General features: G+C 38.5%; 1 protein-coding gene, 1 long non-coding RNA gene and 1 pseudogene across 13 annotated transcripts, besides 3 other annotated features; 2 read left to right on the top strand and 1 right to left on the bottom strand.

The window, feature by feature from the left end:
• Positions 65,767 to 65,936: an enhancer, noted in NCBI's record as "active region_29510". NCBI's record gives its function as "activates an Ori minimal core promoter by ATAC-STARR-seq in GM12878 lymphoblastoid cells {active_cell/tissue: GM12878}" and the evidence as "EXISTENCE:reporter gene assay evidence [ECO:0000049][PMID:35858748]".
• Positions 66,097 to 66,486: a silencer, noted in NCBI's record as "silent region_20727". NCBI's record gives its function as "represses an Ori minimal core promoter by ATAC-STARR-seq in GM12878 lymphoblastoid cells {active_cell/tissue: GM12878}" and the evidence as "EXISTENCE:reporter gene assay evidence [ECO:0000049][PMID:35858748]".
• On the top strand, positions 66,142 to 127,954 carry TAB3 (TGF-beta activated kinase 1 (MAP3K7) binding protein 3). Of its 12 annotated transcripts, none has more exons than NM_152787.5 (11): positions 66,142 to 66,282; positions 83,595 to 83,697; positions 87,847 to 87,931; positions 88,178 to 88,281; positions 95,718 to 95,909; positions 99,834 to 101,280; positions 102,458 to 102,618; positions 108,752 to 108,845; positions 112,347 to 112,430; positions 121,244 to 121,345; positions 123,821 to 127,954. In NM_152787.5, exons 5-11 carry the CDS (start codon positions 95,808 to 95,810, stop codon positions 123,967 to 123,969), a joined length of 2,139 nt encoding a protein of 712 aa, NP_690000.3. In that variant the 5' UTR covers positions 66,142 to 66,282; positions 83,595 to 83,697; positions 87,847 to 87,931; positions 88,178 to 88,281; positions 95,718 to 95,807; the 3' UTR covers positions 123,970 to 127,954. The 12 variants fall into 12 exon arrangements, 9 of the variants coding, with proteins under 9 accessions (NP_690000.3, NP_001386801.1, NP_001386802.1 ...); XM_047441986.1 differs by lacking the exon at positions 66,142 to 66,282 and adding an exon at positions 66,558 to 71,808; NM_001399872.1 differs by lacking the exon at positions 112,347 to 112,430.
• TAB3-AS1 (TAB3 antisense RNA 1) lies at positions 116,323 to 120,773 on the bottom strand. Its single transcript, NR_145449.1, has 3 exons — positions 120,633 to 120,773; positions 120,101 to 120,199; positions 116,323 to 116,376 (listed from the first exon to the last, which is right to left on the bottom strand). It is a non-coding gene; the product is annotated as a TAB3 antisense RNA 1 (long non-coding RNA).
• LOC100418759 (myoneurin pseudogene) lies at positions 131,964 to 132,715 on the top strand (annotated as a pseudogene).
• Positions 132,717 to 132,766: a silencer, noted in NCBI's record as "silent region_20726". NCBI's record gives its function as "represses an Ori minimal core promoter by ATAC-STARR-seq in GM12878 lymphoblastoid cells {active_cell/tissue: GM12878}" and the evidence as "EXISTENCE:reporter gene assay evidence [ECO:0000049][PMID:35858748]".

Genomic DNA, 144,179 nt, shown 5'->3' with positions numbered 1-144,179 from the left:
CATTACCACGTCTATAGAGGATTTTTTTCTTCATGGTTTTCTTTTCAAAATTTTTATCATGATGTGGGTTATGTATGTAATGAGAAAATATATCATTTTTAAGGTATAAGTGTTTTAAACTAGAAAACTTTTTTAAACTACACATGTAATATGTGTTGTTGTTGTTGTTTTGTTCATCTGCCAGTAGTTCAGTGTGTTTTAATAAAACCTATTGCTGTACTTTGACCCTCCAGTTGTATAGGTGTAAATGTCATCTGCAGTTATGGGCCTTTTAGTAAAAATAGCAGACATGGGTAATGGTGGATAGTAAGCAAGCTATTTCTTCTTGTGTGAGCTCAATTGCTTTAAGAATTGAAATCCTTCCAAGAAAAGCCACAGATTCATAATGCATTTAACTGCCTGCAAAACTTAGTTATGAATGACAAGGTTGTGAAAATAATCACATCTAGACTTACAACTTGGAACTGGATACTAATTTTTGTGCTTTGTTTCTCATGGAAGCTAAACTGTCTTTCAACAAGTTCCAAAGTCTTTTGGGTCCAATGCACCTCACAAATACCTTAACATTTGTGAGACACTGATGCATTAAAAAAAAGAACAAGAGAGAGAAAAAAATAAAAAGAACAAGAGGGTGAATTTTCACATTTTCCCCATGAGGCTCATTTCCAAGGTAAGTATAATGGAGCACACAATCTAGTAATAGAAATGTACCCGATATTGATCAGTGGTAAATATTTGCCAGACACTGTGCTAAGGGCTGGGTATGCACTGTATCCATCCACACAGCAATCCTATGTGGAAAGTAGTATTATCCCATTTTATAGAAGAGATCAAGGCTCAGAGAGAAGTGATACTTGTGCAGAGTCACACAGCTAATAAATGAGGAAGACAAGTTTCAAACAAAGTCAATCTGATTCCAAAGCACAAGCTTTTAAGCACTTGCTATATTTACCTAATTTTTCTGTTTATTGCATTTAGCCCAATTATCTCTTGAATTTAGAAGGTACCTGATTCTGTCCTAGGAAGATCCGTATTTTATTTTAAACTATAGTTCATTTTCTACCCTCCATATATAATATATTTATCCAAGAATTATGCTTCCTCTGTGTGTAAGGGTGCCTTCCTTCTCTAGGTGAGAATGAGTTTTGTTTCTTCCCTCCATTTTTAGAACAGCATCTATCCTGTTTAATCCTGGACTGTTTTCTTCTTCCCTCAATTTCATTGCCCTGTATTCTCCATTGCTCTAAAGCTTCCTGGACCTGAACTAGGATTGACTTTGTCCTATAATTCATTTGTCTTAGTCAGCTTCACCTGCTGTAACAAAGTGCCATTGGCCAGGTAGTTTATACACAACAGAAATCTATTTCGCATGATTCTAGAGGCTGAAAGTGCAAGATCAGGGTGCCAGCATGATCAGGTTTTGGTGATCAGGTTTTGGTGAAGGCCCTCTTCTGGGTTGCCAGTTTCTCACTGATCTTCCACATGGCAGAAAGAGAGTGAAAGAGTGCTCTGGGTCCCTCTTATAAGGGCACTAATTTATTTCATGAGGGCTCCAGCCTCATGACCTAATCACCTCCCGAAGGCCTCACCTCCTGATACCATTACCTTGGGGATTAAAATTTCAACATATGAATTTGGCAGAGGAGGCAGCGGTTGTGGGGTGGGGGGAGCACAAACATTCAGTCCATTATAAATAGAGAAATATTAAATTAAGTATTATTTACTTAAACATTTAATTATCAGGTGATTCTGAGCAGCATTTCACTGAGAGAGCATAATATAAGATGAATCTGATTTTCTCTCAGTTGTTCTGAGTGTAGCATCTAACAGAAGGTGATTCATTCATTCTTTCAACGAATGTTCACTGAGTAATTACTATGTGCCAGTACTACTCTAGGGTCCAGTGATACAATAAGTAAGAGAAGATCATTTGGATACTACTAGAGAGCTTTATACTCTCATGAAGCTTATGTTATACTGCAGAGAAGCCACAATGAACAAATAGTAATAATAACGTCTGACCGGGTGCTGTGGCTCACACCTGTAATCCCAGCACTTTGGGAGGCTGAGGTGGGCAGATCACGAGGTCAGGAGACTGAGGCCATCCTGGTCAACATGGTGAAACCCTGTCTCTACTAAAGAAACTTTAAAAATTTGCTGGGCATGGTGGTGGGCGCCTATAATCCCAGCTACTGGGTAGGCTGAGGAAGGAGAATCGCTTGAACCCTGGAGGCGGAGGTTGTAGCGAGCCGCGATGGCGCCACTGCACTCCAGCCTGGCTACAAAGCGAGACTCCATCTCAAAAAATAAAATAATGTCTCATAGAGGTGAGTGACATGAAGAAAATAAAGTAATGAGACCAAGAATAGCTGATGGGAATAGTAGAGATTTCTTCAGAAGCTTTGTAGGAAAGGCCTCTCAGGCTAAAATATGAATGATGAGAATATAGCCATGTGGAAAAAATATGTGCAATGAGCACTTCTAGTGAAAGGAACCAACAGACTAAAGGCCTTAAGGGAGGATATGTATGGTTGGAGTACAGAGACTAAAGGAGACAGTAGTTCAAAATGGGGGTGAAGTGTTCTGCTGAGTCCTGATCATGGAGGCTGTGGTATGAGTTTAGATTTTATTCTAAGCAGTATAGAAAATCACTGGAGATGTGTTTTATTTTTAACTTTTATTTTGAAATAAATTTTAGATTTACAAAAGTTGCAAAGATAGTACTGAGAGTTCCTGTGTACTTTTCACCCAGATTACCCTAATTTTAACATCCTACATAACCATGGTACAAGAATCAAAACTAAGAAATGAACATTGGTACAATACTGTTAACTATACATATTCAGATTTCACCCATTTTTGAGCTAATGTCATTTTTCTAGTCCAATATCCAATCCAAAATATAACACTACATTTAGTTATGTCTTCTTACTCTCCTCCAATCTGCGACTGATTCTCAATCTTTCTTTGTCTTATATGACCTTGACAATTTTGAAGAGTACTGGTCAGGTATTTTGTAGTGTGTCCCTCAAGTTGGGTTTGTCTGAAGTTTTCTCATGATTAGATTGAGGTTACAAATTTTTGAGAAGAATAACACAAAGGTGAAATACCTTCCCCACTGCATTATATCAAGGGACACATCATATCAATATGTCTTATCACTGGTGATGTTAACCACAATCACTTGGTTAGGGTGGTGTCTGATTTCTTCACTGTAAAGTTACTTTTTTTTCCCTTTCCACATTCCACTCATTAGAAGTGTGTCACTAAGACCAAGCCACATTCCAGGAGAGGAGAGGATAATTAACTTCCACTTCCTAGAATATCAAAGACACTGTGGACATCTGTCAGAAGCAACACAATAATCAATAAATATTTTTGGAAAGATACTTTGAGTCTATGCATATATACCTATGCATATATATACTTCAAGTGAAGTGGCATTATTTGAAGATGGAATTACATTATTTCAAAATGTATAGAGTATTATATATGTGTGTGTTATTCATTCTGTTTGTTCTCTGAGTTTCTTGGATCTGTGGTTTGGAGTCTGTCATTAATCTTAAGAATTTCTAGGCCATTGTTTCTTCAAATATTTCATGTTCCTTGTTATCTCTCTTTTGTCCTGAAATTCCAGTGAAAGATATGTTGAACCACTAGATATTGGCCCACTGCTCCTGGATGTGCTGTTTTGTGTTTTTCCTTCCTTTTTTCTTTGCATTTTGGTTTGGATGATTTCTATTGACCTATCTTCAAGTTCACTGATTTTTTACTTGGCTGTATCAAGTCTACTGATAACAAAGGCATTGTTCACCTCTGTTACTGTGGTTTTTATCTTTAGCATTTCCATTTGATTCTTTTTTATAATTTTTATCTCTCTCCTAAAATATTGCCTTTTTCCATTACAACCTTTAACATATTAGTCATAATTATTTTTAATTCTCCATCTGATTTTTTTAAACATGTGTGTCACATCTGAGTCTGGTTCTGATGATTGCTTTGTCTCTTGGGAAGGTGTTCTTGCCTTCTGGGGGCATGCTTCATATTTTTGCTCAAAGCCTATATTTCACACAGGACAGTAAATAGTGAGGTAAATATTTTTACACTTGGAGCTGAGCATGCCTTTTCTTCTACTAAGCCTTCAGCATGAAGGTTTGTGTTAACCTAGTCAGGGTGTGAGATTTATTGTTGCTATGGATACCCTTGGTAAAACAAAGGCTTCAAATTCCTCTGTGATATCTAGTGTTTAGGGTGTGGGCCAGGTTTGCTAGAGGTTACTTTCTCAATGTTTCCTTTTTTTCACCTTGAGTTTTCCATTTGTGCTGCACCACAGTGAGAGTATAATATGTCTCTTGCAGCTCTTCAGTTCTGTTCTACTCTTATTTTTACCTGATGCTTGTTGACCTGTGGTGAGGGCCAGGAGATGGGAAGATTCTATGACGGTCTGACTAACCCTCAGTTTTAGGCAGAGGCTGTGTCACTGAGTCTCAGGGGCATGGCCTTCACAAATGCTCCTGCCCTGCCTCCAGCTGCAGTTTTGGTCTAGCACATATTTCTGCCTTTCCTTCAGAAATAGAGCCTTTTTTATTCAACTGTCTTCCCCAGCTGCAGTGGGTTTTCACCAGTGCCCTAAGATGTCTGTTTTTGTTATTCTTACCCCTACAAATTTAAGCTTTTGTTCCACAGAGGAGGTAGGAGAGATGGGTTGAGCGCAGTTTTAGCAGTGGCTGCTGTTCCCTTCCCCAGCCAGCACCATGCTGGAAGCTTTATCAGGATTCTACCCAATCCTTCCTACGAATGCCTGGTGGGGTTTGCAGAGGAAAATCCTGCAAGAGGATAAAGTCTTCAAACTAGCCCACACTTGGCCTTTAGCAATTTATTAAAAGCATTTAGCTGAATCCTCTTAGCAGCTTATATGGAATCCAGAAGCAGCTGCTCCAGATTAGCAAATGTTCAGGTCCTGTATCTCCTTGAAGGAACCTGGCTTTTCTTAGATTTTGGGTTACACTGTAGTGGCCTTATAACCTCGGTTCTCTGGTTCAAGAAAAGTCATTAATTTGCAGTTTGTCCAAATTTCCCTTGTATGAATAGGTGGGAGAGACTCTCTTTCCAGCTCTCTGCCTCTCTAAGCTGAAACCGTAAGTCCTTATTGGAGGGTTTCAAGCAGTGTAGTAATGTGATTAGATTTATATTAAAAGCTCACTATGACTATTGTATGGAGAATGGACTGTAGAGGTCTAGGAAGAGGGCAAATGGGACAGTAGTAAAACTAGATAGGACGCTATTGCATTTATTCAAATAAAACATGTTGGCAGCTTGACTTGGCTGCTAACAATAGAAATGAGAATGGGTGGGTATTTCAGAACAAGTTCCCGAGGCACAGTGGAAAAGAATTGATGATTGGACTATATTTGTCAGGATTCAGTCAGAAGATTGAAAACACACCAGTAATTTGAACAGGGAAGATTTAATATAAATACCTATTAACTAGTAACAGGATTAACTACTAGGAGATGGAAACTAACTCTACAGGAATAGCAGATGAAGGAAGCAGCCACTATCTCTAGGGCTGAGGGAGAGCAGTCTAAGAAGGAACAAACTTGAAAGAGGGCACATTCTTACCACCAGGGCGGAGGTTTAGATCTTGTTGGAGATGGTGTGGCTGTAGCCCCGTGGAGGGCAGAGAAGCTCACGGAGGGGTGAAACCAGTGTCTGGGGGCCAGAGAAACTGACTAGAAAGCTGCCTGCTAAGGTACTGGTGAAACTCGCTGGGAAGCTGCCTCTGTGATGCTGGCAGAACTCACTAGTTCTTAGATTTGGTGGTTAAATCTGAGAAATATACTACCCTTTGGTCCAGTAATTCCATTCCAGGTATTTACTCAAGAGAAATGAAAACATATGTCTACAAAAAGGCATGAAAGAACTTTCTGGGATGCTGGAAATGTACTATATCTCCATCACAGTGGTGTTTACACATGTGTATACATCTGTCAAAACTCATTGAACTTTATACTTAAAATTAGTGTCACTACAGGAGGGGGTGTTGGAGAAAGAAGAAAGTGTGAAGTGATTGTCTCAGATATGGAAAGTGAATTTCCAAGAGAGACATAATAGGAATAGCCAGGAGTGCTGAAGGCCTATTAGAGATTTGTGGTAACACGTTTAAATTGAGAGTGCTCGGATGGGTTGTGGTCATTTTCTACAGCAAAGCTCAGCTTCTCCAGTACCGATGCAGAATAAGATAGTTGGCTGTGGCCAGGATTAGAAACTTGCTGGGGAGCATGATTAAGGGAGAGGTACAAGGGGTGCAGCTCTGTGTGTCTTCTGCTGGTCTTGCCTTCTGCAGTCTCAGTCACCTAGTACCTCAGCTGGGACTGAATGGTCTAAGACGGTCTCATTCATATGTCTGTCAGATGGTATGGGCTGGGCCACATGTCTCTAGCTGATCAGCCTAGATTTGTTCATATCAAAATTGGATTCAAAAAGCAGCATAAAAGAAGGCAAGCCCCAATGCACAGGCACTTGACTAGCGTCTGCTTGTGTCACATTTGCTAATGTCCCATTGGCCAAAGGAAGTCACATGTCCAAGCTGAGTGTCTGTGGGGTGGGGGTGGGGGAAATACACCAGGGCTTGGAGAGAGAGTTGCAATGTGTGGAGGGCCATTAATTTAACAACCACACGGAGATTAGGGGCAGTTCTCTCTTCCTACAGCCAGTAAACAACAGCTAAAACAAAACAGGAAAGTGAGCCAGTTACTCTCCTGGAAAAACATCATTTTCCTTAGAGTGTTATAACCTAGGCTAGGATGCCTGCAATTTTTCTCAATGTTATGAAATTCTAAAGACAATCAATTTGAAAAATACATGTGTCATTGAACATTTTGGGAAGAGAGTGGTCATACAATGAGATAATGATAGTGTTTAGAAGCTTCCAAAACTTGTTAACTTGGCCCTTCTGTTTTGAATGAGCATATTCGTAGACAGGAGATTGAACCATATGACCTTTAATGTTCTTTTCCACTACTGAGATTTTGTTATAAACCATTTAGTAATCAGTCTGTTACAGCTCATTCTGTCTTGGCTGAGAAAATGTCCTTTTTCCTTACAAGCACATACACATATGCCTCTCCATAAGGCAGAACTCTGAAACAAATGACAGTCCTGTTTCATAATATTTGTCTCCTGATAGAAGAGGACCAGCCCTTGAGTTATTTTCACCTCATTAGCAAAAGTAAAAATCATAGACAACTCCCAGAATTATGGGAATGGAAATACTGAAACTTTCTTTTACGAGGGCTATTTCTGATTTTTAATTTTTCTTTGAATCCCAGAAACTTGGAGTTCTTAACCCCTATTCCTAGGTTAGTGGGAGGAACCCCCATCCAACATTAGAAGGAAATGTTGAAGCTTGGACGTCAAAAAAAAAAAATAGGCATAAAGAAAAAAAAAGAAATAATCATTAATGTTTCTATGGTGATAAGAAAGAAAAATATAAATATATTTATTGTTCTCTAAAGAATTCTATCTTATAGGAAAAATCCTTATTTCATATAAAAACATGAAAAGAGAGATTTGCTGACCCAGAGTTAGATCCTCGAGTATTTTTATTTGCTCTGCTGGCACAGCAAAGCTTATGGGCAACTTAATAATTGCCTGAGTGCCCAAAGGTTATGGATCAATCACTCAGACTGCCAGTCATGCCAAGTCGCAAGCCAGGAAACAGTCAGAGAGGCTTGGGATCTTTTTTCACGAAGGGAAAATGGCTTATTGTTAGATTCAGAGGAAAAACAGAGTGAAAGGAAAATGCTATTGAGCGTACTTAGTGAGAAACATCATTTATATCCGACAGTAGCACATTTTTAATAATGAGACCAGCAGGGAAAAGACAGATCTGGAAAGACCTTATAGCAAGAGCTTTGCTCAGTGAGCCAGTTCAGCTGTTGTGAAGTGGACCCAAAAGTCCACAGGGGAGAAAAGAATATTATATTTTAAAAATGCAGTGTGCAGCATTTACTTTTAAGCAGAAAAATGCTTGAGTCAACTCCACGCACTGACTTGATCTCATATCTACAACTCATTTATTCTTGCTAGCTAAAATTTCTTGGTTATACACATCTGAATTATTCATTTATTTATTTATTTATTTATTTATTTATTTATTTATTTGTGACGGAGTCACGCTCTGTCGCCCAGGCTGGAGTGCAGTGGCACAATCTGGGCTCACTGCAAGCTCCGCCTCCCAGGTTCACGCCATTCTCCTGCCTCAGCCTCCCAAGTAGCTGGGACGACAGGCGCCCGCCACCACACCCGGCTAATTTTTTTGTATTTTTTTAGTAGAGACGGGGTTTCACCGTGTTAGCCAGGATGGTCTCAATCTCCTGACCTCGTGATCCACCCGCCTTGGCCTCCCAAAGTGCTGGGATTACAGGCTTGAGCCACCACGCCCGGCCACATCTGAATTCTTTTTAAACTGAGCTTATTTTTTCAATTATGAAAGTATTCTACATTATTCTTTAATAAAAGGGAATTTAACTCTTGCCACAAGTTAGTATTAGGATGAATCATATGGAATTGCCAATATTCTACTATTTTTGACCCTAAAACTGCAATCCCAAATTGTTCAACCTCAAACAGTACCTATAAATAATTAGTATATGATACATTTGGTGTTTTATATGTGTGGAGATTACTTAATAGATGGTCCTGTTCCTGGAACTATTAGACAAGTATTTGGGACAGATTAAAGAGCCTTGTATCAACCCATACACAAAAATAAATTCCAGATATTAATTTGTAATTAAATGTTAAAATATAGAAAATTAAGAAAATTTGGATGAATATTTACATAACTTAGGGGGTACAGTAAACATTTCTTACCAAAAAAGCGTAGGAGAAAAGTCATGATAAACTTACAAAAAAGTTTAAGTGCAAAAACATCAATACATTTCTTTTTAAAACTCTGTAAAGAAAATCAAAGCACAATTTTAAAACTGGGGAAAATACTTGCAAACTATATGACAGTTTAAAAAGTTGGGATCCTTAATATGTAAGAAACTCTTATCAATCAATTTATCAGAAAGAGATAAACACTCCAATTAAAAATGGGCAATTTCCAAAAGGAGACATAAAAACCTCACAATCAAGGCTAATGCAGTTGAAAACATTAGTGAGATACTAAGTGTTGTCTTTCAAGCTAACAAAAAGAATGACAAAACAGGCATTGGTGAGAGTATAGAGAAATAAACATTCTTATAGCTGGCTAGAGAGATGGGGCAATTGCTAATTTGTGTTAGAAAATCTTAAAACTACTCGTATCTTCTGAATCCACAATTCTACCTTTTCTTAGTTATCTTAAGGATAAAACCACAAATATGCCCAAAGGAACATTTATAAGTATTTCATCACAGTGAAAAGTTGGAAACTAAATGTTGTTAAATAATTGAATTGTTCAGAAATCATGACATCCATAAAGAAAAATACTACACCAGCTATAAGACCATGTTATAAAAATAGTTCTAGGCTTGGGGGAAGGTATGCTATTTACATGAAAAGAATAAAAGGCTATCAACCAACATGTATGCTGTATATCCCAAGGTGGTGGTGAATTCACACCATCATTTAAACTGTATACAGTGGCACTCGTGCCTTATTTCCTGGTCTTGGTCAATCACCAGATATCCAGTAGGTACTGAGATGCATGATAGTGATGTCACTACCTACACAGAACGTAATTAGATCCCAATGTAGCCTCCTTCTCCAGAATGAGGAGTGGATCATCTAGAATCATTTGACAGTTCTAGGTTGTCATGTTAGTGGTGGCGTAGGAAGGAGTAAGATAAATCCCACTTTGTGGGCCCAGTGAAATCTGGCTTCAATAACACTGATACTAATAATAGCTTATTATTATCCTAGTGGCACCTCCTTCCCTGTCCCCAACACTTCTCCCTTATCCTACTTTTTTCCTTCTGCATATACATCATCTTCTAATACTTTCTATAATTGAGATATTTATTATTTTTATTGTCCTCCTCCTCCCCCTGGTACTAAGGCAGAGATTTTTGTCTGTTTTATTCACCACTGTATCTCCAGCCCTAGAGCAGTACCTGGCACACAGCAGAACTTCAATCAGTATTAATCAAATGAAGGACTGAATAAAAGCTATATGTATCCCATGCATCAGGAACTTTAATTCAATTAGTTAAGGATGGATTTTAGGGAAAAGGGATCACAAATGGGCAACACAAGAGGCATAGCTAAAGGGGATAGTGGGAGCTCACTCTCTTTGCCTTGCTAGTGGCTGTGAGGGTGCTGGGTAAGAGTTGATTAGTGATAAGTGAGCCATATGTCCCTTTTAATGCAAACTTGAGGAGCTGCCTCTATCGCTCCCATGAATTGTCCCCAGAGACACTGCCCACTGGATCCACAATGAGGGACCCAAAATGAGAGACCTAGGAACACTCTTCTCCTTTACTCTCTTCTAGGTTTAAAGCTCATGGGCCCTTCTCCAACAATCCAGAACTCTGAATCAGGAATTGGAGGAGTATGTGACAAAACAGTAGCATTAAATTATGTCTCAACAAGGAGGATAATTGGGAAACTAAGGAAATATTCACAATGATATTCATTTCTAATGTTTTTTTTTCTTAATCCACAGTTTGGCCTCACTACTTAGAACCCTTCTTTTGCTTTCTATATTCAAATTCATCATTCCCAGAAGGACCATACTTTTACTCTTGAAAGACTAGTTCTTTGAATCATACCCCATAATTATGTTCATTCTATTTTCCTGATGAACAAGATCAGTTTTGAGCTCCACTGCATTCCAGCCTGGGCGACAGAGCAAGACTCTGTCTCGGGGAAAAAAAAAAAAAAATGTATGTCCTGCCCTTCTTTTCCTCTCCTCATGTTATCTGTCATAGCCACTGGCTTTTGCCTCTTTGCTGATCATTAGTTTGAATGTGCCTACTATGAATAAAGCCTTCATTTTTATGTTTTAACAAAAGAAAAAAAAGATATCTCCCTCTGCAAGTACAAAACAGCCAGGTTTCACAACATGAACAGGAACTTCAAAATTATTGCCAGTTCCTGGCATGCAGATAATTCTTCCAGAATTGCAGTTTTTTCCAGTCCAAATTATACTTGAAAAACTACCAGCTCCCTAGAATAAACTCTATGCAATGTCCAGCTCATACCACCCCCACAATAACAGGAAGAATACTGCTTCATATTTCTCCCTTGAAAGGCAATGCACTCTAGCTGATAAGAGATCAGAACAGATACCATAAAACCTGGCTGTATTTATGACTCTACTTCTTAGAGACTGTGTTTTTTTCTTCTCTCCTCCTCTCCTCTTCCCTTCCTCCCACTCCTTTTTTTCCTTTCTTCTCCCCAACTGCTCTCTTCTCTCCTACCCTCCCCTTTCCTGCCATTCCCTTCTATCCTCTCCTCTCCTCATTTTCTTGTCTTCGCTCCCCCTCTCTCTCCTTCTAAAATTAACTATTCGCGGCCAGGTGCGGTGGCTCATACCTGTAATCCCAGCACTTGGGGAGGCTGAGGCGGTTGGACCACAGGGTCAGGAGATTGAAACTATGCTGGCCTACGTGGTGAAACCTTGTCTCTACTAAAAATACTGAAAAATTAGCTGGGCGTCGTGGTGCATGCCTGTAGTCCCAGCTACTCAGGAGGCTGAGGCAGGAGAATCACTTGAACCCGGGAGGCAGAGGTTGCAGTGAGCCGAGATCACGCCACTGCACTCCAGCCTGGTGACAGAGCAAGACTCCATCTCAAAAAAATAAAAATAAATAAATAAATAAATAAATAAATAAATATTCGCTATAAATACACTCATACTAGGGTTGACAATACCAAGTGTTGGCAAGGATGTGGAAGAACTAGACATACATTGCTGGTGGAAGTGTAAAATGGAACAACCACTTTGGGTAAAGGTTTGACAGTTTCTAACAGAGTTAAAACATGTATCTACCCTATGACCCAGCAGTTCTGCTCTTAGGTATTTATTCAAAGCATATGTAAACATATGTCCACAAAAGACTTGTACAAGATGTCATAGCAGTTTTAGTCAGAATATCTCAAAACTAGAAACAACCCAGATGTTTGTTAATAAGTGAATTGATACACAAATGGTGGTATGTTCATACAATGGATTATTACTCAGCAATAAAAAGAAAGAAACTCCAGGTACGTGCACTAACCTGGATGAATCTCATCAAGTTGAATGAAAGAAGGTAGGCACAACACATACAGCACATACTGTATGTTTTTTATTTATATAAAGTTTTGGAACAAATAAAACAATTTTATGGTGATAGAAATAAAATCAGTGGTTCCCTGGGGCAACAGGAATGGTAATGGTGAAGGGATATAAAAGGAGAATGAGGGAACTTTCTGGGTACGGTAGAAATGATTTATATCGTGGTTCCAAGCCTGTCTGTAATTGTCAAAACTCATTAGACTATACATTTAATAACTATGCATTTTATTATGTGTAAATTATGCCTCAATAAAGTTGATGGAAAGATTCATACTGATGTCCAAGAAAGAGTTTAGAAAATATTTATTTCCCAGATTACAAGGATAAATCTTGCATCAGCCTCTCTGTAAATTCACATATTCGGTAGGCTGGAGGAGGTGGGTTGAATCAGTAAGGTCACGAGTCTGTTGGTAAAACTCCTGCTATCTGCCTCATTAAATTCAAGAGATAGTCACTGAGTGCTTCAATCTGTAGCATAATATGTTAGGCTTTATTGGAAATATAAAGATGAATAATTCAGAATTCCCACTCTCCAGTTGCTAATTATTTTTGGCCTAATGGCGATTTAAAAAACAATGGTCATGCACTCAACTAATAATTGTAAAATAAAGAATAAGCGGGGAGCATAGGGTCATGCTTAATGCATACTTAATACTCAGGAACATCACAACAAGCTGTTGGATATCTTATTTATACATGGTTTCTAGGCCTTCTGGAAAGAATTTCGAGGGGGACTTTGCAGCCCAAGAATGCATTAGTAAGCACTGGAATTAATACTCTTCCACCAGAAACTTAGGACAGGGTTGTCTTCCTTCCCCTGGAAAGGATGGCCAAGGAATATAGGGGACAAGCTTAAGATGACATTGAGTCAAGGGGTGAGCACCTACTTTGAGACACAGGGATGGGAATGACAGAAGATAGTTATTAGAATTGTCAAGACCAGGGCTATCTAGAACAGCTTCACATGGTCTTTGGCTAGGTCTACATTAAAGAAAGTTGCAAAACTGGAAGGGTAGGTATATTAGAGTAAGTCATCTCAACAGTTTTACACAATGAAAGTTTATTTCTTCCTCCCTCAAAGTGCTGTGTAGACAGTCTTGTTTGAGCAGCTCTCCTGGGCCTCCAAGTGGTGACTGGGATCCAGATTCCTCCATTTTGTGACTTCAGAGTAGCTTTGGTGCCATCTAGCACCAAACGGAGATGGAGAAACACACACATAGGAGATTAGGTGGAATTTTTTATGGGTTACACCTGGAAGTGACATACATCAGTTCAGTCCACATTCCAAAGACCAGAAGTCAGTTACACGATCCCACTTAGATACAAAGGTGGCTGAGAAATTTAGTTTAGCTGCGTGCCCAGCAAAGAGGAGAACCAGACTGGTGAATGCCAACATTCTTGACCACAGCAATTTGAGAACTATAAATATGCAGTGTTCAATTACTCAAAAGTAGCTGAAAGAGATTCCATAAAGCAGGGGATGGGGAGTAGCATTCTACTTTTTGAGCAGAAGCTGCTGTGCAGGCAGGGCATGGTGGTGATTCATGCCTGTAATCCTAGCACTTTGGGAGGCTGAGGTGGGAGGATCGCTTAAGGTCAGTGTTCTGGAGTTCCAGACCAGCCTGGGCAACATAGTGAGACTCTGTCTTTACAAAAAAAAATTTTTTTTAATGCTGTGTTCCTTATTGGGAGTAGGCAAGCAAATCTTCAACAGTTGAGACCAAAAGAACAACCCTGTGTGGCAAATGTTTGGTTATCCAAAAGCCAAAGAAGAAGGAAAAAAAAAAAAAAACAGCAGAGGTCTGAGATCAGAATAACTCTGTCACAAACCTGATAAAATGGCTGCTATACTTTGATGACCCGAAGCCTGGAGTTGGTGTATGAGCTAGATGTGGTGGCTCGTACCTGTAACCCCAGCATTTTGGGAGGCCAAGGGAGGAAGATTACATCAGCTCAGGAGGTTGAGACCAGCCTGAGCAGCATAATAAGGCCTCATCTCTACAAAAATTTAAAAATCAGCCAGGTGTGGTGGGGTGCACCTGTAATCCCAGCTACTTAGGAGGCTGAGACAGGAAGATCACCTGAGCCCAGGAAGTCTAGGCTACAGTGAGCCATGATTGCACCACTGCACTCCAGGCTGTGTGACAGAATGAGATCCTGTCTCAAAAAAAAAGAAAGCAGAGACTCAAATAGACACTTGCGCACCAACGTTCTTAGCATTATTCATGATAGCTGAAAATGGAAATAGCCCAAATGTCCATCAACAAATTAATGGATAAACAAAATGTAGCATATACATACAATGAAATAGTATTTGACCTTAAAATGTTATAAAATTATGATAATGCTTCAACATAGATGAACCTTAAAAACATCGCTAGGTGAAATAAGTCAGACACAAAAGGACAAATATTGTGTGATTTCAGTTATGTGAGGTATCCACGACAGACAAATTCATAGAGGCGGAAAGTAGAATAGAGATTACCAAGAGCTGTGTGGAAACAGTAATTAGGAATTATTGTTTAATGGGTACAGAGTTTCTGTTTGGGATGGTGAGAAAGTTCTAGAAGTAGTGGTGAGGATTAGATAACATTGTGAATGTACTTAATGACACTGTACACTTAAAAATGGTTAAAATTATAACTTTTTATGTTGTGTATATTTTGCCACAATAAAAAAATTTTCAGAAAAAATGAGGGACATGGACTCTCTAATAGAGAAACAAATAATCTGTTAAGAGCCAGACAAAGATTTCAGTTGGTGTATGGGGATGGGAGGAATCTAGTAAGGCTTCATAGAAGACAGAATTACTTCAGCTGGGCATTGGAGAATTTCAAGCTGGATTTGGAGAGGAAGAGGACAGAGGAAAGGTGTATTTCAGGATGCGGAAGTGTGAACAAAGGCAGAGTCATAAAAGTATGTGGCATATCTAAGAAATGGTGATTAGCCTAGTTTACTCAACACATCTCCTGCTTTCCGTCGCTAGGGTTACTGATGGTATTCCTTTGGAACTACGTTGGGTGATTGCTAGTTGCTCAACACTTCCCAGCACCTGGGGCACAGAATACTCCTGCCTGGCTTAACAGGAGCAACAGTGACCCTCAGTCACTGCACATGAGGGTTTCTACTTTGTTCACACAAGAGGAGTTTATGTAACTATGCAACATACATCTATTACCTTTTTCAAGGGAGCATCATTGTGTTCTGGAGAATTTCATCCACCAAATCTTTTTATATATTGTTAGATGCATGGACAGATAATACTTCTGAAGTGTTAATCAGTATTTTTTTCTCCCTATTGCTGGCTCCTTTGTTTCTCCTTGTTCTAACAGATAGGTGAGTTCGTACATGCTGCCTCAAAGGAGGAATGAGACAGGGTGGTGTTTTAGATTGCTACAAAAGCTAGACATGACTCCTTTTCCCTAGACTAGGCATCGTTTTTTTAAATAATTTTTTATTATACTTTAAGTTCTGGGGTACATGTGCAGAACGTGCAGGTTTGTTACATAGGTATCCACATGCCATGGTGGTTTGCTACACCCATCAACTCGCTATCTACGTTGGGTATTTCTCCTAATGCTATCCCTTCGCTAGTCCCCCACCCCCGACAAGCCCCAGTGTGTGATGTTCCCCTCCCTGTGTCCACGTATTCTCATTGTTCAGCTCCCACTTATGAGTGAGAACATGCGGTGTTTGATTTTCTGTTCATGTGTTAGTTTGCTGAGAATGATGGTTTCCAGCTTCATCCATGTCCCTGCAAAGGACAGGAACTCGTCCTTTTTTATGACTGCATAGTATTCCATGGTGTATATGTGCCACATTTTCTTTATTCTATCATTGATGAGCATTTGGGTTGGTTCCAAGTCTTTGCTATTGTGAACAGTGCTGCAGTAAACATAAACATATGTGTGCATGTGTCTTTATAGTAGATTGATTTATAACGCTTTGGGTATATACCCAGTAATGGGATTGCTGAGTCAAATGGTTTTTCTAGTTCTAGATCCTTGAAGAATTGCCACACTGTCTTCCACAATGGTTGAACTAATTTACACTCCTATCATTTTGATCCTTTAAAAATCAGCAAGACATGGCCGGGTACAGTGGCTCATGCCTGCAATCCCAGCACTTTGGGAGGCCAAGGTGGGAGGATCCATTGAGCCCAGGAGTTTGAGACCAGCCTGAACAACATAGTGAGACCCCGTCTCTACTAAAAATAAAAAATTTGCCAGCCATGGTGGTGCATGCCTGAGTCCCAGATACTCGGGAAGCTGAGATGGAGGATTGCTTGAGCCCAGGAGGTTGAGGCTGCAGTGAGCTATGACCATGCCACTGCACTCCAGCCTGGGCAGCAGAGCAAAACCCTGTCTCAAAAAAAAAAAAAAAAAAAAAATCAAAACAAGTTTCTGAACATCAGGAATCAGGTGTGTTTATCTGTGAGTGTGATTTTGATATTAACTTTTTCTTCGCTGTCCAAGATAATTGTAAGTGACATCGATAGCGTATTATCTCTTTAGCTGCAGTTTCCGCCCTTCTGCTGAAAATTAACTTAACCTTCTCACCTCTGAGCTGTTCTGGGTCAGGAGCTGCTTTAGCTCATCTGGTCTCAAGAATGGATTGACCACATTCCATGGCCAAGCCCTGTAGGTCCGCCTGGTACATTCTTTGAAGGAGAGAGATGTTCTGATCATTTTATGACTTGTCCTGGGGCAAAAATGAAGAGCTAGAGGGACAGCCAAACTGACCTTCATGGCTGATCAAGTGCTAGTCTCTCTGTAGTGACTGCATCAAACAGGAAGTGAACATAAGTTCTGAACACATCTTTTTATAGTAGAAAAAAATCCAACCATTGTCTAGCTAAGTGATCAAAACTAACACCGGCAATAAAGGGCAAGCAGATACGCTGTGCCTCCAGATGAGATACCTGGATAGGATGTAACCTCACTGCATTGCTCTAAAGTGACAAACTTAACCTTAAAAACATCCACTGATTGCTTTCGGAAAATGTGGGGCCTACTTGTAGTTAGTTCCCTTGGTAGAAAGATGTACCCTCCCAGGCCCGGCGCGGTGGCTCTCCCCTGCAATCCCAGCACGTGGGGAGGCCAAGGAGGGTGGACCACTTGAGGTCAGGAGTTCGAGAACAGCTTTGCCAATGTGGTGAAAACCTGTCTTTACTAAGAATACAAATATTAACTGGGCATGGTGGCGGGAGCCTGTAATACCAGCTACTTGGGAAGCTGAGGCAGGAGAATCACTTGAACCCAGGAGGCGGAGGTTGCAGTGAGCCAAGATTGCGCTACTGCACTCCAGCCTGGGTAATAGAGTGAGACTCAGTCTCAAAAAAAAAAACAAAGAAGAAAAAAGAAAGATGTACCCTCCCTATATCCATCCCAAAGCAGTGCTTCTCAAACTTTAGCATGCTTGCCAATCACCTGGAGATCTTGCTCAAATGCAGATTCTGGTTCATTAGATCTGGAGTGGTGCCCCACATTCTGCATCTCTAACAAGCTCCTAGGTGATGTGGCTGTTGCTGGTCTGCAGGCCAAACTTTTTAAGTAGCAAGGTCCTAAAGCAGTGGTTGCAATGATTCTCAAAGTGTGGTCCCCAGACCAGAAGCAACAGCATCACCTGGGAACTTGTTAGAGATATAAATTCTCAGACCCCACCGCAGACCTACTTACTTACTGAATCAAACCCTGGGTGTGTCCAGCCAGAGCCGGAACTAATGTTAGGAAAGGAAGTTGCCTAGGGCGCAAAATGTAAGGAGGTACCCACTCAGAGTAGTGCAAGTGCAGTGTGTGAGAGTGTGTCAGCCCTGAGACAGAAATCTGTTTGACAGTCCCTCCTGGGGATTCGGATGCCTGCTAGAATTTGAGAACTCTTGTCACCTTTCTTCTCAGTAAATCACCTCACTGCTATAGCAGCCTGGTTGTATCTATATCATCTGGGCTCCAATTGAGACCTATTGAATCAGAGCATTTGGAAGTAGAAAAATTTTCATCTGGTTAGGGGATGTGAATAAGAATGCCAGTCAAAGAGCTGTTTGTCACAACAAGGATATATAAAGGAAAACAAATATCAGCTATGATGCATTGGATAAGCAAAAGGTGTGGAGGCATATGGCAGTTAGAAGTACAAAGCTAGATGTATCATAGAGCTATGCAACAAGATCTTAAAGAGTTGGACAAAAATGGCAAGAAACGTGATTTAGAGCAATATACCATTTATCCAAATTGAAAATTCATATTTTCAAACACTATTATAATAAAGATACATAAATAGGGTACCAGAGGGGAAGTGGAATGGGAGTGGAACCAAGGATAAGGTCCCCTTTACACTTTGGAACCCAGTAATCCAGTAAATATTATGATGTTTCCCACCCCTAGATCTTTATTCATGCTGTGCCACTCTTTTGATCTTTCTTCACCTGACTAACTCCTCTTGATTCTTTTCAATTCAGCTCAGGTGCTATCACATCAGGACAGTGTCTCTGACCTCTCTGGCTGGGTTAAGTTTACCCGTTGGCTTTCATAGCACTGGGCTATTTAGTCATATGACATTTTATTAATACTAGAATCATTGGTCTGTGTGTTTTTAAGCCTCTCCAGCCCAAGAACCTGCTCTTACCACGTTTAATAGCTTAGTACCTGTCAATATTGCATCTGCAACTCAATAGGTTCTTGAATGTGGTAGGGCTTAACCTTAAAGCGGATGTAGTAGGGCTTAACCAGCACTAGGAATATTATTTAAATCACTTACACAAGACCTTGTACTGAAAGGACTTAAGGCAGCACTTGATAACTAAACTTCAGAGAAGGGGAAGGTGGAATTTCACTGTAACAAGCCAGCAGCAAAAGCAGTCCCCTGCAGCCACAGGGATCCATCATGGCTGCCTCTCTGGACAGATCATGATCCGGAGCCCAGAGCCTGCAATTCTGGCTGTGGCTGGTCAGCAAATGATCTTCATCTCTGCCTTCTACTGCCATCTCCAGGGGACTGGTTGATTTTCACCCAGCTGCTGGCCTCCAGCTGCTGGGAGAAAGTCACAGCTCTGAAATAAAACCACCTTCATGAATGATAACTCATTCTAACCCCTTCTCTTCCAGGTCTCTGAGAGAGGTATTGCAAACCCCACGTTTTCCTGTCAGGTAGAGACCAGAAGACCATTTTCTACTGTGTACTCATGTACAGCAAATAATTTCTGAAAGTATAGCCTCATAAGAAAACTCCTAAAATACAAATTGCCATTGCAGAACCAGGGAGTTTTTTTGAGAGATTAATGTAGAGAATTGGAAAGTCCATGTCTTAAAAGATTCACAAACCTTCCCTTAAGAAAACATTTGCAATTATAGTTATGTTTCCCTCCCACAGAAAGGAAAATAAATGTTTCATTTAGAGCAATCTTAGAATAAAAAGACACCTGAAACAATCTAAAATGAATTTGCCTATTTCCTGAATTTTCTTCAGTTTTATATCATTATGTTTCTAAAAGAATCATCATAAAGTTTTGGTTATTTTTTTAACACAGCAAGTTATTCTTGCTTAATAGAAAACCACAGTTTGGTAAAATCTAAATTCAATTGGCTAGAAAAACCTTTCCTATAACCTGTAAAGTACTCTTTCAAAATGAGTCAAATAATAATCAGGAGAAAAGAATGGGATAATCACTAGAACAGGATTTCCTAGCTTCAACACTATTGATATTTTGGGTAGGATTATTCTATCTTGTAGAGGTAGGGAGAGAGGGCTTTTCCATGCATTGTGGGATGTTTAGCAGGATCTCTGACCTCTACCCACTAGATGCCGGCAGCGCTCACCCACCTCCAGTCATCAACAATGTAAATATCCCCTGGATGAGGGAGTTGAGAACCACTGCACTAGAATGAGACACAAAGCCATTCACAGATAAGATGGAGTCTGTAAATTAGAACGTGAGACGGAATGCACAAACCTTTCCCCTAATGTAAACCCCAAGGATTTGACTTTCTAATTTGAAAGTGTCGAATTTGTTAAAAACTGTATTTGGGAGCAAATCCTTCTTATTATATAATAACAGTTCAAAATCTAGCCGAGAGACACCTAACAGAGGAAGTCTATCTTTCAATAATTAATATAGTCTTTCACCAAAAAAAAAAAAAAAAAAAAAAACCGACCCTTCGATTTTGGCTTCTAACAAATATGACCCAAGATGACAAAAGAGATATGTTGACCTCAGTGAACAAGCTTAGCCATTCTTGAAAAGAAATCATTAGAAATTTTGAATGCAGTAATTCATTATAAAATGTCTGTGGTAGGCAGAATACTGCCCCTCCCCACCGGCTAAGATGTTTGTATCCTAATCTCCAGAACCTGTAAGGCAAAAAGGACTTTACAGATGTAATTAAATTAAATAGATGGTGAGATTAGCCTGGATTATCTAGGTGGGCTCAATGTAAGCACAAGAGCCCTCATAAGGGAAAGAGGGAGGCAGGACAGTCAGAGAAGATGTGATGACAGACACAGAAGCTAGACTGATGCGATTGCTGGCTTTGAAGCTGGAGGAAGGGGCCATGAGCCAAGGAATGCAGGTGGCCTTGAGAAACTGGAAAAGACAAGGAACAGTCTCTCCTGGAGCCTCCAGGAATAGAATTCAGCCCTGATGAAACCTTAAGTTTAGCCCAATGAGACTCTGACCACCAGACCTGTAAGATACTAAATTTGTATATTTAAGCCATTAAATACATGGTACTTTGTTATAGCAGCAATAGAAAACTAGTACAATGGCTGTCTACGAGCACAGCACCATCATGGGGAAAATCCAACAGGATTATTGTGTTTTGTGAAGCCAGGAAAGGGAAGCCATTTCTTAATTTTTATAACCATAATTGGTATTTTAAACCATAGAGACCTCATACAATACAATGATGCACCATTTCGCCCTAATAATAGCTTAAATGTATATAGCTTTTAGGTGTCAGACACTAAACTAAGGGTTTTAAATGTGATAATTCATTTAATTATCACAACAATATGATTAAAATGCCTTCATTATCCTCCCGTTGCTGACGAGGGAATAATTTCAAGCTCACACATGGCTAAGAAACGGCAGCACTATGCTTCAAATCCAGGCAATCTGGCTCCACAATCCAAATACATGCTACCCAGAGGAGATCTATGAAGTTCACGTGTGGAATGTTTAAAAAGCAAAGCCCTGGACTTCTACACCCAAAGAAGATACTTGACCATAAGTACTGTGGCATCTGTGTTTCCAAGTGCAAGGATATCTGCTGTTTTTGCCACACAACATGCTTGCCACCTCACATTGACAGTAGCACCTTAAGTTTCCCTTGGTCAACCCTTTTCCACATTGCATACAGTCTCCATGGGACTGTCAATCAAGATGTCCCACCCTTCACCTGGCCAATGCAATACAAACCAGACCAAGGCAATTCCCACCCGCCACATCTAGAAATTGAATCTTGGATTCTCCTTAATTCCTGCTACCCGATCCCTGGAGGGTCCCCGGTTCCTGTATTTTCTAATGCCTACTTGTTCAGCTTTTTCTCTGACTTCATGGGCAATTTCATATCCTTCCAATAAAGCCCTTTTTCATATAAATGTATACAAGTATGTTACTTTCTTCACACACACACACAAAACATAAAGTTGGCATTCAAGAGTCTTATTTGCTGAGAACCCAAACTGGATGTTGCCTTTCCCACCACATGAAAAGAGGCTGGAGCATTCATTTTATAGGCCTAGAAGAGGCAGAACGCAGGAAACTGATTAGATAATAGACAGAGCTCATAGTGAAGGAGGCTGAAGACTGCAGGGCCATGCAAATAAAATGAAGCTGCAGTTCAATGATCAGTCAGGAGCAGTTTGGAAAGTAGACGATTTTTCCTTAGTAATTACTGTTGCATAGACTATGTATCTAGAGTAAACTACGAGCAATGATTCAACCATCCCAGCATCCACTAGTATGACAACAAACAGTAAGGGATGCATTGAACCTAGATAATGCAAGCAGTGAAGTGAGCATTTTGCTGGCATAATGAATGCTTTTATTGTCTTCATGCACTGCTGTAGGTAGCTATCTCAATCCATTGGATACTGTTATTGACCATCGTAGCCAAGATGCTGTTGACAGAATTGACAAATCAAAGATTACTTCCAACAGAATATGACCTTAATAGGGCTTATTTACCTTACACGTACATATAAAAGTAAGACATGAATAAAACTTATTTTGGATTTCCTAAGCTTCTGCAAGCCTATGCATTGTTGCAATTTAAAAATGTTACATTGAGATAAATTTTCCCTCTGCAGTTACCTATTACATGTACAGCTAAAAAGGCACAGCCTCCAATCTCACCGTGTTAAGATTAAAAACTTTGAGATGATAAGCAGCTTCGCTGACCTGATTTTAACAGGTGCTAAAGTCACTTTCACTTGTCAGAACTTTTTTAATTACAAAAAGCTACATTTTTCCAATAAATGAAATGTCAAACGCTTTGAGATTGCCTGAGGCAGACTTTTTAAAGTGTTGTGGGTATTTTTTTTAACTTTCCATTCGTGACTGATTCAGGCACATTAAAGTCCTTATGTATATTGTCATCACCTCCTCATCTTTTTCAACAATTTTGTCCTAGATTCAACCTATGGAAGACAGGTTTTACTGTCACTCTTTAAGAATGTCACTAAGAAGTCACTCTACTTTTCTGAGATAGCTAACTCCATGCTGGGTAGATCTTATGAAAAATTCTCCAGTTCAGTCTTTTGACTGAATATGATACATTTCTAAGGACATTAAGAGAACAAGAGCAAATTAAGAATGTATTCAGATTTCAGTGTATTTTGTTTTATTATGAAACTATATTACAGTTGACCTGGACTCATAAGTCACCAGGGCAGACTTCTAATCACAGCATACCCACTAATTAGCTATGCCTCTGGGATAGATTGCAAAAAATGTCCCCAGCCCTTCCCCTTTCTCTGTTGTAGCTTCCTTCATCAAAAGATGGAGTTTATTTCCTCATTCTTAGAATAGTAGCCATTCTTGTGATTTGCTTTGGCCACTATAATGCTGCTGTGATGTTGTGTGAGTTCTAAGTCTAGGCCTTGCAGCTTCCACACTCGTTGCTCTTGGGACCCAACACCACTATGTGAATAGACCTGAGCTTGCCTGCTGGAGTTTATGAAGCCATGTGCCAAGATGATCTAGCTGTCCCAATCATCCCAGCCAAGGCCCCAAACATAGAAGTGAACCCAGTCAGGATCAGCTGAACCTGGTTCAGACTATAAGGACGGCCATCAGAATTATGAGCTAAATCAATAGTTGCTATTTTAAGACACTAAGTTTTGGGGTGTTATGCAGCAAAAGGTAACTGACATGGTAGCACATAAGCTCTCTGGGTTCTGTAAAATGAGGGGATTGAAGTAGCACTACAATTCTCTCATTGTAAAAACATTCTCAATAATATATGTGTGATATGGTTTGGCTTTGTGTCTCCACCCAAATCTCATTTTGAATTGTAATCCCCACATGTTGAGGAAGGGGCCTGTAATCCCTACATGTCAAGGGAGGGAGGTGATTGGATAATGGAGATGGTCTTCCCCATTCTGTTCTCATGATAGTGAGTTCTTGTGAGATCTGATGGCTTTTATAAGTGTTTGGACATTCCTCCTCTGCTCTTCTCTCTCCTGCCACTTTGTGAAGAAGGTGCTTGCTTCCCCTTTGCCTTCTGCCATGACTGTAAGTTTCCTGAGGCCTCCCCAGGCATGTAAAACTGTGAGTCAATTAAACTTCTTTCCTTATAAATTACCTAGTCTCAGGCAGTTCTTTATAGCAGTGTGAAAATAGACTAATACAGTGTACCACCCTGTTTACTCCTGAGCACTCAAGTTGTAGGAAGCTAAAATGGGATCCACATGATTATATGCAAGGATTCAAGGTGTATAGTGTAATACATAAAAATGCTTGTAAACATTAAAGCATTATACAAAGTTAAGCTGTAATTGTAATTACACACAAATTGGGAATACAAAGTTAGTCTAAGGAAAATAAATGAAGACCAGGGCAAGACTGCGGAGGGATGCTCCATCTCCTAGGCAGGCTGAGAAATGGCGAAGAAAGAACTAATAGTTACTGAGCACAGGCAACGTTCCCAGTTATTTATGTACTATGCATTAGCTCATTTCACCCTCAAAACGATCCTGAAAAGTAGTTATTATCAATCCCTCTTACAAGGAAGGTAAATAAGGCTTGCAGATGGTAAATAATTTGCCTAAGTTCAAACAAAATAAGATATAATAACCAGGGTATGCACACAGGCCTTTGGACTTTAAAGCCTAAGATATTTCTTTCCTATCACTACCTTAGTTGTTGACATGCCACCCAGCAGAGTCAACTGAAATTAGTTATCATTAAACATTTTTCTTTTTATTTCTCATATTTTCGTCTTACGACAGAAAGATATGCCTATGGGAAACACTGGCATTAAAGTATTATCCATGCATGCAAGATCCTATTGTCTCAAAACTACTACTGTTAAATATTGGGACATATTTTCCCATTTACTTTCTCTATACTGGGTTTTCTTAAGTAAAAAAGCATTTTAATTATTATTTTTAAAATCATGTCAATAATATATGAACAAGTGTTTATTATAAAAAATTAAGCAATCTAGTTCAAGACCAGCCCAGTTAACATACAGAGATCCTGTCTCTACAAAAAGTAAAAATAAATTAGCAGGGTATGGTGGCAGGCACCTGTAGTCCCAGCAACTGGGAAGGCTGAGGCAGGAGGATAGTTTGAGCTGAAGAGTTCAAGGTTGCACTCCAGCCTGGGTGACAGAGCGAGATCCTATCTCAGACAAAAAAAAAAAAAAAAAAAAATTTAAGCAACCAAAAAAATTTGTAAGACTTTTTTTTAAAGTATCAGTTTGGTGTGTACCCTTGCAAACATATTACAAAAAAGATTGTACTGTATTGTATCTTACTTACATGCAGACTTTTTTGTTTTACGTAAATGGGGTAAGTCTAGCTATATTTGTTGCAAATTTCTTTCACTTAGCAATATGCCTTGGAGATCTTTCTACATTAGGACATGTAGATCTGCCACATTTTTTAAAATATGCAAAAGGTGCATGTACCATATTTTATTTAACCCTTCTCTTATCCATGTGCATTTAGGTTGTTTCCAATATGTTGCTACAACAACGTAATTTTGAACATCCTTTCTTTTAAAAATACTGCAACAAATGTAATTATACATATAGCATTGTAAACATGAAAGAATTTCTATTTATAGATGAAAACACAGATTTAATTTGCAAAAATACTGCCACATTTACCCTCTAGGAGACCAATTCCAAACAGGATATAAATGCCCATTTCTACCACACTAGTGAATACCAGATATTATATATTTAAAAAATTAGTCCTAACTTGATTAGAGAAAAACAGACCGTTATTCCATAATTTACATTTTCCTGATTTTCAAACAAGCATTAGTTTGTATGTTTATTGGACATTTGAGTTTCTTCTTCAATAAATTATTAATGTATTTCCTGTGTTCAATTTTAATTGTTTTTCTTTTGCTTTGGAAACCAGATATTTTATATATATATATAAAATGGACATATAATTATATATAATATAGATATTGATACTTTGATATACATATAAAATATTCTCCCAGTTTGTCACTTATCTTTATGGTATGTGCAAAAATGTTAAATTTGCATGTATTCAGATGTCTATTTTTTATGGCTTCTATGCTTTTAAAAACGACTTCCCCCACTCTGTGATTGTGTGTGTGTGTGTGTGTGTGTGTGTGTGTGTGTGTACTTCTAGTACTTCCTAAGGTTTTTTTAACATTTAGGTATTTAATTCAACTGGAATATATTTTTGTATTTGATGTACAGAATGGGGCTGACTTTTAACCCAATGGATCGCCAGTTTCCACAACACCATCTTCTATCACCCACCATGTTCTATGCCAATGTATTTTTTAATTGATACATAATATTTTACATATTTAGGGAGAGGGTACATGTAAGTACTTGTTACATGCATAGAATGTGTAATGACCAAGTCAGGATATCTGAGGTATTCATCCCCTTGAGTATTTATTATATCTATGTGTTGGGAACATTTTGAGTCCTCTTTTCTAGCCACCTTGAAATATACAACACATTGTTGCTGACTATAGGCACCCTACTCTACTACAGAACACTAGAACTTATATCTTCTATCTAACTGTATGTTTGAACCTATTGACCAACCTCTCTTCATCCTCCCCCTCAACCACACACCCTACCTGAATGCCAAAGTATTTTTATTATTTTAGCTTTAGTCCATTCTCACATTGCTATAAGGAAATACCAAGGCTGGGTAATTTATAAAGAAAAGAGATTTAATTGACTCACAGTTCCACATGGCTGGGGAGGCCTCAGGAAACTTACAATCATGGAGGAAGGCACCTGTTCACAGGGTGGCAGAAGAGATAATGAATGCCAGCAGGGGAAATGCCAGATGCTTATAAAACCATCAGATCTCTTGAGAACTCATTCACTATCACGACAACAGCATGGTGGAAACTACCCCCATGATTAAATTACCTCCTCCCGGGTCCCTCCCACCACATGTGAGGATTATGGGGGTTACAGTTCAAGATGAGATTTGGGTGGGGACACAGTCAAACCATATCAGCTTTATAGCATGTTTTTTGTCTGGTAGAGCAAGTCCCCATCACTATTTCTATTTTTCAAAAATGTCTTTATTATTCTTGTATATTATCTATATCTAAATTTTATTAAATTTGGAGTCACTTTATCAAGATTCTAATTGGCATTGCATTAAATTTAGAGATTAACTCTGGGGGGAAATGATAGCTTTATGTGACAGGCAGATTAATGTTCCCCTCCCTAAAGAATCCATGTCCTGAAACCTGTGAATATTTTATGTTGCATGGCAAAGGGAAATTAAAGTTGCATATGAAATTAAGGTTGCTAATCAGCTGACTTTAAAATAGATTATTCTAAATTGTCTGGGTGGGCCCAATGTAATCATAAGGGTCCTTAAAAATGGAAGAGGGAAGTGGAAGAATAGAGTCAGAGGGAGATAACGACTATGGGAAAAGGGTCGAGAGATGCAATGTTGCTGACCTTGAAGTTGGAGGAAGAAGACCGTGAACCAAGGAATGCAGTGGCTTATAAAAGCTGGAGAAAGCAAGGAAATCAATTCTCTCCTAGAGCCTCCAGGAGGGAATGCAGCCCTGCTGACACTTTGATTTCAGCCCAGAGAACTACTAGCTGGCAGAGATGTAAGATAATAAATTTGTGATTTTATTTTATTATTTTATTTTACTTAAGTGCTGGGGTACATGTGCAGGTTTGTTACATAGGTAAACATGTGCCATGGTGGTTTGCTGCACCTATCAACCCATCACCTAGGTATTCAGCCCAGCATGCATTAGCTATTCATCCTGATGCTCTCCCTCCCCCACACCCTGACAGGCCCCAATGTGTGTTGTTCCCCTCACTGTGTCCATGCGTTCTCATTGTTCAGCTTCCACTTCTAAGTGAGAACATGTGGTATTTAGTTTTCTGTTCCTGCATTAGTTTGCTGAAGGTAATGACTTCCAGCTCCATCCATGTTTCTGCAAAGGACATGATCTCACTCCTCTTTATGGCTGTATAGTATTCCCTGGTTTATACGTATCACATTTTCTTTATCCAGTCTATCATTGAGGGGCATTTGGGTTAATTTTATGTCTTTGCTATTGTGAATAGTGCTGCAATGAACATACATGGGCATGTATCTTTATAATATAATGATTTCTATTCCTTTGAGTATATACCCAGTAATGGGATTGCTGGGTCAAATGGCATTTCTGGTTCTAGGTCTTTGAGGAATCACCACGCTGTCTTCCACAGTGGTTGAAATAATTTACATTTTTTACAGCAGCAATAGAAAACTAATACACTCTACAATATTGAAATTTCTGTAACAGTTGGGATATTTAGTTGCAAGCAGCAGAAATAGACCACGGCTAGCTTAAATACAAGAGAAATTTATTGTGATAATATTAGAGATTGTATAAATATCAAAATCTTTGGAAATTAGGATCTGGAAGTGAAGCAAGAACCAAGGGAGGCCAGACGGCAAGATGCATAACCAGAGTTTTGACATCAGTCAGTGTTCAATTGAAAAATCAGAAACCACTTTAGATATTCAAGCAAAGGGAATTTAACATAAGGAATTGATTAAATGGATGTTGGAAGTGCTGAAAGAGCAAAATGCAAAGGCGGGGCCAAAGAAAAAGTGAGCAGAAGGAACAACTATGGATAGGAGTTACTCAGGGATGAGTATGATACTACCGCTCCTGAGCTGGAGACCATGAGACTGCACTCACCATTGAGCTTCTGAAGACACCACTATTGCTACCACTACTGTTGAAACTGAACCATTTCTGCTGAGCAGGAAACCAGGATCCCATATCTCACAAATGATGCTAGAGCCCAGAGCATTCTAGTTACCTTCAATTAATTTCTCTGATGGTGCTGTTGCCAGAGACTTCCTCCAAAAGTGGGGGGAAAGATTTATCCTTTGCCTTAAAGTCTTCCTTCATTACTTTCTATTGGCAGAATCTAGCAGAAAGCCAGCTACTAAGGGAGTTTGGGGGACGTAGTTTGCAGGGTTTTACCACCAGCAATTCATAAGTGAGACCAAGATTTGAGTACAGAGGTGAGAGACACCAGGCATCATTTGGCACAGAAAGAGTATGTTTGGCATGTTAGTTTTCCACTGCTATGTAACAAATTATCACAAATGTAGCAGCTTACAACAACCTACATTTATTATCTCATAGTTTCCGTGACTCAGGAGACTGGGCATGGCCTAACTCGGTCCTCTGCTCAGGGTAGAGGTAGAGCACAACTGGGTTTTCTGCTCAAAGTCTTGATCAGGACTCTGATCAAGATGCCAGCCAGGGCTGCTGTCTCATTGGGTCTCCAGATCCTTGACCAAACTCACATGCTTGCTGACAGAATTAAGTGCCTTGTGATTGTAGGACTGAGAGCCATACTTTCCTTCTGGCTGTTGGCCAGGGGCTATTATTACCTCCTAGAAGTTGCCCACAGTTTCTTGCCATGTGGCCCTCTCAAGATATAGCAGCTCACTTCTTCAAGGCAGCAGGAGGATCTCTTTCTCCAGTCCACTGAGACAGAGTTTTATATAATGTCACATAATCAAGGGAATGACTATCCCATCACATTCACCATATTCTATCGGCTAGGAGCAAGTCACAGCTTCCACCCACACTCAAAAGAAAGGGATTCCTTAAGGGTGTGTCTACCATAGTTAGCAGATAGATGCTGATATCAGCACCACACAACACTGGTTCTGGACTCTTATGACTGCCATAGGTATGAATAATTTCTAAATTTCCCTGTATCTTGACCCCTCACTCCTTCAAGATTCAAGGAGTGTAGCATTCATTGGCTGAACTCTTGTCATGTGCTCGCTCATTCCCTTCCTAGATAGCAAAGAAAGGGAGAATTTCCCTCTTTTATTTTCTTTTTTATAAATTTATTTTTTATTTATAATTGATATACAATTGTTGTACATATTTATAGAGCACAACATGATGCTTTGATACATGTATGCATTGTGTAATGATCAAATCAGGGTAATTAGCATATTTATCACCTTAAACATTTATTATTTCTTTGTGATGAGAACATTCAAAAACCTGTCTTCTAGCTATTTTTGACATATACAATACAATATTGTTTACTCTTGTTATCCTCCTATGCAAGAGACCATCGGAACTTATTGCAACAACTGTAGCTTTGTACCCATTGACAAACCTCTCACCATTTTCCTCTTCCCCCTACACTCCCCATCCTCTGATAACAACTGTTCAACTCTCTACTTCCAGGAGAACAACTTTTCAGAATCCACATAAGAGTGAGATCATGTGGTATTTGTCTTTCTGTGCCAGGCTTATTTCACTTAACATAATGTCTTCCAGGTTCATCCATGTTGCCACAAATGACAACGTTTCATTCCTTTTTAAGACTAAATAGTTGTGTATATGTACCGCATTTTCTTTATCCATTCATCTGTTAATGGACACTTAGGTTGATTCCATATCTTGGCTAGTGTGACTAGTGCTGCAACGGACATGGGTGTGCAGACATCTCTAGGACATACTGATTTCATTTCCTTTGGTTATATACCCAGGAGTGGGATTGCTGGATCATATGGTAGTTCTTTTCTTGTTGTTTTATTTTATTTTTAATACTGATTGTAGATTTTCATGGGGTTTAGCGTGATGTTTTGATGCATGTATACATTGTGTAAAGATCAAATCAGAGTATTTAGCATATCCATCACCTCAGACGCTTATAATTTTCTCTGTGGTGAGGACATTCAAAATCCTCTTTTCTAGCTATGTTGAAATATACAATGTAATATTGTTAGCTATAGTCACCCTCCTTTCTTTTTCATAGTGGTTGCACCAATGTTACTCAAAATAGATCCCTCCCAAATAGAATGTTTTATTGGATGTTCACTTGTTATATCTCTCCATTTATTCAGGTCTTCTTCCTGAACGTGATGTAAAGTGTTGTGGTTTTTTTCCATAGAAGACTTGGATGTTTTTGTTAGGTTTCTATTATTAGTCAAGAATCTCAATTGCAGGTGACACAAACCATAACAAATGAGCTAGAAGAAAAAAATAAGATATATTGGCTCAGATATTGAGAATACTAGAGATGCAGCTAATTTAGAAACCCCAAAAAAATCCTTTCTTCTCTCTCTCTCTCTTTCTCTTTCTCTCTCTCTCCCACCTCCCCACCCTGCCCTTACTTATGATCTCATAGTTTATTTTTATTTTATTTTATTTTATTTTATTTTATTTTATTTTATTTTATTTTATTTTATTTTATTTTTTGAGACAGAGTCTTACTCTGTCCTCCAGGCTGGAGTGCAGTGGCACTATCTCAGCTCACTGCAACCTCTGCCTCCCGGGTTCAAGCGATTCTCCTGCCTCAGCCACCCAAGTAGCTGGGATTACAGGCATGTGCCACCACACCTGGCTAATTTTTGTATTTTTAGTAGAGATGAGGTTTTGCCATGTTGGCCAGGCTGGTCTCAAACTCCTGGCCTCAAAGTGATGCACCTGCCTCAGCCTCCCAAAGTGCTGGGATTACAGGTGTGAGCCACCACGCCCGGCCTCATAGTTTATCTTTTACCTGCAATCCCTCCAATAGCAAAAGACCTTTGTTTGTGAGATAGGGAAATGTGTGACTTATCTGCGCAAAGATAGTAGGTATTAAATTCACAACCCAAAAACCTGAATGCATAAACATTTAACTTTCAAATCTGATGTTTAAATATTTCATTGGAAGTTAGAAAACTCATAAATTAATTATGAGACAACTTTTATCATTTAATCACCATAGAAATCCTTAAAATAACGTGCTTTATATATGTTACTTAAAATCATTAAACTTTCAAAGAACCTTAAAAAGTATAACTTTCCTCCTTTCTCTTTAACTGTACTTAATTTAGCTATTAAGCTCACAAGGTAGTCAGCAGTATAAAACTTAATTTTGCCAATTCAAGGTAACTCAGCCATTTCTAGCTTGAAACTTAGAGTCTTTTGAGTAACTTAATATTCCTAACCTCTTCTTCTCCCCAGGAATGAGCTAGTTTCCTTCTGGGTGGCTTACTACAGATCAGACTTCAGTATGGAAAAGCATACATGCAAGCCTCGTCTTTTACCAGAGTTTATTGAAATTTAACTCGCTTATCTGGTCTTTGTCATTGAGTTCTGGCATTTATTTCCTTTGGTTATATACTCAGTAGTGGGATTGCTGGATCATATGGTGGTTCTTTTGTTGTTGTTTTATTTTATTTTTAATACTAATTGTAGATTTTCATGGGGTAGAGTGTGATGTTTTGATAGAAACAAAGTCCACTTTGTTTCTGAAGTCCATAATCCCATTGTGGCCTGTGGCCACCAGGACACAACTCTGATTCTTCTTCATCCTGACACCAGGCACCGTCAGGTCCACTGGTGCTATCTTAGACTCTCAGAGGTTTAGGATCACTCGGCTACTTTCCCCACACCAGGCTAATGTGCATGAGGCCCTGTGAGGCTGACATCAGGTAGATCTGCTTGGCGACCTCTCGGTCTCAGTGTCCTCTGTTCTGGTGCCTTGCTAAATGAGAGGCTTCTCTTAGAGGCTTTCAGTCTCCTGGCTACAGTGGAGATGTATGGTGCAATTCCTTCCACTCTCAGATCCCCTAAAACCCATCTGAGTCTCGCATCACCGCCTCTCACTCCAGACCCATTCCAGAGAATGGGGGCTGAGTCCCCGTACTCTGAGGGACACTCACTGATCTCAGATGTTCTCATTTTCCTCTCCAAATCTGAACTCTTCCTCTCCTTAATGGAGTCATCACCTGGTATGGGGCAGGAATTACTTTTACATCACTGCGCATTCATACTCACTTTGTTGTTTATGGCTAAATCTCATGTTCTACTTCACTTAAGAATTTGTAAAGGGTGTGAAACGTAAAAAAAATGCTCTTTGAAAATTCTAAACTTCTTTAAAAATATAAGGTGGCATTTCAACTAATGTCCTCATAATGGATAATGCCTGCTTAGTTTGAACTTAATATTTCTTTAAACTTGGGAGAGGGGGTAGGGAAAAATAAAGCAGTCCACAGTTGATTATCTTAAAATCTGAATTTACAAAGTTGTTTGGACATGCTATTCTTTAACAAAATACGCTATCTCTCTAGAGCATGATTCCCTTTTGCAGAAATTTGCATTAGCCATGATAGCAGTTGATTTTTCTTCTAGGCATCAAAACTAGTTTTAGGCTTTATTTTTCTTGCTCATTGTGTCATATGCAATTAATTTTAAGATGACTCCCTCAAAATACATTGACCACACTATTCATATATTCAGGTTAGCCCAGTCAACGGTATAGAATTAAAATGGTGAAGAAAATGTGTGACATTTAACTTGAAATCAGAAATATGGTGTCCAAGAAGTATCAGAGAATTCTACACATCAAGGGACATTTTCATAATCTTTTCTCATTCTTGATCATGCGTCAGGCCATTCTTAGGGCAGTTGAACCACAATGCTTGATATTTTGTGCTTCCTTCTTGTACTTTAAACAATTTTAGCCTGATATAATCTGATTTTTAAAAATTAGATGCAGCCTTAAAGGAAAAAAATATGTTACCTTGAAGAGAGTATATGGAAGGGAGAGGGGCTTGTTGCATCTACCTATTTTACTTTGACGATGGTACCCTGTAATAATAGTAATATTATTGATCACTTATTGTAGGCTAGGCACTGTGCTAGACCTTGCACTTACACTATCTGATTTAATCATCACCAAAACTCCATGAGGTAGACACTCTCGTGAGCTCCATTTTATAAATGAGAAAACTAAGACCCAGAGGATTTAAGTGACTTGCTCATGATCATCACACAGATGGAATATTGGGATAATGAAAGCACATAACTCATAAGGTTGGTGGACCATGAAATAAAATATTAGAATATTGTAGAAGCTTAATAAATATTAGCCATCAGGATGAGAAAGAAAAAGAGAAGAGAGCTAATCTGCAATGAGAGAAAGTCCAGTCAATGCACAGAGAAACGTGAAGATAAAATTCAGGGAGAGAAGAAGAAATATTGGCAATCACACCTCTGGTTCCAAATATTCCTGAGACCCAGGTACATCCTGGAACTATGTGAGCCAATAAATGCTCCTTTCTGATTGAGCTATACTTTGAGTAGGTGTCTGAAGTTCGCAACCAAATCCAAACTGTGCCTTCCCCTTCCTGCTTTCCTACCTGAGTGTAAGCTCAATTCCAAAGACCATAGAAATGGCTCGCTCAGGCCCGACGCCATGGCTCATGCCTGTAATCCCAGCACTTTGGGAGGCCGAGGCGGGCAGATCACTTGAGGTCAGGAGTTTGAGACCAGCCTGGCCAACATGGTGAAACCCTGTCTCTACTAAAAATACAAAAACTAGCTGGGTGTGGTGACACACGCCTGTAATCCTAGCTACTCAGGAAGCTGAGGCAGGGGAATCACTTGAGCCCGGGAGGCGGAGGTTGCAGTAAGCCGAAATTGTGCCACTGTACTCCAGTCTGGGCAACAGAGTGAGACTCCATCTCAGAAAAAGGAAAAAAAATGGGTCACTCGTTTAGGATTGAAATAGAAGAAGCTCATTAAATGGGTAAGAAACAAATATATCTTTAAACCCCTAAGTTTACTTTTGGTATTAACTTGGTAATTATAGGCAAGAAACTTAGTCTTTGTAGAGGATACATCATTGTAAAAACCTATTTGCATAAACCAAAACTGGGCAAAATAGATGTCTGAGCTTGGGTTTTCCTAAAAGCAGACCCTATGACAAGGATTTTGATATTAGTTGTTTATGTGGAAGGTGGTCCCAGGAAGCACATGTGAGGAATTGGGAAAAGTGCGAAAAGAAAGAGAAAAAAGCCTACAAAATATGTGTTCATAATAAGGTTGTCACTGTAGGCAATTAGGGCTCAGTCCTGCTGAGAATTATCTGAGATATGTATGGAATGCCCCTCAAAATTGCCCCAGTGGAGGTTGAGGATGCTGAGGAATTTATCCAGCAACTCTTCTCATCCCTTGCTTGAGAGTTGTCGCCAGGGCCATAAACTACTCTGCAGAAGTTGCGCCTACAGGAAGCTGAGCAAGCTTTTGCAGTGCCAGAGAAAGCCCTTGGCATAAGAGTAGAGATACCCAGATACTTTGCAGTGGGAAGTTGCTAGCTTGCTGGGAGTGTCCATAGCTTCAAGTGACCCAGGCAAGCCAAAAAGATCTGGAACAGAATATGAATGGTATCTATTATTTTAGATACCCTCTCTTCCCTAATGGCTCCTGGAACTGTTTCAGTGTCACCAAGGAAAGCTCTTTCATCACTTCCAAATTTAATTTTCCACATTTACTTATCTTTCTCAATAACTCAGGAAGGCCACCGTTAACCCCCACCCCCATGATTTTCTCCAGGTAGACACCACATCTGAATTAGTAGAAAAGTATATTTCTTTACATTTAAGGTCTTCTGGAGGAAATTTGAGTTTATGCCTTGAAAACTTAAATTTCTATTTCCAGCCATGTTGGAGTAAGTGGGGCTTAACATATTCTCCCACCATAAATAATTACAAAACTGCTCAAAGTATATGAGACAATTTTTAGACATTGGACAACAGGCAGTACAGGACCATAAGGACGTAAGGAAAACAAACAAATGAGGTGAGTTATACAATCACCCCAGTTTTCTGCTTAGAGGCAATTTCCAAACCTTGAATCCCAAGCAGAGCAAGGAGATGTTGATGAATTGAAGAGATGGCTATCAGTGCTCAGGAAGACTTAGATGGCTGGAATTTACAGGGTAAAGTACCAGGGAGGAGGGAGATATGCAGAGAAATCAATCCAAAAATAAACATAGAGATTCCCTTGAGTCTGTTGCTGAATACTAAGCTGCACGTGCATAGAGTGAACATGCTTGATGTTGGGCAAAAGATAAATTGGAGCTGTAATCTGAACAATTCCCAGAGACCACACAGGACTGTGCATTGGTTGAGTTCTGACTAATCAGAGAAGAAATTTCATGCTGAACATCCAGGCCTTCAGTGAAGAGCTCAGAGGATCACTCTTTAGGAGAGAAGCTAAACTAGCCCTAGAATAAAGGCTAATCTAAACACACCCTTAAAAAGCTAGAAGAATGGGAAGTTATTGTGTGATGGGTACAGAGTTTTTGATTGAGACAATAAAAAAGTTCTGGAAATGGATAGTGGTGATGGTTGCACAACATTGTGAATGTACTCAATGCCACTGAATCGTAGACTTAAAAGTAGTTAAATGGGTAAATTTTATGTTATGTATATTTTGCCACAATAAAAAAAAAGTATCAGAGAGAAAATGAGAGACATGGAAAATACATTGAGAAATTATACAATACATCCGATAGGGTTACAGAAGAAGAAAAAGGGGAAATAACAAAAAGTAATACTCAAAGAAATAATGTTTTTCCTGTATTAAAGAATTAATAATTAATAATTGTCCTGTATTAAAGAATTCTCTTCATTTTTTAAAGTACATCTTAAGCACCAAGCTCAATAAATATAAATCCACAGATATATTGTGCTTAAAACTGCAAAACATCAAAAACTAAAAGAAAATCTTGGTTCTTACTCTCCTACTCAAGTAAAGCTAGATGCTGTAGCAGACAACACTCACATCTCAATGGCTTCACAAAATAAAAGGTATATTTCTTGTTCATTTCACAGAGCTGTTGAGTACTTAAGAAAAGACTTCCATATGACCTTTCAAAGACCCAGCCTCTTTCTATTTTTCAGTCCTTGTGATCCTTGCGGTCTTCCACTGGAATCACTACATCTAGCCAGAAAACAAAGGAAGACAGTGTGTGGGTAAGACACACACACCAGGAATATGCACACAATGGAATACTAGTCAGCTATAAAAGGAATGAAATTATGTCTTTTGCAGCAACATAGATAGAACTAGAAGTCACTATCATAAGTAAAACAAGCCAGGCATGGAAACACAAATATTATATGTTCTCACTCATAAGATTGTTTAGTGGATGCAAAAAATGTGTTCACGTAGATGTAGAGAGTGGAAAGATAGATAGACGAAAAGAGACTCAGAAGAGTGGGAGGCAGTAGGATGATGAGAGATCGGTAAATGGGTACAATGTACATTATCTGGATGATGGATATGCTAAAAACCCTGACTTGACCACTACACAATCTATGCATGTAACAAAATTGCATATGTACCCCATAAATTTGTACAAATAAAATGGGAAAACAAAAACACAACAGCTCTCAACTGCTTTATATCAGAAGTAACACATTACTGCCATTTATGTTACACTGGCATCAATAGTTGAATAAATAAATGATTTATGGTACATCAAAAAAGTAGAATATGGTTTAAATACTTAAATTACCCAAAGCTATTCATATATATGTGTGCACATATAAATCTTAAAAACACAATAGAAAAAAGGAAGTTGCAGGACATGTATTTTATAATGATATTTCGATAAAGCTTTTAAAATGCAAAAACTATCAAATATTATATACATATAATATGCATAATACATTTATGTACATACATGTGGGGAGTGGTATTATTATATACATATTGAATATATGATTATGGCAAATCTAACATTTTGGCAAGTTCAGGAAAGCGGTGAACTTTAGGAGGGAGAGAGAGGAATCAGTTGGAGAGGGGTCAATACAGAGGGCTTTGTCTATCTCTGAAATGTTTTATTACTTAAAACATAACTAGCAAATATGGCAAAATGTTAACATTTGATAAAGACAAGTATTAGGTACACAAGTATTTCTCATTTTATTTTTCATATCTTTGTGTGTTTGCAATATTTTATAAACTATTTCTAGCACCTAGCAATCAGTTAATATTTCCTACTATAAATTTCCAGACATGTTCTATGCATATATATGCAAATGTATAAGTTCATGCTTTAAACAATATTGAGCTCATAGAATTCATAGTACTTTGTTACATGATATTTTCACTCAATAGTATATCTTCTTCATTAATAACTATATATTTAAAATATTTTAATGACATAATATTTCATTATACATTCATGCTATAATTTTTAACCACTTATGTATTGTCATATATTTCATTGTTTCAAGTAGTATATTGTCATAATCAAAACTACAATAAATATTATTTTACGGATGCCTTTCAATTATATGATTATATTCTTCCAAAAAAATTCCTGAAAGTGAAGATGCTTGGATAAAAACCATACGCTTTTTAAAGTTTTGATACATATTGACAAGTTGGCCTTTTAAAAAATGTATTCAATTTTAGTTTTAAGTGTGTCCAAGATTGTGGGGTTTTTTTTCATATTTTAGTCTTTACCAGTTTTAATCATCTTTATTTGTGGATCTTTGAAAACCTAAACATCACAATTGACAGAGGGCAGCCAAGGCTGGTTCTCCATAAGCAGTTGTACTAAGAGAGCTGTATTTGCTTAAATGTAAATTTTCTCAACAAACAATATACAATTATAATTTGTATATTGATGAGTGTTAGGAAATGTGACAAATGTTGGGAGAATACTATTTATACCCTTGAGGTCAGTGCTATACGTTATATTATAGATATTTTGTACTCTGTAGAAAGTGTACAGTTTTACTTCACTTCAACTGTTAACTTGTCGTAAAGTCTATTTACCCTAATTGGATGGGGATATTAAAAGGCTGGGAAAAATAATCGAGAGCAAGGGTTTTCTTTATGAAATTTCATTGGCAATTTCCTGCTCTTTCCTGAAATTGCCCTGAATACCCAAAGAGAGGAGCTTCCCCTTTCATTTCTAACAACAGACCATTAAAATCGTGTTTCAGGTGTTGGTAAATGTGGGCCTTGCCCTTCCAGTTTCTGGTTTGACAAGCATCGTTGGGATGCAACAAAACAAAACAAAACATAACCTTAACTAGGATAATGTGGTGTCATGTGAAAAGACATACAGAAGAGGTCACCTTGGAGGAGGTTATTAAAGGTAACTCTTATTACAAACTTATTGCATAAGAAATGCTTAACTAAAGTAATAAGTTTTAAAATACTTTAAGTTAAAAAAAATGCATATGTAAAAAACCTGTCCTTGTTACATTGCACAATTGACCCAAGTTAGGCCTCTGTAGGCACTAATGAACATAGTTTAGAGGACACTGTGAATCCATATTTTGAATCTGGCGAATGAGATTGAAGCAACGTGCCCAGATTTCAGCTGACACCCAGAAAGTTTCCTTTACTCACCTTTCATAATCCAAAGCAACGGCTTATAATTTTATTAAGCCTCTTAAATTGCATTCCTGATCAGGCTTTCACGTAGTATCATTATTTTTATGGACATTTCTCTAATTCCCAAACTGCAGTCCTATTGGTCTGTAGCCCAAATTACAGACCTATTGGTCTGCTGATCACTGAATTTAAATTTGGTGTTTGCTCCTACTTGAAAAACTGTATGTGTCAGATTGTGCAGACAATATTTCACATGGGCATGAGCGGCCACTGATATACTCATTTATAATTTTTGCCAATAATCTATTAAGAAATATGAGTCAATTGCAGGTCTAATTGAATTGACTGCTCCTTAACCATTCACTGACAGGTAAGAATAACAATTCTGTGATCTCAATATGGACTACTGATTATTCATACTTACTAGACCCATAGCCTCAGCACTATTGTGAGACTTGGGGTCTGTCCTAATGGCCCCCTAACAGATAAATCAAAAAAAATTTTTAAATTTTAGATACAGGCTCCGGCTTTGTTGTCCAGCCTGGTCCTGAACTCCTGAGTTCAAAGGATCCTCCTATCTCAGCCTCCCAAGTAGGTGAGACTACAGGCATGAGCCACTGCCCCCGGCCAATCAATGATGGGATTTTTTTTTTTTTGGCTTAAAACAACACAAATATATTCTCTTAAAGGTCTGGAGGTCAGACAATCAATGGTTTAAAGTGATGTAATATAAGACTGCATTCTACCTCCCTTCCCTTGCTTTGTGTCTTGACTATTTGCAAACCTTTTAGATAACTTAGAATCATACCGTCTCACTTTAACTCCCATTGTAGAATAGAAAGATCAGTATGTTTTTTTATTGACATGAACTGGCAGCAATATCAATAGGCAGTTCTGTTATCTAATTATCAGAAATACAGTAAATACTTCTTAAGATCAATTACTCTAAAACACCACAATTATTTTGGGCAAATAATCCTATATCATGATTAGGATTGGCTGTGAGTGACAAAACCCCAAAGTAACATTAGCTTAAAACCAATTGAAGTTTATTTCTCTTTCACGTAAGTGGAGTCCTAAGCAATCTTGAGCTGGCAGGGAGACCATTATCAGGGACCTGTGCTCTGTGTAATTTGCTGTTTGACCATTCTTAAAACACGCTACCACATTTATGGTTCAAGACAGTTGCTTCGGCTTCAGTCTTCACATCCACTTTCCAGGCAGCAGAAGAATTGAAGGCATTTACTCTCCCCTTTACAATGGCACTTAAACTTGTAGTCTGTTGACCAGAACTTAGTCAAAAGTTCACCTAACTGCAAATGAGGCTGAGAAATTTAGTCTTTATTTCAGACATCCATGTGCCTCCCTAAAATTTGTTGTAGGTTCTATTAGTAAACAGGAAGTAGAGAGTAGATATCAATGTGCAGTCATGTGACATTTTCATCAATGATGAGCCATATATACTACAGTAGTCCCATCAGATTATAATGGAGCTGAGAAATTCCTATCACCTGGTGACTTCTTAGCTTTCATAACACATTGCTCACGTGTTTGTGGTGACGCTGCTGTAAGCAAACCTACTGCGTACCAGTCTTATAAAAGCATAGCACATACAATGGCGTACAATACGTAACACTTGATAATGATAATAAATGACTATGTAACTGGGTTATGTGTTTACTATACTATACTTTTTATTGTTATTTTGCAGTGTACTCTTTCTACTTGTGAAAAAAATAGTTAACTGTAAAACAGCCTCAGGCAAGTCCTTCAGGAGGTAGTACAGAAGAAGGCATTGTAAATATAGGGGATGACAGCTCCCTGCATGTTAATTGCCTCTGAAGAACTTCCGGTGGGACAAGATGTGAAGGTGGAAGAGAGTGATATTAATTATCCTGACCCTGTGTAGGCCTAGGCTAACGTATGTGCTCTGTCTTGGTCTTTAACAAAAAAGTTTAAGAAGTAAAAAATAAAAAAATTTAAAATAGAAATAGCTTGTAGAATAAGGGTATAAAGGAAGAAAATATTTTTGCAGAACTATACAGTGTGTTTGTATTTTAAGCTAAGTGTTTTACAAAAGAGTCAAAAAGTTTTTAAAAATTAAGTTTATAAAGTAAAAAATGTTTTATAAATTTAGTGTAGCGTAAGTGTGCAGTGTTTATAAAGTCTGTAGTCGTGTACAGTGATGTCCTAAAACTTCACATTTCCTCACCACTCACTCACTGTCTCACTCAGAGCAACTCCAGTCCTGCTAGCTCCATTCATGGTAAGTGTCCTATACAGGTGTACTATTTTTTATCTTTTATACTGTATTTCTACTATACCTTTTCTGTGTTTAGATATGTTTAGATACACAAACACTTACCATTGTGTTATAACTGACTACGGTATTCAGTACAGTCACATGCCATGGAGGTGTGTAGCCTGTGAGCAATAGGCTATACCATATAACCTAGGTGTGTAGTAGGCTGTACCATCTGGGTTTGTGTAAGTACACTAATTACCTTACAACACATTTATCAGAATATGTCCACATTGTTAAGTGACACATGACTGTATAATCTTCAAATACACACACACACACACACACACACACACACACACCCTCTCTAAGAAAGATAAATCCAAAGTCCTATCTGGTTATTGCATCCACCTCATAGTCTTGGGGATCATATCTGTCTTGGTATAAATTCCATACTATATCTTTTTCCACCACCAACACCTCCAATGCCATCGGGTCTACTGGATCTGTAGGGCTGATTGCACTATAGCCTGGACTTGCTACATAGCCCTTTGAGGCTCTAGATTCACTCAGAGTTGGTAGTGTTTTGTGTCACCCAGTACATGCCTAAAATGCTATTCCTAGGGATGGAAGGTATTGTCTCCAGAACCCAAAGAGATTACCAGGTGTTATGATTCCTTCTTTGTGGGAGGGATATAAGATGCAACAATTAGTTTACTTTACAGAGGATGTCTCAGTGTGCCCAAGCACTGGACCCTTAAAAATTTTACTGAAGTATAAGATTCCAGCTGGCCACCTCTTCCTCACTTTTCTCAACCAGCATAATGTCATCAATATAATGGGTCAATGTGATATTCTGTGGGACTGCCCAGATCTCTTTGGTCTATGTTATGACAAAGGACAGACAAGTTAAGAAAGCCTTGTGGCAAAACTGTGACTGCATAGTTTGTCCATTCCAGATAAATGAGAACTGTTTCTGATCCTCTTTCCTGACTGGGATAGAAAAGAAAACACATGCCAAATCAATGGCTGCCTATCATTTACCTGAAGCCACATTAATCTGTTCTAACACGGATACCATGTTCAGTCTGGCAGCTGTGGATGGGCTTATTGCTTGGAACAATCTGTGATCATGCCCCAGGATCCATTCAGTTTCTGCAGAGGCCACACTAGCAAATAAAATAATTCATGAGATCTTTTTAGATTCTTAAGGGCAGCACTAATTCTTGCAACCCCCAAGGATGTGATATTGTTTTTGAGTTACTACCTTGGCTGCTTGGGGGTTGGGGTAAGTGATAGAGAAAGAGGTATGTTTCATCCACTTGGCCTTCTCTACTATGATAGCTGTTGGCCCTACACAGGCCAAGTACCCAATGTGGGGGTTAAATCAATTGCCACGTATATCCATCCCAATTATACAGAGACTAGGAAAATAACCACCAGGTGAGTCCACAAAATCAGTAAGCTAGACTTTGGCTCCCATATGCCTCCACTCTAACAGGGGGCCATGATGATGCTTAGTGTGTCTAGACCTCAATGTCAACTAAGATCCTCTGTCCAATAGTCCTCAAATTGTCTGCATATTTCCCTTTCCCCAATGTAGCAGTCATCTAAGTTAATAACAGTCCCTTTGGGAAAGGACTGGTGGAATTGTCACACTCTACACTGTCATAGTGTTTCAGCGTCCTTCCTCCTGGGGACCTGGAGACCTGGTTCCCTGATCATCTCTTTGGTCAATGGGTTTTGGTCCTAAAATCTGGCTCAGACCCAGGAAATGGGCAATGTGTCAGGACTTTCTATTGAATGGACACTCTAAGCCTTCTATGCGTGCATTTTTGCATCCTTTTGATTAACCAGCATCCTGGTTGTATGCCCATTGGTTTTGCCCTTAGGGAGCTGTAGTTTTTAACCCTCTTCACAATTCTCTGCTAGTTAAGGCCCTTTGGCAGTCATTTCAATCTTTCTGGTCATAATGATAATTGCACCCCCATGGCTTCTGGTGATCAACGCCACCACCACCTGGCCTCTATTGCTTTTGAGTCCCATCATCCCTATTGCTATCAACAAACCAAGTTTTGTGACAGACTCGCTGATTTAACCCAGGCCTGCATGCAGCAGAAGCCACCACTAAATGTCTTAATGGTGCTGATGGATGACCATCTCACCAGCACATTTCTGATGGCCTTGGCAAGTACTGTGTCCTCTGGGCATAATCCACTGGTGGACCTTTTGGCCTTGCATAATATATGCATTCCTGTCTGCCCACTTATCTCAGACTCTTTATTCCTTGCTCTACAGTTTGTTATAGCAATTTAGACACTTCAATTTTGCTCAGTTTAGGCTGCCACTTTCTCTGGAGCCACCCAGCAGTGACTTTACCCCATGCCCAAGGTCCTTGCCTGCGTGTCCCAAGAAAGTACCATCAGGTCAATAAACCCTCCCTTATCCAGTCATAGTTTTCAGCCCCATTGATCAATTACCCTCAAAATCCAGCTGATTGGTAAGTATTTCCACAGCTCTTGTCAGTGCATGCTTGACAGGTCTTGCAGCTCCTTTGGGGTAAATTCTCTTTCCTCCCTTATCAGACCCAGCACTTTTCCAACGGAGACATAACATAATCCTAGTTATTGCCATGGCAATCAGGAGATACAGTGGAGACAGATCCTGAGAGCAGCCTCTATAGCCTTGCCAGGAAGAAGATAGTGCTGGTGTATCTTTCTACGCTGGAGGGTAAGAGGGAGCATGCTAGCTTGTAATAGGGAGAGGTGGGCCCCTGTGAAGGTTCTCAGGGTTTAAAGAGACTGGGGAGTCAAAATCATCAAGAGCATCCACCCACATGTCCTCATCCCATGTACCAGAGTCCAAGTTTGCCCCAAACAGGGCTCCAACTTTTTGTATAATAAACTCCCTCAGCTGAACACTCAATCATTTCTGAAGGTCAATGAATATAACTATTAATTATTGAGTTTTGTCCTCAGGTTTTTCTGCTATCCCACTTCTGGAGGTAAGGGCCTATTTGTAAACTACCAAAGAGAACTTCTGGCCTTCACACCTGTTTTTCAATTGTTTACTAAGTTCCCTCAGTATTTCATTATCTCTCTGTAGGGTGTCATTGAATCTTAATAGCAACCAGGCAATTCCACTATTCTTATATGTATTATGACTACACACCTCCACCCCTACCTCCCCCTACCATGGAATTTTCAAATCCTTGCACCAGCCAGAGCATTTCCCTCCATCAGAATTTTTTTCTCAAATCACTACCAGTGGAAGTTATAGCAATCAGACTGCAAGATTAGGCCAGGGTCCATCATACCTCCCAGCATGGGTTCCTCATTGCCAATCAGGTGGCGAGTGACTCAGTCACCATTCCCCATTGTTTCTCCTGATTTCTCAGACCACTTCCAGTACCGACTGCATCCGTTCAGGTCCTCTGGGAAGTAAATGGTAAGATGGAATGAGGAGTGCAAAAAGTTTATTGAGGGGTTTAGCAGAAAAAAAGAAGTAGAAAGCAGGATAAACATACAAAGCCTTAAGATGGTGATGCAAATCTGACATCTATCAAAAAAAAAAAATGAGAGAGGAAGTAGAAATAGGCAGAGAAAGCCTCAGACGGCAATGCAGATCTGACAAAGGCTCAGCCAACCCAGTGGGGAGCTCTGAAAAAAGATTGCCTGTTGATGAAGAACTATGTTCGGCAGAAATGGCCACGTCATTGTGGCCACATTATGCTTGCCCAGGAAGAGCAGGGCCTCACAATTATGTGCTGAGGCAGATCCTGAAGACACTGCAGTTGGGGGCTATCAGCTAACTGCACTCTGCAGCCGATTAACAAGTTTTTTTCTTTAAAGAAGATGCAAATGGCACACCTTGTTTGCCACAGCAGGCAAAAACAACAGATGTCCACCTCATTTTCATCAGTAATATGAATCTCTTCTATACTAAACAAGTCACAGAGACTTTTATTCTCATAGTTTCTTTTTAAAGATAACTGCTTCACTTACAAGCTCCACTGAGAGAAAAGCAGATAAAAAGTATAATCACTACCATTTATTAAACATCTGCTATTTTTAGAGATGAAACAAGGAGGCTGGCATAAATTATCTTTAACCTTTACACTATTCATTGTCCAAGGATAACCTTAATCTTCAAGGATAGGCCAGCCCACACCATAGGCAACACTGAATAGTACAAAAGCTGCCACATTCTGTGACTCAGGTTCACATTTCATTTTTGTCTCCTTTCTCTTAGCATTTTATTTTTTGAACTCCAAACTTGTGTGTGACTTTGGCTGACACATGTTCTTGGCTTTATCTCTGGATTTCTTCTCCTTTTGACTCCTGTTTAGATTTGCTGCTCCTTTTTACTTTGTTTTCTTTCAAGGTTTCCCACCCCCAGATATGGTGACCTAGGCTCTGGTGCCTGACCCTAGGACCCAAAGGTTTCTACTCCTAGTCATGAGTGTAAAAGTTACCCAACTCCATCTTATGTCTACCCAGGGGTTATCTCTACTTAGTCTCCCATTAGTTGGAGAGTAAGAAAAGATAATCAGGCAAGGCAGATATTATTATCTCAATTTTATAGATGAAGAAATTGAGTCTCAGAGAAATTAGGTAATTGTTCAAAAGCTAGTATATTGCGTAGTTAGATATTTAAGATACATATTTAAAACTTGTGAAATAAGGGAGGAAATTGGATTATATGATGTTTTAATGTCACCCTGGGGTACTGACAGGATTACCCAAGCATTATTTAATTATCAAGGGAGATGTATCTGTGGGCAACTTTGCCATTTGCTATTAATTAAGGGCTCAGACTCTGTAGTTATATGTTAATTTTTATGTCCAGTAGAAAATATAACCCCAAAGGAACGGTTTCATTGCTGTTTGGATATTAACAAGTTTTGTCTCTAACTTAGTACATTTATTTCAAAGTGGCTTTCCCTGTGACTATAAATATGCCAGTAGTCCAAATGCTCTTTGAACCACCCCTGGGAGTGGGTACAAATTTCTAATACCTTGGACTGTGAGTATCCTTTGCTGAGAAATTTACTTAAAACTGATCTTGAATTTATGAAATTTGCAAGGCCAGAGCAAAGACAAATGTTAAGCCATCCAATTATAACACCTCCTCAACCCAGGACACACAGAGGACTCTCATGGAAGTTAATTTCCACAGAAGAGCATTCTGGTTAACTTACCATCTTATTGATTCCCTCATTCATGAATAAAATCTCTGACATATTTCCATTTTAAATTTGTATGAGAGTCATGTTTTTAACTTTTGAAAATCACTCTTTGGCGCTATAATGTTTGACTTCAAAGTCCTTGGTCTTTTCCTATAGTAGATTACCTTTCAAGATGAGCATGCCAATATATATGGGAATAGGAAAAGAGCCGTGCTCCCTGAGATTAATTTTCTCTGGAATTGGGAGAGAAATCTTATGCTGTATCTCTCCTTATGTTAAGGCTATGCCTCCATCTTGGACCATGTTTTGGGGAAGAGTTTTCCTCTTGCAAAGACTTCTGGTGAAAGGAACAGCTCAGGTAGATTGACCATGAAATCTGCCTAAAAAATTATTCCAGAGATTGTTGAAACCTTGAAACAAAGCCTAAGTGCTTGAAACAGAGGCTAAAATTCTTCTTTGAGGGCTCTTTTGCTTTGGGAGGCCTGAATGGACTCTGCATAATGTGAAAAATTGTTTTCATTGTGGGCAGGGTGACATGCTGAGAGTTTACACTGCTTTAACTCACAGTAATTATTGTTGCCTGGCAAGATGTTAAAGTCCCTTTTACTCCTACCTCATTGAAAGGCTAGATAAGGCTGAGGTGGGAGGACTGCTTGAGCCCAGGAATTTGAGAACAGCCTGGGTAACATGATAAAACTCCGTCTCTCTCTCTCTACACACACACACACACTATATATATATATATATATATATATATATATATATATATATATATATATATATACACACACACACACACACACATATACATATGTGTATATGTATGTATATATGTATGTATATATACGTGTGTGTATATATATACATGTATATATATACACACACGTATATATACATGTCCAAGGTATTACAAATTTGTACCCACTCCCAGGCAGAGATCATATTCAGGGGTCCAATTTCTTGCAGGTAGCTCTATTTTTGCCAATGGCCCAGGGTGGGTACACTACTTGTGTGTATTCTACTTCTACTCTTTGACAAAGGATAGAAAAACCCCTTCCTAGTGCCCACATTTATTTAGAGAACCTAGGTGGGGGTAGAGAGAGTGCATGCAGGTAATTGATCCCCTTCTTAGGAACACATGTATAGGGTTCTTTTTTCCCTCTGAGTCTCCTCTCTGCTAGTCCTGGGAATACTTTATATAGCTTTAAGCAGCTATTATTGATCTGGTCTTTTTCCAGATCTTTCTGTGTCTACCCTGAAGCCTTCAGGACCTTAGGTTTTGATACTCAAACTACTCAGGCTCCTGCAGCCCCAAAATCTTTTCTTTCATAAATCTAAGTTCCACAAAGAGCTTCAAAAGCCTATTTTGTAGCGTAAAAGTAAATGATTCTCTTTTCTTTCTGTTCATTTTAATAAGGGGAGGGCTTTGGGGGTAAAAAGTAATTACCAATAATGAAAAACACATTGGTTTATACTGCAAAATACTATTCTGCTATATCACATGTATAGGAAATATGGTATTGCTTTATTTTCTATAAATCACCTTAAATTCTGTTTTGGGTCTCCGTTCCCACTGGGCAGATGATCCCAATCATTATCAGACTAGCTCCTCTCTCATTGTTATATCAGAATCCAAGAGTCTTATAGAAAAAGGGGAAAGGGTCCTGTGTAGTAAGGAATTTGGCCTTGCTCAAAGAGTGGTCTGGCCTTTGTCCTGGCTCTTGAAGGTAACCTCTAAAGCCTTGGAATTTTTGGAGTAATGGGACTGTTGTTATCCATGGTCAGCCACTTGGACCACACCCAATAGCTCATGCTAAGGAGATGACTCAAGGTGGGGCAAGCCACACTGGATAGTCTTTTGGTGGAGGCTAGACATACCAGAAAGGTTAATTATGTGATGGGGGTGGGAGCTGGAGATTGAATTCAACCACAACTCAGTCAGCCTACACAATGAAGCCCCAGTAAAAACTCTGGATATAAAAGCTGAAGTGAGCTTCCTGGGTTGACAGTTTGCACAGAATATTGTTGGCAATCCTTTGTGGGTATCGTTACACATTGCTGTCATGAGAGTAATGCATCCTGAGAACAATGGGAGCTTCATGTTTGGAATCCTTGGGAATCCTTCCACACTCTGCCCTGTGCATCTTTTCCTGATTTTAATATATCCACAGTAGTACTATTTATAATGGTCCCAAAGTGGAAACAATGTTCATCAAAAATAGAATAGATAAGTAAATTGTGGTTGCTATGGTTTGAATGTCCCCTCCAAAACACAGATTGAAATGTAATTGCTATTATAACACAGGTGGGACTTTTAAGAGGTGATTAGGCCATGAGGGCTCTGCCTTTGTAAACCATAAAGTATCTGAGACAAGTTTCAATCAATTTAGAAGGTTAAGGGCACACCCATGACACAGCCTCAGGAGGTCTGAGAACATGTGCCCAAGATGGTGGGGTTACAGCTTGATTTTATACATTTTAGGGAGATAGGAGTTAATCAATGCATGTATAGCGTACATTGGTTTTGTCTAGAAAGGTGAGATAACTTGAAGGGGAGGTGGGGTGGGGGGGGGTGAGGGGGTTCTAGGTCATAAGCAGATTCCAAGATTTTCTGATTGGCAATTGGTTGAGTTCACCTAAAGGCCTGGAATCAATAAAAAGGAATGTCAGGGTTGTGGTAAGGGGTTGTGGAGACCAAGGTTCTTATTATGTAGATGAAACCTCCAGGTAGCAGGCTTCAGAGAGAGTAGATGGTAAATGTTTCTTATCGGACTTAAAGAGGTGCCAGACTCTCACTTAATCTCTCCTGGGTCAGGAAAGACCTGGAAAGGGAAGGGGACTCTCTACAGAATGTAGATTTCCCCCACAACAGACAGCTTTGCAGAACCATTTTTAAATATGTCAAAGAAATATATTTCAGGGTAAAATACTTTGATTTCTTTCAGATCCTGCTATCTGTCATGTGATGTATCTTATTGCTACAGTCTGTTTGGTCAGTCTTAAGATCTCTGTTTTAATGTTAGTGCTGGTCAGTTGTGCCTCAATTCCAAAGGGAGGAGGGTATAATATGCCTGACCCTCACTTCCCATCATGGCCTGAATTAGATTTTCAGGTTTACTTTGGAATGCTCTTGGCCAAGGAGGTGGGAGGTGGTCAATTGTAGAGCTTAGAATTTTATTTTGGGTTTATACTTTCATGAATGGATTACTGCTGTTATCATGGGAGTGTGCTAGTTATCATGAGACTGCATTTGTTACAAAAGCAAGTTTGGTCTGATTTCCTTTCTCTGTCTCACGTGCTTGTTTGCCCTTCTGCCATGATATGACACAGCAAGAAGGCCCTCACCAGAAACAGCCCCTTAATCTTGGACTTCCAGCCTCCAGAACTGTGAGCCAAATAGACTTGTTTTCTTTATAAATTATCCAGTCTGTGGTAATCTATTATAGTAGCAGAAAAGGATTAAGAGAGTGATATGGTCATATAATGGGATATATATAACAATAAGAATTGACCAAACTAGATAACATACAACAACATGGATGAATCTCACAAACATAATGTTGAATGAAAGAAACTGGAAATGAGATTATAAACTGTATGTTTCCATTGAAATAAATTTTAAAACCAGGCAAAACTAATCTAAAATGTTTTAAGTAAGGATAATGGTTATTCAAGGGGGTGGTGACTAAAAGAATACACAAGGGGGCTTCAGGGATCCTGAAAATATTCTCTTTCTTGATCTGGATATTATTTACATGTGTGTTTACTTGGTGAAAATTTGTAGAACTGCACACTTATGATGTGTGCATTTTTAATTTGTATGTTATATTTCAATAAGAAATTTACATAAACGTGGTATTCCTCTCCCCACTTACCTTTAAGGGCACCTCTCTTCAACGAGCTCAGGGTTTAGAAAAAAATCCAGATGGGAAGGATCTCGTACATGACTTCTGCTTAGGGCAACCAACTTGTCCTGGCTTGCCTGGGATTTTCCTGGCTTCAGTACTGAAAGTCTCATGTGCTAGGAACTGTTCCCCTCTCAAACCCCCCCTACAAGTCCTGAGCAAACTGGGATAGCTAGTTACCCTATTTCTGCCTACAAATAAAATACAAACCCTCCTCTGGGAAGGTGCACAAAAAGAATTACTAACTTTCTGGAATGAAGGAGGAAAAAACAAGAAGAAAGAACATACATTATGATCTCAATATATTATCCTGCCACAATATTTATAGTGTACTCATTATCACAATCAACAAAAGCTCTTTCTGTTTGGGAAATCAAAGACACACTATATCACTTTGAAAAGTCAGAATCTATATTAACCTAAAAGCTCAAGCCACACACGCACACATGCGCATGCACAACCATCTGAACCTAGATCCAGAGGGAGATACTCAGTTGGAAAGTTTACTTTCTAAAAGGTCAAATAATTCTCCCTGAAGTTCCTGTAGACAAGTGATTTTAGAGATAGAGGCCTCTAGAGATCTAAAGGAAATGCTATGATAATACAAATAAACCGTCTTGCAACCCAGCTGTGACATTTGATACCAGGGGGAATATGACTGAAAATACACAGTGCCACTCTGGCTTTTCTCAAACGAAAAGGGAATCGTCAGAGACAAGTATAACTTGCAAAAACAAATACCAAAACATGAGAATTTCCATTTATAGTTCAAAGGATGAAGATGCTAAAGGGAGTGGCAATGGTGGGCTGTAGAATAACTACCAAATAGAAATAAAATATTGAGCTCAATCTTGGCCAAACAGTTCCAAAATGGAAAGCCAAAGAGGAGAAGAAGACGACCAGTTTAAATTAACTCCCCAGTCAATAAGTCTCTTAAACAAAGTGTTGTTACTTTAAAGTCTTCTATTACACAGTGATTAAATGTGCTCCTACTCTGATTAAAAACATTTTGTGGGGCCCATTTCTCCAATTCTAGTTCTATAGCACTTAATGTTCCCTCCAAAATTGCTTTGGGGAAAGCAATCTCATGTCAGGGAAATGAATTCCAAAGTGCTTCCCTACAAGGGCTGAGGGAAATTCACACCTTCAGTCCACCACTTGGAAAATAGCAGGCTTTAGATTGCTTTTGGAAGTTCAAAAAATAAATTCAAGAAATCTGATGTTGAGTGAGGTAATCTTTAGACAGTTCACATACACATTTAGTCCTTAGAACTATTATTACCAATATTCTTCAGCAGAATATACTTGTTATCCAAGGAACTATTTTAACAGTATGTTTTGTAAGCATTAGCTTTTATAAAATATCTCCTTTTCAGAGATGGTAATTTAACCTTTTGCCTTTCCAGCTTTTGGTCACACTATGTATTTAAACAATGAACATGCATAACTTAGATTTAGCTATAGACTAGAAGGACCCCCTATGCAGCTTCTGGAACTTTTCTGTCTTGCTCTCTTCCCTCCAGTCCTTTCCCCAATATACATATCTCCCTCCACTGGGCAATCCTTCTGGACTCATGACCAATGATGTATGTTGGGACAGCTTGCTTGGCCTTGAGTCCACTTGGGAACAGACCCTTCAAAGCCTCTTTCACACATGGCTCTGTTATTCTTTCCTCGAAATGGATCCTCTAGCAAAAGCCATAGCTTAACACAATTCCAGTGAATACCATTCACATATATGATAGAGGGATGCTACTCAACTAGAGGTGTGTGATGTCCAGACTCTGTCTCACCCCTCAGTCCTTATTTTTCTTCACCTGAAATAAGTACTGGTCACTTGTTCACATTCCCCCTAAAGCTGTGGTCTCCATGCTTTGTTTACTGTTTACCCTGTGAATAAAAAGATTTTTGATGACACTTTCCAACATATATGCATACCTTTATTTATAAAATATATACATCTGCATATACATACACAGATACAATGTATACATACATACATATTAAAAAACTTTTAAAAGTTTGTAATACAAACTAAATATGAAAAGAACTTCTAATAATTTTTGAGATCATCAGATTGGATGAAAAAGCAAGACCCAAATATGCTGCTTACAAGAAATCCACTTTGAATTTAAAGATGTAAATAAGGTTAAAAATAAAAGCATGGGAAAATATATACCACACTAACACTAGTAAAAATAAAGCTGGAGTGGCTATATTAACATGAAAGTAGATTTCAGAGCAAAGAATATAAGGGATAAAGATGGTCATTCCATAATGATAAAGGGGTCAATTCATGAGGAGTACATAGTAATACTAAGTATTTATAAACTTAATAACAGAGCTTCAAAATACATGAAACAAAAACTGATAGAACTGAAAGGTGGAATACATAATTCCACATTTACAGTTGGAGATTGAAACAACCCTCTCAATAATCAATCCAGAGTAAACAGAAAAAACAAGTAAACAAAATCAGCAAGTATGTAGGAAACTTGAATAATACTATGAACTAAAGTGACCTAATTAACATTTATAAAACATTCTGTGTACCAAGAGCAGAATACACATTCTTTTCAAATACACATGGAATATTTAGCAAGATAGACCATATTCTGGGCCACAAAGCAAGTCTCAATGAATTTAAAAGGATCCAAATTTTGCGATGTGTTCTACAACCACAGTGAAATTAAATTAGAAAACAGTAACAGAAAGATCTCTGGAAAATCCTCAAATAACACAACTTTAAATAACTTATGGATCAAAGGAGAAATTAGAATTTTTAATTATATAAAAACAAAAATATGACAAATCAAAATTTGTGCGATGTACCTAAAGCAGTGCCTGGAAGAAAAGTTATGGCACTAAACACCTCTTTGAGAAAAAAGCAAAGATCTCAAATCAATTATCTCAGCTTGCATGATAATCTAGGAAGTTAAATGTTTCTGTATATAAGCCATTGGGATTCCTCTCCCTCTGAATTCCCTTTGTGGAGGTTTTTTTGCTCAGAATCTTTATTTATTTACTTATTTATTTAGAGACAGGGTCTTGCTCTGTCAACCAGGCTGGAGTGCAGTGGCGTGATCTCGGCTCACTGATACCTCTGCCTCCCAGGTTCAAGCAATCCTCGTGCCTCAGCCTCACCCCGCTAATTTTTGTGTTTAGTAGAGACGGGGTTTTACCATGTTGGCCAGGCTGGTCTCGAACTCCTGACCTCAAGTAATCCGTCTGCCTTGGCCTCCCAAAGTGCTGGGATTAGAGGTGTGAGCCACCATGCCCAGCCTGCTCAGAATCTTACTCATGACCTCTTTCTGTGACTGGCGATGACAAATGGGCCATATTTCTTCTTTTCCTCACTCCTTATTCAGCTAAGAAAAAGACCTCTACTCCTACTTGTACCCCTTAGACACTTGAGCAGAAATTAAGTTTGGGCTCAGGAGAAAGGACACACAGGAAAGGCCCCTTAGGCTAGTTTCCAGTCTAGGCAGAAACAGTGCTCAATGCCATTAGCGATCCAGTCTATGTTACCTGGGCCGAGATGTCCACTTGGAGTTTTGGAGGGCCATCACGATATAATCACATCATGCTGTCTCCTCTTTAGACTTCAAAAGACCTAATTCTCTTTTGACTACTTTAGTTAAATATTTCCAGTGTATTTTAGAATTATTAAAAGGAAATTCATTGATTTCAATTTATTAATTCAATAAACATTTATTGAGTGTGCACCAAGTACTATTCTGGGCACCAGGTATGTAGCAGTGAACAAATAGGCAAAATTTCTTATATTTCTATTGGTATAAAAAACTATAGCAATATGCATTTCTCGAAGTCTATTGGCTTTGTCCCAGAACTTCTTAGAATAGCCATTACTCCCATTTTTAAATAAAATTGATATTTAATTTGTATTTTGACAGTGCAAACTAATGAAGGTATTTTTAGTGCTAGAAATGAAGGAATCTGGAGTGCATTTATCAGATGAAATGAACGTCAAGAAAATGACATAATAAATAATATGAACATGCTGAGAAGAGACGGAAAAATCTCTGTGACAATCGATAATTTTTTATTCTCTTTAAAGGCTTATTTTATAATGTAAGAAAGAAAGAAATATCATGAGGTATTTAGAATATGTTACAAGCTCCAAATCAACATTGAATATTTCTAAAAGGAAACAAAAGAATTTCAGAAGTAACTTCAGCAATCCGACAACCATATTGAAAAATATTATAATAGTGCATGGCTTTTCTCACCTTTATAGCTTTTAAAATCAGCAGGTAGCTGTTTTGTTAGACTTTCAAAATTAATTTCTTTTTTATTTAGTTTTTGACATGAACCAGAAAGTCAGGTTTTTGCTAGTTATGAGATAATCTTTAGGCATCTATACCAGTCATATCAAAACTAGCAAAAATTTAGCCACAATTTTTTGTTTTGGTGAGGAGGAGGCTGTCTGGGTTTCCTTTTTACAGTGAGTCCTTTCATACTGTACTGTATGGCAATCTGAGGGTGCCAGCTTTCTATTTCATTGGCCCCATGCCTTCTGCAAGTCAAGTTGCTGACTCACTTTATGGAATGGAATTAAGAACCTGTCCAAATCAATAGGCATTTGTGTGAGCATGCTAGTTCTTCCCCAATATCCATTTTCTCTTTCTTCCATGGAAACAGAAATTTTAGCTAGGCACAGTATTAACAAAGGTCAGCAAGATCTTGGAAGACAACTCATGAGCATAGCAAGCAATGGCATTGGGGTAAATGATAAGAAAGATTCCAAATGTTGGGGGAATGTATGCTGCATCTTAGTACTTTTAACAACATCCTATAGAGTGATGGACCCTGGTGAGAGTCAGACAGAAAGCAACAAAAAATGGAGGGAACATAGCTCTGTCAAGAGTATGTTCTTTGCCCGTGGCCTGCAATTTCAGAGTCCTACGCAATTGAAAAAGCCATCTGCTTTCTGCAACTTCACAGTAAAGCAGCTTAAAGAGGCTGCAGAAAAGGAAGACTTGGCAGGAAATAATATTGTGGCTCCTCACACATCTTCCTTTTGACCAGTAAATGAGAACCAGAGCAGAGGTAGAGATCATGTTAAGTATGTCAACTTCTCTTACAAACCTATTAAGAAGAACCTAAGGAAGCAACTATTAAGTTCAATGAGAGGAAGATGAATCAGCACAGAGAACAGTGACAGCAAAAGAATTTACTTGGAAGAGATCTTAGACTATGGTTACTTCTATATGTAATTGGCAAGTAGCAAATAGACCAGAATCCTATTAAGTAGTAGAGGGAATCCAAAAGCCACAGAAACCAAAAGGCTGGTTTGCAAATGCCTATCATGATTAGAGCCCTCATGTAGTGTTAGGACCCCCCACACTTCTCAGTAGGAAACAGGCTGTGAAAGCTGAGCAATCCCCAAGAACCGCCCACTGCAAATGTGGCCATAATAATCAATGAAAATGAACCTTCCATAGAGCAGAGACAAGGTCCATAAAGGACAATGGACAAGGAGTTTTCTTAAGAGAGCAGAGCTAAGAGCTGTCAGATGGGCTAACTAAGAAATTCAATCCAATGTTAGGACAAGGAGCTTTTGCATTTCCAAGCCAGTAGGACTTAATAATTACCATGAACTAATAATGACTGCTGAGTGGTTCCCCTTTTCCCTTTCCAACATCAGTGTTTCTGTTCTTATTACCTTGTTCCTAGTCCACCATTATGTTGTGGATGGGGCACATAACTTGTCTTACTTTTTATAAATCACAGGATCACAAGGAGACACATCTGAGCCTGATATAGAGGATTGCACATCAGCACATCATTCAGAGATCCTGGACTTTGAGATGTATGTAGTAACAGGCGTGTATTTTGGAGTTTTCTTCGTTGGTGACGGATGAGTTTGTTCTATGTGTGGCTGGAAAGTGCAAGATCAAAGAGCTGCTATTTGGTGCCTGGTGAGGGCCTTTTTGCTACGTCCTCACATGGCAGAAGAGCAGAAGGGCAAAAAGGACAAACGTTCCCCACTCACATGGCAGAAGAGATAGATAAGCAAAAGCTAGGTAGTTCACTACAGCCCTTTCATAAAGTTGATAATCCCATTCATGAGGGGTCTGTCTTCATGACTTAATCACCTCCTAAAAACCCCACTTCTTAATACTACCATATTGGGGTTTAAGTCCCAACATGAATTTTGAAGGGGACACAAATATTCAAACTATAGCAGTGGTACAGGCACAAGATTGGAGAGATTGGAGAGCAAGAGGGAAGAGTTTGCGGTATTTTTCTCCCTCTTTTTCTGATTCTTAAATCATCTCTTCCATGGATTTAGCTTTTGCCAAACCAAACCTCCCTTGATGGTCCAACTACTACTGGACAATTCTGACCAGGCAGACATAGCCATGATTCAGGTTCCCTTTAAATTGCCCTGGATTCTGGGATCTGGTAAAACCACCTCCTCCAAATAAATATTAGAGTAGTTTCTGTGTTTATTGCTGTACCCTCTCTTAATACACAGACAATATAACCCTCTTAGAAACAAGAGCAATAATGATAGTCATATATGTTGACTCAATTTTTTAATCTGAAAAATGTGTCCTTGGAAGATAATATAAAAGAAATATAATATTTGCATAAAGATGTCAATTTTAGCATGACATATAATAGCAGAAAATTGGAAACTACTTAAATATCCAGTATTTTTAAATGGCTTAAAAAATTGGTGTGCATACCGCAATGGAACAATGTAGACATTATAATTATTAATTCAGTAAGCTTTTGCTAGATTATGCTGCAGTAACAGATGATTCCCAAATCTCAGTGATTTATCACAGATTTATTTCTCACTCACAATACCTACCCTTTGCAGGTTAGCTATAGCTCTGCTTCATCCTAGGACCCAGTTGGAAAGACCAGTCCCCATGTTGGTCTCATGGCAGTGGACAAAAAGTAGAACAGAATAACAGCTCTTCAAGCTTATGTTCAGAAGTGGAATATTTCATTTCTGGACAAATTCCACTGACCAAAGAAAGTCATATGACCAAGCCTGCTATCAATGGGACAGATACTATTCCTTCAGGGAGGCCCCTCTCCCCGAAGAGGTTCTATAGAGATGGACCCAGAGGAGAAGGGGGCAAATTTATTGAAGAATAATAAAACCTACTACATTAATGAAGACTATGAAGAAACATGGAAAATGTTTGATATGAAGAAAAGTAAAGTAAGAATCTACAAAAAGATTTTACATATACCATCATGGTGAATTCTGGTAACTGTTCACCAAAATCCATTCTAACCTGCTTCCTAGGTATATAAAGTTAGATGTAGTCATATGATTAAATTCTAGTCAATGAGATATGAGTAGAAGGGATGTGTGATACTCCCCGGCCAGGTGCCTCCTTTACACATTTTTGGTCATCTACTAGCTGATGTCCGTTTGTGGCAATCCAACCTCAATCTCGTAGGTAACAAGGCTATAGAAGTTATAGAGGCACAAAGCAAGAGGACCCTGGGTCCCTAGATCACCATGTGGAGAACACCTGACCTAGACTGTTATGTTAGGGAGAAATAATTGTGTTCTTTAAGTCACTAAATTTTGAGGATTTCTTTGGGGTTCTATTAGCCTACTAACTGATACAAGTATTACTGCATTTGTAAAAGTAAATGATACTGTCACTTCCTTCAATTTAGATGTCATTTTCTCCATGAAGCCTTTCATGAGTCCCTCAGTCCAAATTAGGTATCTCTACTAGGTGCTCCTCATACCTACCCTTACTACACTTTATTGTACTTGTTTGTGTATCCATCCCTTTAAATGGAAAACTATAACCACAGATCTTTGTTCACTGCTATGACCCTGGCTTCTCGCATAAGACATAACATCACAGAGCCTCCTTATATATTTGTTGAATGAATGAATGAGTAAAAAGGAAAGTCACTGTTTTATAATAATAGAATTACAGGCAAGTGTAATATTTTAAATAATTATCCACTGACTTTTGACTATGTCAATATGCTTTATTTACAATTTTCTAACCAAATATGCCAAATTAAGTATTGTCAACTATTATTCTTCAGCACGTCTTTTGGACATTACACACATGAACCATAATATGGGTTTGAAACTAGCGGGTTTTTTTCATTTTTTGGAATTTCATTTTGAGACAGGGTCTTGCTCTGTCACCCAGGCTGGAGTATAGCGGCATGACCATGACTCACTATGGCCTCAACCTCCCAACCTCAAGCAATCCTTCCATCTCAGCCACCCAAATAGCTGGGACCACAGGTAAGTGCTACCATGCCTGGCTAAGTTTTTAATTTTTTGTAGAGACAAGGTCTTGCTGTGTTGCCCAGGCTGGTCTTGAACTCCTGGACCCAAGTGATCCTCCCATCTCAGCCTCCCAAAGGGTTGGAATTATAGGTGTGAGCCACCATGCCCAGCCTGAAACTGGTTTTTAACCCATCTGGGTTTGAAAGATCTATGCATGCACTTTATCGGCTACTCCAAGACTATTCCTTGTCTAAGGAATATCAAGAGGACTCACTCTCATGCGCCATGATTTAGCATCTCCCAACTGTTCTCTTTCACATCTCTGAGCTCACAACAGTGAGTCAGAAGATTGTAGAAAAAGAAGTTAGAAAGAGTTCTTATGGTGTCATCACTCTCTGATTGAGAGCATGAGATGTGGGAGTAAGCAAATCATCTTTTTAAGTAGCAAAAGGAGACATTAGCTGGGCGTGGTGGCTCACGCCTGTAATCTCAGCACTTTGGGAGGCCGAGGAGGGTGGATCACCTGAGGTCAGGTGTTCGAGACCAGCCTGACCAACGTGGTGAAACCCCATCTCAACTAAAAACACAAAAATTAGCCAGGTGTGGTGGCTAACGCCTGTAATCCCAGCTACTCAGGAGGCAGAAGCAGGAGAATCGCTTGAACCCGGGAGGCAGAGGTTGCAATGAGCTAAGATCGAGCCATTACACTCCAGCCTGGGAGACACAGCAAGACTCCGTCTCAAAAAAAAAAAAAGACGTTAAAAAATTCTTTATATAATTTATCCTAGGCAAGATGGAAATAATAATAAACCTTAATTTTGAATTTAATTATTTTATTTATAATAACTGGACATATACTTACTCATTTTTATTATGAGTTTACACATGACCTCTTTCAGGACAACTGAAGACAACTAACTCTCTCCCACCCATAACTTTTAGCAATCCCCACTCTCCCAAACACTTCCTCCAGACCCATAGCTTCTAGAACACCAAAGGCATGAGCTATGGCTTCATTTGCTACATTCCATTATGCTTATTTGTTTATGTGACATTCTTTCTAATAGGCTGCAAATACCTTGAAGCCATGGACTTTGTCTTATTCATCTCGGTGTCCTCAGAATGTGGCTCAATAAATGTATGTTGAATGATGAATTAATCCCTAAGGCTATGAATAAATGACACTTACTGTTTCTGGTGTTCCTGGCAGAGAGCTCATTGCATTTGGGAAGGGAAGGGCTGAATTCCCATCTTGGCTGAACCGGTTACCTATTACCTTGGGCAATTCTCTTAACCTCAATTTTCATCTGTCAAATGTCTCTTTGTACTATTACATGTTTACTATGGAAAGGAAACTCTGTGGTTCAGGAAAACCTCAAGACCATCAGGAAAAAAAGCTACTAAAACAAGCCATTTTTTATGTTTATTGAAGGGTAGCCTATAGCCTTCCCAAAAGCAAAGAACACTCTCAGCTACAATATTTTGTAAGCAGTATTGATTCATAAATCACTTACTTTTGGTGGAGAGGGGTTTAAATCCTGCCCCTGTCCACTCACTGTGTCACCTTAGGTTCTCCAGGTGTGTTTCCTTTTGTAGAATTACAATTAATTTAACACATGCTTATTGAGCACTTATGTCTTGAGTATTTATTACATGTTGAGCCCTAAGCACTAGGCAAAAATTGGATTCATTTTAGTGAAACAATATAAATATTTTTGGTCACTTTGCCTTCTGTATTAGTCAATTTCTATGCTGCTAATAAAGAGATACCCAAGACTGAGCAATTTACAAAAGAAAGAGGTTTATTGGACTTACTGGTCCACATGGCTGGGGAGGCCTCACAATCATGGTGGAAGGTAAAAGGCACGTCTCACATGGTGGCAGCAAGAGAGAGAATGAGAGCCAAGCAAAACGGTTTCCCCTTATCACACCATCAGATCTCGTAAGACTTACTCACTATCAGGAATACAGTATGGGGGAAACCACCCCCGTGATTCAGTGATCTCCTACGGGGTCCCTCCCACAACACGTGGGAATTATAGGAGTACAATTCAAGATGAGATTTGGGTGGGGACACAGAGCCAAACCATATCACCTTCCCTATACTCAGTCATGATCTTGAGTATTCAAACCATTCATTTCTTATGCTCATTCATTCATGATATATTCATTTAGAATCTTTTCTTTGCAAGTGACAGAAAACGTATCTCAAACAGGCTTATGCAAAAGGAAAAGAGATCATGTAACTAAATAGTCTAGAAGATAGGGCTGGTTTTAAGTACTGCATGATGCAGGAGTACAAATGATATCCTCCAAACCTAGTTCTTCTGTCTCTCCCTTTAACCCTCAGTTCACTACCTTTGGGTTGGTGCTGTTCTTTAGACAGAGTCCCCACTATAGTTATGATATAGAACTAATTAATAATTTTATATTCCCTCTTTCAGTGTCTTGGTATAAGAGGGCTCAATTCAGTTGTTTCTTGTGCTTATGATAGGGAAAATTAGAGTAGGTTGCTCTTAATTCTTCTAGCAAGCTCAGAAGGCATTCTGACACTTGTTATTTAAGGTACTGGCCAGTACAGGCACAAGTACTAAATGAAGATTAGGTGGGAAGCAGAGTAGGGGGTAGAATATACAGAAAAAAATTAGATTATGAGAAACCCCTTTTTCATTGAGAATCACTAAATCACAAAGTAAAAATCAAGGGGTCTACACAGAACATTAACATAATTTAAATAGGGCATTTTAGTACAAAGAGCAGATTTGTCTAAATGTGATCCTGAGAACTCATGTTGGGTTACAGGCAAAAAGCTAACTGGAACCAGGGATCTGCCCTTTTACCAAAGGGAAAAGCTGCATCCGATTTCAGCTTCCCACAGGACTTCTCCCCCTCATAGAAGAATTGTAATATCTAATTAACCCCAAGGTCCCAGACAATGCCTATAAACAGTTGGCACCACAACTTCAGATTGCCTGGCATCAAGCAGCCTGAGTAGTCCATCACTGACAAGGCTTCTCTTAGACTTGCACTATAAGAAGGGAAAGCAAAGGGGCAAGGGATCCTCTCAACAGAACCCAGTGTTACCCTTCAGGCCCAGCAAGGGCTCCCTCTTACCAAGGCTCAATTAGCTATTACTGGCCCGACCTACCAGCAGCAGAGATCAACACTGAGCCCACAGTACAGCACCATTTCTCAAGGAGACCAGACACTTTAGCAGATTGATTACTTTGGATCCCTTCCACACGGGGTGTGGGGCATGCAGTTCATTCTTGCCAGAACTGATTCATACTCCAAATATGAGTTTGGCTTACCTATCCGCAGTTTCTGCACGAGCACCACCATTCAGGAGTTTGCAAATGGTCATCTAGTAACATGGTATCCCACAAAGTATTGCCTTAAACCAATGGACCCATTTTACTGCAAAGGAGTTGCACATGACAGTAAGAACTGCTGGTATCATATACCTTATCCTGTAGAAGCAGACAGCCTCATGAAATGGTCCATGAAAGGCCCAGCTCACTTTTTAGCTTTTAGACCATACCTTGTGGAGTTGGGGGTGACACAGAATGTCGTTGGTCCCATGAATAGCCTCTATTCTTTCTACCATGAGTGACCCCATGTGAGACCAGAAGAAAAACTGCCTGGCTGAGCCCACCCCAATTTGCTGACCCACAGCATAATGAGAAAATAACATGATTATTATTTTAGACTATGTTTTGAAGTGGTTTGTTACAGGACAATGGAATATTGATACAACAGGTGAGGCTAAAAATATCTGAAATGGTACATAAGATGTGTCTGATGATACAGGTGAAAAGAATGCATACTAAGTACTATCACATTCCAAAGAGAGCTCCTAGGCACTTCTCTACAGGACTCACCAAGAGGTGACAAAACCGGTTCTATGGCCTCACTCAAACACTTCCTCCAGCCTAAATAAGAGAAGACTACAAGGGAGAGGTTTATTAGTTATTACCTTAAAGGGGGTGTTGTACATTTTCTCTCCCATTGAAAAAGGGGAAGCCAATGAGAAAAATGAGAGTGAGGTGGCCTATGAGAGCTGATTAAGAATGTCTTCAAGATATATCACCCTCCAGATGCTTGGTTACTGAACTGAAGCTATCTGTAGGTCCAACCTGGAGAGAAAGTTTTAGAGAGAGCCTGCTATGTATCCCTGGAGTTTGGAGGCCCATGTCAGTATAGACACTGAGACTGCCTCTTGTCAGAATTCTGAAGGCAGAAAACTTGCTGGAGCAGCAATGACAAGGCAGCATGTCTGTTGTTCAGCATGGCAAGGACTTGTGAACTTCTCATGGATCAGGTGAGTGTCTCAGAAGGCAAAATAACTTGAGCCATTTGCTTGTGCCTGCCAAAGGGCTTGCCAGTTGGTGAAGCGATACTGGCAGTAAGAAACTATAGGTATTCCACAAGAGACAGGGGCTGAGGAGAAGTTTAAAAGGATTGAGTCCATATTTAAGAAATGTGCAGTGAAGGGGGTCCTGAACAATCATACTCACCCTATGAGAGCCAGCATTCGGATGCCAGTCACATAGAAGGCATTGACAACCAATAGAGGACTTACAGCAGCATTGAAAAGTAAGAGAGACAAAGGGCTGAGGAGAGAGAGGCTAGATGGAAGAAAGAGCTTCATTTGTGTCCTGAGAGGTACTCCTGAATCTCCCCAGTGGGACCCTAAGAAGAACTCACAGAAGAAATCAACAAAGAGCCAATTTTCGGCATTTGCCATGTCCAGAGAGGACAAAGCCATCTTATGAAAGGATCAGTAAAGCAACACCTTGCCACCTCCATTTCTATCCTCTTCATCCCTGGAGGAGATACAGCTATGGTTAGCAAGATAGGGTAGGAGAAGTAGAAGCCTAAGGGACGGAAAGAGAAGGGTTACACCTGCTTCCTTGACTCCAAGCTCCTCATTGGTGGTAGGATCCAACTGGGAGAGAGGACAAGATATAACTTCAAATAAGGTCTGGGTTTTGATAATTTTATGGGGCTTCTGGTTGTCCCCTCAATGTTTTTTCCAAAGTCATGGAATGTTTAGCTAGTTACAGGACTGCTTAGAATAAGACCACATTTCACAGTCTCCCTTGCAGGTAGATGCAATAACGTGATTAAGTTCTGGCCAGTGGGTTGTGAACATAAGTTGATGGTAACAACTTCTGGGTCATGCCCTTAAAGGAAATGGGTAGGCTTTCACACCCTTGATGACTGAAATGTGATGTCGTGCTGAGCCATTCTGGACCATGTAGACTAGGACGACAGTCTAGGAATGGTGGAGCAAGAAGACATAGGGAGACTAAACCGTGGCTCACTTTGTGGAACAGAGCTGCCGTATTAGTCCACTTTTGCCACGTAATAAGGAAAAGTCTCAGTGCCATGCTACAATAAGCATTTATTTCTCACTCATGGGTTTGTGAGTTGGCTGGGGCTGCTCTGCTTGGTCCGAAACCTGAACTTGAAGCAGGTTTTCTACAAATGTTTCAGCACGATGGGCCCCAGTATGTGGGGTGTGTGATAGGAGTGAATGACCCCCTTTCTGACCACATCCAGCTTCCAAAATGAGTGGCTCTTGACACTGGAGCTGCTCTACTTCAGGATGTGGGTCAAGTTCAGCTCCAGTCCAGGTGTCACATTCTCATCCCCAGGCTAGAGGGAGATTGGAAGCTCCCAGAGGGACAGGAGAACTTCCTTCCCATAGCAGCAGTTGGATCCTTTGCAGTTTCCCCACACTTGCAGAGACAACGTCTTGAGCCCCACTCAAAGACACGAGCACCAGCAGATGCTGCTCCTTTCTCAGAGGTCTGAGTTTTACCTCCACAAGGCAATTCCTCTAAACGTCTAAATTGTAATAATCCCAACCTCTTCCCTTCCTCCTCCTAGCTCTAGGCATAGTAGCTGCTTCCTGCAGTTGCTACCTCTGCGATACATTAAGAGTTCTCTCTGACCTTATCAGTTGCCTAATAATCAATTCTTGATATTAAATTCTCTTGGTTGAAATAATTGGGGTGGTTTGTTTCCTGCTATCGCCCTGAGTGATTCACTGGACTAAATCCTATGCCTGTCAGACACCGCTCAAGAATTTTCTCTTTGGCTGGGCGCGGTGGCTCACCACCTGTAATCCCAGCACTTTGGGAGGCCGAGGCGGGCAGATCACCTGAGGTCAGGAGTTCAAGACCAGCCTGGTCAACAGGAGAAACCCTGTCTCTACCAAAACTAATCAGCCGGGCATGGTGGCACACACCTGTAGTCGCAGCTACTCGGGAGGCTGAGGCACGAGAATCACTTGAACCTGGGAGGCTGAGGTTGGAGTGAGCCGAGATCACACCACTGCACTCCAGCCTAGGCAACAGAGTGAGACTCGGTCTCAAAAAAAAAAAAAGGAATTTCCTCTTTGATGTATTTTATATCCTCCCCCCATATCTGTCACTCCTCTCTGTACTCATTTCTATCATAGAACTTACTGTGCTAAAGTGTCGTCATTGTTTTTTCTCATTCATCTCCATCCCAGACCAATAGCTCCCTGAGATCACAGCATTTCCTCAGTAGCTGGCACATAGGAAACTGAACAACACACGTTTGAATGAATGAGCAAGAAAAAATAAAATAGGAAAAAGAATTATTAGTATCAGATGGCTCATGTAGCACTAAAAATGAAAGAGAAAGTTAGATGGTGATGTGGGAAACAGGAGGACTGTGGCTGCCAACTGTGAGGCCATCTGCAAGCACACAGCAAGAAGCTCTTGATTAATAATGTGAACCCATAACAGGATGAAGAAGGTGCAGCTGAGGCTTTGCACAGAATACTCGGTGACAAAACCCATAAGGACAAGCAAAGGGTTAGAAGACTCCCGGGGACGCAAAAAGTGTGTTGGCCATTCGGGCTCCTGAGGGATGACCAAGCCTTAAGGGACGCCTCTCACTTGGTGCCTGGTCCTGCCAAGCCCTTTACTGGGTTTCTTGACTGGGTTTCATTACCCCGCCCCGCGCCACTAGTGGAAACAGGTAAAACCTGGAGAACTAGGTCCTACTTTAGGGGCCGTTCCGGGCATGCGTCATTACCCGCGCACGCAGGCGCAGTAACTTCTTCGGTAACTGGTACTGCCCATTTCCGATATGGGAAGCGTTTGCTCAGGCTTCCCTAACTTATCACCTTTCCTTTGGGCCCCCGCCCTCCTGTTCCTGTGGGGGAAGCCTCGCGAGATCGCCCTGGGCAGTACCCGGCGGCGCCATCTTTGTGCCTGGCGAGCGACGGCGCCCGACGGAAGCCCTGAAGCCAGAGCTTGCTTGCCAAGCTCTCGCTCAGACCGGATCTAGGAAATACGAGGCGGGCCTCGGTGGGAGGGACGCACTGAGGGAGGAGGGAGGAAAGGGGGCGGCGGCGGCGGCGGCGGCTCACACCGGATCCCGGCCCTGCACGGCGCGTACCCTGGGGGTTCGGGCGGGGAAGCGGCGCCGGCCCGGACCCCCCGCGGGAGTAGGCGACGGGCGTGAGGGCGAGGCGGCGGCGGCGGCGGCCAGAGAGCAGCAGCCGCCTGGTGAGTGTCCGCGGGGAGGCCCGGCACCTGCCCGAGCAGGGACGTCGGGGGCGCCCCCGGGATCGTCCCAGTGACCCTGTGCCTGAGACGGTGGGCGTGTGCGCAACTGCGGCGTCCCGGGGACTCACCCCGGCCCGGGACTGCGGCTGACAGCGGGAACTGCGGGGCTGCCGGAGGTTTGCGCAGGGCCTGGCGCGTCCGCGCCCGCCCCAGACGCCCCGAGAGGCCGAGGGGAGAGGGAGTGGCTGGGGTGGGGTGTCGACTTGATTGGCCTTGGTCCCCCAAACGGAGGGGACGATGCCCTTCCTCGCCGGACCCTAGGCATTGCGGAGAGTGAGCCTCTGTGGACCGGCTTTAAGCCCCCAGGAAGGTGTTTGAGGATGAGGACTAGCAGCACCAGCGTGGGGGCCGTTGAGGGTGTTGAGAGATGTGAAGGTTAGTAGCAGTATAGTAAGAATTGTTGGAGAGGAGGTTTCCAGATGACTGTTGGTAGGTGTTGAGTAAGGAGAAAACACTGCTTTCCTTTAAAGATCGCACAAGCAGTCCTCTGAGGTCCAACAACAGATTAGAGTTATTCCCAGTTGGAGTTCTGTAGTTTACTACCGTGTGCCAGCTCATAAAGTGCGTAAAAGCAGGATTTGAAGGGTGAGGGACAGGTGAGGCATAAAGTAAGCTGCATAAAAAGATCCAAAGTTTGTTAATGTGTTAAAGTGTAAATCCTTCTGTTTCTACTGAAATGTAACTTATTTAAATTATTTAAGAAAACTTGCCACCTTTGGTCCAGACCGGGCTTGTCAGTTCGATGTGTTTCTTCAGTGACGTTTGTCAATCAGGCAGTCATTTTGGCATACAGTATATTTACTTCTGGTTTCTAAAAGAACAAGAATGAATGAGAAAAGGGAACAGTTTGGCAAACTGAGCTTTCTTTGCGCACTTTTTCATTTTGAAAGGATAAGAGAATTTACTTTTTTCTTTGCTTTAGTAATGATTTGCAGTAGTATACAAGAACACGTGGAAGAAGAAAGGGTTTTTTGAGATGAGAGTTTAATTTTGCACAGTGTTAAATTATAAAGGGCCTCATCACCCATGGTAAGTTTTGTGATGGTGTGTTTTATGAACACCGGAAGAATACAGGCACATACATATACATGCTTTTTAGTCAGTGTGTGATATGAATCTTTACAACCGTAGGGACAGCCCCCGCCCCCACTTGCTTACAACTGGCTTAATCAAGGGAAAGACTTCAGTGAAGGTAAATATTAAATATGTGATTTTCATCTTCACATCTGAAAGAACATAATCTGCATTCAGTCACCCTGAATTTTCATCCATATGTTTATTTGATGGAGTCTTCCCCTCAGTTATAGATACCACATTGTGTACAGTTTGTTGGAGCAAACAGAGCTAACGTCGATTATATTCAGGCACTGGAGATCCTCACAGCTACCCTATGCTAAAGATAATGTTATGCCGATTGCACAGAACAATACTAACCTCCAATATTCTTTGGCGACTTCGCTGAGGAGATTATATAGCTGGTAAATTGCAGAGCTAGAACTCAAACTCATGTAGGTCTGATTCTAGAGTGTGTGTTCTTTCACCATACTCTGCGTAAGTTTTTGTGCTGACTGATACAAATTTTATGAAAATGGAAATTTGTGTTACAAAGAAACCTTTCAGTTCTGTTGGTAATCTTGAAAGCTTTCAGTGTCCTTGGCTCCAGATAATCTCAAGGTTTTTTTTTCTTTTCAGATGCGTCCATTTTCTAGCCAGAGGTAACATTTGAGCTAGAAGTCTGCTGATCTGTAAAGAGATTCCTGATAGCTGGTAGTGACCTATCTGAAATTCAGATATTTTCAGTTACTTTGCCTCTTGTGTCAGCATGCCCAAGATACTTCAAAGAACAAATATTTTGTTTATTCTAGTCCTGAATAGTATTTCAAATTACATTATTACATGGCAACTATCTATAGGGGTTTGAATTTGCTTTATCAGCTTGGAGGTACACATACACATCCCTGCCTTCTCCAGCAAGTGGAGTACTTGACAGCTGACCCTGTTTTTCTTCTCTTTAATAATTTGATACAAAGGTTTTGGACCCTATTCATGATTTGCAGAAAAGACGGCAGCTCTTCTGGGATCCACCATAATCTGCTATGGGGCAAGGGAATGAAAGACCTTAACAGGTTCCCAGGCAGTATCTGAGGTGTTGATGAAACAGCAGGAACATCTTGCCAGTGGTCACTTTTATCTCCCACTGGTCTTTGCTGTTGCATTTCTTATGTGCTGCAGAGCCTGCTCAAGAGAAGGGCTCCACATCTGAATAGAGTTGAAGTGGAACAGCCACAGAAATCAGAAAAAAAGAGAAAAAGATACTAAATGTCTGGTAGTCATCCTCCACCAAGTCACTTAGTCAGGTTTAGCTGCCTAGTTAATTATCTCTGGCTGAAAGTTCTAGAAAAGTTTTGAAATTTGGGGTTTGCTGCTTCATCTTTTAAGAAGTACATTGTTTGGGGGCCTTCAGTTAAGTAGTCCTGTCTTCATGGAAACAGAAAAAGGAGTCTTGTGTTCCTCAGTACACATCAGTATGTGTGTGTATTATGTAGCTTTAGAGACTGTTTTAAGTAATCCCTTGGCATCTTGATGGGCAATCTGTGGTCTGAATAAGTTTTTAAATATAGTTATACTCCCAAGAAAGCGTTAAATAAAATATACTTCCTTACTTGTGAAAGTAATTACTCATGGTATTTGGGCTATTTATTAGGGCAAAAAAAAAAATCAACAAATGATAATGTAACTGAATGCTTACCAAGTAAATAAAGCCTTTCTGAAATGATTTATATTGCCACCGTATAAAGATAAAACACCAGGAAATTGCCTCATATCTACTTATAAGTTTATTTTCATACCTTCTATATGGTAAACCTCAAATTATTACCATGGCCACAAATATTTATTTCTCTAAAAGTGAAATGGACTTGATGAAATATTTGGAACTATCAAACTGAATTAATCCTAAATAAGAACATTTATTATAGTTTAATTCATGGACAGTTCTATTTGTCCAACTCTAACATCCTACTTCCCTCCCTGCTTCAAATTTCTCTACTTTCCATCCTCTCCTTCTGATGCTGTTCCTACCATTTACCTGGCACCCTTAGTTTTCCATTGACACTGAAGTCTTTGATAGGGTGGATGCTAACAAGGAAGGCACCAAAACTCCTCCAAGTCCCTTCTCCACCATCCCGTGCTCTAGGAGGTCAAGAGGGATGCGGATAAGATCTCTTACCCCACCCTGTTCTTTCTTGAAAAGGAGGATGAGAATAGCCAAGAGTGAGGGAGGCACTGTCAAGACCCTCCAATGGTTTCTCCTCTTCTTCCCTCTCCTTAAACACCAAGGAGGAAAGTTGGTAAAAGCCCACGTGCTGCAGGAACAGGCACTGTACACTCATCCTCTTCAGCAGGCCGCCATCTTCGCACTGTTTCCTCACTCCTTTCAGCTGCCATCCCCCGCTCCATCCTTCTTTCCCAGTTGGTCTTGCCTTCCTCATCCCTGGATCTCCTCCCACCCCAGCTCTGCCTTTTTGCCCTCCTTCATAGTGGAAGCCGAGGTCTGTGGTCCTAGGGAAGCTCAGACTTCCAGTTATGGGAGGGAAGATTTCCTTTTTCTACCTCCAGGGCTAAATGGGTCAGGAGTAGTTGCTGTTATCCTAAGTTGGAATGCTAAATTGATTTTCCTGTAGAAACATTGCCCACACAGGTTCTGTGTTTTGTTATACTTCTGTAACCTTTTGGACATTTAGGCTTTTGTGAGCGGGCTTGGAAACCTAGCATATTGATCATTGTCTCCTGGAAAGGCAAAGTCTGAGTTTCAAATAGATGATTTTAAAAATCAGCTTGTGCTCCAGAAATTGTTGAGGGTTGCCTGCTTTTTGTTAATTATTCACTGAAATGGTAGGTATTAATAGTACACCTTTAGCTGTCCAGAATTAGATTTATGTGGATCAGATGGCTCTTGTGGGAGATAAACTGATAGGCTTTTTAGATTGTCAATGAAGAATTTCTAAATTTAGGCACATGTTTTGAAATAAAATTTAAGTTAGTCCATCTCAGCCTAATATTGTCATTAAAGCGGACAGATCTTGCAGTTTTGTTGAAAGAGCATAGTTTTGGTTTTTCATAAAAGGAATATCTTGTTCCCACCATGAATTACTGATGATTTGAAACTTTTCAAAGGTATTGGACCTCTTGCAGTTATTTTACCCTCATTTATTTAGTGTAAACATGGGACAGTGTGTTTGTTTTACTTCAAGATTTTAAAATAAAGTGTTAGCGTGTTGAGGTTACATACTGTTACCACTGTTTGTGATGTTCAGACAATTAAGTGAGGGATATGAAGGTAATAAAAACAAAGCTAAGTACATTTTAAATTTGTTTTCCATAAATGTGTTCAGTCTTATATTGGTTGAAGGAAATACTCCTAATAAAAGGCAAGATGGTTTTTTTTTTTTTTTGGTTTCCAAACCACTCTTTCGTTTGAAAAATGACTTTCAGTAAGCACGCTGTGTTCATTTTAAGAGTTTACCAAGTTATTTAATTACACAGCGAGTGCAGAGGTTAAAAATATGATCTCGGGGTAAAATGCCCAGATGTTCAGATCTGACACTAACTAGCTCTGTGTTCGTGGGCAAATTACTTAATCTCTGACCTGTTCCCTCATTTTTGAAGGGATAATGTGGTACCTACCTCATACAAGGATTAAATGAGCCAGAGGATGTATCATATTTAAAACATGCCTAGCAATGGTGAATACTCAAAAAGAGTTAGTTCTTATTATTACGTTGTCGTCATCATTACTACTATTATTGTTATTACTTTAGCTACTTTCGAAGATGATACGCCTTCTGTTCTGGGGTGTGGGCATGAAAGATATATTTGTTTACCTGGTAGCAATTTTTTAATGCAGAGTTTATTTGAGAGGTTCAGGGAGAGAGCAGTATGTTAACTGCTGGATATATCCACAATTGGCCATAGTGCAGGAAATTCATAGAATATTAAGCTTATTTTTTTCAGTAACACCATTCCTTTTGTTAGGTATAAAGAACTATGCCTTTTTGATGTTTGAGCAAAACTAGATTATTTGAGTAATTGCAACGTCTTTATTAAAATACAGTTATCTTGGTATCTAAAGGCTAGAGTCTGTGCAGGGGGAGCCTCAATTTCTAAATGATCCATTGGTAAGACTTTTTTTTAAGCAGCACCATTTTCCCACAGAAAAATGTCACATAATAGTGTTCAGATTCCCAAGCCAGCCCAACATATCTGAATTTGAATACTGATAGTATTATAAAAACTAACTTTTATGTGTAACAGTGTCTCAGCAGGAACATGCACTGAGTACATCAAGTACTGAAAGATTATGAACACAATCTTGCAGATATGGCAGTAGGGCTATCTTCCTTTGCAGTCCTAGCAAGGACCGTCAAGCCTTGGGAAGAGAACTCTCTCCTCTGGTAGAGGCCGAGGGTAAGTAGTGGAGACTGGTCTCTAGAAGGCAGTAGCTTTTTTCTGGCTTGGCTCCTTAAAAGGCTGTATAGTATAGTGGTTAAGCGCATGGACTGTCCACTCAGAGTGCTTATCTTCAAATCTCTGTTCTATTACTTACAGAACTTCCCATCTGTAAAATGTAGGTAAAAGTAGTGCCTCCCTTATGGGGTTCTTGAGAGGATTAATGTGTTAATACGTGTGTAGTGCTTAAAATAGCATCTGACCCATGAGTGAGTGCATAAGAAGTGTTATGTATTTTTTAATTATTCAGCTTGACTGGTCTAGGATCTCTAGAATACTTTTGTCTGCTTGGCTGTCCACTGCCCACATCTTTTGCACTAAATAGGATTCTTCTCTTTCCTTTCTACTGAGGAATGGTTTCAGACTCTTCATTCCTGCCTGAAGTATTTTTTAAGGGGTTTAGGGGGGTTTATTTTATTTTTTAATGTTGGAGAAATAGCATTCTTCTGTGAACCCACTCCATTTCCCCATTTAGGCCTTGTGTTGATGGAGATCATCATTTGAAGAAAGATATTGACTATGGGCATTTAATTGAGTCAGAATTGAGGTGCAAATTTCTCAACTTTTAGTAGTTTTTGCTAAGTCATTTCTTTTTAAATAAGCTTTTTATTTTGGAATAATTTTAGACTTACAATGAAGTTGCAAAGATTGTACAGAATTCCTATATACTCTTCATCCAAGTATATATAACCCTGGTACCTTTGTCTAAACGAAGACATTAACATTGGTACATTATTGTTAGTGAGACTGTAGATTTTACTCGATTTTACCAGAATCTCACTAATGTCCTTTTGCTGTTCCAGGATACCATGTTGCACTGAGTTGTTAAGTCATTTTTAATTATTTGTTTTTATATCATGGAGCCCTCCAGTTCTTTAGTGAATAGATTTCTGTGGTTGTAAAGCCATTTTCTGTTTTAGTTTTAAGTTTTCTGCACATACTCGAAGGCTAGGTGTTTCCTCTAGGGATGGCAAGTCCAGGGATTTATCTTGGCACTGAACTTTATAGGTTGAAATAAAAGGAGAGAGTCCTATTACTGTGGAAAGAACACTATGGTGATGGAGTGTAGGCTAAAGCATTTTTATAATTTAAAACTGTGTTTTCATGGGACTAAATGAGTTATTTTATGCACTATTCACTTTTGATGGATTTGATTTCAAAATGACAAGTCATTCTTCCTATTAAAAAAGTGTTAAGCATACTTCTTGGATATAGAAGCTAATTGAAATGAATTGGAGAATTTAATTTTTTAGTACTCATCATAGTTATGATTGATTTAATAAATTAAGTTAGTATAATTTCAGTAATTTAGAACATTTGTTTATATGCGCTTTTAGAAAATCCTTGGTTTCGATTTGTGGCAACAATCCAGTCTTTTTGTTTTTTTCAGGGATACCATATGTAACAGGTGCCATTGTTACTCTAACTTTTCACACATGCCTTCAGTTTGATGTCAAAGTCATCATTTAGTGTAAACAGCAAGTTATCTGTTAGGCTGCACATCATGAACTTTACTTTTAGAAAGTCTTATCTTTTATGCCACAGAAATAGCATTTGGCTATTAGTCATGGATGGCAAAGAAATTAATTTTGAGTTGTTTGGATAAAAATGTTTCAGTTGACTGTAGTGTGTATTGAGAGACACTGCCAGTAAACAAACTCTCTTGGTAGGTGGAAATCCCCTAGAAGTTACAGAAAATTGGGAGGAGGTGAACTTAATTAAATAACTTGAATTGTTTAGACATATTCAGAGCTTCTTATGACCTTGAAGAAATCACCCAACTTCAAAAGACCTCGGTTTCTTCATTTGTAAAATTAGGGAGTTTGACTAGATGTGTAAATCTAGTTGTTAGTTAACTTCTAAGATGTAAAAACCCTCTTGTTTAACAAAAACCTACAAGATCAAGTTGCTTATCTGAAATCTTTATGAATCAACACTAGTCACTAAGTCTAGATATAAGTCAGTTTATCAATTGGGTTCAAATAGTTTCAAACCAATATTACTGTAAGTTTGAGAGTCACTAGTTGGTTTGACACCTCTTGTATATTTTTGGTAATTAGTATATTGCTTTTTAAAATTTTGTTATCTGATTTTTGTGCTTTACCCTGAAGCAATGACCTTCAAACTTTTTTCTCATATTCCCTAAACAATTTTGAAAAATGTACTCCTTTACACTTAAAAAAAAAACAAAAAACCTCTTACTGAAGTTTAATATGCAGAAAGTACACAGAAAGTACGGTAGTGAACAACTCAGTGAATTTTCACCAACTGAGCACACTTGTGTACTAGCACCCAGATCAAGAAATTCTTACTACCTTACCCCCCTCCACCCCCATCCCTGCATATTGTCCTAACTTCTAACACCACAGATTAATTTTGCCTACTTTTGTACTTTATCTAAATGGACTCTTTTGTCTCTGACTTCTTTTATGCAACATCGTGAATTTGAGATGTATTTATATCGTATGTAGTTGTAGACTGTTCATTCTCATTACTGTATACTATTCCACTGTATGAATAGATCATTATATATTATTGTTGAGGGATATGTACGTAGATCTCAGTTTGTGGAGAATGTCTTTGTGACCTTGGAGTAGGCAAAGATTTCTTCAGCAGGACTTTTCAGGAGTAATTATTTTACAGTTTAGATTGGATAAGGAATGGGAGAACTGGTTTATTGAAATATGAGCAGTTAAATTTTTTTAAATGTTAATATGTAGTTAAAACTTGATATTCTCTAAATCTCGGGGAGAATGTTAATATTTTTAACTAAATCTTCCAGGTAACAGGTTTGTGCTTTCATGACTATTTTGGGAGGAATTTCTTCAAAAATGTGTCATGTACTTCTTTGTCTTTTTGACTTGCCGATTTGTAGGAGTTTTTTACTATATGCTGGAAATGAGCCCTTGCTGGTTGTAAATATCTTCTCCCACTGTGTGGCATGCTTTTTCTATTTCATGGTATTCTCATAAGATTACCTCCAAGGTATTCTCTCATCTTCTAGAAGCTTTGTTGTTTTGGCTTTCACATATAGATCTAGCATATACCTGAAATTGATTTTTGTATTTTGTGTGAGGTAGGGGATAATACCGTCTTTTCCTATATGGATAGCTAATTTTCCCAGCACACCATTTCCCTGCTATTGTCAGGAATCAAGTGTCCATATATCTGTGGTTCTGTTTCTGTGCTTTCTGTTCTGTTCCTTTGGTCTGTTTGTCTCTACTTGTACTGATGCCACATTGTCTTGTTTATTATAGTTTTATCATAAAACTTGATATCTAGTAGAACAAGTTCTTCCACATTGTCCTTCGAAAGCATCTTCGCTATTCTTGGCCCTTTGCACATTTCTTTGATTTTAATATCATCTTGTCATTTTCCACACACACCCACAAAACCTGTTGCTACTCTGATTGGAACTGCATGGCATCTAGAGAGCAATTTGGGAAGAATTGACATCTTTATCATTTTCTAATTCATGAACATGATACACTACGCCATTTATTTAGGTCTTTAATTTCTTTCAGTAATGGTTGTGATTTTCTCCGGAAGATTGTTCACAACTTTTGAGAGTTTTATTTGTAGATATTTGATATTTTTTGATATTGTAAATGTTTATAGCCATTATTTTGTTTGTTTATATCTTTATATTGACCTTGTATCTAATAATTTTGCTCAACTTTTAGTCATATATCTTTAGAGTATGTATTTGATCTTTTACTATGTATTCAGTCTTCTTATCTGCAAATAAAGTCTTGTTTCTTCCTTTCGAAATGTTATACTTTTGTTTCTTATCTTACTGTACTGGCTAGTATTTCGATTATAATGCAGAATAGAAGTAGTAATAGTGGCGCTATTGTCTTTTTTCCTTTCTTGAAAGGAAAACTTTGAACATTTCTCCATTAAATATGATGTTTACTTTAATTTTTTTCTAGCTATCATCAGATTAAGGAAGTTTCATTCTGTCCTTAGTTTATTAGGAGCTTACATCATGAATAGATACTGGATTTTATCAAATGTTTTTCCTATTGTTAATATAACCATAGGATATTCCTCAAGTCAAATTATATTGATTGATTTCCTAATGCTAAATAAACTGCATTCCAGAAATAAACCTAGCATGGTCAACATCACATTTTCCTCTAATTTTACTTTGGAATTTTAGATCTTTGTTCGTGAGTGGGATTGGCCTGAAATTTTGTTTTTCTTGTACTGTCCTTGTCAGGCTTTAGTAGCCTTGTAAAATGAGCTAAGGAAGATACCTGCTTTTTGATTCTCTGGAAGAGTTTAGGTTAAGTTTGGTTTTATTTTTTCTTTAAATGCATGATAGATTTTAGCAGTGAAGCCATTTAGGCCTAGAATTTTCTTTGTGGGAAAGCTTTTAATTACAGATGCAGTTTTAAAAATACTAATAGTATTCTTCAAGTGTTTCTATTTTGTTAATATCTGCTTTTATATTCAGTATATTTTATATACCTTTTTAGGAATTATTTTGCTCTTTTTCTTTCTAACTTCTTGAGATGGGTAGGTAGGTGTTTATACCCTTGTTTCCTTCCTGACATACATATTTAAAGCTATACATTTCATTTTCAAGTATTGCTTTACCTGCATCCCATCATTTTTGAGATGTAATATTTTCATTATTTCACAATATTTTAAAATTCCCACTGTAATTTCTTTTTTGATCCATGGGTTTTTTAAAAGTATATTTCTTAATTTCCAGTAATATGAGAATTTTCTAACTGTGTATTTTTTGTATTTTGTTTCTGGCTTTAACACATTTTCCTTAGAGAACTTTGAGTGATTTCAATCTTTTAAAATGCCCTGAGACTTACTTTATGGCTTAGCATGTGGTCAGTTTTTGCAAATATGTAAGCACTTGAAAAGCATATATTCTGCAGTTACTGGACACAGCATTCTATATATGTCCATTGATCAAGTTTGGTAATTGTATCGTATCTCTGTCCCTACCAACTTTTTTGGTCTGCTTATTCTTTTAACTACTGAGAGAGATATCTTTCTTTCTTTCTTTTTTTTTTTTTTTTTTGAGATGGAGTCTTGCCCTGTTGCCCAGGCTGGAGTGTGCAGTGGTGCGATCTCAGCTCATTGCAACCCCTGCCTCCCAGATTCAAGCAATTCTCCTGCCTCAGCCTCCCATGTAACTGGGGCTACAGGCACGTGCCACCACACCTGGCTAATTTTTGTAATTTTTGTATTTTTAGTAGAGACGGGGTTTCACCATGTTGACCAGACTGGTCTCGAACTCCTGACCTCAAGTGATTCACCTGCCTCGGCCTCCCAAAGTGCTGGGATTACAGGCATGAGCCACCACACCCAGCCAAGAGGTGTCTTAATATTTGCCCCTGAGATACTAATGCATGTCTCATTCTCCTAGAAGTTTTGTCAACCTTTGCTTTATATATAATTTGAGTCCATGTTATCAACTGCATACAAATTTAGTTCGTTATATTGTTCTGGTGAATTAAGCATTTTATGACTATGAAGGGACTCTTTTTAACTCTAGTGATCCTTTTTCTTTGATTCTATTTTGTCTGAAATTAATACAGCAATACCATCTTTAATAGAGCAATACCATCTTTATTTTAGCTAATGTTTGCATGATATGTGTTTATCCTTTTACTTTTAACCTTTCTGTATTCTTATGTTTTAGATGGGGCTCTTGAAAGCAACATATAGTTGTAGATTTTTTTTAACCCAATCTGATAATCATTCTTTTTTGAAACATTTGATTCATTTATACTTAATATAATTATTGACATTTTGGGGTTAAGTACAGCATTGCATTTTTATTCTACTAGCTCTGTATTTCTTTTTCCCCTTGTCTTTTTCTTTTATTTGACTATTTTTATATCATTTTTCCTTTATTACTTCAGACATCACTTATTCATTTTTATTCTTTTTGTGATTACCCTAGCATTTATAGCATGTATTCTTCACTTATCAAAGTCTAGTGTTAATTGATACTTCTACCTTCCTCCTAGTTGAAGCAAGAATATTAAAGCACCTTAGTTCCATTTACCTACCTTGTGACATACATATTGTTGTCCTGTAATTTAATTTTCTGTATGTATTTTAAACCTTACAAGACATTATTTTATACAGTCAATATTCCTTTAGATTTCACGTGCTTATTTGAACTTCATGGGTCTTCATTCCTTTCTCTATCTGTGACCTTCCATCTTGAGGCAGTTTTCTTTTGCTTCATTCTTAGTGAGGGTTTGCTGGAGATGAACTCTGTTTTTATTTGTCTGAGCCTGTATTTTAATTTTTTTCTTGAAGGATATTTTCTCCTCAGTGGAATACTAGGTTGGCAGTTGTTTTCTTCATGCTTCTTGGAGATACACAGTCTTTTAGCTGCCATTTTTGTTGTTGAAAATTAAGCTATCAATCTAACTGTTGCTTCTTTGAAAGTAATCTCCCCACCTCTGCCCCTGCTGCCCCTCCATCAGGATGCTTTAAAACTTTCCTTTGTCTGGTAGGAATTCATTGAGATTGTTACACATGTGGTTTGACAGGTTTCATCATTTTTGGAACATTTATTCAAATATTGCCTCTGCCCCATTCTGTCTCTTTTCCTTCTGGGATTCTGATTAACTCTTGGATATTAGACCTTTCTCACTGTATCTTCCATGTTTCTTACCCTCTCTTCATTCTGAGCGTTTTATTTTCCCCCGACCTATCTTTTGGTTCACTGTCTCAACGGTGTCTATTGGCTGTTAGACCTGTTTATTGAATTCTTAGTTTCGGTTTTTGCATTTCTCAGTAATAAAATTATTCTTTGCTTCTTTTAAAAATCTGCTGTGTAGCCCGGACAACATGGCAAAACCCCATCTCTACAAAAAAAAAATACAGAAATTAGCTGGGCATGCTGGTGCATGCCTATAGTCTCAGCTACTCAGGAGACTGAGGTGGGAAGATCACCTGAGCCCCAGAGGTCAAGGCTGCAGTGAGCCGTGATCACGCCACCGCATTCCAGCCTGGGTGACAGAGCGAGACCCGGTCTCAAAAACACCCAAATTCTGCTGTGTCACATTTTATGATTTCTAGGTCATTGCTGAGATTTTTAAGTTTGGCTTTCATCTCCTTGAACATAGCAAGCATAATTTAAAATCCATGTCTGATAATTCCAATACTTGGAGTCCTTCTGAGTCTCTTCTGGTCATCTTATTATGTTTCCTCGTGTGCCTGATTGTCTTTAATTGCATGCTGGGCATTGTATTTGAAAAATTATTTGAAAAATCATTTGAAACCAAGGATGATAGTTTTTCAGAAAGGAGTGTATGTGTGTGTGTGTACATCTGCTTAAGGGAATCCAGAAAATCCAGAGTTGCTTAATCAAATCTCAGCTTTAGAGACCTTCCTGGGCCAACCAGATGACTCAAGGCCACATCACATTCAGTGTGTGAACTGATTCATTGCGATTCACCCTTATTTCTAAGTTGCAGCCCTTCAGGGTCCCAACCCGAAAGTGGGTGAAGAGGATTTTCCCTTTTGTCCTTCTGTTTTGGCTCTTTGACACTTTTAAGAAAGGCATTTCTTATATTTTGACCAACCCTATTCCTTGCCTTCAGATAGGGAGGTGCTTTGTTCGCTCTTTATGGGCAGGATTTTCTTAGAAGTGGCAAAGACTGTCATTTTCTCTAAGACTTCAGACTCAGCCCTAGTTCTGTTTAAGCTTTGTTTTATATAGCTGTACTCACTTGTATAATTATATACATTTTTAATTGAAAGGTTACATTGTATGTGCGTAAATATAAGTAAATTGTTTCCTGAACACTCAGCAATATTTTAAGTCTCTTCAACCTTGGTCAATTGCTAGACCTTGACAATGGACAGGTTTATTTAAATTTCAGCTACGTCTGGAATGACTCAAAAGATGAAATCCCTCTTAATTGCTATTGAAATTAGGATGCATAATATCAACTAAAATTTTTTCCTCTCATGGAAGAGAATACTTTCCTAGTTACACTTTTGCAATCACATCTTCTGTCTTAGCATACTTATATGTAGGTATAATATATATCTGCCCTTGTGAAATAGGAAAAAAAAAAAAGGCAGTTCTGCTGAGATTCCTAGATTTCTGCCATATGAGAACCCTCAAACAACCTAATCAATGAACATTGTGCTTTACAAACTTTTTTCCTTCTATGTAAATTAATAACCCACAGCAGCCTTGTGAGGTAAGTATATGATAGGTGTGATATTAAGCAAAGGATTAGGAAACTGGGCCTAAGAGGTTAAGTAACTCGTCTGTCGTCCCACACCTGGTGAATGGCATATGTTCTTTGTCTGTTAATATTACAGCATTGTGTTTCAGCTATAATGGCCAGGTAACTCTTGCCTGCATATGCTCACTGACTTCCCAGTTTTATCATATTATGCTTTCTTCTTTCTGTAAGTCATATAATATCCTGACCCCATGACTCATGTCCTGAAGATTGAGACAATTGGGAGATTACTCCTTCATATCTCATCCTCACCGCCTCCCACCCCATTTCTAGAACATGGTACCACCAGCTCTGGAATTTGCCAACCTCTCTGCCCTGTTAGAAAGCTTGCTGTGTCACTAGTCCTTTCTCATCCCTACACATACAGTCCCTTTCTCTCTTTTTAGACATGTCTCAATTTTTCCAGTTCTAAAAGAGATGCGTCTTTGCTTTCCAGTTCATTTACCGTCTTTCTTGGCACTCAGGGCTTCCTTTGTTGCTTCTCCAGTCACTCTTGATGAAATCCTAGCCAGTCTTGTTTGCCTTATCCTTCTGAATCTTAAGAAGGGCAAAAAGCTTATCTGCCTTGTACTTCTTTTCCAGCAATAGAGTCAATGCTCCTATACTTCTAGTGATTCTGCTTCTGAACCGCCCTCATATCTCATTTTCAAATCATTGTTTTCAGCATCCAGCAACATCCTTGCTACTCACTTGTAATGATAGCCTTGAACAATTATTTTACGTTAGGCCTGTGAATGTCAAATACCCTTGTTTATTTGTAGGTACTTGACATTTGAACGTTTTATTTGAACATTTCTAAATGTACACAAATGAAAGGTCCAATGAACCTCTGATGCTACAGTTACATACGTTTTACCATACTAGTTTCATCTCCTTACTCCTCTTTTTTCCAAGAATTAAGGCATAGCCAAGACATAATTTCACTCCCCAATAATTTAACATCTCTAAAACAACACATTTTCTTACATAGCTACAATGTTATTATCTTATACAGCACATACAATACAGTTCTTAATAGCACATATAATACAGTTGACCCATGAACAAAGCCGAAGTTAGGAGTGCTGACTGCCTGCAGAGTCAAAAATCCACCTGAACTTTTGTTGTTGTTGTTGTTATTGTTGTTTTGAGACAGGGTCTCACTCTGTCCCCCAGGCTAGAGTGCAGTGGCATGATCATGGTTCACTGCAGCCTCAATCCCCTGGGCTCAAGTGATCCTTCCACCTCAGCTTCCTGAGTAGCTGGGACCATGAGCATGCACCACCACACCTACTTTTTTATATTGTTTTGTGGAGATAGGGTCTCCTCATGTTGCCCAGGCCAGTCTTGAACTCCTGGGATCAAGGGATCCTCCCGCCTTGCCTTCCCAAAGTACTAGGATTACAGGCGTGAGCTACTGTGCCCAGCCAATGTGCCACTTTTGACTCCCCCAGAACTTAACTAGTAATAGCCTACTGTTGAACAGAAGCCTTATCAGTAATATAAACAATTAACACATATTTTGTATGTTACATATATTACTGTATTCTTACAATAAAGTAAGCTAGAGAAAAGAAAATGTTAAAATCATAGAAAAATATATTTACTACTCATTAAGTGGAAGTAGATCATCATAAAGGTCTTCATCGTTGTCATCTTCATGTTGAAGAGGCTGAGGAGGTGGAGGAAGAGGTGGGGTTGGTCTTGCTGTCTCAGGCATGGCAGAGGCAGAAAAAGGGGAGGAGGTGGAAGGAGAGGCAGGCACACTTGATGTAACTTTTTTTTTTTTTTTTTTTGAGACGGAGTCTCGTTCTGTCGCCCAGGCGGGAGTGCTGTGGCGCGATCTCCGCTCACTGCAAGCTCCGCCTCCCGGGTTCACGCCATTCTCCTGCCTCAGCCTCCCGAGTAGCTGGGACTACAGGCGCCCGCCACTGCGCCCGGCTAATTTTTTGTATTTTTAGTAGAGACGGGGTTTCACCGTGGTCTCGATCTCCTGACCTCGTGATCCGCCCGCCTCGGCCTCCCAAAGTGCTGGGATTACAGGCGTGAGCCACCGCGCCCGGCCGTAACTTTTTATTTTATTGAAAAAAATCCACATATAAGTAGACCCACATAATTCAAACCTGTGCTGTTCAAGGGTCACCTGTACTTAGTCCATCCTTAAATTTCCCTAATTGTCTAAAAAAAATTCGTTTTTTGATAGTTGGTTTGTTTGCAACAGGATCTACTCATTGTATTTGGTTATACCCCTTAAGTCTCTTAATTCTCTTATAATGTATAACAATCCTCTCTGCTTTTTTTCATCCTCAGACTATGCCATTCTGGTGAGATATTGTTTAACTTGTTTCTTTATCCTCTTACTTCATATGGACCGGAAATTAGATCTATATGCTTAATTAGGTTCATAATATATTTTCTTGGAGGGGTGGGCAAGAGTGCTTGTGGTCACTTCATATTACATCACATCTGGAGGCACATATCATCTGGTCATTTCACCTTAAGTGTTGTGAAGATTCATCAGAGGGTTCAAGTGGTGACAGCTTGATCCCTTTGTGAAGCCCAACCTTTTACTTAATGCTGTTAGCATCCATTGATTACTGGTGCATGAATTAGTTATGTAATTAAAGGTTGCAAAATTGTGATTGTTCAATTTGGTCACTTCTGCTATTATTAGCTGAAATATTTATATATGGACAAACTGCTTTCTCATTCACAAGAGCTATTTGGTTAACCTGAAATATGTAGTCATTTATTGAATTGTTAAATGTATAACTCTATTATTTTACTAAGGCTTATGATAAAGTGATTCTTGAAGAAGTTAAAGCTATTCCTGAATGTTAGATTAGTAATTTTTGTGGGTTGGGTCATGGGGAAGGTCTTCCAATCCTGAGCGAACAGTTCTAATCCTATTGAGAAAAGGTAGGGTGGCAGGGAAAAACAAACAAAAAAACAGAAGAAAAGATTGTATACTCTCTTCATTATTGTGGGCTTGCAGTGCGGGTGTGGTGCTTACTTGGGGTATGGGAATTTTAAAAAGTTCCTCTACTTTACCAGAGACTACATCAGACTCACCACGGAGTCCTTTAAATTTTAAAGACCTATGGCCCTAAAAGGGCCTCAGCACAGTTTTGCAATCAAGTTCATTAAATTTTAATGACTAGTACATCTTGGGAAGCTGCAGGGACTCCTGATGGTTTTCCAGGGATGCAGCTAAAGCTCCTCTTGCTAGCTTTCTCCGAAGCTAAAATCTCAGGAAAGCTTCATTTGTCCCCTCTGCTGTTGTAAAGCTCTACCTTAGGCACTCGAGGTGATGAGAGAGGAGCAGGCTGGCTCAGGCAGTCAGGAAAACTTTCTCTTAGTATCAATTAAACATAAGTTTCATTCACTGAAATTTCATGTAGTAAAATGGCTGCCTGCTTTTTCATGACCTTTTATTCATACACTATATCACTTGCTCATACTGTTGTATTTAAAGCTTTCACAGTTTGAATCTTACCTCATTAGCCTTTTATTTTTCAGGACACTGTCTTCAGCCTTTTCTTCAAGTTTTTGACCGTGGATTGTGTTGTGTCAAACTGGATGAATTATCTTAGTTGAATTTTCACCAGTTGAAAAATTGGAGGTAAGGAGTATATTTCTTTTTTGAAAATGAATCTATATTACTGTTAACATGTTTACACCCTCCCCTCCATTTATATTCTGTGTCCTTTGTGCACTTAAGAGCAAGGATGACAAAATAAAAGATGTCCAAGTGATTTCATGTGTTTAGATTTAGGCCCTAAGAGCAGCAGCTGCTACTGCTACTACTAGTACTAGTACTACTACTACTGCTAGTGGGAGTTACAAGTTCTTTGGACAATTCATTTGCTATTAGAAACCTCACCAGAAAATAGAAGGGTAATTTAGCAGTTTATTTTGAATAAAAGGGGCTAATCCTACTCAGGTGCCAGATCCCCAGCACTGGAGCTGGTGGAGATTGAAAGATCTGCCCCCAAGAAATAACTAGATGTGTGTGGGATATACGAATCTTCCAACTTCCTAGTTTTTGTAATTTTTCTTATTCTCAAATCCATGTTAAATAACTGAATTAAGCAGATGGTAAATACAGTATTATGAACAAATAAGGGTATAATTTTGTTAGTGGTATTGTAACCATAATTCTTGCTTTGAACCATTGGTAGATCTGTATCAGGAAAGACTACATAACAATATCAGCCGTGATTTCTACATAGTTTATCTTTCTACCTTATGAAAATGTTCCCACTTTTTATAACATCTGTTTCCTAGTATCCAGCATGGGTATGTGCTGTGAATTAAATACTTAGGCAAGATGTTGTGACACCCGTTTAATAATCTTGGCTTTTAACAAGTTTTAAAATCCCTCCAGCCTTCAGTTATCTTCTTGTGTGAAATGTTTGTATTTGGGTTGAGTTCAGGGTTTCGCAGATTTGGCACTATTGGCATCTTGGGCTGGATAATTTTCTGTTGTCAGGGGCTGTCCTGTGCAGTGTAGGATGTTTAGCAGCATCTCTGGACTCTGCCTGTCAGATGTCAGTGGCACCTTTCCTCAGTATGACAACCAAAAATATCTTCAGACGTTGCCAAATGTCCCTTGCAGGGAAAAGTCACCCCTGGTTGGGAACTACTGGGTTAGATGATGTGGAGTTTCTTCCAGCTTTATAATTCTATTGTTTTTATTTTAAACAAAAAACCTATTTTTTGTAATCCAGCTTAAATGTCATCTCTTCCCTGAAGCTTTCCTCAGCTCTCCTTCTCTTTGTTCTACCTTCATTGTTTCTTTTTCTGACTACTTATTATAGAACTCAACCCCACTCTATTATAACTGCCAGTGTTTCTCTCACTACGAGGACATGGGTCTTCTGTATCGCCAAGCTTAGATTTTATTAAATGAGTGGGCAATGGGTTAGAAATTGTTTAGTTAATGATTATAAATAGCATTTCTGTTAATCTTTCAAACTCTTCCACTAGGAAATTCCCATAGTTGTGATCTTGGATTTCAGGGTTAATGAGACTGATTATTCATTTTTTAAAAAAATCTTTTAAATATATTAGAAGGCAGGAGCCTCCTATAGGTACGTGAGGATGCTACATGAACACATCTAGGCTGCACTTGAGAGAAATCACACAGAAATTCATAACGTGAAGAGTTAAGTCATTTCAACTGTCATATCCAGAGGGTTTCTCCAGTACTTCCATTTTGCTTCTTAATCAGCAAGCTTCCATCTATTTAGAAGAAGGTAACAAGGAAAGTAGTAATATTTTTCCTTGTATAACTTAAAATATATCACCATATTTGAAGTCACTATTTCTCAAACCCACAGTAAGAAATACATTTTAATCGTGATCTAGTACATACGCACATACCTGAAACAAGTTTTTTGAATGAGTATTTGCCATTACTGTGTGTGAAACACTTCGATATTTTCTGTTATTTCTTTTTCTTTTCCCCTTATAGTCATCACGTAGTACATTTGTTATACAATACATTAATAAATCAAAACCCACCATTTGAAAAACACTGTTCTAAGTAATCTCTTTAAGTAATAAAATGTGCAGATGATCTGCTTCTGGCATATGTCACCAATAGGTTGTTCTATCTTTCTTTTAAAATAACGTCATTTAGGAATTGATGCAACCAAGACCTTAAAACACCTTGACCAGAGCAAATTAGATTTCCAGTTATTTTCAAGGCCTATGTTTTGTCATTTATATGGAATATTTAGTGTGTACAAGGCACTGTAGCCAAAAGAGCATGTTTGATTCTTGTTCTCAAGATTTATAGTGAAAAATCCTAGAGGAGAATAAAAAGTTAATATACTAAGTGCTGAAAGTGATAATCAACACACAGTGACTTTTATAGGCATTTATGAAAGGGAGAAAACTTTGTAGGCATTTAGGAGGGGGTTAACATAAATGTGGGATGGCAAAAAACAAACAAAAGGCTGGGCGCAGTGGCTCACACCTGTAATCCCAGCACTTTGGGAGGCCAAGGTGGGCAGATCTCCTGAGGTCAGGAGTTTAAGACCAGCCTGGCCAAAATGGTGAAACCCCATCTCTACAAAAATACAAAAATTAGCCAGGCATGATGGAGGGTGCCTGTAATCCCAGCCACTCAGGAGGCTGAGGCAGGAGAATCGCTTGAACCCAGGAGGCGGAGGTTGCAGTAAGCTGAGATCGTGCCATTGCACTCCAGCCTGGGTGACAGAGCAAAACTCCATCTCAAAAAAAAAAAAAATGTGGGGTGGATTTCGCATTGTTGTATCAGAAAGTAGAAAAAAGTATTACACATGGTAGAAACAGCATTTATGTCAGTGCACAGTGCTTCTTGCTCATACTTGAAGTTAGTTTTTTTTTTTTTGGATAATCAAAGTAACTGAGAAATTAAAAAATAAGAAAGTTTGGTAAACTGCAAAATTAAATGTATGATATAAACACAGGGTATGTTATTTTAGCTCTACTGTGGTTGTAAAATGAAGTTGACTCAGGAGATCAATTAGAAACTTGTATGTATGATAGCTCTGATAAAAGCCAATATATGCCCTAAAATGATAATATTAACATTGAATTACTAGGTTTACTGAGAATGCGGATAATCTCTAAATGGGGAGAGAGAGTGCTCATCTGTCAAAATAAGTGAATAAGGTTACAATTCTCTCTCTCTCTGTCTCTCCCCCCCACGCGCTCTCTCTCTCTCTCTCTCTCTCTCTCTCTCTATATATATATATATATATAAGCTATATATATATATATATATATATATAAGCTATATATATATATATATAAGCTATATATATATATATAAGCTATATATATATATAAGCTATATATATAAGCTATATATATATATAAGCTATATATATAAGCTATATATATATATAAGCTATATATATATAAGCTATATATATATATATAAGCTATATATATATAAGCTATATATATATATATAAGCTATATATATAAAAGCTTATATATATATATATATAAGCTATATATATATATAGCTTTTCACTAAACAGAACTAAACAGAAAACAGGGTTTATAATAGAGGTAGCATTTTTCAAAAAGTTATACACACTTTGTGCTATGCAATTAAAAATCATATAGGCCAGGTGTGGTGGCTCACACCTGTAATCCCAACACTTTGGGAGGCCCAGGTGGGTGGATCACTTGAGCCCAGGAGTTTGAGACCAGCTTGGGCAATATGGTGAAACCCCGTCTCTATGAAAAATAAAAAAATTAGCCAGGTATGGTGGTGCACACCTATAGTCCCAGCTACTTGGGCAGCTGAGATGGGAGGATCACTTGAGCCTGGGAGGTTGAGGCTGCAGTGAGCCGTGAGTTTGCCACTATACTCTAGCCTGTCTCAAAAAAAAAAAAAAAAATTATATGCATGCTTCATAGGCCTGGGCTTAATCCTCTCTTTTCTAAATAGAATGGAGGCTCAGGATGCTAAGTCAGAACCAGGTGTTGACTTAAGAAAATAAGCAGTGGACTTGTTTTTCTTTTTGAACTTCTGCTCTCTTCTGTGGGATAATGTAGAATTTAGTTGCTGTAGAAGATATTTCTGACCTAAAAGAAAAGAAGATTCAGTTTGTAAGGATACTTGGGAAAGAGCCAACCTGCCCTGAAAGTGTGGTCTAGCATCCTGTCTGCTGTTACTTTGAGGCACCAGAAGTCTACTAGTTTTTTGTTATTTTCCATATTGAGTTGGGAAGTTAGCAAAAAGATAACCATCTTTTCGTTTTCTCAGATTTCTAGACTACTGAAAAGAAGTTGCTTTCAGAGCTGGAGATGTGAATAAAATTTCTGTGCCAGGGTTGATAAACCATCTTGAGGTATTTTTTTTTCTAATTTTAAATAACTCTATTTTTTAAAACAGTTTTAGTTTTACAGAAAAATTGAGAAGATGGTACAGGGAGTCCCCATATACCCTGCACTCAGTTTCCCCTATTATTAACAGCTTACATTAGCATGGTACGTTTGTTACAATTAGTGAACCAATATTGAAACATGATTATTAACTGAAGTCTATATTCAGATTTCCTTAACTTTTACTGAACATGTTTTTTTTCCTCTTTCAGGATTCCATCCAGGAAACCCCATCACAGTTGGTTGTTATGTCTCCTTAGACTCCTCTTGGCTGTGACAGTTTCTCAGACTTTTGTTCTTGAGGAGTACTGATCAGGTATTTTGTAGACTATCACTCAATTGGGATGTGTCAGATGGTTTTCTCATGGGTAGAATGGGGTTATGGGTTTTAAGGAGGAAGACCACAAAGGTAAAGTGCCATTCTCACATTCTCATCACATCATACAAACAGTCCATACTATCAACGTGACTTATCACTGTTGATGTTGACCTTGATCACCTGGCTGAGAACGTGTTTGTCAGGTTTCTTCACTGTAATCTTTTTTTTTTTTTTTTTTTTTAAACACCCCTTTCCTGTATTGTGCTCTTTGGAAAGCAGTCACCATGTGCATTCCACACTTAAGAGGTGGGAGGTTATGCTCCACCTCCTTGAGGTGAATTATCTATGTAAATTGTTTGGGATTTTCTGCATGGGAGGCTCCCCCCACCCCTCATTTATCATTCATTCATTTATTCAGTCATTTCTTTATCTCAGTATGGGCTCATGGCTATTTATTTTATACGTTGGATCATAATATAATACTACTTTATTTATTTTGGTGTTCAAATTTTTCCAGCTTTGACCATTGGGAGCTCCTTCAGTTGGCTCCTGTGTCATTTCGACATGCCCTCATCATCATGGGATTTTGATTTTTTAGTACTTCCTTACTTTCTGGTACTACAAGATGCTCCAGGCTCATCCTATATATTCCCTGCCCCAGTTTTAGAATCATCCATTTCTCCACAGGGCCTTGGTTCCCTTTATTAAAGAGAGAATGCAATTAGAAATCAAGAACTGGGTGCTGGGTGTGCTCATTGCTACTGGGGTATTGTTGCCTCTATGTCCTCTCAGCTGAAATTTCCGTGTATATAGTCTATATATTTATGCATATTTATAAATATTTTTATGTATAATTTTAATGTGGCAGCTAACATATTCTTTGTGGGGGGTGTTAAGTTTAAATTAAATATGAATCTATCGTTTCTGGAGGCCATATTTAAATTGAAAATGTTTTTGTGGATTATTTTAATATTATTTCAGTCTCATAGTATATCTCTTGAGACTTACAGAATATGAGATAGATGCAGTGAATATGTGACTATTTCAAAATGGTCTCTACTGTAATAAAAATCCTATAGGATGACTGTTTCATAAATTATTTAGAAGGCTTATTTAGGGGAAATAATAACTATCGTATTCCTCTCCCCCTTGTTATTTGGTAGCACCTTTACATATATGCATGAAAAATCCTGAAAATGGAACTCTTATCTCTGCCAGTAAAAGACCATTTGTTATGCCTCAATATCAGCCACTTTTTGTTACTGTTTAACTTGAAGAATTCACACTGTAGTACAAAAACTCTTCTGTTTTAAAAGCAAGGTTTGCTTTAAACTGTTGTTAAGAGTTATGACATCATCAGAGTCTTACCAGGTAGCCAGTAGTACAGAAGAATAATGGTTAAGAGCATAACCTTAAATTTGTATCCTAGCTTTGCTACTGGTTGACTGTGTAACCACAGGCAATTTATTTGCCCTCTCTGAACTTCAAGTTTCCTTATTTGTAAAACGTGGATGATAATATTACCTCTCTCATGGAAGTATTTTAGGGATTAAATGAGGTAAAGCACTTAGCACAGTACTTGATACTCAGATACGGCTCAGTAAATATGATCTAAAATCAAAACCTCCAAAGCAGCAAAAAAATAGATGAAAGTTTGAAAGCTTTATACTCATATACATACTGTGTTTTGTTCAACAATTATTACTGGACCAGACCAACCAGAAAAATTAATGATTCTTTTATTTTGCAATCCTAAAAGTTCTCTCAAGACAAGGCTAACTTTTCTTCAAACCTGGGAAATGCTCACTCACCTCATTACCTTAATATGCTAGCAGTGGCTGTCAGCCCAAGAAAGTATTGCCTCTCTAGAGGCCACTTGGGGGTGCTACTGAGATTTTATGGGCGGGGCCAGAATGCTAAATACCTTTCATTGCCTGGGATAGTCTTGCATGACGAGGAATTCTTGTGCTCCAAAATTATTGCATCAATAGTATGCCGTTGAGACACACTAGAGTACACTGATACTTACCATTGTATCTTTAAACCTTTCTGCAGAACACATTTCAGGTGTCACAAACCCAGCAGGTATCTAGATGAGTGAAGCAAGGCCAGGCTGCAGTGTTTGGAATCAGCTACGGAGTATAGGAACTAGGCAAACTGTCCTTCCTAAAAGGGGAGTGGTGCCTTAGTTTCAGCCAGTTGTTGCCTGCAGTTGCTAGATCACGTGATTTTTCAGAGAAAAGCTAGATATGTACATTTTTATGTGATGTCTCCCAGTTTTAAATGTAGCTCAACTTTAAAAAAAAAACACACACACACACACACTGTGATGGCCAAACCAGGCAGATCTGTGGGCTGAATTCATTCCACAGACCATTGGTTTGCAACCTCTGATATAACTGTTTCAGGAAGTGACCTAAAATTCTGACAGAGGTAAAACACTCTGGGCCATAATGGCACCACCCTGTTTATTTGCTGAGCTCAGGAAAAACTGTGGAAACAAAGCACTAGATGTCGACATCATTTTCTAGAGTGTGGGGAATTGTGGCATTAGAGCAGAGCTCTGGGGGAGCTTCCTCTCTGATTGGGAGGAGCAATTCTGTTGGGAGACATCCTAGCAATTGATTTTTCAGGAACAGAAACCACTGTGCCTTGTGTTACCAGCAGTCTTGAATTAGGGAGGTGGCTGCACCACTGAAGGAAGCCTCTGATTCCACTGCTAAGCATAGCATCTGGGCCCCATAGTCTGTCTTGCCTTTAAGAAAAGAATCCTCACAAAGCTGACATGCAATAAAGGCTTAAAACTCTGCAGAATCTCTTGGTTCATGTGGCCCCTGAACTGTGTGATGATCATAGGGTTTATGTCTTTAGTGTTTCTTCTTTCTTGATCTAGGGTTACCGCCTACACAGCTCCACAATCCACAGCTGTGGCCATCTGGACTTTAGTGGGGGTGTTTCAAGGGTGTCCCAGGAGTTTGGTCATGCCTGAGCCTAGCCTGTACAGCTTAGATACTGCTTGAGTCCTCTGTCTGGCTTTAAAGTGACAAATCATCATTCAGCACTTATTGTATAAAAAATAGCCCATTATAATGTTAAGAAACAAACTCAATGTGTATTTTGCTTAGTAGTTGTTGCCTACATTGATATATTTGGACAAGAATAGATTATATGCTTTGATCTGCATGGTAGCCACATCTATAATATGACACTATATGACAGTGTTTTCATTTTGTTTCTATTGGATTAAATACAAAAGTACAGCATAATACTTTACTGTAAAACTTTGTGTTTTTAAAGGAAACTGACTATATTAGGCCATTCTTATGTCACTGTAAAGAAACACCTGAGGCAGGGTAATTTATAAAGAAAAGAGGTTTAATTGGCTCAGGATTCTACAGGCTGCATAAGCATGGCACCAATATCTGCCCAGCTTCTGGTGAGAGCCTCAGGAAGCTTACAATCATGGCAGATGGTGAAGCAAGAGCAGGCATGTAATATGGCAAAAGCGGGAGCAAGGCGGGTGAGGGAGAGGTCCTAGAGTTTTAAACAATCAGATCTTGAGTGAATGGAACAAGGACTCACCTAGGATGGTGCTTAACCATTTACAAGGGCTCTGCCCCTATCATCCAGTCACCTCCCATCAGGCCCCAACTCCAACATTGGGAATCACATTTCAACATGAGATTTGGAGGGGACAAACATCCAAACTGTATCATTGACTTAATTTATTGGCTGGAATATTTTCTGTTTGTAAACAGAAAGCCTCCCAGTGAACAAAATGGAAGTTGCTTTTTTAAAGTATTTTAACATGATATAGTTATCAAAAAATTAAGTTTGAGAGTGTTATATATTACTGTGAAATACTAAATGATTATTCATGTCAGTTAGCGCTGATGTGAGTGAATGTTTGTACAGGGCAGAGTGCTAACCACTATTAAGATTACATACATAATCCCTTAAGAAGGATATGTGTTTACCAGTTTAGATTCCTATTTGTTGTGAAAAGTCAGTCTACTATTAATCATCTTTTCAGATGGTAGCCATTTTTGTAAGCTGTTGGCTTCCATTTGAAAGATGCTTTAACATGTTTCTTCAAAGGAAAGTATTTATAACCATTTTTTAAAAAGGCATTTTCTTCTTGTGTGTTTAAACAGCTAACTTATTTGTACAAGAATTATTTTTTCCTTCCCTCTCAGTCTTCCACCTCACCACACACCTTTAGCTCCCTATGTGAATGATAAACTTAATGAGGGTTTGCTCCTTAGCCAGTCAAAGAAAGGCACTCATCATTAGAAATGTCTCTGATACCTACTAGTGACACAGTGGAAAGAACACAGACTTTGGAGCAGGCAGGCGTGGATTTGAGTCATGATTCTGCCATATGTTCATTCTTTGAGTTCATTTTCTTATTTGTAAAATGGAGATAATCATAACTACCTTTGAGGGCATATTATTAGCTACCAGTAAATGGTAGCTAATTATAGTGATAAAAATAATGGTAACCTTGGATTCAGTAGCATCTGAGGTTTCTGAAGGCTCTGACAAAGCTAGGTGAGAGCTGGCCGCTCTCAAGATCTCTGAAGTATATGGAGCCTATGCTTTTGACACCTGAAGCCTGTCTGTCCGTGTTTTGATTCTTCTTGCCTTTTCTTCTAGCTCATAAAAAAGACAATGGTATTGCCCTTGTATTTTAAAGGCTTGTAATTAAGGTTGGAAAATGAATAAAACCGTTTTTGGGAGCCATTGGGAAAGCTGGAGTTAGGCCTTTGGCTGCTTCAGAAGCTCTTTATTGAAGGTTTGATTAAATAGCCATGAAGTGTTCTGAATGTGGTTTAGCACCTAAAATACTGGGATCACTTCCTGTTAGGAAAACTGTTATTTCTGTAAATACAAGCCGATTTGATTAGTTAAGGTCATCCCTACCATTAAATTCAGTGAATTCCTTTTTTCTCCCCATTTCTCCTAATAAATATTTATTGAACAGCTAGCCTGTGCTAGGCCATGTGCCTACTCGATTGTATACCCTCAAAGGAGATGTTGAATTAAGGAATCTAAGAGTTGTAGGTAGTCGCCTATTATTTAAATGAAGATCCTAAAGCCTTAGAGCTGCACTGTCCAGTAAAGTAGCCACTAACTACAGGTGGCTACTGAGCACTGGAAATGGGACCAGTGTGAATTAAGATGTGCTGTAAGTATAAAATATACACTGGATTTCAAAGATATCATTTGAAAAATATATATAAAATAACTGATTTTATGTAGATTACATTTAAAACAATACTTTTGACATGGGTTAAATGTTACAATTAATTTCACCTATTTCTTTTTAAGTTGGCCACTAGAACATTTAAAATTATACATATGACTCACATATTTTTTACTGGACAATGCTGCCTTAGAGCTTCAGTGACTTGGTAGGATTATACATCTAGCTAGGACTCCTTTGGCCAGTGGAAATTATAAATTGCTTTACTGTGAAAATGGAAGATAGATAATTCAAACCCCATTCAGAAAAAAGTTAAATTAACACTAAGGACTTTGAAATAATTTACATTTTAAATTAAATCCTGGATTGTTAATCTGGTAGCATCTCTTAGTATTTCAGATTTGGAGTTTTCAAAAGGGACAAACTGGAAAAATATACCCATTGATTTAGAAGCGTAAACCAATTTTTTTCCCTATGTGTTCACAAATTGCCCTATATAGGTGACTCCACTCCCCTGACATTTGCTGGGTGGGGGGATGGCAGGAGATGGGGGGACAAGAGTCATCTAAAAGGCTTGTCTATATATTTTTCTTTGAATATGAATAGTGTTTTATCCAAATCTATCTTATTAGGTAGACTGGTTTAGTATAGTGAAATTGATTCATCATTTAACAGATACTTGAGTAGTTGGGCTCTGTAAATACAGTGGTGAACAAGGCACAGATCTTGAGTAGAGCTACAGGCTTTTGTTTGGTTAGCTGGTTTTTGTTGTCATTTTTACTTTTTATTTGGAAATAATTTTAAACTGACTAAAAATAGGAGAAAGAACACCGCATACCCTTTACCTAAATTTACCTATTAACATTTTCCTATTTGCTTTATAGTTGTCTGTGCACACATGCATGTGTGCATGTACACATGTTTGTATGTACACATGTACATATATTTTTTTCTGAACTGTTTGAGAGTAAGTTGCATGCCCTTTACCACTGAATGCTTCATTGTCTAATACCGAAAAATAGGAATATTCTCTTATGTAACCACAGCACAGTTATCAATTCAGAAAACAGGAAATTCAATACATTTAACATTGATAGAATACTTCTAATCTACCATCAACATTTCACTTTGGTCAGTGGATCCACTCATTTATTTTATTAACAGTTTTCCCTTTTAGTATAGGATCAGGATCAGGTAAAAGATTTAGTTGTCATGGCTCTCTCTTTTTTAACCTGGGACATTTTTCAAACCTTTGTCTTAAAATGACATTTCCTTTCCCCTTCGCTTTTTAATAGAAAAGCCCAAAATGAGAAATGTTCTATTTCCTCATGATTAGTTTCAGGTTATGCATTTCTGACTGTAATACTATAAAATGATGTGTTTTTCTCATGGTGTCACATCTGGAGGCCTGTGCAGTCCATCTGGCCCTCATTGGTGATGTTCATCATTTTGATCACCCAGTCAAGATGTTGTTCAATTTGTCCACTGTATAATTAAATTTTTCCCCTTTGCAACTAATAAGCTTTGGGTACACACTTTTAAAACTGTGTGTATTTCCTACTCTTCATCCAGATTTTCCCCTAGATTTAGCATCCATTGATGATACTTGCTTGAAGTAGTCTATACTATGATGGCTGCAAAATGATTTTTCTTCCAGCTCCAGCACTCCTGCATGTTTACCAATTGGATTTTACTGTAAGCAGGGACTTCCCTTCTCCCCTATTTTTGTAGGTATGTATTTAGCTATCTTCATTGATACGGACACACGGCTCCCTCTTTTCTACAGGTTTATAACTCATTACTGTCTTTTATTATTTTGGTATTCAAATTGTTGCAAATGTGGCCAGTGAGTGCACCTCTTCAAGTTGACTTCCAGGTCCTTATATGTTCCCATCACTTCTTGAGTACTTCCTCACTGTCTTTAATAATGAGCTATATTCCAGGTGGGGCTTCAGGTTTTTGTTTTTTGTTTTTTTTTTTTAAATAGGTGAGACCTTTAGGTGCATAGATGGTTTCAGTATAGCGTGTTTAGTGTTTCTGTGAGGGTAAGCACAGCCTGCTTTGGCAGCATTGTGGAGGGGAGAGGCAAGGCAGCAGGACTAAGAAGGAGTGTCAGTGGAAGCCTCCTTAGAGGAGATGCCACCACTACTGAGATGTATAGGATCAATAGGAATAAAGTAAAATATGTAACTAGACTTAACCATACTTTTTTTTTTTTTTTAAATAGAAAATGACTGTGGTGCTAGAAGATCATTACTTTTGGAAAGCCGGTTAACATCCATTTCCTAAGAGAAACTTGGCCACCATTTGCTCTGGCATGGCGCAAAGCAGCCCACAGCTTGATATTCAGGTTCTCCATGATCTTCGACAACGTTTCCCTGAAATTCCAGAGGGCGTGGTGTCTCAGTGCATGTTACAGGTAAGTTACCTACCAGTGATAGTGATATTAAGTTCTAGTTTTTCCTATTAGAGCTGGTGATGTGTGATGTAATTAGAACCCAGGTATGTTTTCTTGTGTGTGTGTGTGTGTGTGTGTGTGTGTGTGGAGCAGGATTTCCCTCAACCTTGGCACTGTTGACAGTCTAGCCTGGATAATTCTCTGTTGTGGGAGTCGGCCTTGTGCATTGTAGAATTACTAAACGTTCTAGGCATCCGAGGCCTCTACCCAGTAAATAACAATAGCATCCCCGCAGTTGTGACAACTGAAAATGTCTTTAGACATTGCCAGATGTCTCATGGGAGGCAAAATCTCCCACCATTGAGAACCACAGATTGGAGAAGAAAATAAAAGCATGTAGCAACAAGAAAAACAGATTCTCCTTATGTTTCACTTTTTGAAGTTTTTGGGTTGTACTATCAGTCCCTAAGTCCTTAGAGTTGAATTTTGAATCTTAAATGTATCATTTTAACTTCTTAGACTACACACTTTTGAGTCTTTTTTTAAAAGTCTTTAGATAATCCACTCCCTGTTTTTCTAATGCTAAATCCTTACCGATATCTAATTTTAAATGTAAGCCCATTTTCACTCACCTTACCTTTGTTTTGCTGTGTGTCTTACATTGAATTAAATCTCATCTCGAAGACAGAATGTGTCTTTCCCACTCAGGGGACAACAAACAGAGAAGTTGGCCTACCACTTTCCCTGTACCCCATCTCCCTGTCCCACTGTCCCCTTGTTATGTTTTATATAATCCTTCACAGGATCTTAGTGTTTTGGGTTATGGCACTTACCTATTTGCTTAACTTTGGGCAGCAGTACTTCTACCATGCTCACTGGTCTTCCTCACACACAGTCAGTACTCATGTTCAAACTCTACCTTATGGCAGTGTGAGCAGCTCAGGACATAACCTAAACCTATATACAGGTGTGGTTAATTAAAAATAGAGACTCAGAGAACAATGATGGTAACAGAGGTGCTTCCTTTGTTTGCAAGCCCTTTACTAGTCTAGAGCTTTGGGCTTATGGTTTTTGTGTTACAGCTTGCCTTTGCTTTTTCTCACACACATTCCTAGCCTGAATCTCAGCTCTTTACTTTGGCCCCATTTTGGTTTCTGGTAGAGCAAAGACACTTCCCACCGGAGTGAAACCAAATAAGGATGAAGCTTTTAGTTTAAACCACTTCCTAGCAATCACCTTCCTCACCTATCTTAGGGCCCAACCTAGCCCTGACCTTGTTTTATTTCACTTAGCCCTTTATTACCTGCATTTTTCATTACCATTTAACTAAACTGAAGAAATAGAACTTCAAATTCAGCTCAGTGAACATTTGTTGATAATTACACTGTCCTAAGTCTTTCACTTTTTTCTTCCTTTGGGATTAATAAAATATATTGGTATGGAGATTTACCACCTACTGGCTCTGGAAAACTGCTTTATTCACATTAAAATGTACGAAGCTCAGCAGTTTGCATTTAATGTGCAAGCCTTAGAGCCTCACTCTGGGGTGTATCATCCTCAATTTAGGATCACTTTTTAGGAATATGATGCTTTTTTGCCTCATTCCTTTCAAAAGTGTTCATTATATGTCTTAAAAATTCTTACCTCTGAAATGATTTTGATTTCTTCCTCATGTTTACTGTTTGATACATTTTTTATCCTTATTTTTCTTTAAAGACATTTAACAGTCAAATGTGACATTAGAATCTATTCTGGTAGTTTTCTTTGTACAGTACTTCTGTAAAAATAATACTTTAATATCTTGGTTTTGTGGTTTTTTAAATTTTTCTTCATAGGAAAATTTACTCAACTTGTCACTATAGATATGCTGACAATTCCAACTTTATATCATTTTGAATTTGGGTCCTTTTTGTGACAATACTAAGTAGGCTAACTCAGTGTAGAGAACATGGAATTTCAGGGTTATTAATAAAAATATCAGATGTTAAAGTATCCATGACTACCTTATGTTTCAAACGAAACTCTCTAGTTTTTGTTTTCCCCTAATCCATAGGTCTATAAAAAAAAAAAGAATACTTTATTTCACCTTCCATATTTTTTTCCTTCAGATGTCTGTCAGTGACACATTCTAGTTGGCAATCAGTTTGAATCCTTTGGCTCCAAATTTGTTTTTAATATCTTCCCTTCCTTGCTCAATACGATTTTCAAGCAAGGTAAAAATAATTCAAATCTTTGAGTTGTAATGGTTTTCTTCAATTAATACATCTTTCCGTCACTCAAAGTATTTTTTGAAGTATTTGAATTTTAAATTTTCTATATTGATTATAATTGCCATTTGTCACTATCATCTGGGTAGAATGTTAATGTTTTACACGCATGATCTCATTTTTTAAAGTATTTGAATTTTAGTATCAAAAACTTTATATAAAGAAAAGGTTAAAATGATCTATAGAGTTTTAATACAGCCAATTCATTAAATTTCTAAGAATTCATTTTGTAAAGATTTGCTGGACTTTTTTTTAAACTTCCTAAAGCTCCAGTTTAATAATGTCCTTTTGGCCAGACATCCTTTCCCTTGAAATTATCATGTGGAAAGAGCACTGGGACTCAGGAGAATAAGAATCTAGAATTGGCTTTTCTGTTAACTAGTTAAGTGCCTATTGTCAAGCCATGTAACTTCCCAGGCATCTTTTTCCTCATCTGTAAATGTGCGTTGAATTGGAGCAGATGAACTCTAATAGGAGTTCTCCCAACTCTAAAATTACAACATTATGGGTCCTGTTTTAGGTTTAACTTCATTTGGTTCTCAGCAGAAATGAATTATTTCCTTTCATTTTTATATAAAATGTACTTTTCCTAAAATAAATATATAGTAATATCTATGCATGTACATATCTGTGTGTATATTTATGAACTACAGAGAAGGTCACAATAATTGGGAAACTTTTATGGATTACTTCAAAAGTAGTGGATAATATGTGCTTTACACTAGTAAAATAGTTTGGAATTCTGTATTTCCTTAGAGAACTGCTTTATGATAAATTAACATTTTACAAAGAGGGAACCTTTTATTAGTCTGATTACTGTCAGTTGGAACTTCAAAAGTGTCAGTTTGCTATTACCTCCTTTGTGAGTGTAGAATTAAACAATTCAAATCTTTCAGTGATTTTGAAAGTATACCAAGACACCTTTCAGCGGGTAAAAACTTTTGAGACTGTGAGAGTATGAATGAATTTAATTAAGGCAGTCGACACCAGGTTTTTAATTAAATTACCCTAACTCGGGCAAAGTCATGGAGCCGTAGTTCAAGTTATGGACTTTTTTTATACTGATTCGTTTTGCTTAAATCTTACGTAATGGTTCAGACAGTTGAAGTTATTCAAGGATAAATTTAGGTAAAAGAAAAATGAGGGCTGCTTTAGAATTTTTATTGTTTTAACTCTTGAGGAATTTTATTGTAATTCTTTTTCTCCTTTTGTGGTTTTAGTGCCTTTTAAAAACTAAAGCATGGTTATTTTTATGTTTTTTATCAATTTAAATATTAATAATGGATATTACTTATACTTATATTGCAGCAATTGTGGTGAATCCGAGATAAGCCCAACATTTTAATTTGTTGAGATGCAACAAGTATAAAATGAGTCCTGGATTTGGAGTCAGAAAACTTGGGGTTGAGTCACAGTGTTCATTAGTAGGTACTTTACATTTCTGTAGCAGTAGCAGTAGTGGTAGTACTAGTAATGTGAGCTAAATGTTTGTAAAATAATATGAATCGTTTGGGTCTCCTTTTCAGGATAGATGACCATGAAGTTTTTTGTGGTTAAAATACTGCTCTCTATTTATTCTGTGACAGTAGTATTTGCATAACTCTCTGGCAAAGCCTGACTTCCACTATTAGAATTTGTTAATGTTGCCAATGTTACTTTTACCATTTTTCTCCCCTAGAATAACAACAATCTTGAAGCCTGTTGCCGAGCCCTTTCCCAGGAGAGTAGCAAATACTTATATATGGAATACCATAGTCCAGATGACAATAGGATGAATAGAAATCGCCTTTTACATATTAACCTGGGTATCCATTCTCCTAGTAGCTATCACCCAGGAGATGGAGCCCAACTTAATGGTGGTCGAACACTGGTACATAGCTCAAGTGATGGACATATTGATCCTCAGCATGCAGCAGGTAAACAGCTGATATGTTTAGTTCAAGAACCACACTCAGCTCCAGCTGTTGTTGCTGCTACTCCCAACTACAATCCATTTTTTATGAACGAACAGAACAGAAGTGCAGCTACTCCTCCTTCACAACCACCTCAACAGCCATCTTCCATGCAAACAGGAATGAATCCGTCTGCTATGCAAGGGCCTTCACCACCACCGCCACCTCCTTCATACATGCACATACCTCGGTATAGTACAAATCCAATTACTGTTACAGTATCCCAGAACCTCCCTTCTGGACAGACTGTACCAAGAGCTTTACAAATTCTTCCACAAATTCCAAGCAATCTCTATGGGTCTCCTGGTTCTATTTATATTAGACAGACATCTCAGAGTTCATCAGGAAGACAAACTCCTCAGAGTACGCCGTGGCAGTCCTCACCACAGGGCCCAGTGCCTCACTATAGCCAGCGTCCTTTACCTGTTTATCCACACCAACAGAACTATCAGCCTTCTCAGTATTCTCCCAAACAGCAGCAGATCCCTCAGTCTGCTTACCATTCACCACCTCCTTCTCAATGTCCTTCACCCTTCAGCTCTCCACAGCATCAAGTGCAACCTTCCCAGTTGGGCCACATCTTTATGCCACCTAGTCCTTCAACTACTCCACCCCATCCATATCAACAAGGACCTCCTAGCTATCAGAAACAGGGAAGCCATTCAGTAGCCTATCTTCCATACACAGCATCTAGTTTATCCAAAGGTTCCATGAAGAAGATAGAAATTACAGTTGAACCTTCTCAAAGACCTGGGACAGCAATTAATAGGAGTCCTTCACCCATCAGTAATCAACCATCTCCACGGAATCAACACTCACTGTACACAGCCACCACGCCACCTTCAAGTTCTCCTTCAAGAGGGATATCTAGTCAACCAAAACCTCCATTTAGTGTTAATCCTGTGTATATTACATATACACAGCCAACTGGACCTTCTTGTACTCCATCACCATCTCCTCGAGTGATACCAAACCCAACTACAGTTTTTAAAATTACCGTAGGCCGAGCAACGACTGAAAATCTTTTAAATTTAGTGGACCAAGAAGAGCGCTCTGCAGCACCAGAACCTATTCAGCCCATTTCAGTGATACCAGGCTCTGGGGGAGAAAAGGGAAGCCATAAATATCAGAGAAGTTCTAGTTCTGGATCAGATGACTATGCCTACACACAAGGTAAATTTTAACCCTTTTATGAAATTTAATTTCTGTGGTGAGGCAGCAGTCTCCCATTCAAATATATTAGCTGTTTAGTTTTAATTAAATGTTTAGTATTAAATGTTGGGCAGTAGCATTGCTATTAAGAATAAAGTTAGTGGCCGGGTGCGGTGGCTCACGCCTGTAATCCCAGCACTTTGGGAGGCTGAGGCAGGTGGATCACCTGAGGTCAGGAGTTTGAGACCAGCCTGGCCAACATGGAGAAACCCCACCTCTGCTAAAAATACAAAACTTAGCTGGGTGTGGTGGCGCATGCCTGCAATCCCAGCTACTCGGGAGGCTAAGGCAGGAGAATAGCTTGAATCCAGGAGGCAGAGGTTGCAGTGAGCTGAGATCACGCCACTGCACTCCAGCCTGGGCAACAGAGGGAGACTGTGTCCAAAACAAACAAACAAAAAGAATAAAGTTAGTGCTTCAGAGTCATGTATAGACTTTGTTTTAAAACATGAAAATGTAGGCCTAATAAGGCTTAGTTTAGAAAGAATATTCATAGAGCGAAAAATACAAGTGACATGGAAATTGTCAAAAGTACAAACTACAGAGTAGGAAAAAAGAGATTCATGGAGAATGGACTAAAGTTCATCAAACGAAAGAATTTGAATCTTTTCTAAAGAGGATGGCCCAGAGGGCATAATGATATTTACATATAAATAATATATAAGAAGTGGAATTATTGGATTAGCTAAAAAGTAATAATATATAAAAGTGGAATTACTGGATTAGCTAATAGTAGATTATTGGATTAGCTAATAGTAGACCTAAATTAGATACAGAGTTTTTAAAAAGTCTATTCAGATTGTTTCAAGATAACCGGAGAATTTAGTTTTCTTTCAGTATATAAGAAGGGAAGTAATTATTCAGTATGCCTGGTAGTCAGCCTGTTCAAAACACACATAAGTATAAAGAGAATCTTAGGACAATAGAACAAGAGGGATGTTCAGGTGATGTCACTTTGGTTGCATTCAGAGGGCTAAATTGAAGCAGATGTGGAGGCAGCATAGCATTAGAAAGACATGAGAGTAAATGCCAACCCCCAAGTTGAATGAGTCTTTTATACATTAGCAGTGCATATCGAAATTTTCCAGTCGCTTGTTCAATGTTGTTCTCTGCAATGACATTATCTATAATGCTGTAGCCTTGCTGTTACATCAACGAGCAAGGATGGAGAGGTTAGCAAAGCAACTGAAACTTGAGAAAGAGGAGCTAGAGCGGTTGAAGTCTGAAGTTAATGGTATGGAGCATGACCTGATGCAGAGACGGCTCAGAAGAGTCAGCTGCACCACTGCGATCCCTACGGTAAGTGATCTGTTAGGATGTGTTAATAGGAGGGTCGGGATATTGGCTGTCAGGTCATTTATTTTTCTTTAGGCTTTATTCCTGGCAGAGTTCCGGTTTTTTGTTGTTGTTGTTATTGTTGCTTTTTTTAAAAACAACAGATGAAGGACTTTTGCCTTTAGTAGTTCTCATCAAAATAATTCATGTATGCAGATTCCATAGGCTCATCAGTATTTTCAAACACTGACGATTATAATCAAGGTATAGCATCTCATTTATTTGTAAATTGCTGTCAAAATAGAAATGAAAAGTGCACCCTGACCAAAAATTTGATGAATTTATTCTTTGTGTATTCATTTATTCTTCTAAGCATATGATATATATATTTTTTAAACATTTAAAATTAATTATTTTTGTAAGTACATTAATTCAGATGAGTTAGATCAATATGAATTTTGGAGAAGTGTTAACTGTAGAATATTTTAAGGCAGAGCAGTTTTGTTAAGTATAAATAATTGTAGAAACTGAGATAACAGTATTGATTGATAGCAGTCTTAAAGGGAACTGCTCTAATGAAAAGATTCAGATAATATAGTTTTAACATGTTGGTTAATATATATGAGTTCTAACGATCCCAAACAACTGAGAATTTTGAAGCATGTTTAAAATCTTGTGACTTCACAAGCGATGATCCAACCTATCATTTCACCTTTCAACATTTAGCAGTTTTGTGCGTATAGTTTATGCAATGTGGTACTATGCTAGATGCTTAGTACATACCTACCAGTGGGAAAAATAGATACATCAACAGATAATTATAATACAGTGTGGTAAGTGCTGTATATGTTCACGGGTAATGAGAGAATTTATACATCAACTCGTTTCTGTGCAGATTCATTGCACTTCTCTGCTCTTACATTAATCCTCCTGCTGGAATGCCCTTCTAAAAAGCTCTGCACGTGTAAATCTTGTCTGTTCTGTTCTTCAAGGCTCAACTTAACCTCTACTTTTTCCATGAAGCCTTTCCTCATTTTCCTACCCTCTCTAAGCTAAGGGCAATCTCTGAGTTTACAGGTTTAGAGAAGTGGGCATATGTCAGGCCTCTTGCAGTCAGCATGTCTGCAGCCACTCCCTCATAGAGAAGTTTCTACTTGAGGTTCTTGGCTTCAAAGGGGATCTGTGAATTCTCTGAAATTATATGCAGAGTTTCATAAGTGTGTTTAATATGGGAAGTGGGTCTATAGCTTTCATCAGATTTTCATAAGATTATTACATTGGAGGAAAAAAGGAGTGAGGAACCATTGCCTTAAACAATAGGCAGAGAGAAAAGGGGAAGGCATTTTAGAAGAGAAAAGAACAATAAGGTAATGAAGGCTTGAAGTCAAGATGGAGAGTGACTTTTAGGAGACAGTAACTACAGTTCCCTGGCATAAGCATGAGATTTCTGAAGAGTTAACAGAGGTTAACTGGGGCTTTGACCTTGAATGCTAGGTCAAGGTGCTTGAACTTTATTCTCCTGGTAACAGGGAACAAGTGGGAGTTTTTGAGAGAGAGAGTCTTGAGAAATTGGCATATTCACTAATTTAGTGACTTTTTTGTAATATCGTGTATAGTCAATATTAGAAGTGAGGAGGAAGATTTTAACTACTTAAAGCACTGGAAAATAACAAAGTTATCTTTAATGGAAAGGTGATGTTAATATAAATCAAATTTCTGCCTCATTTTCTCCATTTGAAATCTTAATTGAATCCTCTGATTGCGGAAGATATTGAAGGACATAACCCATATGGGAATCCACCCGTAGTAGTTGGGTACTTTGGAAACCTTTAGGTACCTGTAGAGCATAAACAAATTTTCTTAGCATAGTAATTTTCTTTAATCATATACATTTTATTTAGCAACTACTTGCTGTGTGATAATCCCTGCTAAATAAAATATTGGTTTTTTTTTGTTTTTCATTGGAAGTGGAGAACTGTCTAATGTAGCATAGGTTAGTACTAAAAAAAAAAAAAAGAAAAAAGCCCCAGATTTTATATCAGAGCTCTTATTGATGTATCTTTTTTCTTTCTTTCTTTTTTTTTTTTTGAGATGGAGAGTCTCACCCTGTCACCCAGGCTGGAGTGCAATGGCGTGATCTCGGCTCACGGCAACCTCCGCCTCCCAGGTTCAAGCGAGTCTCCTGCCTCAGCCTCCCGAGTAGCTGCGATTACAGGAGTGTGCCACCACGCCTGGCTAATTTTTTGTATCTTTAGTAGAGACGGGGTTTCACCATGTTGGCCAGGCTAGTCTCGAACTCCTGACCTTGTGATCTGCCCGCCTCGGCCTCCCAAAGTGCTGGGATTCCAGGCATGAGCCACCGCACCTGGCCCCCGATCTATCTTCTTGAGAAAGGAAAAAGAGAAGTTGGTGAAACTGCTGCCCTGGGCTGTAATTTAGTTTTAACTTTTATTATAATTTCAAAGATACATAAAATAGTATAATGAACCCCCATGTAGCCATCCCCCAGATTGAGAAATTGGTAGTTCATGTGGGTGCTAACATCTGAGAGATAAGACATTTAAGTGTTTCCCATGTGTTTCCATTGCCAAGCCTAGTGTAAAATGGAGGACAATTGTAGTACACAGCAGAGGGACAGTACGTGGTGGTTGAGACCGTGAGTAGGCTCTCAAGTCAGGTGCCAGTTTGAATCCTACTTCTATTTGTCACTCATGTATCCTTGGATAAGTAACTTTCTCTATGCTTGTTTTCTTATCTATAAAATGTGTGGTATAGTACTCATCTTACGGGATTTTTCTTAGGATTATATGAGGTAATATATGTGAAGCAGTTTACACAATGCCCAACAAATAGTAAGTGTTCTTATAAAATATGTGTTGGTTGCAAAATACTAGACAACTTTGCTTGAGGTTTAGACACATAAATCTGAAGCATTTTATACTTTGACTTCCTTTGAACTTGAACATATATAAGATTATACTTATGTAGGAAATTAATCAAGAAATAAATCATTTAGTCAGATTTCCCATTTTGCTCATCAAGGCTCATTTGAGGAACCATGATATAGTGGAAAGAGAGCCCACATAGGCTTGGGAGTCAGAATTGCTCAGGCGCTCACTGGCTATATCTGATTTCTCTGCATCTGATTTTCCCTAGCTGTAAAAGAGAATTATAGCAAGTACATTATAATAATTGTCAAGATAAAGAGACAGTGTATGTAATAAGCCTGGCATGAAGTATGTGAACAGTAGATGGCTAGCCTTATCATTGTCCCACTTGTGTATAGGAATACCCAGTGGAGAATTGACATTTTTGCTACTAAAGCACACATTGCTACCTTCAAGTTTTCAAACAAACTGCTTATCAGGCAGTATATACAAAATTGATTAGAAAGTTGCTTGCCTAATGATACTGCAGTGCACATTTGTGACCAGCTATGTGGGGGAGGGAGGTTGTAGAAACTTAGAATAACAGTGAAATAATCTTTTTCTAAGGAGAGCAGAAGTGCAAGATATAAGATGCATGATGGTGTCATTTCCCTTAATCTGTTATTTGCAAAGCATTATATTAAATGCTGACAAAGATGTCATCTCTTAGATCTGTATGTGAAATGAGATAGGTATATCTGTGAGTCTATATGTATTTGTGTGAGAGAGAAAATATAAGGCAGTAAATCAGAAGTGTTGACCAGCTAAATGGTAACAATATAAGTACTTTCAGAGTTTTGAGATAGAAATGTTAGCTTTTTACCTATAGAGTTTATAGATGGAACAGTTTCAAGGAGGAGGGGGAAATTTAAGTTTTACCTTGAAGGATAAGATTTTAATATGCAGAAAGCTGCCAATTACCCCCTCCCTCAAGTTATTCCCCCCCATTCTTCCTGTTCTAATTACATTTTTGGACTATCCCACAGCTTTGAGTCCCAGAGGCATAACTGAGTCCCAGCCACCAAAGAACATCAGTGGTCTTTGACGCTGGTCTATGCCAGCTTTGGAAAAAAAGCTTACCATTTTTTATTTTGAAATGTTGGCTACAAACATCCTGTTTTCTTACAGACAACTTTGAATTATACATACCCAATTTTGAAATTCCTCCTGCACGAAAACTACTTTTGACAAATGGCAGTAATTTCTCAGAAACTGCTTTTTTTCCCCCCTCAGTTTAATCAGAAGCCATATGAAAAAGGACATAGGAATCTTACTGATAAACCCTTAGTAAGATCGAGTGGTTCTACTATCTTTGGAAATGAGCCTGTTGATGAGAGTATGTTTGTTGTTTCTGAGACAGAGTCTCACTCTGTTGCTCAGGCTGGAGTGCAGTGGTGCAATCTGGGCTCACTGCAACCTCCACCTCCCCAGTTCAAGCAATTCTCGTGCCTCAGCCTCTCGAGTAGCTGGGACTACAGGCACGCACCACCACGCCCAGCTAATTTTTGTATTTTAAATAGAGACGGTTTTGCCATGTTGGCCAGGCTGATCTCAAACTCCTGACCTCAAGTGATCCACCTGCCTTGGCCCCCCAAAGTGCCGGGATTACAGGAGTGAGCCACTGCACCCGGCCTGATGAAAGTATGTTTTCGTTACGAGCAACTGTGTGGTGGCTGCTTCACTGTTTTGGGCCACTGTGGCTGAAACATCTCTCTTGCCCCCAACTCCCTAAAACCTATGGAATAGATAATCCTTTTCAGGTGCTTGACTTTCCCGACAGGTTCTTCCATGTGTTCCTAGGAAGATAGCATCACTGTTTGGAGCCCTTACATTATCTTTAATTTAAATGTTCAAGTATATATTTTAAACTATTTGAATATTGCTTGATAGGCAAGGCGCAAAGCATTTTACACATTAATGTCACATAGTTTTAGCCCATAGGAATTAGAAAAGGCAGTCCATAATAAATATTTCTAAACGACTTTTTTTGTTCCTCTAGCATTCTGTGGAATTGTAGCTATTCTGCCTTTTATCACTTATTTTAAACTTTGATACCTGCTTATTTAATGGGCATTCTCAGTTACTCTGATAATAGCTCCTAACACCATATGAATTAAGATATCCTTTCTGCTCATTTTTCTTTCACTGGCATATTAACATATTTAGCGTTTAGCAAAGTACATGTTTTTAACAGAATAGGATTTTGTTCTGTCTTCCTATAGTAGCAGATATTTAATTTTTCACTTTATATGTTATAGTTAAAATCACCCTAGTATTTAATACCTGGGCCGTGCTGAAAGCTTCAGTATTTCAGCCTCTAGATTCTAAACTTTGACTTTTTTACTATACATATATATGTATATTTATATATATACATATATATAAAAATAAAGAAATTAAGGATGACATGGGAAGTAAAGGCTTCCAAAAAGCTTTACTGAATAGAAGATTAGGACTCTCTTCACATTTCAGTGCCTCATATGTGCCCCTGAAAGGCCTAAGGAGTGGGCTGGCCTGAAGAGGTAGAGGCAGAAGAAAACAAAGTTGGGGAACAAATGGAATTCATTTGTTTCTGAAGTTTTCATGTGCTAGAGTAACTGCCTCCTTCAATCTAGAAAAAATATGACAAAAATATTTATATATGAATTTATATAGGAGTCTTTTATATAAATCCTGGCTCTACCAATTACTAGCTTTATAACTTTAAGAAAATTATATAACCTCTCTGTGCCTCAGTTTCCTCATCTATAAACTGGGCACAATATTAGTACCTACCTTAAAGGATTGTTAAGAAGAAGGAATGAGAGAATTCTGGTAAACACCGTACTGTTGTAATTTTTACCAGGCTGGACAAGACTAAGATCATGGACATGACTCGTTTAACAGGTTGATTCTTACAGTTTCCCTTACCATGAAAACATAGACACAAAATATTCTCAGTGCTCTATGATTAAAACGGTAGTATCTTGTATGGTAGAACACAGTCCACTACTGCAGCTCGCCACTTTATATGCAGATTTTGTTTATATGTGGCCATTTTGATGTCCCCATTTTACCCGACTATTCCTTTAAAAACATATACATAGGACTTCTTAAACATGCCCTCTTATGGACTAAGGCCGTATTCTTGGTAATACCCAATCATTACAATTAACATGAAACGCAGTTCTTAAATGTTGGGCTTGATAATGACTTTCCCACAATTGCTATTTTGGGTCCTTTCTTACTAGCCTGAGGAAATGACAAGATTGAGAAGCATGAACAGACAACTCCAGATAAATGTTGACTGTACACTGAAAGAAGTTGACCTCCTTCAATCTAGAGGTATAGACTTGATTATTTGGTAAACCATAAGTAATAGTGTGGTATTTTAAGCTGCTTAAATAGCAATAACTTTGGTTTTGTAGATTTAAGAGACAGTTTTTATCCGTAAGATTACAATCCTGGGAAAGAGATCCCCCTGTCCCATGGTCATGGATCAGATTTGGGGATGAAAAAATAGTTTTACTTCGGCAGTTTCATCAAGTTCTTATCATTTAGACTGTTCTATGTTGTTACTTTGCATTTATCCTCTTTTTGTCATTTACTGTGAATATTTTATAAATTGATGGGTTTTAATTCTAAAACTTAGTAGAGTTCATATTATGTGATAGACATCTAAAATATCTGTAAAAAGGGATCCCAAATCAGAGTATCAGATTTCTCAGTTTTAAAATAAACTCTATATATGTTATTTTTCATGTTATGTTATGTGAAAACATTCAACTATAATCATAGTTTTAGTTTTTTGGATTTTTTTACAGAAGTATACTACAGCAGAAGCTCTCTTAAACTTTCATTTACCCAACTCACCAGATTAGAGATGGTCTTCATTTTCTGTGGAAAATATACTGACTGATGTCCACAGCTGCTGCATACTTTTGACTAGTAGGCTGCATTCTGGTAGGCCCATGAATATTGCTCCCATCGGTTGAATTGTCTGCTTACCAAGAGTTGATTCTGTCCCCAAACCTGTTTATGCCAGTTATTGTATTTCTGCAATTTAATGTTTCATAAACTGACATGAAGGAGAAAGCCGCTCTTTCTATGAAAGCCAAAGGCAAATCACTCAAAAAATAGGGATTGTGAATTAGATATGGGTGAAAACAACTGAAAAAAGTCTAAAAGGATTCTGTACTCAAATTGCATTATAAGTGTTCTTAATATCTTTCTTGCTCCATTCTAAAGCAATCAAAATTATAGATGAGGGTTCAGCAAACTAGGGCCTGTTGCCTGTTTCTGTGAATAAAAGTTTTAGTGGAGCGATAGCCATGCCCATTTGTTTACATATTGCCTATGGTTGCCTTTGTGCTTCAACAGCACAGTTGACTACTTGCAACAGAGACTCTATCACAGGTCCACAAAGTCTAAAATATTATCTGGCCCTTGACAGAAAAGGTTTGCCAACCTCTGCTGTAGGTCATCATGGGTGTGGTTTATGTAAGAAATACAATATGGAACCCCAGCCAACAGACACGTAAAAATTAGGTCTTTATCTAACTAACTTTAAAATATAGCTATATACAAGTGTTTTGTTACGTTAAAGTTGACGTGTAATTTTTCTTAATTCTGTGTATTAATCAGCTTTCCTGCCCCCCATCCCCCACACTTAACTTTTCTTGATTATGGCAGCTAAGACTTTCTACAGTGTTTTAAGAGTATATAATAAAATATCTCACTGCCATTTTTAGGCAAGATTAAACAAACAGTAGGCTGGGCACAATGGCTCATGCCTGTATTCCCAGCAGTTTGGGAGGCCAAGGTGAGAGGATCACTTGAGCCTAAGAGTTAGAGACCAGCCTGGGCAACATAGGGAGACCCCATCCCTACAAATAATTTTTTAAAAATTAGCTAGGTGTGGTGGTGTGTGCCTGTGATCCCAGCTACGTGGGAGGCTAAGGCAGGAGGATCACCTGAGCCCAGGAGGTCAAGGCTGCAGTGAGCCGTGATCACACCGCTGCACTCTAGCCTAGGCAACAGAAGGAGACTCGGTCTAAAAAACAAAGAGCGAGAGATTAAAGATTAGTGGCAGGTGAACCCAAAAGACACGGCATTATCTGAACAACAGACAGAAGCAAATTTGAATGTGAGAATTGAGCAATCTAGTCAGGTACCCTTAAAGTCATTTTCAGAAGCCTAGTCACTCTATAGCCCACTAACTTGAAGCAATCAAAGAATTACTATGCATGATGTAGGGGTTACATAAACTATTGCTACTATATTTTAGAAGATTGCATCAATTTCTTTTACTTGTGTGGTCTTTGGAGCAAAACAAACAGTAAAACATTTGGTTAGGATACTTATAGTAAGCCTTTTGTGATCTAGAAATTAGAACATGAGCTGTAACAAGTAATTGAAGAAATACATATGCAGCTTCTTAAAGCATAAAAAGATTCAATTAATACATCAAATAGCACTGTGGCTTTTATGAGCTATCACAGCAATTATTTTCAGAAAATTATCTTAAAACAGCATATTCAAGTGGATAAAACATTTGTGAAAGGGCCTGCAAGGGAAACCACTATTAAGGTTTTATAAGCAAAGAGCTGTGTTTTTTGTCTGCATTGGACAATGAGCTCTTTGGGATACTTAGGCATTTCTAAATCTCTTTTCATAACGAATCTAAATGTATCCATTTTATACTAAATTCTACTCTTCCACACTGCAGAAAACTTTTTATACTGAGTTTCCAATCTAAACTTTTAAGCTAGGGAAGGAATCTAAACCTTTTTCGGTGGTGACGGGGGGAGGCAGGGGAATAAGCATTTAGAATAGATGCAAATCAGTGCATGACTTGATGAAAACCAGCTTTTTTGTGATTTTTGGTAAGGAAAACTTGTTGGGAAAAAAAAAAGTAGATCTGGAAATGAAGAGATTTAATATATTTAAACTATCAGTATTAGTACCATACAGCATCTTCTATAAATAAGTATGGCTACAGTTAACTGTAATCGTTTAGAACAAGCAGAGCACAGTGATAGGTTCACAGAAGTGAAGGCAGGACCCAAAACCAACCTTGGAGGAGACACAGCAGGAGATGTGGCTGAAATACAGACACTAGACCAGGGAATGAACATTTGAAGACAGACAGGTGAAAATTTTGTGGCAAGACAAAATTCTCAGGTATTGTTCTATCTATTCTGAAATTGGCACCTTTTATCATTGATAAATCTGTAGGAAACATTTAACACTTAGTGTAAGATTCTCCTTTTCTTGAAAATAAGAATACATAAACTGCTGATGTTATTTCACATTTATTGAGGTTGCTTAGTAGTCTCAAAATATAACTTGATTAATCCTTGTAAATGTTTATATTTGGCTTTTTCTGTAGTTCAATTTATAATGAATTTTTAAGGTAAATTATGATAAATATGAAAGTAAGCTTTCATTATTTAAGTGTTCTTTCTCACAGTTTGTTCATTAAAAATCAAAACAAGCAGAAAGAGAAAACAGTTCAACCATCCTTTCATTTCTCTTCTTCATTTATCTCCCCAAATGCCCCACATGCCTAATCCTGCCTAAGGAGACTAGCCTTACAATTAGAAAAATATTCCTTTAAGTGTAATACATTGTAGACATACATCTGTGTAGTGGTTTTCTTGGGTCTTTTCTCACAGCGATGAAAACACAATTTCATTGGGAGGACAGAATTATGTAATGAATTTTGAAATCCTGGAAAACATTTTTCCCTTCTTATGTGTTTTATTTACATATTTTCTTTAAAAAAAAATCAAATAACAGGAAAAAAGAGTTCTTAAATGCCTGATGAATTTACTTTCTTTATAGGAAACTTTGATCCAAAAGCCATGAATAATTTTTATGACAACATAGAACCTGGCCCAGTTGTACCACCCAAGCCATCTAAAAAAGGTGAGTATGAAAAATGTCACAAATACGATAGAAATAAATGTCAAAATAATTTGGGATTTCACATTTATCTGAAGAAATTTCCACTAGAGGTTAAGTTGTTCAGCATAAAGTTACCATATTTTTATTATTTTTATTTTTTTGAGACAGGGTCTCATTCTGCTGCCCCAGCTAGAGTGCAGTGGTGTGATCATGGCTCATTGCAGCCTCGACCTTCTGGGCTCCAGCGATCTTTCTGCCTCAGCCTCCCAAGTAGCTGGTGTGTGGCATGGTAGGCACACACCACCATGCCCAGCTAATTTTTTTTTATTTTTTGTAGAGATGGGATCTCACCATGTTGCTCACTGGTCTCAACAAATTTACCATATTGGTGTTATAATGTGGCAATAATGAAATGTCCCCAAACTTTAGTTTTTAAAAAGTACTGAAATTAGTAACTCTTAGAATTACTGTCAGAGGTAATTTGATGGACTATATAATTTTTTACAAACAGAAGCTGAAACACTATATTACATAGTTAACATTATAAATTTACTTAGCATTGTAAAAACTATAACCCTAAAAGATAATTCTCATAAAATAATGAGGATTTTAAAGGTCTAATGTGAGAATAGAAAGTTAGATTTGCAATAGACTTAAGATTATTTTTCAGACAACAAAAGAATACTTGTGTACTCAAAAGGGGAGCATAGCAATTGGTAGCGACTAGGTATTTTCCCATCAAGAACAAAAGAAATCCTATATAACCAAGGTTTGAAGGAATCATTTTTGGATAGTTGTTACATAAAAATGATTTAAAATTAAAGATATCAAACATGTTCTTATTTTTATGTAGCAAATGTTTAATTGGCATTTCTGTATCTTAAAAAATTAATTTTAATTGAATTTACACGTGCAGTCATTTAAGCCAGACGGATGGATCACATGAGGCCAGGAGTTCGAGACTAGCCTGGCCAACATGGCAAAACCCCGTCTCTACTAAAAATACAAAAATTAGCCAGGCCTGATGGCGCGCGCCTGTAATCCCAGCTACTCAGGTGGCTAAGGCATGAGAATCACTTGAACCCAGGAGGTGGAGGTTGCAGTGAGCCGAGATCGCGCCACTGTACTCCAGCCTAGGCGACAGAGACCCTGTCATTTATTCATTCATTCATAAATAAGTAGTCATTGAATGTAGATTAACTTTCTGCCTCATTCTTAATATTTTAATCCTTTTTGCCTTAAGCAACTCAAGGTAGATTGATCATGAAGACACATAGAACAGTGGAGAATGCCTTATTTTTGAAAAAAATTACCAGAGAGTATAACATTTAACATCTCATCAGACTTAATTAAAAGAATGTATAAATTCTATCTAAATAATACTACCTGACCTAATTACTTAAATTTTGGTTGAATAGTTTTCTACGTATATTAAGCTCATTACAGAGTGTTTTTTTTTTTATTTATAAGTTGCAACATAGTATCTGTTCTTCTTTTTATTGTTTAATATTACCATCGATGTTTCATCTGATCTACATTTAAAAACAGCCTATTGATTTCTTTTTTTTTTTTGAGATGGAGACTCTCTCTGTCACCCAGGCTGGAATGCAGTGGCACTATCTCAGCTCACTGCAACCTCCACCTCCCAGGTTCAAGTGATTCTCCTGTCTCAGCCTCCCAAGTAGCTGGGATTACCCACCACCATGCCCGGCTAATTTTTGTATTTTTAGTAGAGACGGCGTTTCACCATGGTGGCGAGGCTGGTCTTGAACTCTTGACCTCAAGTGACTCAGCCTCCCAAAGTGCTGGGATTACAGGCATGAGCTACCGCACCTGGCCAAAAAATAGTCTATTGATTTCTAAAAATGGCACAAAGAATCATCTTAGTGGATGACTGCCGAGTGCCAGATTTGGCACTTTGGCAGCATCATATGCAGTTTCTTGCCGAAAGTCACTGAGGTGTATAGTTAGCATTGATCAATTTAGTCTTTTGGGTTCATAAAATCAGTCTTTAAACTCGATTTTGCCTGAATGTCTACTAAAGAAGTATCGCCAGACAAACTTTAGTTCATTGATTCAAAGAGCTGTCTTAGAGCAATTGCCCTGTCTAAGGGAGTGCATTGGAAAGTTTTTACCCTGGAAACAGGACCAAGTTGATTAGAAATGGTGGAAAACACGTGCATCATGAGCCATCCCTCAGCATAAACTCCCTATAGGTGTGGTGTATTAGTCTGTTTTCACGCTGCTGATAAAGACATACCCAAGACTGGGCGGGCCTCACAATCATCACAGAAGGCAAGGAGGAGCAGGTCACATCTTAAAGAGAGCTTGTGCAGGAAAACTCTCCCTTATAATAACCATCAGATCTCGTGAGACTTACTATCACAAGACCTGCCCCCATGATTCAATTACCTCCCACCAGGCCCCTCCCACAATATGTGGGAATTCAAGATGAGATTTGGGTGGGAACACAGACAAACCATATCATGCGGTCTGAGGGACCCACCATAAATAACAAAGACACTGCCGTTACTCAGGAAATTTCAAGGTTTTGAGCCAGGGACAAAGCCAGACCTCTGTTTGGGCAAGGCAAAATTCTTTCCCATGCGATAGTTAAAGCAGTGCTTAGAAGGAAATTTATAGCTTTAAATGCTCATGTAAGACAGGAATATCTAAAATTCTACCTTAAGAAACAAGACAAGAACAAAGTAAAAACAAAGTAGAAGAAAGGAAAGTCAATGAGATAGAAAACAGAAAAAGTTAACAAAGCAAGTTTGATCTTTGAAAAGATAAACAAAATCAATAAACTTCAAGGTAGACTGATCTGTAAAAAAAGAGAACACAAATTACCACAATCAAAAGTGAAAGATGGGTTATCTATTACAATGATAATGATAATAAGGGAAAGTGATGGACATCTTTATGCAGTAAGCTTGACACCTTAGATAAAGTGGACAGATTTCCTGAACAATATAATCTACCCAAACTGAAAACAAGACAAAACAGTAAATATTAGTAAGTGTGTGTTTTTTTAATATATATTATATATATATATATATATATATATATATAATATATATATGTATAAAGAAACTGAATCCACTATCAAAATTTTCCCCCACAAAGAAAACTCCAGATCCAGATAGATTCACTGGTGGGTAAATTCCACCAAATATTTAAGAAAGTAAAAATACCAATCTTAAACTCTTTGAGAAAATACAGGAGGGAACGCTTCCCGTATTTCTTTTTTGTTTTTTCATTTCATTTCCTTTTCATGTTACTGAGAGGAAGTTGCGGAGATTTTCCATATACCTCCTGCCCCATTATCAGCATCCTACACCAGAGTGGTACGTTTGTAACAATTGATGAACTTATATTGAGACCTCATAATCACTCAGAGTCCATAGTTTACATTAGGGTTCACTGTTGGTGTTGTACCCCATCTTTTTTTATGGCGCTAGCAGAACTCTGATTCTAAAACCTGGTAAAGACATTATGTATCTGCCCCTCACAAAAAGAAAACAAAATTTCAGATCAATAAACTTCATGAACATAGAAACAAAAAATCCATAATTCTGTTTTCTATCTCATTGACTTATAGTCACTATATAAAAAAAGATAATACATTATGACCAAGTTGAGTTTAGCTTAGGAATATAATCTTGGTATAGGCATTAAAAAACCAACCAGTGTAATTTACCATATTAAACAAAGGGAGGAAAAGCATGTGATCGTTTCACCAGATACAGGAAAAACATTTGACAAAATTCAACAGCCATTCCTGACAGACAAAAACTTTAAACAAATTAAGAATAGAAAAGAACTCTTTCAGTCTCATAAAGGGCATCTTTCAAAAACCTTTAGCTGCCATTATTACTGAATAATGCAATTCTGAACTTACCAACATTGGGAACAAGGCAAGGATGTCTATTCTCACCACCTTTATTCAACGTTGTACCTGGAGTTCCTAGCCCATGCAGTAAGAGAGAAAAAAAAAAAGCATAAATATTGGAAAAGAAGAAATAAAACTATATATACTACAGATGACATAATTATTTTTAAAATCCTAAGGATACTGGAAAACAACTAACTATTAGAACTAATAAGTGAATTTAACAAGGCCTCAGGATGCAAAGTCAATATATAAACATGTTTTTACAATATCAGTAAACACTTGGAAAATAAAATTCAAGAGAATTTCATTTACAATACCATCAAAAACCATGTAACACTTAGGAATAAATTTATCCAGAGATGTATACATTGAAAACTATAAAACATTGTCAAAAGATATTTAAGAAGACCTAAGTAAATGGAGTGATATACCATGTTCATTAACTGACTGAATCAATATTTTTGAGATACCTGTTCTTACAAGGTTGATATATAGATACAGTGTAATACCAATTATAACCCCATTAGGTGGTAGTGCATTTTTAATTAACAAACTGATTATAAAATTCATATGGAAATACAGAAAGTCCTAGAACATCCAAAACAATCTTGAAAAAGAGCATCCAGAAGTCTTAGACTGGCTCAGTGCAATGGCTCACACCTGTAAACCTAGCATTTTGGGAGACCAAGGCAGGAGGATCACTTGAGCTCAGGAGTTCGAGACTAGCCTGGGCAACATAGACCTCATCTACAAAAAAAAATTTAAAAATTAGCCAGACATGGTGTAATTAAAAGTGTATGAAAAGTGTGTTAGTGTAGAGCTAATTTAAAAATAGCTCATTGCAGCCTCACCTATAGTCCCAGCTATTCTGGTGGCTGAGGCGGTAGGATTGCTGGAGCCCAGGAGGTTGAGGCTGCAGTGAGCCGTGATTGCAGCACTATACTCCAGCCTGGGTGACAGGCTGTCTCCAAAAAGGAAAAAAAAGTCTTAGACTAACCAACTTCAGGACTTACTATAAAGCTACAATAACCACAGTGTGATATTGGTATAGGAATAAACAAATAGATCACTGGAACAGAATAGGGAGCCCAGGTTTATACCCCCCAGTCACACTGTCATTTGATATTTGACAAAAGCACCAAAGCAACCAATAGACAAAGGAACATTTTTTTCAACAGGCAGAGCTGGAAGAACTGGATATCCATGTGGAAGAAACACACAGTCTGATCTCTACCTACCTCACATCATACACAAAAATTTGAGATAGCTCATACACCTAAGTATAAAAGTTAAACTATAAAGCTTCCAGAACAGAATATCTTTGCAATTTAGGTATAAAAGTTTTTGGACAGGTCACAGGAAGCAATAAAAAGAAAAACAATTGATAAATTAGTCTTCATTAAAGTTTTACACTTCTGCTCATCAAGTGACACTATTAAGAAAATGAAAAGGCAAACCACAGACCAGGAGAAAATATTTGTAAAATATGTATCTGATGAAGGATGGTATCCAGAGTATATAAAGAATTTCTACAACACAGTAATAAAAAGACAACTCAATAAAAAAGGGTAAAACACTTGAACAGACACTTGACAAAGGAATATATATATGAAAGACCATGAAAAAAGAAATATCAAGGAATTTTCCTGGGGTAATCAGATGGATCTGCTGCCAGGATCCTGTATAGTCAGATTGTGGTTTTCTAGCAATGGTGATGTTCGTGTTAATATGTCATTCTGAGGCCAGCCTTGTGGCTCATGCTTATAATCTCAGCACTTTGGGAGGCCTGGGAGGGAGGGAGGATCACTTGAGGTCTGGAGTTTGAGACCAGCCTGTCCAACAGGGTGAAACTCCGTGTCTACTAAAGATACCAAAATTAGCTGGGCATGGTGGCGTGGACCTGTAATCCTAGCTACTTGGGAGGCTGCGGCAGAAGAATCACTTGAACCTGGGAGGTGGAGGTTGCAGTGAGCCGAGATCGCACCACTGCACTCCAACGTGGGTGACAGAGCAAGATGCTGTCTCCAAAAAAAAAAAAAAAAAAAAAAAAGATGTCATTTTGCCTTCTGTCTTTGGGACCAACACCATGTATTCGAGGTGGGAGGTTCCTGTTTGGTATCCTCCTTGGCTGGGCATTGAATAAGGCTTGCATTAATATTCCATGATGTGGTCCCATTAATATCAAGCTTCATCTAGCGCTCTACAAGTACCTTTACACTAAAAAGACTTTGTTTGTTTGTTTTTGTTTTGAGACAGGGTCCCGCTCTGTCGCCCAGGCTGGAGTGCAGTGGCATGATCATAGCTCATTGCAGCCTCGACCTCCCAGGCTCAAGCCATCCTCCTGCCTCAGCCACCTGAGTAGCTGGGACTACAGACGCACACCACCACGCCCGGCTAATTTGTGTATTTTTTGTGGAGACAGGGTTTCGCCATGTTGCCCGGGCTGGTCTCAAACTCCTGGGCTGAAGCGATCCTGCTGCCTTGGCCTCCCAAAGTGCTGCGATTACAGGCATAAGTCACTGTTCCTGGTCTGAAAGACTCTTTTCTATGACTCATTTAACTCAAACACAATTTGCAAAAACTGATAGTCCCTTAGAGTTAGTTATAATGGGATTTCGGTTAAAATTTCTTAAATATGTATTGAATGCTCAATGCGTAGCTCAATTATGTAGATAGATGCTTGCTGTTACACAGGGAAAACATGACTCCTACCCCAAGCAGTTTAATATTCTACATATGTACACTTCTAATAAAAAAGAGACTAGGAAGCCATCTCAGTCATCTTCACTATAAATGAATTTCTATTTTAGAAATTTAGTAGTTGTAATTCTATAATAATATATATTATTGGTGAAAGTATAAATGGTTCTATTATATGCCAAATTGTCTTTAACCCGTTTTTTATCTTCTTCTGTTAAAACTTAGAAACAGTAGAACTTGATTAAATTCTATAATTTTTTGGTAAGCCTTTCATCACAAATTTATAAAAGCTATTCAGTTTTCTCCATAAAATCAAGTTTGTTTTCCATTAAGCACTTGCAGATTCTCATATTGTATTTGAAACTAAATCGGCGTTTTCTAAAAGTACATATAGTTTAGCACAGATTGGCCTGCTATTGCAGGCCACTCAAATACAAAAAGAAAAAAGATAAACCAGTAAAACACAAATTACTGGTAGAATAGGTTTATTGGTTCGAATAAATAAATGTCTTGGAGTTATTACAGATATATACCAGAAATCCAAGTGTAATTAATATAGTTTATCTGAATTCTAAGTGTGATAATTAAAGAATGTGAGGGAGACAGAAGGAAAGAGAGAGAAAGAGACAGAGAAACAAACCTTTTTTGGATTGGACTTTGTAGTTAAGCAATACAGTGTGTACGTGCTCTTCAGCGGGCTTAGAATGTCTCCCAACCCTTATTAGTAACTCATAACAGTGGTAGATTGGACTTTGTAGTTAAACAATACAGTGTGTATGTGTGCTCTTCAGTGGGCTTAGACAGCTTCCCCAACCTTCATCAGTAAGCAAGCAAGCACACTGACCTTGGTGTCCCACGATCTGAGCACTGGTCCTGGTCATCTTGGCCACCTGACCTTGTTCAAACTCAATCTGAGCACCATAGAGGGACAATCCAGCCAAATACTCCAAAGGTTGTAAGAGTTAGTGAGATAAGGTATGTGACTCGACAGAAGTACTTTGCAAATCTAAGAAACAGAACTTTACCTTATTCTTTGGAGCCTTAAGGAGACATTCACTCTGCTTTTGTTTACTCAGACAATGGAGTATTTAAGTACCTGAGCACCATGCTTTGGATTCTGGAGCAGTGATTTCCAAAGATGAGTTGTACTGTGGGCTCAGAATTCATTAGAAAATGCAAGATCTTTCTTTGGTTCCTAAGGGCAAATAATATAAAGGCTGCCATTTTTCATTTTTAATCCAAAGGGTTGCTTACTAATAAACTATAAATTTATAGAAACAATTTTCTAGCAAGATATTAGGATGCCTACAGTTCTTGTCTGTGTTGCAAAGTGTCTGCTGGGCTTCTGCACACATAGGTAATTGGAATTCAGGAAATGATTTGGGAGCACGTGGTTGTCAGTATATACTATTATATCGAGTTGGTTCTGATTTTTCAAGTACTGCTATTTTTAAAAAATCCACCAGACACAGTGGCTCCTGCCTGTAATACCAACACTTTGGGAGGCTGAGGTGGGAGGATCACTTGAGGCCAGGAGTTTGAGACCAGCCTGGGCAACATAGCGAGAGACCCTGTCTCTACAAAAAATAAAATTTAAAAAATTAGCTGGGCGTGGTAGTGGCATGCACCTGTAGTCTTGGATACTTGGGAGGCTGAGGCAGGAGGATCACTTGAGCCCAGGAGATCAAGGCTGCAGTGAGCCATTATTGTGCCACTGTACTCCAGCCTGGACAGCAGAACAAGACCCTGTCTCAAAAAAAACAAAAACAAAACAAAAAAAATCCTGTCATTTTCATCACATTTCATCATTGTAATAGCCTTACTGTATGGATAGTGCCCATAATTTTAAAATAATTTTTAAATAATTATTGCTTAATCAGATAATTGCTAAAGTAAAATTTCCCAAATTTTGCTTTCACATCGACATTTATTTGCTATCACTGAGTTTGTACCCCTAATCCATTAAAAAGTAGAAAACAGTGAAATAGGGCATTTGTTCTAAGTAATGGGAGAAGATGTAACTGGAGAAGATGGAAAAAAGTTGTAAGAACCACTGCTCTGTATAGGTTGTAAAAGCAGTATTAAATATGGTGCCTGCCCTTGCTAAAGGTAACATGAAGTAATAGGTAGGGTAAATGCACTCAGCTGTGTGGGTTGCTTGAAAGATCTTGTGAGCCTGTTCACTCTTGCAGTTGAAAGACTGGATCACTTCTTTCTGGCGTTGTTTATTTTTATGCAGACTCCTCAGACCCCTGCACAATTGAGAGAAAAGCCCGAAGAATTAGCGTGACCTCCAAAGTACAGGCAGACATCCATGACACCCAGGCAGCAGCTGCAGATGGTTTGTACTTGTGTGTCCAGAGTTTGTGCAGAATGTCCAAAGACACATGTTAATCCATGTAGAATTATAAGTAAAACCATACCTTTATTTTTTGCTTTAAAAACATTACCGAGTTTCTAAGGCTGTGCTGTCCAGTAGAAATATAATGCAAGCCACATATACAATTTAAAATTTTCTAGTAGCAAAGATGAAATTAATTTTTTTTTTTTTTTTTTTTTTTGAGACGGAGTCTCGCTCTTTAGGCCAGGCTGGAGTGCAGTGGCGCTATCCCGGCTCACTGCAAGCTCCGCCTCCTGGGTTCACACCATTCTCCTGCCTCAGCCTCCTGTGTAGCTGGGACTACAGGTGCCTGCCACCACGCCCGGCTAATTTTTTGTGTTTTTAGTAGAGACGGGGTTTCACTGTGTTAGCCAGGATGGTATCGATCTCCTGACCTCGTGATCCACCCGCCTCAGCCTCCCAAAGTGCTGGGATTACAGGCGTGAGCCACCGTGCCTGGCCAAATTTTAATATATTTTTATATAATTCAGTATATACAAAATATTATTTCAATATGAAATCAATATAAAATTATCAGTGAGATGTTTTACATCCTTTTTATACTAAGTCTTTGAAATGTGGTGTATATTTTACACTTATAGCAACATTGAGTTTTTAGAGCATGTCTATTAAAAACCAGCAACAGTAAGATACGAATTTTTTTTTAAGTGTTACGTTTTTGGGCATATTGTTCTTTTAAAAGGTAAAGACAAAAGAGGTCCTTTTCTGAAAATGGCATAGTAGGCCGGGTGCGGTGGCTCACACCTGTAATCCCAGCACTTTGGGAGGCCGAGGCAGGCGGATCACGAGGTCAGGAGATCGAACCATCCTGGCTAACACGGTGAAACCCTGTCTCTACTAAAAACACAAAAAATTAGCCGGGTGCGGTGGCAGGCGCCTGTAGTCCCAGCTACACAGGAGGCTGAGGCAGGAGAATGGCGTGAACCCAGGAGGCGGAGCTTGCAGTGAGCCGAGATCACGCCACTGCACTCCAGCCTGGGCAACAGAGCAAGACTCCGTCTCAAAAAAAAAAAAAAAGAAAGAAAGAAAATGGCATAGTAAACATTTTTCCTCCAACCGAAGGCTTTATTCCTCCATATGAGACAAAAAAGAAAACTGTATTAAATCTACATGTTTTGGAGTCATGAGCCAAAAGACACAAGGTGGGTGATAATGGCAGTTAAAAAGCAATAGTTGAAGCAAGAGAAACAAGCCCATCTCCTATTTATAGTCATAGGAAGCAGCTGAAAAACCCAGTAATTTTCTGTTATATCCTAAGGCTAAGATCACCTTCCTGTTTGAGGCTGAGCATTATCATACCTTGGGGTAAGGTTCAGGGTCTAAAATTCAGTTCTCCTTATCTCTTGGGGAATGTTATAACATTTGTCATATAAGGCAAATTGATAAACTAGAAGTCAGCTTGTTAATTTCCAGTGGAAGATATGCCTAGCCCAAAATAGTAACTGACAAAGCTTCCCTAGATCTGTTTCTTTTGTTACCTATTTAAAAAGGTGTTGCTTACCTCAGATCTTAATCTCATTTCCAGTTACCCCAGATTCCAGGGTGAATTCCATCTGGAGATCTTTAGTCTCCTATTTATTGACCTCAGTCTCAATAGAGACCTAAAAGACAGAAATTACAGGTTAACTCTAGATGCAAAGAGCTTTTTTGAGCACAAAGCCAGAGGGAATGAGGACCTAAGAGGAATGTAAGTTTGGATATCTTTTTCAAATCCTGGGGACCAACATAAGGTTGCCAGGTATGGGCATTTTTAAAAACTGATATATGAAGGATTTTTAATGCCAAAAATGTAGGAAAGAATATGAGAATAAAAGTCTTTTATACTGAATGAATTTAGCTTTATGAAAAATGAACTGTAGAATCTTCCTCTTTTCACTATTCTGAGGAAAACTTTGGTATGAACTGCCACTGCTATTTATGAACCATTAATATAAAACATATGCATATTGTAGAGCTTAAGTTGTCATGGAAGAAGGCACACATTTAGTCAGATGTTTAATATAGTGTGGATAGTATTATACTATAGAGAGGAAAAGTCAAGGTGGGCTGAAGTCAGGGAAAACTTACAGAGGCGACAGAATTTAACATGCTATAAAACATTTCTCTTTTTCTTCATTTGGCTGGAATAAAGCATAACTCTCCGCTATTTACAGGTAATGACCTAGGAAGGCAATCTATTCTGGACATATATCCATCTTCTTATAGCAGAAAAAAAGTAATTAGAACAAAGTAAAAGATCAACTTTCTGTTCAACTATGCATTTCCAGTAGATATATTTACTAATTGGCTTACATATTAAAGTAGGCAATTACCTCCCTTGATTTTTGTGGTATTTTTCTTTTCAGTTTGGATTATACTTGGAAAAAGGTTAATCTATTTACCTTCCCCCTCCCCCTTAATCCTAACCTCCCTCAGAGCATCGAACTGGCTCCACACAAAGTCCTCGGACACAACCTCGAGATGAAGACTACGAAGGGGCTCCATGGAATTGTGATAGCTGCACCTTTCTTAACCACCCAGCACTAAATCGCTGTGAGCAGTGCGAGATGCCACGGTACACCTGAATTCAGAAAAGTCTGCGCCAGGTTGAAAGTGAAACTTTGAGCACTACCAGAAGAAAAGGAAACCTCGGGACTCTATTCATCCACCCAGCCTTTTCATTTTCGATTGCACAGCGGGGAGGAGGAATGGCTTTGTGGTCGTCGTTGTGCTCACGAAAGGAAAAATGGGGAGGTCTTTTTTTTCTCCTTTCTTAACTCACTACAGAGTGAGAGATAGAAAGGGATACTTGAAACTGGGAAAGGATTCACTCTGTGAAAGAATGTACACACAGAAGTCAAGAGCTCTTCTGTGGTGGAATCCCAATTGTTAAAGTTACTGCTGAGTGGCCCTTATTTTTTAAAGTAGTACTTTGAATCATAGTATGAAATGCTACAGTTTATGCAAACTGTGAATTCCCAGAGCAGACTTACCTGGTCACCGCTCTCTGGAAAACCAAGGCTCCCCGTGCTTCTTCCCATTGCTTCCTACTAAAGAGGACAACAGGAAAAAGCACCTAGAATATTTGGGGGGGGGGGGCAAATTAATTAAGGGTATTTGTAATTGCTGCTTTTTTCAGGGGTAATTTCCAACACACATACATGCACACAAACAAAATGTTTTAAAATGTGATTTGTAGCAGTCAGGAACTAGGCATATCATGCCTTTGTTTAAAAGTACAATCAGAGGTGGTAAGATGCCTTTGGCTTGTACAGTGTGATTCATCGAGCTCTATCAACACTGGTAACTAAGACCTACTTATGCCACATAAGAGATGCATTTTTTTAAGTTACTGCATGTTTTTATTAAGGCCATTGGTTTTCAAAATAACAAGTCCTTACAAAGTATGATTTTATAAATGATATTCTCGTAAAACTGCGCTTTGCCAGTAGCACAGTGAATGTATGCCAAATGCAAGTCCATTCCAAAATCCATTTGGAAATCTTGAGCTCAGCTGTGGTTCTTAAACTTTTGCAGTCCATAGGGCCTTTTTTTTTTCCTTCCAATTTTGTGATAAATTCATGATGTTTACAGCACAGATAAAACTTTGTGCCATAATCCTAATTTAGCTGAAATCAATATTAACTGTTCAATAAAAACTTACTTGCATATGTTAACAAACCAGTGTGAGGGGAATTACAGTTGGCCAACGACAAAGTTGCACACTGCATTATTTAGGAAAGGAGGGATTGTCAAAAATTATTAAGAGAAAGGTGAATATAGAGGACTTTGAAACAACTTTTAAAATTTAACATAACTGTATCTAGAGGTCAATTGAGTCTCTACAGGCAGTTCAGATCATTTTAAAGCACTCCTTATTTATGAAATAGAACTTCAGGGTGCGGATAAGAGATATAAAGTCATGTGACTCACTAGGGTGCATCGCTGGAAACTTAATAGCACATTTCATTAAGGTCTCTGCCATTGTTGGAGTTCCTTCTTAGCTCAGAATTGGAGTTTTGGAATCTTCCCCTCATTTTGGTGAGTATAAACAGCAATAAAGTTAGTAGGTTCTCCCATCCTAAAGGATTTTACCTGAGGATATCGTCTTAGGAATATCCATAGACGCTCCCATCAGGTTTCTCCCCCAACCCCCCTACACCGCCCCCCCACTTCTAATTTAGCAGTAATCTCTGGCAGACCTGGAAAAACAAGCTGCTCTTAATAGCATAATGAAACCAAAGGCGTAATAACTCATCATAGTTTTCCATCAGAATCATTTCACACTCTGCCTACAGCTTTGAAAACATTTTTTCATATGTGAAAAACTCCCCAAAATATATCCACTAGTCTCCCAAAGGAAGCATGGTAATTAACACTGATAAAAACATCTCTCACACAACAACTGTGGCAAAACTGTGAAAATAACGGTGAGAAAGCAGATGGGCTTAAAAGCATGGTCCCCAAAACAACGTTCTTCAAAGGTTTTTGTAACACTGGTCTCTGTCTCCAATAACAGTCTAGCCGTCCTACTGTTCTGTAATATGCCTTTGCCTTTGTATGGTTTCATATCTCTTTAGTGATGGTCAACCCCACTTGGTTTTAAGTTACAATTTAGGGGAAATATATATATATATACTGCTTGGTGTCCTAGCTAAAAGGTTTACCAGTATTCATAGTGATATGCTGAAGTGGAGGCAATTAACTTGGCAGTTGTCAGTTGAGAATGAAAGTAGCATGTCTGAAAACAGTCTGATGCTTTATAAAACCATGTAGATGACTTTAAAACTATTGCATGAAAATACATCAAGGTTAATAAGCTGTTATACAGTAGATGCATGGTTTCAATCCTTTGGTGATATTATCTAGTCAATCATTGTTTTCACCTGCCAGGAAAAGAGAGAAAACAGTCTATTGGATAGGTGTAAAGGGTGGGGTATGCGGTATCAGATTGATTTTAAGGAAGTTTTGTACATGTTAATTTTTAATTGTGCACAAGTTTCATATGCCAACATAGGCTGTATTCAGTTTTAAAATAGGCAAAATGACTTGACACTGATAAATCTGGTATGTTTAACTGTGTCCCATATGTAGACTGCTTTTTGCCTATGACCAGTTTGAACAAGAATTCACCCAACTTTCAAGATGCCTTTTCAAAAGGATCTTGTAGTCAGTTGGTATGTACAGACAATTGGCATGGAAGTGGTAGGATATAAATCGGATGACGCCTGGCTGCTGAGGTGCCAGCTGGATCAGCTGGTGCACTTCTTGTTTCTTGTAAGAGGTTTCTTTAAAATGACTAGTTTGATGTATCTGGTAACATATAGGCCTGACTATACATTTTACATTATTTCGCTATTTTGTAAACTGGGATTTTAGAAAGCACGTTTGCCATTTTGTTAAAGTACATTGCCCCTTAAATTTTGGAGTAGTTTTTAAAAGTTTAAAATGGTAATAGAGGAGCCAGAAACTTTTTAAGCATTGTAAAATGTTTTGAATTGATATTGACTTTGTTTGGAAGAGAGTAGAGGCAGGGGGCTTTAAAGAAACAAAGAAATGCATTGTAAAAATGTAGTTTTAGAGCAAATTAATAATGATGGTGGGGAAAGTGTTGCTAATTTGTTTATTTCCCTGGAAGAAATGGGAAGTGTGATAAGCAGTTTAATTTTTAAGGAGCTGGTCTCAATTTTAGTACTTTTTAATTATGCAAATAAATCAATGTTTCCTTAAATTTTGTCATTGCTTTGTCACAGTTGTCTAGGGTTCATATCCAACCTTCTGTGGCAATTCAATTTTATATAGTCTTTTAAGAGGTAATTGTAATGTATTTCTGACAGTATAAACAAAAAGAATATAAGGCATAGAAGAATTGTCCTCTAAAAATATCAATGATGTATCCTGGAATGTGAAGATGTCCCTTTATAGTTAAAAATTGAATTATTTTAATATTGTACCATTGTTAGACCTTGAATGAGTCCATGTTACCGTGTGTGTCTGTATATCTATCTGTAGAGAAAGAAAAATGACAACTGAAATGTTACTTTTAAAAATCAGAATAAATTGGGCACTGTCTGTGTTGCACCACTACTGTATCTTTTCGAAAGAATTAACAGTATTTGCCTATTGTAAAGGTTAATTCTGATGACGTTTTCACATTCACCAGACTTTTTTTCCTGTATTATTTGCATCCCCAAATATTTAATACAAGTAGATTCTGCATGGCTTGGGCATTCAGAGATTAATAGAATGATGACTCAATTTTAATTCTAAAGCCATGAAAAGTTACTTTGAGACTGAACAATTCTGAATTATTTATGATACCCAATGTCCATGTTTCTTTCCCTACTGTAAAAGAATTGATCAGTTTCTTCATTAAAGCAGCAAAAACTTATTAAATCTTGTAAATACCATGTCTCTTTTAGATTTCTGTGTATGCTGTGAATGAAATCATTTTGAGATGAAATTGTACAAAGGCATTTTAAAAGGCTCTGCATGCATCGTACCTCCAAACAGTACATATTCGGAAAGTCAAAGATTCCTGCAAAATAAATAAACTAAAAGCAAACACTACATTCTGCATCTTTTCTGCGTAGAAATTTACAGTATCAAATTAGTTCTAGTGTCAGCACTCATATTTCTGGACTGAAATATGCTGTCTCAAACGTAATCATCACATTTGTCTTCCTTTATTAGAACACGTAATGTTAGATTTGGGGTATTAAGTGCACATTACTCCAATTGGAAAATTTAGTAAAATTATACATAAGCAGGTTTTACATAAAAGTTGTTGGAATATGTTAGGAACTTCTTTTCATCCCACTTTAGAATGTTATTTACAAAAGAATACATAGTTTTCTTTTTTAAAAAATCTTTGTCATTTCAGAGGCAAATAATGTTCTGATACTTTGTTAGGGTCTGTAGTAAACCTTTACAGCTTTTACACAGAAATTACCACAAATGAATTATAGTAGGTAACATTTTCAGTGATTAAGCACATTTAAATTCAAAATCATTTCCAGGCTGGGCACGGTGGCTTATGCTTGTAATCCCAACACTTTGGGAGGTCGAGGTGGGAGGAAGGCTTAAGCCCAGAGTTCAAGACCAGTCTGGGCAACATAGTGAGACTCTCGTCTGTTCAAAAATACACAAATTAGCTGGTCATGGTGGCGTAGGCCTGTAGTCCCAGCTACTCGGAAGGCTGAGGTGGGAGGATTCCTTGAGCCCAGGAGGTCAAGGTCACAGTAAGCCATGGTTGTGCCACTGCACTTCAGCCTGGGCAACAGAGCGAAACTGTCTCAAAAAAAAAAAAAAAAAAAAAGTCGTTTCCACTACATTGTTTTAATACATGAAAAATTGCAAGCATACGCAAGTAGAGATATAATGATCCCCCATTTATTACCCAGCTTCCAAAATTATCTATGTATAAGCATTCTTATTTCGTCTGTATTTTCATCCCACCTCCCCCTAGATTATGTTGAAACAAATCCCAGACATATCAATTCACTGGTAAATAAACTTTCAACATAAGCAAAGTACACTTATCAAAATCAATAATTTAAACATTGAATATCCAGTGGCAAGTTTCTCTAATAGTTTCATGGATTTTTTAACAAGCTTATCCAAATTAGGGTCTAAATAGAGTACATGAAATTGATTATGTCTCTTAAGTCTTTATATGCATTCTCATAGTCTCTGTCAGAAACCCAGTCATGTATTAACTGATTTTTTGAGACAAGATCTCACTGTGTCACCCAGGCTGGAGTGCAGTGGCATGATCACAGCTCACTGCAGCCTCCAACTCCTTGGCTCAAGTGATCCTCCTGCCTCAGCCTCCTCAGTAGCTGGGACCACAGGCACACACCACCATGCCCAGCTTATTTTTTTTGTAGAGATGGGGCCTTGCTATGTTGCCCAGTCTTGGAATATTTTTATAGGGGAATTCCCTCATCTACTATTGAGTTGTCCTCCACCATATCTTATAGTTCAATTATGCATAGAATGTCAAAGATAATTTTTAAGACAACTTTTTAAATAGCATGTGCAGTATTTTTTTCCCTTCCCCTTGTTTCCCACATCCTGGGTTGTCTCTTTTAAAATCTGTTTGGTTACCACAACAATGGTTCACTGTGGTGCTCATTTTCAGAGACATACCTGAATTTTTTTTTTTTTTTTTTTGAGACAGGGTTTTACTCTGTCACCTAGGCTAGAGTGCAGTGAGTGGCACGATCTTGGCTCACTGCAGCCTCAAACTCCAAAGCTCAAATGATCCTCCCACCTCAGCCTCCCAAGTAGCTGGGATTACACACGTGCGGCACCATGCCCGGTTAACTTTTGTATTTTTAGTAGACAGAGGGGTTTGCCATATTGCCCAGGCTGGTCTCGAACTCATGAGCTCAAGCCATCTGCTCGCCTCAGCCTCCCAAAGTGCTGGGATTATAGGTCACTGCACCTGGCCCATAATTAGTCTTTAATCCCACTATCAGTATAATGATTTCAGGTATTACCCAGCTCAGTTTTCCACACAGAAGACTGGAGGACTGTTGTGTAGGAGATGCACAGTGTGTCTCCCACCTGCATTCCTCCAAAGACTTCCTGACTTGACTTTGTCCTCTTGACCTTTTTTCTAGAATGTTGACCAGGTAATGTTTTATGATGGAGATTTCAAAGATATTAATAGAATATGTGAGTGAGATTTTGTTTTGCAAGTTCCTTATTCTTAGAGCAGTCAAACCATCTCACTTGTCCTGCCTCTTGAACATTGGCGGGTGTGCTTTTGACCACCCTTTCATGACATCACAGTGATAATATATCGTGCAAGAAAAGTGGTGCCGCCTAGCTTTCTAGAGTTTTGCACTGTGGTGGGAACAAAATGCCAGTTACTACATTCTACATTAATTTGTTTTCTTTTGACTTATTTGTGCATTTATTCCTGGGGACTGAGGTAGTTTTCAGGTAATTCCATTCCCTTGATCAAGAACTGCTAACATTTACAGCGATTTCTAAATGCTATCCCCCAATTCTGTTTTCTTTCAAATCATTTGGTCTGATTTGGGTGTGCAAGATTCAAAAAAAGATTTATGGAAGGTATTTGGGGTTGGGGGAGGAGAAAATTGGGTTAGCATATGGAAATAGCTTGCATTCTCTATACACTTTGACAATGAATCAAATGGTCACATGTGGCAGGAAGACTCTGATTGTAAGATTACGATTTGAGTTTCTCTTCCCAAATTCCACTGGTGTAACTAACAAAAACATTTTTAAGGACTGGAGAATAGGCTCTCAGGGTCAGAAATTACAGGAAGCAGATGGGGATGTATGGAGGGCAGTAGCAACCAGTGTCGGCCAGCACACAATTCCAGCCATCAGTGAAAGTCAACCTGCAAACCAAGTCTATGGGACTCCTCAAAAGAACCCAGGAAGACCCCCAAACTCTGAGCCGTGGGCAAATGGGAAGGGATAATATGTGCTGGACAGGAAGCATGTAGATGACAGCACTTGCCTTCTGGCTCACTTGGCACCACAGTTCACTACAGAAAGCATTTAATGGGAGTGGTTTGGCCACCTAGTTAAGCGGCATAAGGCACCAAGTAACTTCAAGCTGCCACAATGAACATAGAGGAAAAGCTTGCTTGGCCCAGCTGAGAATTCCAGGGAGCAGTTTTCAACCCCACAATAAATATTTAAAACAGCACCCATTGATGCCTGTTACTGACTGGCTGAAAAGAAATGCTTAGCAAAGCACTGAACTTCCCGATCTTTCTAATATTTTTAGTAATTTCCAACCAAGAAAAATAAGACTACAGAAGTAGAACAATTTTTGCTTAAGATATTAAAAGATTTAAACAATGTGACCCACATGGTATTTAAAATTGTTTAAAAATCAAATGTACATGAAGATGTAGCATTCTGAAAAAAGAATCTCATAATACAGAAGGGAAAGAGAAAACCTTAATTTCTAAATTGAATTCCAAACAAAATTTATAACAATGTTGTATCTCTCAAAAAGGAACAATCAGATCAAAAAAGGTTTCCTTCAAAGGAAAACTAATTTTTTACTAAAACTCTAAAATACAAATACAGGTAGTGAAGTTCAGAGAACTGAGTCAACAGAGATTGTAGAATTCAGAGGAAAGGGATATTGAGATGAAGAGCTGACATATAGAAGAAATAAATGTGAATCTAGACTCAGGAGATGCAATAAGGAATACCAGAAAAAACAAACACAGCAGATAGGAGAGAAGCAACGAAGATATAAGAAACATGGGACAGGACGACTGAAAAAATCTTACCTATGAAGGTCAAATAAAGGAACACAACTGTCTGATTTTCACATGCAAAATAGACAAATAGTGAATATTATCAGTTTGGTTAAATCTACTATAATAAAACTTTATACCTCCCAATAACCAACTGTTCTTTCAAATGTCCAAACATTTACCCCCCAAAAAATCGAGAAAACCTCAATTTCTAAAACAGAATTAAACAGGCCACACTTTTCTGATTGTAAGGCATCAAATCTAAAAATAACTAAAATCAAGCCACCTGAAAATTAAAAGAAAAAGCTCTTCTAAATAATTAAAAAATGGAATAAAAAACAATGTCAGATTTAGTTCAGGTGACTCCTCAACAAGAGCCTGTGGCAAAGACATTATCTCAAACTAAAAAGATTTTCAGCTCCCAAAGAACAGGAGAAAATAGTGCCATATCCCAGTAATGTTTTATACTGTGCAAATGTTGAATTATTTCTAGATGTAAATGAATTGTCCACACTCATAATAGAAGATGTTGCACAAAGAAATAATTCAGAACTGTAGTCGACGTCACTTGTGGGAAATAACGTTTCCAACACAAGATGTCTCTATGCAAACTCTAACAGTGAAATGGAAATGTCAAAATTTGTAGCCCAGCTATAGTCTGAGAGAATACTCTGTCTAATATGGCCAGTGTCAAGAATCCTTATGAGCTGGAGAGCTCTGGGGAAAGAGTTGGATCAGAAGTATTCCAAGGCCAAGCTGATGTGTAACATGTGTGAGAAAGTGTTCTTAGAAGCCAGCAGCTTTAAAATGCATGTGAGTATACATAAAGGAGTCAAACTCTGTATCGGCCACGTCTGTGGAAAAGTATGTACCCATTGTAACCAGCTGAAAACTCATGTAAGAACTCATATGGGTGAGGAGCCTTACAAATGTGAATTATGTGATAAAGGCTTAGCTCAAACATGCCAGGTAATCACCCATAGTCACATGTATCACGGTAAGGAAAAAAAAAACCTGTAAATGTGATATATGTGATTTACAATTTGCAACTTCTAGCAGTCTCAATACTCACGCGAGCACACTGATATGGTTTGGCTCTATATCCCCATCCAAATCTCATGTCAAACTGTAATCCCCATGTGTTGAAGGAGGGGCCTGGTGGGAGGTGATTAGATCATGAGGGCGGATTTCCCCCTTGCTGTTCTCATGATAGCGAGTTCTTAGAGATCTGATGTGAGTTTCAAAAGTGTGTAGCACTTCCCCATTTACTCTCTTCTCTCTCCTGCCACCAAGAAGGTGCTTGCTTTCCCTTTGCCTTCTGCCATGATTGTAAGTTTCCTGAGGCCTTCCAGCCATGCTTCCTGTTAAGCCTGTGGAACTGTGAGTCAATTAAACCCCTTTCCTTCATAAATTACCCAGTCTGAGGTAGTTCTTCATAGCAGTGTGAAAACAGACTGATACAGACACCTAGTGGAGAGAAGCCATATGTCTAAGAAAGAGGAGTGGACAGAGATTTGCCTAATCCAGCAGCAAACTGACCTGTCAGATTTGCATGCATATTAAAGGAAGCCTTACGTGTGTCACACCCAGAAGATGGTATTTACTGCCCCTAATCCTCTTTTCAAGCATACTTGAAACAAACAGGTGAAAAACTATACAAAGCATTTGTGGGAAAACTTCTATTTCTTCAGAAGTCAAACACTTTGAATCCCATCAATAAGACAGACCATTGATGATGCAAAAATTCTTACAAAGATATTAAAAAATGTAAAAAACAAAACAAAAGTTCATTCTGGAACAGACAAAACTCTAGACTTCAGTACAGAGGATCACATCATGCTTGGAGTGAATGAGATTCCATACAGAAAAGTCCTGATCAGAAACTATGGATTTGAAAGTTTCTGAAATGGCTTTAACACTGACTCTCCCTCTTGGGACTAAGGACCTGTTATCAATAATCAGGCTTTTACAACAGATCCTTCTTGTGACTAGCTGGGAACTAGAGATGATTTTTTTTTTACAACAACTTATACTGACTTTATGAGGAGTATGAAATGACTAAAATATCTGTTAGTAGACATAAATATCTCTTGTAAAAATTTCATTCACCGAAGTAAAAGCACCTCATACCACATCCTATTTCCCTTAATTTATTATTAAATTGATAAAAATTGTCTTATGTACATGATGCCTGGAAATATGTATACATTGTGGAATGGCTAAATTGAGCTAATTAACATATGCATTACCTCACATAGTTACCATTTTTATGGTGAGAACACTTTACATCCACTCTCCCAGCATTTTTCAAGAACACAATATATTGCTTTGTTTTGTTTTGAGACTGGGGGGGGGGTCTCACTAGGCTGACCAGGCTGGTCTTGAACTCTTGGCCTCAAGTGATCCTCCCACCTCTGCCTCCCAAAGTGCTGGGATTACAGCCATGAGCCACTGGGCCTGGCCAAGAATACAATATATTGTTAACTATGGTCACCAGGTGGTGCAATACATCTCTTGAACTTATTTCTCCTAACTGAAATTTTGCATCCTTTGACCAACATCTCCCCAATCTTCCCACTCCCCAGCTTCTGGTAACCAACGTTCTTCTCTTTGCTTCTGTGAATTTGCCTTTTTAGCTTCTACATATGAGGGAGATTATGTGGTATTTGTCTTTCTGTGCCTGGCTTATTTCACCTAACATAATATCCTCCAGGTTCATCCACGTCACAAATGACAGGATTTCCTTATTTTTTAAGGTTAAATAGTATTCCATTGTGTATATATAGCACATTTTCTTTATTCATTTATCCATTGATGGAGACTTAGGTTGATTCCATATCTCGGCTACTGTAAATAGTGCTGCAATTAACATGGGAGTGCAGATATCTCTTTGACATACTGATTTCATATTTTCAGATATAACCAATAGTAGTATTGCTGGATCACAAGGTAGTTCTATATTTGATTCTTTAAGGAACCTTCATGCTGTTTTCCATAGTGGCTGTACCAATTTACATTTCCACAAATGGTGTACAAGGGTTCCCTTTTCTTCACATCTTTACCAACATTTATCTTTCATCTTTTTGAGGACGAGTGCGGTGGCTCATGCCTGTAATCCCAGCACTTTGGGAGGCCGAGGCAGGTGGATCACTTGAGCCCAGGAGCTCGAGACCAGCCTGGACAACATGGCAAAACCCTGTCTCTACTAAAAACTACAAAAATCAGCCGGGTGTGGTGGCACATGCATGTAATCCCAAATACTTGGGAGGCTGAGGCAGGAGAATCGCTTGAGGTTGCAGTGAGCTGAGATCACGCCACTGCACTCCAACTCCAGCCTGGGCAACAGAGTGAGACTCTGTCTCAAAAGAAAAAAAAAAGAGAAAGAAAGGTCTATTCAGTTCCTTTGCCCATTTTTAATTGGGTTGTTTTCTTGCTATTGAGTTGCCTGAATTCCTTATGTATTTTGAATATTAACCCCTGATCAGATGTATGGTTTGAAAATATTTTCTCCCATCCATAGGTTATCTCTTCATTCTGATTGTCTCCTGGGCTATGCAGAAGGTTTTTAATTAGATATAATCCCTTGGTCTATTTTCACTTCTGTTGCCTGTGTTTAGGGGAAGATATTCAAAACAAATCATTGCCCAGACCAATGTCATGGAGCTTTTTCCCTATATTTTCTTCTGGTAGTTTCACATTTTCAGATTTTATGTTTAAATCTTTAATTCATTGAGTTGATTTTTATATAGAGTGAGATAATGAGCTAATTTCATTCTTCTGTATGTGGATATTCAGTTTTCCCGCCACCATTTATTGAAGAAACTGCCCTTTCCCCATATGTCCTTGGCACCTTTGTCAAAAAGCAATTGACTGTAAATATGAGGATTTATTTCTGGGCTCTTTGTTCAACTGGCCTAGTGTTAGCCCGTTCTCACATTGCTATAAAGAAATACCTGAGAAAGGACATGCTATTCAACAAATGGTGCTGGGATAATTGGCAAGTCACATGTAGTAGAATGAAACTGGATCATCATCTCTCACCTTATACAAAAATCAACCCAAGATGGATCAAATACTTAAATCTAAGACCTGAAACCATAAAAATTCTAGAAGATAACATCAGAAAAACCCTTCTATACATTGGCCTAGGCAAAGATTTCATGACCAAGAACCCAAAAGCAAATGCAACAAAACAAAGAAAAATAGATGGGACTTAAACTAAAAAGCTTCTGCACAGCAGAAGAAATAATCAGCAGAGTAAACAGACAACCCACATAGTGGGAGAAAATCTTCACAAACTATGCACCCAACAAAGGACTAATATCCAGAACCTACAAGGAACTGAAACAAAACAGCAAGAAAAAAACAATCACATCAAAAAGTGGGATAAGGACATGAATAGACAGTTCTCAAAAGAAGACAAGCAAATGGCCAACAAACATGAAAAAATGCTCAACATCACTAACAGGGAAATGCAAATCAAAACCACAATGCAATACCACTCTACTCCTGCAAGAATGACCACAATTTTAAAAATCAAATAATAGATGCAAGTGTGGATGTGGTGAAAAGGGAACACTTTTACACTGCCGGTGGGAGTGTCAACTAGTATAACCACGATGGAAAACAATGTGTAGATTCCTTAAAGAACTAAAAATAGATCTACCATTTGACTCAGCAATCCAACTAGTGGGTATCTACCTAGAGGAAAAGAAGTCATTATATGAAAAAGATACTTGCACACGCATGTTTATAGCAGCACAATTTGCAATTGCAAAAATATGGAACCAGCCCAAATGCCCATCAATCAATGAGTGGATAAAGAAACTGTGATACACACACACACACACACACACACACACACCATGGAATACTACTCAGCCAAAAAAAGGAACAAAATAATGGTATTCACAGCAACCTGGATGGAATTGGAGAGACCATTATCCTAAATGAAGTAACTCAGGAATGGAAAACCAAACTCCGTATGTTCTCACTCATAAGTGGGAGCTAAGCTATGAGGATGCAAAGGCATAAGAATGAAACAATGGACTTTGGGGACTCAGGGGAAAGGCTGTGAGGGGTGACTACACACTGGGTACAGTGTACACTGCTCACGTGATGGGTGCACCAAAATCTCAGAAATCACCACTAAAGAACTTATCTATGTAACTAAATACTACCTGTTCCCCCAAAACCTATTGAAATAAAAATTTAAAACATACACACACACACACACACAGAGAGAGAGAGAGAGAGAGAGAGAGGGAGAGAGAGAGAGAGAGAGTGAGAGAGAGATTCTAGTGAATAAGTCCCCCAACTTAGGAAAAGAAAAAAAAAAGAGAAATACCTGAGACTGGGTAATTCATAAAGAAAAGATGTTTAATTGGCTCACAGTTCGGTAGGCTGTACAGGCATGGCAGCATCCGTTTCTGGGGATGCCTCAGGAAGCTTTTACTCATGGTGGAAGGCAAAGGGGAAAGCCAGCACTTCACATGGCTGGAACAGGAGTTAGAGAGAGGGGGAGGTGGTGCTACATAACTTGTAAACAACCACATCTCACGATAACACACTCACTCACTATAATGACAACAGTACCAAAGTACCAAGGGGGAAATCTGCCCCCATGATCAAATTATCTCCCACCCCACCCCCAACCCACCCACAACATTGGGGATTACAACTAAGCATGAGATTTGGATATGATGTTAGCTGTGAAATTTTTATTAATGCCCTTTACCATGTTGAGGAAGTTTCCTTCTATGCATAGTTTTGAGTGTTTTTTTTTTTTAAATCACGAAAGGGTATTAGATTTTCTCAAATGTTATTTCTGCATCAATTGAGATGATTTTTTTCTTTTGTTCTGTTAATGTGATGTATTACATTGTTGACTTTTCTTATGTCGAACCACCCTTACATTCCTGGGATAAATCCCACTTGGTCATGGTGTACAATATTTTAAATACACTCTTGGACTCAATTTGCTAGTATTTTGTTGAGGATTCTTGCATCTATATTCGTAAGGATACTGGTAATTTCCTCGTGATGTCTTTGTCTGGTTTGGTATCAAGGTAATGCTAGCCTAACAGAATAAGACAGGAAGTGTTCCCTTCACTTCTATTTTTTGGAAGAATTTGAGAAGAGTTGGTGTTAATTCGTCTTTAAATGTTTGGTAGAATTGACCACTAAAGCCATGTAGTCCTGGATGTTTCCTTTTTGGAAGGTTTTTGATTATTCATTCAATCTGTTGTAAGTCTAAGAAATTACATTTCTTCTTGAGTCCCTTAGGTAACCTGTGTGTTTCTAGGAATTTGTCCATTTCATTTAGGTTACCTAATTTCTTGGTGTGCAATTGTCCATAGTATTCTCTCACAATCTTTTTTATTTCTGTAATATTAGTAATAATGTCTCCATTTCTGATTTTAGATATTATCTCTTTTCGTTGTCAGTCTAGCTTAAGGTTTGTCCATTTTCTTTTCCTTATCAAAGAACCAACTTTTGTTTTCATTGTCTCTCTCTTGTTTTTCTAAACTCTATTTTAGTTATCTCTGCTCTAACCATTATTATTTCCTTCCTTCTGCCAGCTTTTGGTTTAATTCACTATTTTTTCTAGTTCCTCAAGGTGTAAAGTTAGGCTATTAAGATTTTCTTATGTGGTTTTTTTTTGTTTTTTGTTTTGTTGTTGTTGTTGTTTTTGTTTTTGTTATTGTTTCTTGAGACAGAATCTCACTGTCTCCTGGGCTAGAGTGCAGTGGCACCATGTTGGCTCTCACTGCAACCTCTGCCTCCTGGGTTCAAGCGATTCTCATGCCTCTGCCTCTTGAGCAGCTGGGATTACAGACATGCACCACCACATCTGGCTAAGTTTTGTATTTTTAGTAGAGACGGGGTTTCATCATGTTGGCCAGGCTGGTCTTGAACTCCTGACCTCAAGTGATCCACCCACCTTGGCCTCCCAAAGTGCTGGGATTACAGGCATGAGCAACTACACCAGGCCAAGTAGTGGCATTTACAGCTATAAATTTCCCTCTGAGGGTGCCTTCACTGCATCCCATAAGTTTCGATATGTTGTGATTTACTTTTCATTCATCTCTAAGTATTTTCTAATTTTTCTTTTGATTTCTTTTTTGACCCATTGGTGGTTCTTGTTGTTTGATTTCCACATATTTGGGAATTTTCCAGTTTTCCTTCTTTTATTGATTTCTAATTTTATTCTATTATGGTCAGAGAAGATACTTTGTATCATTTCACTCTTTTTAAATCTACTGAGACTTGTAAAGCCTGATATATGGTCTAGCCTGAAGAATATTCCACGTGCAATGGATAAGAATGTGCCTTCTGCTGTTGTTGAATGGAATGTTCTATATATGTCTGTTAGGCTTAGATGGTTTAATGTTTCAGGCCTCTATTTCTTTATTGGTCTTTTGTCTAGATGTTTTATCCAAGATTTAAAGTGCTGTACTGAAGCTTCCAACTATTATTGCGTAACTGTCTATTTCGCCCATCAATTCTGTCAGTTTGCATCATATGTTTTGTAATAATGATAGTTTTAAAATAGTAATTATAGCATAATGATAATAATAGCTAACAGCTTTTTAGCAGTTAGAACATGCTAGGCACTGTTCTTTGTGCCTTGACTGTAATAACTCATTTAATTTTCACAACAACTCAATGAGGCAGAGTGCTATTATCATTTACATTTTTAAAATGAGGTGCCTGAATTTGAGAGAAATAAAGCAATTTGTAGAAGATGACAAAGCAAGTAGGTGGTAGGTGGAACAAGGATTTCATAGATAGAATCCTTAACCATTAATAGTCCAGGCTATACCCTAAAACAAAAATAAAACACCATCATAGGAATTCATATGGCATAAAAAGATGTAGCATATGTGTATGCTTATCCTTGCAGAAATATGGGTGTTTTTAAAAAATGAGCTTAACACAAATGGAGGAGTTAATATAATGTTTCATTCATTGTGCCCATTCAGAAGGTAAATATTTTTTCTTTGTACCTAAATGTGAATCCTGAAAGCAATTCATGTTTACTATTGGAAACCAGCATATCCACATCTGGGGCCAGGCGCAGTGGCTCATGCCTGTAATCCCAGCACTTTGGGAGGCCAAGGTGGGAGGATCACCTGAGGTCAGGACTTTGAGACCTGCCTGGCCAACATGGTGAAACCCTGTCTCTACTAAAAATACAAAAAATAGGCATGGTGGTGGGCGCCTGTAATCCCAGCTACTCAGGAGGCTGAGGCAGGAGGATAACTTGAACCTGGGAGGCGGAGGTTGCAGCGAGCCGAGATCCTGCCATATTGCTCTAGCCTGGGTGACAAGAGTGAAACTCTGTCTCAAGAAAAAAAGAAAAAACAAAAACAAAAACAAAAACCCTGCTCTTCGCAACAATGTAGATGGACCTGGAGGGTATTACGTTAAGAGAAATAAGCCAGATACAGAAAGACAAATACTATATGATTTCATTTATATGTGGAATCTAAAAGAGTCAAGCTCATAGAAACAGAGAGTAGATCAGTAGTTGCCAGGGGCTAGGGGAACAAGGAAATAGGGAAGTGATGGTTAAAGGGTACAAAGTTTCACTTATACAAAACCAAGTTTCGGAAATCTATAGAGCATAGTGCTACTGTATTGCATATTTAACATTTGTTAACGGCAGTTTTTTATTTTTTTTCTTTTTGAGATGGAGTCTCACTGTGTCCCGCAGGCTGGAGTACAGTGGCACGATCTCAGCTCATTACAACCTCTGCCTCCCACGTTCAGGAGATGCTCATGCCTCAGCCTCCCAAGTAGCTGCGATTACAGGCGCCTGCCACCATGCCCAGCTAATTTTTGTATTTTTAGTAGAGAGGGGGTTTCACCATCTTGGCCAGGCTGGTCTCAAACTCCTGACTTCAAGTGATCTGTAACACAGATCTTATGTTTTGTTCTTACCACAAAACAAACAACCAGAAATGGTGGCTCACACCTGTAATCCCAGCACTTTGGGAGGCTGAGGCAGGAGAATAGCTTGAGGCTAGAAGTTCAAGACCAGCCTGGGCAACATAATAAGATCCTGTCTCTACAAAAAAAAATTTAAACTAGCTAGGTGTGGTAGTGTGTGCCTGTAGTCCCAGGGACTCAGAAGGGTGAGGCGGGAGAATTGCTTGAGCCCAGGGAGTTTGAGGTTGCAGTGAACTATGGTTTGCGCCACTGCACTCCGGCCTACGCGGCATCTCATAAAACATACATACACTCACACACACACACACACACACACACACGCACACGAAGAAACTTTTGGATATATTGATGACCTTGACAGTGATGCTTTCACAGGTATATATTTATCCCCAAACTCATCAAGATTAAATATGTGTAGCTTTTTAGATGTCAATCATACCTTAATAAAGTGGTCAAAAAAAAAGATGCTGGAAATCTTAGCTCTTTTAAATCCATGCATACAGATAAGCTGCTTTGTCAAAATATTCATATGCATTTCAATTAAGCAGATATCAAATAGTGAATCTAATGATTATTTATATTGAAATATTAATGCGTGAGAGTCTCATTAGATTTTAAACTGCCACATAATCTCTTAGAATAGTGCAATTTATTCTATAGAATTGAATATATTATGTGACTTAAGCATTGTCACATTAATTATAGGCAACTGAATATAGAAGACTTTCAATTAAAATTGAGGATATATGAAGTTGTGGGGACTCCAGATTGATCAGCTAACCATTATGCGCTTTGTTAAATGTCAGGCAGATGAGCCTTAAACCATATTCTAACTAATGAATAGTTCTCTTGCATACACGAATTACCACCTTTTACATGACTAAGGGTTATTTATCTCAAAAGAGCATACCACTATTCTTTTTCTATGCAATCTTCCACAGTGGAGGCTAGATAAAATTACATCTCAGATGAAATTACTTGGCCTGTTTGTTTCCTTTGCTACAAACCTCGAATGAACTGAAACCATTTTTAATATCAAGTATCATGGTGTTATGCTAAAGTTATAAAAGATGTTACCACTGGGAGAAGGGTTCATGGGACTCTATGTACTATGTTTGCTACATTCTGTGAATCTACAATTATTTTAAAAGGAAAGCTTAAATATCAAAAGTTTGTAAGGACATCAAGTTATCTTAGCCCAAACCATTAACCCTGTTCTCAAAAGTGGTATGTTGAATGTTGCATCCAGACTAGGCCTTCTAGTTTTCACAATGTTGCTGCTACAAACCTTTATATATATATACACGCTCTGTAATGCTGACTCTCAACAATCTAAATTAGACCTAAGTGAAACTTATGTTAATACAATGGAATCATAATCTAATTTCCACTTTGATTTCTAAACCCAATTATAGAGATTTCCTCAACATCATATCAAAAGTAACTCTTTCATTACTCCTTTCTAAATCATAGGAGTTTTTAAAAACTATGGCATTAAAACCTGGGTATGGTGGCTTCTGCCTAGAATCCCAGCTACGCGGGAGGCTGAGGTGGGAGGATTGCTTGAGCCCAGGAGGTTGAACCTGCAGTGAGCTGAGATTGCACCACTGCACTCCAGCCTGAGCGACAGAGTGAGACCCCATCTCTAAAAAAAAAAAAAACTAAAAATAAAACGATGGAGTTCAAGTTTGCATGTATTTGTGCTGTTAGGAATATGAATCTTTGCTCATTCTTAGAGAAACATAGAGCACAAGGCAGATGGACCCTGTCTGCTAAGACTTCCACTTTTCCCAGAATTACGTGTGCCCTGATAAAAATTCTTATAGACAATGCCTCACTTCCCCAACTGGAAATTAATTCTTCTACATACCCTCTCCCAGGGAGCTCAAATGAATGAAGCAATGTATATTGAAGATGTAAAACTGTGTGTATAGACACACATATAGCAAATGCTATTAAGAAATGTAGCTTTCTAATGTTACAAAGAAATTATGGCATGTACATGCAACAGAATATTATTCTACTTTAAAAACAAAGGAAATCCTGCCGTTTGCAACAATATAGATGAACCTGGAGGGTATTAGGTTAAGAGAAATAAGCCAGGCACAGAAAGACAAATACTATATGATTTCATTTACATGCAGAATCTAAGTCAACTCATAGAGCACAGAGTAGAATAGCAGTTGCCAGGGGCTAGGGGAACAAGGAAATGGGGAAGTGATGGTTAAAGGGTACAAAGTTTCAGTTATGCAAACTAAGTTTTGGAGGTCTATAGAGCATAGTGCTAACAATGCTGTATTATATACTTAACATTTGTTAACAGGGCAGATTTTTTTTTTTTTGAGATGGAATCTTACTCTGTTGTACAGGCTGTAGTACAGTGGTGTGGTCTCAGCTCATTACAACCTCTGCCTCCCAGGTTCAAGAGATTCTTGTTCCTCAGCCTCACAAGTAGCTGGGATTACAGGCGCCTGCTACCATGCCCAGCTAATTTTTGTATTTTTAGTAGAGATGGGGTTTCACCATGTTGGCCATGCTGGTGAAGTTTAACCATAAACTTGAACTCCATCACTTTGTTTTTAGTTTTTTCTTTTAAGAGATGGGGTCTCACTCTGTCCTTCAGGCTGGAGTGCAGTGCTGCCATCTCAGCTCACTGCAACTTCAACTTCCTGGGCTCAAGCAATCTTCCTACCCCAGCCTCCTGAGTAGCTGGGATTATAGGCAGAAGCCACCATACCCCGGTTTTAATGCCACAGTTTTGAAAAACTCTTACGATTCAGAAGGAAGTAATGAAATACTAATTAAAATGTGTCAGATTTTTAGGGTCTTTTGAGCTGTTTCACCAAAAACATAGGTTTAGAATTTTAAACTATGGAAGAAGTCCATGGTTTTAAAACCACACTAAAAATGATTATGATTGTTTATAAAAGAAGGATGAGGCAGGTTTTGGCAGCAGGTGAGTTTCATAACTATGAAGTCAGGCACCTCAGCCTCCTGAGTAGCTGGGACTACAGGCGCATGCTATCACATTCAGCTAATTTTTAAATTTTTTGTAAGGACAAGGTCTCACTATGTTGCCCAGGCTGGTTTTGAACTCCTGAGCTCAAGTGATCTGCCTGTCTCGGCCTCCCAAGGGGCTGAAATTACAGGTGTGAGCCACTGGGCCCACCCTGTAGTGCTTTTTTATGCTCCTGAGCTCTACGCAACTCTTACAAATGGGTATTCTGACAAAAGGACATACTGATTTCATTTCTGGTCTCTAAGTCTTCTCTGAGGGAGCCCCACATATCTCCAGCAATGGAATGGAAGATGCCTATCTCTGCCACAGAAACTTGAGATTTTATACCCATTTTGAGCAGGTGCCCTTTGTCTTTAGTTTGATCTTGAAGGATGTTTGCCTGATGATTGGGCCCCCTAAAATTGCTAGAGTTATACAATTTCAGTTGATGGATGGATTGTTGTTTTATGTCCTGTATTATCTTTAAGCCAACGTGAGCTGCAGATTTTTTTCCCCAATCTAAGGTACAGTCACGCTTTACATGACTAGATCTTGTTCAGACCTCACCCTAGGCCGCCTAACTCAG

The sequence above is a fragment of the Homo sapiens genome, chromosome X (genome assembly GCF_000001405.40).
Source record: "Homo sapiens chromosome X, GRCh38.p14 Primary Assembly".
Lineage (NCBI taxonomy): Eukaryota > Metazoa > Chordata > Mammalia > Primates > Hominidae > Homo > Homo sapiens.
Note: the sequence above shows the minus strand (reverse complement) of the source record. Positions and strands in the feature narration are given on the sequence as shown.

Bases quoted from the DNA above. Each gene is read 5' to 3' on its own strand.
- TAB3 (NM_001399870.1), top strand. From the start codon at position 95,808: ATGGCGCAAAGCAGCCCACAGCTTGATATTCAGGTTCTCCATGATCTT. The intron at 102,619-108,751 runs GTAAGTGATCTG...CTTTCTTACTAG, and splicing joins GCACCACTGCGATCCCTACG to CCTGAGGAAATGACAAGATT. The intron at 108,846-112,346 runs GTATAGACTTGA...CTTTCTTTATAG, and splicing joins TGACCTCCTTCAATCTAGAG to GAAACTTTGATCCAAAAGCC.